The sequence below is a fragment of the Selaginella moellendorffii genome, unplaced genomic scaffold (assembly GCF_000143415.4).
Source record: "Selaginella moellendorffii unplaced genomic scaffold, v1.0 SELMOscaffold_88, whole genome shotgun sequence".
Classification (NCBI taxonomy): domain Eukaryota; kingdom Viridiplantae; phylum Streptophyta; class Lycopodiopsida; order Selaginellales; family Selaginellaceae; genus Selaginella; species Selaginella moellendorffii.
This window is the reverse complement of record NW_003314349.1, coordinates 160,089-293,366: the sequence shown is the minus strand read 5'-3', so window position 1 is coordinate 293,366 and position 133,278 is coordinate 160,089. Positions and strand designations below refer to the sequence as shown.

General features: G+C 43.0%; 23 protein-coding genes, 1 long non-coding RNA gene and 2 pseudogenes across 35 annotated transcripts in view; 14 read left to right on the top strand and 12 right to left on the bottom strand.

Annotated features, from left to right (window-relative positions):
* Positions 1–14,489: 14,489 nt before the first annotated feature.
* On the bottom strand, positions 14,490–16,215 carry LOC9637085 (UDP-glycosyltransferase 85A2). The gene is made up of 2 exons (XM_024662181.1): positions 15,605–16,215; positions 14,490–15,542 (listed from the first exon to the last, which is right to left on the bottom strand). The coding sequence occupies exons 1-2, from the start codon at positions 16,119–16,121 to the stop codon at positions 14,614–14,616; spliced, it is 1,446 nt and encodes a 481-aa protein (XP_024517949.1). The 5' UTR covers positions 16,122–16,215; the 3' UTR covers positions 14,490–14,613.
* A 754-nt stretch (positions 16,216–16,969) lies between these two features.
* On the bottom strand, positions 16,970–19,419 carry LOC9637573 (ABC transporter G family member 11). Its single transcript, XM_024662192.1, has 11 exons — positions 19,269–19,419; positions 19,111–19,193; positions 18,772–19,061; positions 18,536–18,707; positions 18,383–18,487; positions 18,158–18,322; positions 17,917–18,102; positions 17,772–17,858; positions 17,445–17,717; positions 17,290–17,397; positions 16,970–17,241 (listed from the first exon to the last, which is right to left on the bottom strand). Exons 1-11 carry the CDS (start codon positions 19,417–19,419, stop codon positions 16,981–16,983), a joined length of 1,881 nt encoding a protein of 626 aa, XP_024517960.1. The 3' UTR covers positions 16,970–16,980.
* A 3,108-nt stretch (positions 19,420–22,527) lies between these two features.
* Positions 22,528–24,840, top strand: LOC9637572 (probable cysteine desulfurase). Its single transcript, XM_002988397.2, has 6 exons — positions 22,528–23,002; positions 23,060–23,355; positions 23,403–23,608; positions 23,660–23,858; positions 23,918–24,340; positions 24,418–24,840. The coding sequence occupies exons 1-6, from the start codon at positions 22,720–22,722 to the stop codon at positions 24,775–24,777; spliced, it is 1,767 nt and encodes a 588-aa protein (XP_002988443.1). The 5' UTR covers positions 22,528–22,719; the 3' UTR covers positions 24,778–24,840.
* A 7,598-nt stretch (positions 24,841–32,438) lies between these two features.
* LOC9636870 (UDP-glycosyltransferase 85A2) lies at positions 32,439–34,146 on the bottom strand. The gene is made up of 2 exons (XM_024662182.1): positions 33,543–34,146; positions 32,439–33,495 (listed from the first exon to the last, which is right to left on the bottom strand). The coding sequence occupies exons 1-2, from the start codon at positions 34,057–34,059 to the stop codon at positions 32,567–32,569; spliced, it is 1,446 nt and encodes a 481-aa protein (XP_024517950.1). The 5' UTR covers positions 34,060–34,146; the 3' UTR covers positions 32,439–32,566.
* Positions 34,147–34,347: 201 nt separating this feature from the next.
* Positions 34,348–37,429, bottom strand: LOC9637571 (annotated as a pseudogene).
* Positions 37,430–38,048: 619 nt separating this feature from the next.
* LOC9636869 (probable cysteine desulfurase) lies at positions 38,049–40,200 on the top strand. Its single transcript, XM_002988395.2, has 6 exons — positions 38,049–38,416; positions 38,474–38,769; positions 38,817–39,022; positions 39,083–39,281; positions 39,341–39,763; positions 39,841–40,200. The coding sequence occupies exons 1-6, from the start codon at positions 38,134–38,136 to the stop codon at positions 40,198–40,200; spliced, it is 1,767 nt and encodes a 588-aa protein (XP_002988441.1). The 5' UTR covers positions 38,049–38,133.
* Positions 40,201–46,599: 6,399 nt separating this feature from the next.
* On the bottom strand, positions 46,600–48,317 carry LOC9636867 (UDP-glycosyltransferase 85A2). Its single transcript, XM_024662282.1, has 2 exons — positions 47,715–48,317; positions 46,600–47,652 (listed from the first exon to the last, which is right to left on the bottom strand). The coding sequence occupies exons 1-2, from the start codon at positions 48,229–48,231 to the stop codon at positions 46,724–46,726; spliced, it is 1,446 nt and encodes a 481-aa protein (XP_024518050.1). The 5' UTR covers positions 48,232–48,317; the 3' UTR covers positions 46,600–46,723.
* A 765-nt stretch (positions 48,318–49,082) lies between these two features.
* LOC9637570 (ABC transporter G family member 11) lies at positions 49,083–51,530 on the bottom strand. The gene is made up of 11 exons (XM_024662191.1): positions 51,380–51,530; positions 51,222–51,304; positions 50,883–51,172; positions 50,647–50,818; positions 50,494–50,598; positions 50,268–50,432; positions 50,027–50,212; positions 49,882–49,968; positions 49,555–49,827; positions 49,400–49,507; positions 49,083–49,351 (listed from the first exon to the last, which is right to left on the bottom strand). The coding sequence occupies exons 1-11, from the start codon at positions 51,528–51,530 to the stop codon at positions 49,091–49,093; spliced, it is 1,881 nt and encodes a 626-aa protein (XP_024517959.1). The 3' UTR covers positions 49,083–49,090.
* Positions 51,531–53,702: 2,172 nt separating this feature from the next.
* On the top strand, positions 53,703–55,900 carry LOC9637569 (probable cysteine desulfurase). The gene is made up of 6 exons (XM_002988394.2): positions 53,703–54,123; positions 54,181–54,476; positions 54,524–54,729; positions 54,790–54,988; positions 55,048–55,470; positions 55,540–55,900. Exons 1-6 carry the CDS (start codon positions 53,841–53,843, stop codon positions 55,897–55,899), a joined length of 1,767 nt encoding a protein of 588 aa, XP_002988440.1. The 5' UTR covers positions 53,703–53,840; the 3' UTR covers position 55,900.
* Positions 55,901–58,869: 2,969 nt separating this feature from the next.
* Positions 58,870–60,956, top strand: LOC9636866 (probable cysteine desulfurase). Its single transcript, XM_024662190.1, is given in 6 exon segments — positions 58,870–59,152; positions 59,210–59,547; positions 59,550–59,758; positions 59,819–60,017; positions 60,077–60,499; positions 60,576–60,956. Coding segments are annotated over 6 exon segments (1,812 nt in total). The 3' UTR covers positions 60,936–60,956.
* Positions 60,957–61,480: 524 nt separating this feature from the next.
* LOC9637568 (ABC transporter G family member 11) lies at positions 61,481–63,927 on the bottom strand. The gene is made up of 11 exons (XM_024662180.1): positions 63,763–63,927; positions 63,604–63,686; positions 63,265–63,554; positions 63,044–63,215; positions 62,891–62,995; positions 62,665–62,829; positions 62,424–62,609; positions 62,279–62,365; positions 61,951–62,223; positions 61,795–61,902; positions 61,481–61,746 (listed from the first exon to the last, which is right to left on the bottom strand). The coding sequence occupies exons 1-11, from the start codon at positions 63,911–63,913 to the stop codon at positions 61,498–61,500; spliced, it is 1,869 nt and encodes a 622-aa protein (XP_024517948.1). The 5' UTR covers positions 63,914–63,927; the 3' UTR covers positions 61,481–61,497.
* A 453-nt stretch (positions 63,928–64,380) lies between these two features.
* Positions 64,381–69,313, top strand: LOC9636865 (annotated as a pseudogene).
* Positions 69,314–69,948: 635 nt separating this feature from the next.
* Positions 69,949–70,217, bottom strand: LOC112341678. The gene is made up of 2 exons (XR_002990640.1): positions 70,154–70,217; positions 69,949–70,106 (listed from the first exon to the last, which is right to left on the bottom strand). It is a non-coding gene; the product is annotated as an uncharacterized LOC112341678 (long non-coding RNA).
* Positions 70,218–82,737: 12,520 nt separating this feature from the next.
* LOC9637567 (UDP-glycosyltransferase 85A2) lies at positions 82,738–84,397 on the bottom strand. The gene is made up of 2 exons (XM_024662246.1): positions 83,833–84,397; positions 82,738–83,785 (listed from the first exon to the last, which is right to left on the bottom strand). The coding sequence occupies exons 1-2, from the start codon at positions 84,347–84,349 to the stop codon at positions 82,857–82,859; spliced, it is 1,446 nt and encodes a 481-aa protein (XP_024518014.1). The 5' UTR covers positions 84,350–84,397; the 3' UTR covers positions 82,738–82,856.
* A 3,815-nt stretch (positions 84,398–88,212) lies between these two features.
* Positions 88,213–92,148, top strand: LOC112341650 (two-component response regulator-like APRR7). 2 transcript variants are annotated; one of them, XM_024662171.1, is made up of 8 exons: positions 88,213–88,957; positions 89,024–89,185; positions 89,243–89,376; positions 89,454–89,588; positions 89,652–89,724; positions 89,782–90,169; positions 90,234–91,317; positions 91,794–92,148. In XM_024662171.1, exons 1-8 carry the CDS (start codon positions 88,555–88,557, stop codon positions 91,971–91,973), a joined length of 2,559 nt encoding a protein of 852 aa, XP_024517939.1. In that variant the 5' UTR covers positions 88,213–88,554; the 3' UTR covers positions 91,974–92,148. The 2 variants fall into 2 exon arrangements, with proteins under 2 accessions (XP_024517939.1, XP_024517938.1); XM_024662170.1 differs by having other exon boundaries at positions 88,214–88,957; positions 89,652–89,727.
* LOC9636864 (DEAD-box ATP-dependent RNA helicase 41) lies at positions 92,145–95,509 on the top strand. Of its 5 annotated transcripts, XR_002990633.1 has the most exons (5): positions 92,145–92,262; positions 92,319–93,848; positions 93,931–94,004; positions 94,069–94,141; positions 94,203–95,509. XR_002990633.1 is itself a non-coding variant. In XM_002988390.2 (3 exons), exons 1-2 carry the CDS (start codon positions 92,160–92,162, stop codon positions 93,830–93,832), a joined length of 1,614 nt encoding a protein of 537 aa, XP_002988436.2. In that variant the 5' UTR covers positions 92,145–92,159; the 3' UTR covers positions 93,833–93,848; positions 93,931–95,509. The 5 variants fall into 5 exon arrangements, 3 of the variants coding, with proteins under 3 accessions (XP_002988436.2, XP_024517940.1, XP_024517941.1); XR_002990632.1 differs by having other exon boundaries at positions 94,069–95,509; XM_002988390.2 differs by having other exon boundaries at positions 92,322–93,848; positions 93,931–95,509.
* Positions 94,062–95,204, bottom strand: LOC9637565. The gene has a single exon (XM_002988323.2). The coding sequence runs from the start codon at positions 95,202–95,204 to the stop codon at positions 94,062–94,064; it is 1,143 nt and encodes a 380-aa protein (XP_002988369.1).
* A 247-nt stretch (positions 95,510–95,756) lies between the features above and the next one.
* On the top strand, positions 95,757–99,325 carry LOC112341683 (protein TPX2-like). Of its 2 annotated transcripts, none has more exons than XM_024662251.1 (24): positions 95,757–95,854; positions 95,943–96,233; positions 96,295–96,326; positions 96,399–96,427; positions 96,475–96,542; positions 96,592–96,778; positions 96,840–96,951; positions 97,008–97,112; positions 97,162–97,248; positions 97,296–97,366; positions 97,429–97,507; positions 97,552–97,614; positions 97,661–97,732; positions 97,787–97,857; positions 97,907–97,985; positions 98,033–98,098; positions 98,148–98,207; positions 98,258–98,329; positions 98,374–98,493; positions 98,543–98,709; positions 98,790–98,898; positions 98,948–99,007; positions 99,057–99,151; positions 99,201–99,325. In XM_024662251.1, exons 2-24 carry the CDS (start codon positions 96,065–96,067, stop codon positions 99,298–99,300), a joined length of 2,073 nt encoding a protein of 690 aa, XP_024518019.1. In that variant the 5' UTR covers positions 95,757–95,854; positions 95,943–96,064; the 3' UTR covers positions 99,301–99,325. The 2 variants fall into 2 exon arrangements, with proteins under 2 accessions (XP_024518019.1, XP_024518018.1); XM_024662250.1 differs by having other exon boundaries at positions 95,758–95,854; positions 97,002–97,112.
* A 46-nt stretch (positions 99,326–99,371) lies between these two features.
* LOC9636863 (putative 12-oxophytodienoate reductase 11) lies at positions 99,372–100,950 on the top strand. The gene is made up of 3 exons (XM_002988389.2): positions 99,372–99,640; positions 99,698–99,828; positions 99,892–100,950. Exons 1-3 carry the CDS (start codon positions 99,435–99,437, stop codon positions 100,752–100,754), a joined length of 1,200 nt encoding a protein of 399 aa, XP_002988435.1. The 5' UTR covers positions 99,372–99,434; the 3' UTR covers positions 100,755–100,950.
* An 8,736-nt stretch (positions 100,951–109,686) lies between these two features.
* LOC9637564 (splicing factor U2af large subunit B) lies at positions 109,687–111,826 on the bottom strand. Of its 3 annotated transcripts, none has more exons than XM_002988322.2 (2): positions 111,500–111,826; positions 109,687–111,387 (listed from the first exon to the last, which is right to left on the bottom strand). In XM_002988322.2, exons 1-2 carry the CDS (start codon positions 111,810–111,812, stop codon positions 109,898–109,900), a joined length of 1,803 nt encoding a protein of 600 aa, XP_002988368.2. In that variant the 5' UTR covers positions 111,813–111,826; the 3' UTR covers positions 109,687–109,897. The 3 variants fall into 3 exon arrangements, with proteins under 3 accessions (XP_002988368.2, XP_024517988.1, XP_024517989.1); XM_024662220.1 differs by having other exon boundaries at positions 109,687–111,447; positions 111,500–111,524; XM_024662221.1 differs by having other exon boundaries at positions 109,687–111,435; positions 111,500–111,521.
* A 128-nt stretch (positions 111,827–111,954) lies between these two features.
* LOC9637563 (splicing factor U2af large subunit B) lies at positions 111,955–113,682 on the top strand. Its single transcript, XM_002988388.2, has one exon. It carries the CDS (start codon positions 111,984–111,986, stop codon positions 113,553–113,555), a length of 1,572 nt encoding a protein of 523 aa, XP_002988434.2. The 5' UTR covers positions 111,955–111,983; the 3' UTR covers positions 113,556–113,682.
* LOC9637562 (AMSH-like ubiquitin thioesterase 1) lies at positions 113,564–115,865 on the top strand. 2 transcript variants are annotated; one of them, XM_024662222.1, is made up of 13 exons: positions 113,564–113,955; positions 114,016–114,156; positions 114,212–114,316; positions 114,368–114,444; positions 114,507–114,603; positions 114,650–114,696; positions 114,759–115,005; positions 115,057–115,146; positions 115,203–115,265; positions 115,314–115,388; positions 115,442–115,504; positions 115,558–115,610; positions 115,673–115,865. In XM_024662222.1, the coding sequence occupies exons 1-13, from the start codon at positions 113,839–113,841 to the stop codon at positions 115,845–115,847; spliced, it is 1,350 nt and encodes a 449-aa protein (XP_024517990.1). In that variant the 5' UTR covers positions 113,564–113,838; the 3' UTR covers positions 115,848–115,865. The 2 variants fall into 2 exon arrangements, with proteins under 2 accessions (XP_024517990.1, XP_002988433.2); XM_002988387.2 differs by lacking the exon at positions 113,564–113,955 and having other exon boundaries at positions 114,045–114,156; positions 114,201–114,316.
* Positions 115,866–115,937: 72 nt separating this feature from the next.
* Positions 115,938–122,465, top strand: LOC9637561 (kinesin-like protein KIN-7O). Of its 3 annotated transcripts, none has more exons than XM_002988386.2 (35): positions 115,938–116,126; positions 116,186–116,275; positions 116,328–116,446; positions 116,501–116,614; positions 116,664–116,745; positions 116,798–116,865; positions 116,920–116,991; positions 117,050–117,195; positions 117,247–117,349; positions 117,403–117,483; positions 117,539–117,607; positions 117,659–117,718; positions 117,768–117,914; positions 117,966–118,022; positions 118,079–118,285; positions 118,333–118,401; positions 118,450–118,599; positions 118,657–118,761; positions 118,810–118,878; positions 118,929–119,141; positions 119,193–119,279; positions 119,328–119,522; positions 119,576–119,794; positions 119,847–120,074; positions 120,129–120,197; positions 120,246–120,374; positions 120,421–120,537; positions 120,585–120,670; positions 120,720–120,786; positions 120,839–120,937; positions 120,984–121,498; positions 121,561–121,621; positions 121,669–121,908; positions 121,963–122,070; positions 122,121–122,465. In XM_002988386.2, the coding sequence occupies exons 1-35, from the start codon at positions 115,979–115,981 to the stop codon at positions 122,238–122,240; spliced, it is 4,509 nt and encodes a 1,502-aa protein (XP_002988432.2). In that variant the 5' UTR covers positions 115,938–115,978; the 3' UTR covers positions 122,241–122,465. The 3 variants fall into 3 exon arrangements, with proteins under 3 accessions (XP_002988432.2, XP_024517986.1, XP_024517985.1); XM_024662218.1 differs by having other exon boundaries at positions 117,539–117,718; positions 120,984–121,310; positions 121,386–121,498; XM_024662217.1 differs by having other exon boundaries at positions 117,539–117,718.
* Positions 122,466–122,467: 2 nt separating this feature from the next.
* On the top strand, positions 122,468–124,332 carry LOC9637559 (probable protein disulfide-isomerase A6). Its single transcript, XM_024662223.1, has 11 exons — positions 122,468–122,668; positions 122,720–122,804; positions 122,870–122,967; positions 123,032–123,087; positions 123,144–123,261; positions 123,322–123,349; positions 123,411–123,502; positions 123,554–123,707; positions 123,765–123,889; positions 123,950–124,049; positions 124,117–124,332. Exons 1-11 carry the CDS (start codon positions 122,514–122,516, stop codon positions 124,186–124,188), a joined length of 1,083 nt encoding a protein of 360 aa, XP_024517991.1. The 5' UTR covers positions 122,468–122,513; the 3' UTR covers positions 124,189–124,332.
* Positions 124,333–124,622: 290 nt separating this feature from the next.
* Positions 124,623–128,708, top strand: LOC9637558 (glycine dehydrogenase (decarboxylating), mitochondrial). Its single transcript, XM_024662219.1, has 15 exons — positions 124,623–125,941; positions 126,009–126,251; positions 126,314–126,391; positions 126,440–126,540; positions 126,591–126,786; positions 126,846–126,971; positions 127,022–127,207; positions 127,256–127,369; positions 127,419–127,571; positions 127,636–127,827; positions 127,884–127,961; positions 128,018–128,143; positions 128,204–128,302; positions 128,362–128,479; positions 128,534–128,708. Exons 1-15 carry the CDS (start codon positions 124,721–124,723, stop codon positions 128,626–128,628), a joined length of 3,126 nt encoding a protein of 1,041 aa, XP_024517987.1. The 5' UTR covers positions 124,623–124,720; the 3' UTR covers positions 128,629–128,708.
* A 3,272-nt stretch (positions 128,709–131,980) lies between these two features.
* LOC112341684 (uncharacterized protein At4g19900-like) overlaps positions 131,981–133,278 on the bottom strand; it is a 2,409-nt gene continuing 1,111 nt past the window's right edge. Inside the window, exon 1 of the mRNA XM_024662252.1 lies at positions 131,981–133,278. This exon is cut by the window's right edge and continues 1,111 nt beyond it. Coding sequence (XP_024518020.1) covers positions 132,054–133,278 — 1,225 coding nt within the window. The 3' untranslated portion in view covers positions 131,981–132,053.

Here is a 133,278-nt window from a genome sequence, read left to right as displayed (position 1 = left end):
GGATAGCCATATTCTCAGCATCTTCCTCAAAAAATGCCATCAATGAACTATAAGAGCCAATAAAGATCCCAACTTCACCACGGAATACCACTGGAGATACAGGGCGAATCTAGGGGGAGAAGACAAAGATAAGATGTGAACTTAAGAAAAATTTACATACCGTCATGTGGCGTGTGGTAGATGTAAGTTCCTCCAAGTCCTCTTCTCGAGCATCAAGACGAGCTGGAATGAAGTTACTCCCGACAGTTTTTGCTGCAACCATTTTGAGGAACTAAGAAAATGAGAGAATTAAAAGAAATATACCTCGAGAAGTTCCTCGGTTACGGGGACGTCTTGGACGATCATCATCACTGTTGACTAATTCCTCCAGATATGGATTTGCACGCTTTCGTCGAGGTAGAACTTCTTGGACGTTCTGGTTCTCTTGCTCGACTTCGTCTCGAAGAATCTCGTTCTCGCCACCATCTTCACTTTGCTCGCCATTGGCACCAACAGGGTCGACATTCTCTTCGTCATCATTGTTGCCTCTTGCAGCCTCATGGTGGGTTGGTTCATAATCTGGCATCTCCAATTCCCAAGGACAAGCGCGCTTTATTGCTGCTAGAAACTTCATTGTTGTCGGGTACATGCCTCCATCTCTCACACCATGCCTCAGGAGGCGTGTGCATACCGGTGTTTCGAGAGGAACGCCTCTATATTGGAGATACCTATAATAGAATATAAACAATTGAGTATAGTTGAGAAATTGTATGTTACCTGAAAGCCGCTCGACGCATGAAGTAAGGTTGGCCAAGTTGTTTATCAAATGGAGTCGTGCTTGTGGCCTTCTTTGGCAGCCAGTCCTCTCCGAGTTTTGTAAGCTCAATGGTGACGAAGTCCTTAAATGGAAGTTGCTCAGGATCATCCCCTATGAAAGGCACTAGAAACATCTCCCCTTCATATACAGTTTGTGAAATGTAGACGGTCCTCCTCATCACAGTCTCCATCATACTGTCCAAACCTTTTTCTCCTTCCCTGAGTCTGCTATTGAGGTCGTTCAGAATGTGTATCTATTCCTCATATGTAAGCTTTGACTTTGAGATGTTGTAAATAATCTCATATGGAGTCTTGCCCACTAAAAAATAACTTTTGTGAGAACCTTCATGTAAACACAAACAATACTTACTTTCATGACAAGCAATCTCTGTTATAATATCGAACCACTCCTTTGGGCGTCGAGGGTCAGCCACACTAAGTAATTTTTTTACCTTTGTCTTCTTTGTGTTGTTGATTTTCTTGTCAATTGCAGCTAAATGCTCTAAGAGTTCTTGATCATTTTCAGCTCGATGCGACTGTGCATATGCATCTTGCTTAACCTTCACCAATGGCTGAAGACAACATAAACATTCTATGATAAGAAGTATACTTGAAAGAACATACCTTACTCCACACAGCTGTCATAAAAGCCACTGGATTCTTGTACCATCTATTGGCATCCTGACGACTTCGTTGATGCCGAATAAGTGATGCTAAATCATCACCATAGTGGCTGCGGACTGCATCCTCGTCGAGATTGGCAAGAAACCGGATCTACTCGATATCATGTACTAGGCTTTGTTTCTGCACTGCAAACTGTCCCAGCCTGCAAAACACAAATTGTTAAAAGTGAAGAGGGAGAGGTACTTACGCATTAATTTTGTGGCAAGCTATCACAAGCCTTGCCACATCTAGAGATCCTCTCGCGTGTACATGTCCAACCAGAACATTGATGTGATAGACAGGATCATCTCGGAAGCATTCTCGAATGCACTTCATCCACGCGCACCAGCGATGATTCCCATTGATAATGTAGAACATTTTCCCCACAAATTGTTGAGTCTCAGGATGGCTCATAAGCTTGATGTCAAATTCGCGGGACTTCATTTTCCAAATGTCATCCCAATCCCTCTCGATTTCCAGTGACACCGAGAGGGTATTTGTCGTTCCTGGCTTGAAGACCGAAACAAGGAACATACCTATGCTTGTCCCAAGGCCATTTTGTTTGTACAAACTATAGATGTCCATGTTGACGAAGTGCGGTGAAGCAGACCGAACGATGCTTGTCTGAGTGAATCGACATAGTGGGATTTCTCAGATCATATGCCCCGGGCCTTCCCACTTGAGAGACTTTAGAGTCGTGTGAATGGCCTTCTCTTTAGTTCTCAAAACTGTCTCTTGGAAGCGCTTGTCGACAATGTGTTCAGGTAGCTCCACTTCTCTTTCAGCTTCAGCTACACCTCCAGTAGCACCATTATCAGATCTAGCCCCTGACTCTGGCCCAACACCGGCATCAAGCGCACTTGGGCACTGCTCCGTTTCTGCCATATTTTGTGAATATGTTAAGAGTAGTGGCATTTGTGGTTGTGGCAGCAATGGTAGTGATGACAATGGTTGCGTTGGTGGTGGTGATGATGGTGGCGGTGGTGGTGGTAATGGTGGTGATGACAGTGGTGGTGGTAATGGTGGTGATGGTAATGGTGGTGATGACAGTGGTGGTAATGGTGGTGATGAAGGTAAAGGTGGCGGTGGTGGTAATGGTGGTGAAGGTGGTGGCGGTGGTAATGGTGGTGGTGGCATCGATGGCAATGGTGGGGGTGCATGTGGATTGGAGCTATCTGGTTGGGAAGATGGTAGAGTTGTCGCTGTGGAAATCTCTATCTAAATGTCAACTTGATTGTCGTCTTGGATCTCATCTTCCTCATGTCATCTCTTTGATCCAACATCCCTCTCCTTTTGTAGTTGCTTCCGTTTCTGAAAAAAAAAAAAAAACATTATAAATTATAAATGCATAAGAGGGGAACAGGGCGTGGGCTCAGTGCAGGCGCTGGTTCGCCGGCGAACTGGGACGCCCCCAAGCACCTTGGCCGGCCCATGCCAAGGCCAACTGCCCGAGAACCTTGCCTTGGCGCTTGGAGGCGGGCCGGTTCGCTGGCGAACCGGCCCACCTCCAAGCGCCAAGGCCGGCTCATGGGCGGTTGGCCTTGGCACTTGGTGCGGGCGCCGGTCCGCCTCCAAGTGCCAAGGCCGGCTCGGGCCAAATGCCCGGGCGAACCGGCCCACCTCAAGCTCCAAGGCTGGCTCGCGGGCGGTTGGCCTTGGCGCTTGGACTTGGCTGGCTCGTGCCAAATGCCCAGCGTGGGCATTTGGCACAAGCACTTGGCGCTTTTGCCGGCCAAGCACCTTGGCCGGCCTGCGCGGACTTGGCACGGGCAGTTTGCTCTGGCACTGGTTTGCCGGCGTACCGGCCTGCCATGGCCGGCCCAGGCGGAGTGCCCAGCCAAATGCCCGGCCTGGGCACTTGGCAGCAGCGGTGGCCCTAGGTAGCGCAGCACTGGCGTGGCATGGCATGGTGTGGGCGATGCTGGGCAGCGGCAGAACGGCAGCGGTGGCATGGCAGCGGCGGTGCTGGGCAGCGGCGGACCTAGGCAGCGGCGGCATGGCAGCGGCGGTGCTGGGCAGCGGTGGACCTAGGCAGCGCTGCGCTGGGCGTGGCATGGCAATGGGCGGTGCTTGGCAGCCCTGGGCAGTGGCGGTGCTGAGCGTGGCGTGGTGTGGGCGCAGTAGTGCTGGGCGTGGCGGTGCTTGGCGTGGCGTGGGTGCAGGGGCGCTGGGCGCGGCGGCGCTGGGCGGGGAGGAGAGGGAGTGGAGGAGGAGAAAAAACTTACTCTTGGCGGCATTCTGTTCCCGCAGTCACTCCCAATCTCCCGCTCTACTTTCTGTAAAACCCTAACGCCGGCAGCTGCCCTAACCCTAACCTAACTTTCATCACAGCCATTCATCGTGGATGCAGTAAATCTTCACTGTACAATAAATAATAAATCTAGCACTGTACAATTTCTATTCCGCCCTAGATTTGATCACGTGACAAAGTCCTTTTGAATTGTAATTTAATAATGGAGGTGTGCTCTAATATGACTATGTCATAATGTGAAATAATGTCACAGACACATGTGTTGAATTGATCACAATACGAAACTGTTAGAAAATATAAGATTATTAAATCATAAGGTGTTATTTCCAAAGCAATGTATATAGATAATTTACTATAGGTGATAGATGGTAGTACAAAGATGGAATATATTTAAATGAGTTCAGAAGAATGTGATGATTTCTAGCTTTAATGAAGTACTGAAAATATGTACAATATTTAATTTATTTGGCAACAATTGGTTGATGGTAGATCCTAGAATAAAATCATTCCTATCTTTCATATTATGGCACATGCTTGAGGTGATATTTCTTTCCATTCTACCAAAAGTTAGTGCATATAATAAATTTGAGTATGTTTTTTAATTCAATGTATATAGACTTTTAATATGGTACAACATAGTCCTATATACTTCATACAGAATTTATTATAACAACATTATTCGATGTTAGATCCTAGAATAAAATCCCCCTATCTTTTCACATAATGGCATAGCACATGTGAGGTGACATTTCGTTATAAAAGTTCAGAGTTCCAAAACCTAAAGGCAACAAAATGGAGGGTTTTCTTTTGCATTACCAAGATCACCCACCGCTTTCTTTCTCCCAAAGTCTTATTTCATAAAGTTTTCTTTGCCGACGTTTCGATCTTTCTCTCGGTTCTATTTCATTGGAAGCTGTGATTCGCAACAACATTGGTGTAGTTGAAAGATCGGAGTTTCTTCTTTCGGGTGTAGGTGAAGGTGGACAACATTGGGATTTGCAACATTCCAAGTCGAAAGAGATTCGAGTTTTTGGATCTCCAATCAAAGTGCGAGGTTGTGATCCTGCTAAAGTGAATGTGAAGCAAGAGTCGGTCGTCATCATTTCTTCCTCTTTTAGTTCTAGTGGAGATGTTAGTCCAGTGCGAGCCAAGAATTTCCAAACTCCAACTTCACTGATATTCCAAGCTGTTTGCAACACTTTCCAGTTTTCCCGCCTCTCTATCAATATTCGTTCCTTTCTGCATAGGCCTGTTAGCGAGCTCCCATCTACATACAATGGCAATATCTTCTTTGAACTACCACCTCTTGTCAGCTCAAAACGAAAGGGGATGGAGACGAAGCAGGATGTCCACAACTGGTGCAAGATCAAGACCACACATTTCCAGCATTTCGAAGGCACAGTGTCCATGGTTCATTGTGGTGGTTATTTGGATTGTGTGAATAAAGCATGCAATCAAGAGCGCGGTAAAAACTCCATATTTTTTGAAGGATCTGCAACCAATCCTCCCCTCTGTGACACTATTGGTGTTGGATTCAAGTGTTGGTTTTGCAAGAATGCTCCATTGTGTCGTGCCATCTGCGGGGCCAAGATGTACTATTTTCTTCCACGGGATGGAGAGGTTGGTAGAGCTACAGTACATATTAGCACGCACACACATCCAATGCAAGAAGGGATACAAAGGAGTTCAGTCAACCATTTCAAAGATGCAGTGCAGATAGAGACTGTGAGAAACTCATTTGCAACTCCGAAGCATGTTCAAAAGACAGTGCTCAAGGATTTTATTGCAAATACATTACTTGATCCGGACTACAAGAATACTCAACTGGATGAGGCTAACTTGCGGGAGTTACTACGACATGTGCAACCTGCAACTAGCCTCAGGAGGTATGAAAATATTATTACATACTCTTTAATAATATCTCTCTTACATTTTGTTTTATTTAGGATAAAGTCTTGGATGTGTGAATCTCGAGAGGGGAAACTCCAATAAAAAATCGACTCAATCCTTGAACTAAAACAGACTTGTCCCTATGAGTTTATCTATGGGAGTTTATTTCTAGATCAAGTCGTTAGGGAGCAAGAGCGCCCCTTCGTTTTCAAAATGTCTACCATGGGCCCTGCCTTTGGTGTGGATCTTGTTTCCCGAATGGATATGTCTGGGTCGAGTGACCTTGCTAATGCATAGGTACATTTTGACCATATGGAGCGGGTGGCGGGTTGGACAACCATGGGAGCTCATGTGTATGATCCGAGGTAGTTTTTTTTCTCATTATCTTAAAATGGTTTTAAACATTGCACTTTTCACAGGCTACATTGTAACTTGACAATTGCAATGGCAGAGTTTAAAGTACAAGACCAGATGGCTCAAGAAATATTTTGGAAGTCCCTCTCCGACATTGTATTGAAGCGGACTGGTAAGCCTGCCAACTTTCGCAGTTTCATGGCAGATGGGGCTGGGGCTAATTGGAATGGTGTCCGGGCAGTCTTTGGGAATGGTCTACCCCTAGAAGGTCGTGAGAGGACTTGTGAGTTCCATTGGGCTCAGAGCCTAAACCAACACTGCCACCTTATCAAGCCAAATTTCCAATTAGCATTTAAGGAGTTGTGCAAACAATGGCAGGCTGCACCTTCTGAAGAAGAGCATGAGGCAAAAGCAAACGAGATCTGAATGTGGTGGCGTGAAGATGGCCATATTGACGTAAGTTGTCTACCACAACTTGAGTCGTGGTTGGGGTGGTGGGAAGTTAGAATGTTCCAATGGGGACATCACTCTTTTCAGGTTGGTTTTTCTTTTTTTCCTCTCTTTTTTTTGCTTTTTAATATCATCTTTTTATAAGGATCAACCACTTGAGGATCTTGCATACACCCCAACTGTGAATCTCTCAGAGAGTAAACATTGGAGCTGACGTTCCTCTGAGGCAGGGAAAGGGAAGATGAGTCTATATGAAGCATGTCTATCAGATTTGATACGCGCTGTAGAGCAATCTTCAAAAGCCTTGGCATTTGAGGAAAGAAGATACATGGGAACAGGACCTTCGGTTGAGATGTTACACGATCGAATGAAGAAGAAAGTGACTCCACCAGCACGAACAATGGCAACTGCAGTGGAGGAAGTGGTCCGCGGCACATCTATGGAGTACACTCCTCGGGCTTCTGTTGGTGATATGAAGACCGTCCGCTCAAAGCGTCGATTTTCCTTTGCTGGTGAAGATGTTGGCACGGATCTTGGAGCAAAAAGCTCTTACAGGCCTGATGTTGAGTATCATTCTGCTCCAAGACATCGCCCCAGAACCGAACCACCTCAAGTGGCTGATGAAGAAAGTGCATCACAGCAGGTTGAAATTGCTTATCGTAGTGTGGAGCCGAAGCAATGGGCAATCCGTCGAGTGCCAGCGAAATCAAATGTAAGGTGTGTGGGGATGCTTCCAAGGGGCAAGTGTTGGGCTTGGATCCGTGGTGATAAGTCTGCTTCTGTTCTAGCCCCATGTTTCCATGGGGAACGAAAGCAAGCAGGATTTTCAAGATGGTGTTGGTTATATTGCTGCAACTCTGATGTCAACCATACAAAGCGGCTTGAAGACACTATAGTGACTAAACCTGATGCAGTACCTAAAGAATGGCCGGTTGCTAATGGGGTTGCGCTCAGCTCGGATGAGATTGAAAACCTTGAGAAATCTGGTTTCAATCTTGAGAGAAGAGTTGGAGATATGAGTGACAGAACCAGGACTATTCCTACAGAGATGCACAAAAGGCCAGCACGAAAAGGTAAGGCAGTTAAATTTATTGGTACCGTCTCCAAGCAGAAGCAAGGTAAAATAAACTTGGCTCAAACACTTGAGTGTGAGATTCTCTCCACGAAATACATCACTGCACTCGCAAAGGAGTACACAATCAAAACAGAAGGTGGAGAGTACACAATTGCCATTCAAGACTTTCCTTCTTGCACATGTCCAGACTTTACGAAGCGCAAGGAACATGGGAAGGCATATGCTCCTTGCAAGCATATGTACTACATCTTCATCAACATCTTGCACCAGGATCCTAAAGTGGATATTCATATACACCAAGCAAGCCTTACTATTGCCGAGTTGCAGAAAACTTTTGGAGCTAATTAGATTTTCCAGCACTATCGATGTTTATTCTCTATCAATAATATAAACTTATATAATTAATAAAAATATTTTATTATTTCACTTTTCATTTCATATACTTGTGAGGTTCTTTTCGCAATACTGCCCATAGTATTTATGAGTCTCCATTTTTGTCTTTACCTTCTCAAAATATATTTTGTGATAGTCTTTCGGGTGTATGATGTTACAATGTATTGTGAGAGCATATGTACCATCACAGTTGTTTTTTTTTCCTTTCAAATGGTTATATGGCCTTATATAGAATCTTAATTCAAATTTAATAATTTTAAAATTCTGACGAACCTGACATTTACTAGCTAGAAAGCACAGAGTACAAATTTAAAGAAGTGACAAGAATACTCTTTTTGCAAACATTTTATTTTATATTTTAACAAATGTCTCTATTATTGCATGTAGTAAATATTTAAATTATTAGAACAAGAAGTGTCCTTTAGAACATTTTTATCTATATAATATATAGAGAGTTATGAAATTATTAAGTTCGCCATAACTTTAAAATTTTAAAGTTTATAATGTTTGTACTAAATTACAATTGAAAATTGAGCTCAACTCGTGAGCTCAACTCTTCAGCTCGTGAGCTCAAGTATGGTCCACGCTCAAGAGGAGATGGTTGACAGTGAGATGGGGCTTGGAGATAGTGGTTCTCGCATGGATTGAGTGGAGGGAAGAAATGAAGACTGAGCATTGCTTTGGACACCAAAACGCAGTCATCTTTTAGTGGTTTAGAGAAGTAATTATTATGTCTGATTTATTTGATGATTTTCTGTGGCTTGATATGTGATTAGATCTAGGTGCACTTTTATCATGTCAAACAGTGTTTTAGCAGTTTAATAATCTTTGCTTAACCTCTCAAGCAAAGTGACTTGTATATTTTGGAAATACCATGAAAGATAGCATGGTATTCTTCTTAGAATTATCAATTCAGACTTTGGCAATGTTTGATGAAGAGGTAAATGTTTTATTTTGTATATCTTCCCAAGCAAAGCAGAAGAAGGAAGTTTAGATGAAATGAGATTATGCCTAAGCTTAAGTATCCAAAAAAGAAAACTTGACTTAAGCAATGCTTGTCATAGACAATCATGAAATAGTTAAAAACAGTTATAAAATCATGTAGTATATAAATAACACTTAGACGTGCTAAAAAACAACCCTCGCTCACTATTGTATGCATTTGCATTGAATTAACCATTTTTTCTCCCATTTATGATTGTTTGTACAAAGTAAAGTTAAAAAATGACATATACTTATTATTACTCACACCTTTGGGGTTTGAGGCTAAATTTTATTATTTTCTATCTTCTTCTCTCTTTTTCTTTTACATTCTCATCTATGTTTTTTATCACTATTTTGCAGGTATGGGCAAGAACATGAGTACAGGTAGAAAAAGCCTTACTCACTTTTAACAACTATGGTAGGATAAGCCATCACTCTTTAGCTTGAAAAACAATTGAGAGAAAATTCCTTATGAATTTCAAACATGTCAAACATTAGGATTCACAAGTAGATCATTTCAATAATTCTAAAGCCCTTAAGCCTAGACAACAATGAACGAAAAATGTCTTTTAGTGATTGCAGTGGCTTAGTGCCTAGGCAACATAAGAAATATAGTTTTTCAACTATCACTAAAGCCATAGAGCATAGGACGAGTTTAAAATTGAAGTACAACATATATTACTAAAAAACTCAAGTTTAAATTGTTTTACTGACAATTTCTTGAGAAAAATCCAAAAAAAAAAGGAATGGAGTTTGTTTGATATGGAAGACACAATCAACTACTCTAGAATTCTTTCCTTCTGAGTAAATTCTCACTTGGGTTTTTAAAACACACTTTTTTTAGTAGCGTGTCACAATTTTTCTAGGCATACATAAGTAGGAAAATTGGGCACTTATAACTTTTGTTTTTGACTCCAGTTTAAAGAGAGTTAAAGCCAGTCTTAGTGAAGAATAAATTGAGGAACTATTCATCCAAATCTTATGAGGCTTTAATAAAAGAAAAATCATAATTAAAACATTGTGTTGTCTCAAGACTTTGATCCAAGGTCCTTTAACATTAACTACTACTCATATACAGTTTTAGAATAGACTTGTCCCGAGTTTAAGTCTTCTATGCATATTATAAGAGCTTATAAAATTCAAACAAGACTCATAAAATTGAAAATTTGGAAATAGTTATCATGAACCACTATAACCATTCAAACCACTTTATGTCTAGTACACTTAAACGAATTAATCAAAGCTTATCTATTATATAAAGAGAGCTTGCAAACACTGTTTAGTGTGAAAGTTATCACTCTCCTATAGATTCTGAGAGCATTCACATAACATCTAGCCCTATTTACTCTTTGTCTAGACCTCATTTCAGGGGATATAGGGCATATTTCACGTGATTGCCTTTGATTTCTCCTTATACAAGTGAATAGACATGAAAATTCATTTTTCAAACTAGTTAAGCAACACTAAATTGTTAAGGGAAATACTCATCACTTTAGGCATGAAACACCTTTTGCAAGGTGTGAACCACCCTTTGTGAAACGTAAACCTCCTTACAAAAGATAATTCTCAGATAGTCAATATTTTGCATATAGGCAAAATTATACAACTATTACAATAAGAGTTGTAACTCAATCTTGCCTATGTTTGGAATATATAAATCACCTTATGTGTTAATTGAGTTTTTGCTAGACAAAGCAGTTGAGAGGCTTCATGCTATAAACATGGAATAGAGAGCTATAGAACTTGTTGTTAGGCAAATGTATCAATCTTGGAGACACACTTTGATCTTTAAAGAGCTAAAATAAGCTTAAAGATATTAGATAAGGGTTTTGTCTAAAAAGGTGAAATAACCTTAGACACTTCCAGAAATTTTGAAATACATTGCAAAGCTAAAAATTTATCATACAAGCTTGAACAAAGATTTGTATTGACCATAATTGACTGTTGGTGAATAAGCTAGAGAAAAACTTACCTTAAAAAACAATTTTTGTCTACATCTAAAGCAAAATCTTCCACAAATTAGTTATCACATGTTTGAAAAGCTATCTAAAGTCATTCCACAAGCAAATTGATCTAGAACAACTATCATGTGCTAAATAATTTAACTTTTGTATTGATTATATAATGAAATTTCACAGATTGATCTCCATGCCCCATTCAAATTAGTCCCTAGTGTTGAACCATTTAAAAGAGGTTTGCTCAAGATTTGCCAAGAACAATTGAATACTCTTTTTAATTCTATAGTTATAAGGGCAAGGTTAGTTATAAGCCAAAGTAGGCAAACTACTCTAGAATTGGGTATAGAGACTTTGCACTAAATTAATCTTAACTACACTAAACACAGGAAAAAAAGGGAGGACTTCCTGCACACATAGGTGGAGAGATTAAGGATTGACGACCCTCTACTAAGTTGAATGGGGGAATTAGGGTAGACAAAATAAGAATGTTTACCAGCAATTCACCACACCTATCAAAAGATACATTTTTCTTATAGAATTAGATGGAAGCTGGCTGATCTCCACTCTGTGTGACTAGGCAAAAGTATAAAAAAGCAAAAACTAAACTATTTTGTATACTTAACTATGCCAACAAATGATAGATTTAACAAAATTACTTAAATAGCTCGATGAATTACCGACTGAAATACTTGACAGTATTCTGCTCAAGGCATATAGAAGTCTGACTCTTGGTACCTTTATTATTGTCAAAAAAGGTGTGATAATACACTTAGATTACTTTGTAGGTACATAGTGTAATCAAGACTTATATCTAGGAGTTACCTATACAAAAATAAAATAGTACTAGGATTCTTCCTAGATAGAGAGATAGTTTGTCTATCCGAGCTAGATGCAAATCTTGAGTATTATAACTTGCAAATGATTTTAAAAATTTACCTACTAGACAATTACTAGAATTCTATGCAATCTTAGGTAAAGACACTATTATAGGAACTTTAATGGTCCACAATAAAGCTTAGATACCCATAGGTAGAAATACACTTACTGATAATTGGGCTAATAGATGTTAGATCAATTCTAAATTTAGATTGATAGGCAACAAAATTTTGTGGAGTTAAAATCTTTTAAAGTGGACCACACTTAAGTAAGACAAATATGCTATGAAAAATAATATTTTTTGCTCGAGAAATTCCTAGAACTTTCGTATAAGCAATGTCCTAGACATTTGGCCTCTAAAGGAAAGCCATCCCCATTTCAAAATTGACTGAGAAGTTAAGTGTTTGCTCATAAGAATGATTAATAGGCTAATTTACAAAGGGAATCAATTCATACTAAAACTTTGTACCACTCACTCCACGAACGAGGCATAATAACTAGGCTTGCCATAGTAACAATGCCAACAAACCTGGAAATATATAAGCATAAACTAACAATTGATCTTACCTATAAAGCTTTAAAAGGAATAGTCCCTATATATAAAATTATCACTGTCTATACCAAATAAGGTAATAGATATACAATATTTCCCTCACAATCTGAATAGTAAAAGGTAGTCTGAAAAGAAATATTCACAAGATCTAAAACGAGATTATAGAGTACTTGCTCATGATATTTGCAATCTTGACCTCCCTTCATAACAAACTAAATCATTGCTTAACCAAACTAGAGAAAAATTTGAAAGAGAGTGAGCTGAAAGCATATTAAGTACACCTCAATGAAAAGGAGATTAAAAATCCCAATACGACTTTGATAATCATCCAAAATACGTAAATCCATATGCTATTCTCTTTAGCAGCATTGGCACATAGAAAATGCCTCTAGTTCAACTGAGAATAGTGGAACATAAAACAATTAAAGTAATACCCTATAAAAGGCAGAAAAGTTAAATTTATAAACCCTCTAACGATGATCTAGGAACCAAATACCTATTTTGTCTATATTAGTTGCAAAATAGAGCATTTTATATCAAATTGCAATGAACATGATGGCAATTGCAGGAATAGCAATAAATACCATCATCACATATCCATCCTTTTCTAAGATTAAAGGAAAAGACCCACAACTGTATATTGAGAAATACATAGAAGCAATTAAGCTTAATCAAGTAGATATACAGAAAAAATTCTTTTCCCCTATACACTAAAAAGGCAAGCCAAAGATTAGTATTATAATAATGATGTCAAAAAGCTTGGCACATTTGATAAACAAACAAAAATTTTCCTTAAAGATTTTTTCATGGAAACAAACCCAGGAGAAAATTATGATGAACTACAAAAACTTTATCAAGGAAAATCTGAAACAATCAAGGAATATACAACTTAATTAAATGTTATAAACATTGTAAAGACTTAGTATCAGACAAAATGCACCTACATTTATACATTAAAATTTATCGTGAATATGTGATAAAGAGAGCTCATATAAATTTTGATGACTTAAAAAAACTATTATTGCGTACCAAAATCTCATAAAACAATATGAAATGGTAAATATGGTGAAGTCAGACAAAAATACAATCTTTATAGACAAGGAAACTAGTCGTTTAAGAAGTCTGAAATTGCAAATCAATCTCAAATAAGGGATTTGGTGTATCAAAAATCAATCTTATAAAAAAACTAAATTTGTGTACATATATAAAATCGATCTTATAAAAAAACTAAATTTGTGTATACACATGTTTACTAATGTATAAAACGGACTAAAAGGCAAGATACCTAGGGGCTCCAATTCATATTCATTTTTTTCCTGAGCATGTATCAAATATTAAAGACAAAAGATATTCTATGATGGTCATTGTAACAGCTACCCAAAAATTCTAAACAATCACTTTTCGTTCTGATCTCGTCTTACCAGCTTGCCAAATCAAAGCATGCTATACTGCTCCATGTTTGTGTAGAAGGCGAGCGATGGCTGGTATCCCCCGTTAGCTTTGGACGGCGTGCGTGCAGCGAGGTGCTTCATGTCGATCAATCCATCATCGGTCAGAATAACCTGTAGTTTAAACAGTTGACAGATTGTCGGCAAGACTTTGCCTTGGGGAAGATGATGTTTGTTACAAACGGCACACACCACCGAAACCCCTCACGAGCAGACACACAGCTCGGCGGAGGTTTGCTCGACACGGGGGACACAGGCGGTTATGAACACCTGTCATCGATGCCACGGATGAGTCTCTCATTTGGGGTGGCACCGACAAGCCCAAAAGTTCGTGGAGCTTTTTCACAGCTGCAGTGGTTCCAGAGTCGCAGAAGAAGAGAGCATCGTCCTTGGTTCCTCCAAGGGACTCCTTGACATAACTCGTGGCCAGTTTCACCATCCGGGTGGTCTTCTCTCCGACGTAGCTGTCCTCGGCATGCGTGTTCCCTGAAACAGAATTCCAGGATATGCAGAAGAGATTACTCACCCTAGGGCGACGTGCTTGATGAGGAAGTTTTCTATAGAGAACAAGGAAGAGGCAGTGTAATGAGAAGCAAGGAGAAGCCTGCTACGATGGGAGCCTATCCTTAATGCTGTGGCACTATTCCTGCTGCTCCTTTTCAGCCTTCACTAAGAATCCTGCTCTGTCGTGGCTGATCAAACACGGCGCGATCGATCACGGCATTTACATGTGATGAGAAAGAGATCAGTGCTATTCAACGGTGGATTTCGGTCCTGTTTTTTCCAGTCAACAAAGGCGTTGCAAGGTAGACGAATATTTTATTCGCTTCATGTTTTGTCAAGCTTGACAAATTCGCGGCATGTAAGTTTTTCACATGTTTGCCATCTCACGCTAGCACTTGCAGTGATAACTTATCATTGCATCACTGGCTGCTGAGGCCTTTAAGAAAATCATCCAAGCTCGCAGCGGATCGACCACCACTCTCCACAGCTTTCCTTGCCTTGCACTTCAGCACCTCAACCGTGTCTTTCATCTGCTTCCCTCTTTCCCCATCCATCACCTCCCGCAGCGTCTTTTCGATGTCGCCTCTGCCGATCAGTCCATTCGCCCCTCTTGCAAATCCAGCTCCAATCTTCCAGTCGTGTATAACCAGCTTTGCGTTGGTGTTTTGCTCAGCTCCCCAAGGCCAACACATGAGAGGCACTCCATTGCTGATACTTTCCAGCACCGAGTTCCAGCCGCAGTGACTGAGGTGCGCAGCGATGGAGGGGTGTTTCAGAACTCGTAGCTGCGGTGCCCAGGACACAGTAAATCCCTGCTTGGAGGTACGTTCGCAGAATTCCTTATACTTCTCTACCGGATTTCCAATGAGAAGTTCTGGCCGTAACACCCACAAGAAAGGCTTTCCGATTGCTTCCAGTCCCACCGCAAGCTCCTCAAACTGTTCGACAGTCACGACCGCGATGCTGCCAAAAGATATGTAGAGAACGGAAGCCTTTTCCTGCTTGTCGAGCCACCGCAGGCACTCGCCGTCCTCGTTCCTGAGCACCACGTTGGTTGGTCCGATCTCGGACGTCTGCTCGTCCAGGAGAAACATGGGACCGACAGAGAGAAACTCCGTGCCACCTTTCCGGAGCTCGGCGGCCATGAAGTCGGAAGCTTCCGGCTCCAGATCGTAAAAGGAGTTGACGAGCACGCAGGAGGCCTTGCGGATGTAGGGGACTCGCTGCACGGAGTACTCCGCCCAGAGATGATCGTCAGCTTGCAAGTAGAGAGGTACGTCGGCTTGATGAAGAGGTCCCAGTCCCTTGATAATGCCCACTACAGATTCATCCGCGACAAGCTTCTTCGCTGCAAAGTTTCGAGGCGTACGTGACTGCCATTGGCAGAACTTAAACTTAAATTGGAGTTACCTTCGGTCAAGCTGGGAAAGACATGGCCTCCGGCGATGAGCTCGGGTATGTGATACTCAATCGTGGTCCAGGCAGTGGATCCAGGCCACAGAACAATCCTTGGAATCCCGAACTTATCAGCAACGTCCTGGGTCCAGAAGAAGAAGTAGTCCGAGATGATGCAGCGGACCGGCGAGATCTCGAGAGAGAGTTTGGAGACGAGGTGCTCGAGAGCTGGGATCATCTCGGTGGTGGTCTTGAAGAACTCACCCAAGTGAGTGAGAGTGTGAGCATCCAGGCCGTGTGGGATCTTCCAGGAGAGTGGGATTGAGACGAGGCGGAGGTCCGTATTGGGTGGAGCTCTCCAGTGCTTGATCATCTCGTCGTGGAGGCTGTCGACATTGACGAACGAGACGGTGAATCCATCTCGAGCGGCGATCTTTTTACAGAGATGCATCATCGGAGTGATGTGTCCCTGGCCTTTGACGGGAAATGCGAGGACATGGATCTTTGGAGACGACGTACCTTGAGAAGCCATAGCACGGCAAGACTGGATGGGACAAACCTTTAGAAAGTTTGAAAAGAATTGGCCTCTTGCTAGTTTTGTCGACTTTTAAATCTTCAGATCAGGGTCCAGCCAGGCTCGGGAAAGTCAAACCTTGCTCGACGTGCATTCTGATAGAGTTTTCTAAAGATTGATCATGTGTTTGAGACTAAGATTCTTGCATTGTCGTTCATCATAGGTAGGCGAGAAGGATCCAATGGGAATTTCCAGACAAACATGAGGCATGAAACTGCGGTGTGTATAAACATTTGATTTAGTGATTCTGAAGCTTTCTATCAGATGCTTATGTAAATCAAGAGCATGTTTTGCTGGAAAAGCTCACTGTTCTGGAGACAATCACTTACTCTGCTTATTTGAGGCAGCCTACCACGCAGCCAAAAGAGGAGATGGTTGACAGTGAGATGGGGCTTGGAGACAGTGGTTCTCGCATGGATTGAGTGGAGGGAAGAAATGAAGACTGAGCATTGCTTTGGAAACCCAAACGCAATCATCTTTTAGTTATTTAGAGAAGTAATTATTATGTCTGATTTATTTGATTATTTTCTGTGCAGAGCATCAGTGGGAATCCCATTCATGGGTGTCACTAATTACATGACTAAGGCATTTGGCTAACTCAAAAGATAATTACGAAGCAATCAAAGCGCTTACAAATGCATTTCTTACAAAAGCATATTGTGTTTCAGTTCTCAGTTTGCATTTGAATTCTGCTCCACACAAAAGTTACATGAAGGTTGAAGACAATTTGCGTGACACTTACTAGATGCCAGAAGATCATTTATAAATATGACAAGTGAAACGTGAATGACAAGCTCATGAAGCCATACTTTTAATTTTAAGCATTTATTTTCTTAAAGGTCTTACTATTAATTTTAAACATCAGAGTTTTCCCATCTATGAGCTGAGTGAGTTTGATGATAGTAATAAAAATTGCTCGATAAACCAAAATCATGCTTAACAGGATTATAAAGTTCAACCATTTAGATCTTGAGAGATCTACTTGATACTGTTTAAGAATTGTTGTTCCTGATAGCTTTCCTTCAGATATATCATTATTATCAAACTCAAGCCCTTGAAAATCATTTTCATAAAGACCCTATTATAGTTTTTTTAATTTCAAGAAAATAAATAATATTTGTTTTACCTGAAGTAAATATGTTTGAAATGCTATATAATGCATTGGATATTTCCAAAAACCTTTTGGCAGTTCATTAGCAAGTTTAAAAAATCCGTCAACAAGCATGAATAACCCCTGAAAAATCGCATTAGAAACGGTTTAAGAAATATAAAGAGATTTACCAAGATTCCAGATCCTGTAATTATTCCCATGAGAAAATTGGGAACAATTGATGCTACACACATCATCAAGCTCTCCACGACGGTCACAGATGCAAATAAGTTCAACATAAAAAATATGAAGTGATCAAAGCCTGGGTGGAGTTTAACCATATTATAAAATACACTTGTTGATATCAATGAAATAAGAAGGAGATAAGGAATGGAAGAGAGTGTGTTTGCGAGAGTAAACACAATGGGACCATAGTAACCATTTTGTTTCTCATGATTAAAAACCTGAAGAAAATATCACTGGATATGAAAACAAGACAATTCAGAACTATCCCATACCTTAATCTCTTCAATGAAAGATGGAAAACCTCCAATTGACATAAACGTAAGAAATTTACCAATAAAAGCCATACAGCCAATCCTTGCCTTAAAAAAAACAAACGAGCTTAACCATGGTTAGGAATATTTTTTGGTATTCTCTTACTGCAATGGAGTTGTATTTAGTGCCAACATTAAAATATATACTGCCAATAACGATGCTAAGCATAAAGTACACAAAGATTCTCAGCCAATAGTATCCAATATCTCTTGTCATATTTAGAAATGATCTTCTAGTTAACGTGGAAAGCTGATGGAGAACTCCTGCTTGAGGCATCTGGATGCATTCATTCTATAAATAGTAATCCATTAATAATCATAATGTTTTAAAAAATCAAGTCATTTACCTTTGCACCAGGTGTGTCACACAAACTGTCTAGAAGGTTCACCTTAGTCACACAAAGAATGTCAACTTTTGTGTGGAGGGATCTCAAATGCAAATTCTGAAATGCATTTGTAAGCACTTTGATTGCTTCAGAAGCTGGAACTTTTTCTTGAGTTTCAATATCTTCCTGTTCAAATTGAGATGAATATTAAGAAAAAAATCTCCAGAAAATAGTACAAATTAATACCTTAAACTTGTTTTGAACATTGTCAAAATCAGAATTAATAACTCTAAGATAGTGGTCTGATGGATTTCTTCGGAGAGGACAAGGAAATCCAGCACTCTCGAAGAACTAAAATAAAATATAAAACATAAAGAATATCAAATTTGAGAAAAGTACCGTGCTAGCTTCCATGGCATCTCCAAAATATACAAGTGCTCCCTGAGATAGTAGGCAAAGATTATCAAACTGCTCAAACACTTCGCTGCTTGGCTGGTGAATTGACATAATAACAGTGCGTTTTGAAGTAGCTAGGTTCTTAATTGTTTTAATCACATAAAACGCAGATGCACTGCAAAGAAAACATCAAATAAAAATTACAATAAACCGGACTTAAAAATCATATAAATATTCACCTGTCTAAACCACTGGTTGGTTCGTCCATGAACAAAAGAGATGGCTGAGTTAGAATCTCCAAAGCAATGCTCACTCTTCGTTTCTCCCCTCCGCTCAATCCATGCGAGAACCAACCTCCCACCACTGTATGCCTGCAATCTCCAAGCCCCATCTCAGTGATCACACTCTCAACCATCTCCATCTTTTGGCTTTGCGGCAGTGAGTGAGGCAGCCTCAATTGAGCAGAGTAAGTGATTGTCTCTAAGACAGTGAGTGTTCCTAGCAAAACATCTTCTTGTTTCACATAGGCCTATGACAGAAAGTTTGAGAATCACAGAATCAAATGTTTATATACACACCGCAGTCCCATGCCTCATGTTCGTCTGGAGATTCCCATTCACAAAAATGGATCCTTCTCGCCTCGCGTTCTTGGCCAATCTACCTGTGATGAACGACAATGCAAGAATCTCGAGCTTTAATCTATTGCCCAACCCAAATCAATCTTGGAAAACTATACCAGCAAGCGCATCGAGCAAGGTGGACTTTCCGGATCCCGAAGGACCCATGATCGCCGTGATTTGGCCGCTCTGGGCATAGCCACACATAGTCTCCAGCAACACTCGTCCATTTCTCGCGCTCACACTCAAATCCTTCCATGCGACATCCATAATAATATATCTGTTCTCCTTTCTCATGAAAACTTGGGTAAGATTTATAGCTCTCCAGGTTGGACTTGGACTTTCAGCTACTGTAACACGGTAAGATCTTAGACTCGTAGGAGATTAATAGTGTAAATTATTGTTTAATTTCTTTCTTGTGTTGTTCCCATTCAAAGTCTGTCCAGAAGTCTCGAAATTCTTGAAACTCTCAAGTGTCATCTTCTCAGGAAATTTGGCATTCCAAGGACCACTCCCTAGACATATCTTGTCTTTCCCAAAGGTAACTCCCCATGAAGTTCTTCCCACCTCAAATATCTCTAAGGGTCAACAAAAGACAAGGGCTTCATAATCAAGAATGACTCCAGCAGGTCCTATAGTTCTGACTGATAACTATAACAGGCCGGTGTCAATGATCACGTTAGAGGCAAGTTGGCGCACGACACTGTGAGGCCAATTATATGCACCAAGTGCATCAGGATATCTCCAACTGGCAGCAGTGGAAAGCCTACTCAATGGACAACCTTGTTTTTGATCCCACTGATCTCGATGTGGATGTTGATTGGTGTTTACAAGTGCATTGGATGTGTAGGTGGTGGGTCCCTTCAAATTTGTCAAGCTTGACAAAACATGTTGTTTCCTTGAGTATATTTCTTCTAAAGTGAACTGGAAAAATAAGACATAATCCACTAAGCACTTGTGAAGACATTTTCCTCACATGGTGCACTAAAGTAGGATATTTGTGATGGTTAAAGGGAACTTAGAGTGCATTTTAGGCAACCATTTTGTTAAAAACAAGGTAAGTTTGCAAAAGATGTTTTATAACATCTTGTTTCTGTAAGTAACCAAAGAGAATAAAATTTTAGAGATGATTCATAATGATTTAAATATAGAGGGAAATGGTTCATTGCATTTTTTTTTTCAATTGATTAAGGGTCTTAAAATATTTATGTTAAACATCCTAGTTTGAATAGTGTTAGGTTGGGTGATTTTTCAGGAAACTAAGAGAATCATATTACATGTTAAAATTAACATTTGGTAGGTTTAATTTGCCTCTAAGTGGGCTCGACCCAAGGGGTAAAGTGTCAAGAGAGCAAACCTTTTAAGAAAGTTACAACTCTTGACTTCCATTCATGAGGAAGTCCACAAAGAAGTCTGGTCCAATTTACCTTTGGATGGGCAAATAAGGTGTCAAGAGAGTAGACTTCTCAAGAGAGTTACAGCTTTTAACTTCCATTAATGAGGAAGCTTACAAGGAAGTATCATAGATTATAAACAACCAAAAAGAATGACATAAAAGAGAATCCATAAAAGTTCAAATATAAAGGGAAAGGGCCCACAAATAAGAGTGCACCTTTTTTTTTTCAATTGATGTTAAGATTGATATTTAGACTTGTCACATTATGAGTTTAACCTGAGAATTAAAGTGTCAAGAAAGTGGGGCTGTAGCGCATGTGATCATAAGATGAGATTTAAATATATTGTCACCGTGATCCTTGGAACCTTGGGGGATAAATGGGGATAAAATAGCCACTAAGGGCTCTCTCATCAAACAATTGCCCCTTTTCCAGTTGGCTTAAGGGGAGAGAGATAGGATGCGGTACAGTTAGTATTAGAGGGGGGTGAGTGTAGCGCATGTGATCATAGGATGAGATTTGGATATACTATCACTTCGTCCGTGGGTACGGGTGGATGACTAGTTGCCTTACACTGTCACTTCGTCCATGGGACTGCAGTACGGGTGGATGACTAATTGCCTCACACTGTCACTTCATTCGTGGGAGGACATTGACATCTCTAAAGGGGGGGTGAGTGTAATGCATGTGATCATAGGATGAAATTTGAATATACTATCACTTCGCAGTCCCAGGGGGGTGAGTGTAGCGCATGTGATCATAGGATGAGATTTGGATATACTGTTACTTCGTCCGTGAGATTGCGGTACGGGTGGATGACTAGTTGCCTTACACTGTCACTTCGTTCATGGGACTGCGGTACGGGTGGATGACTAATTGCCTCACACTATCACTTCGTTCGTGGGAGGACATTGACATCTCTAAAGGGGGGGTGAGTGTAGTGCATGTGATCATAGGATGAGATTTGAATATACTGTCACTTCGCAGTCCCAGGGGGGTGAGTGTAGTGCATGTGATCATAGGATGAGATTTGGATATACTATCATTTCGTCTGTGGGACTACGGTACGGGTGGATGACTATTTGCCTCACACTGTCACTTCGTCCGTGGGACTGCGGTACGGGTGGATGACTAGTTGCTTCACATGGAATAGCTAATTTACACAATGGAAAGATTGGTAGATTCAGTGTGGAAATAGAGGTGTTGGTTCCCCTTGGCTCAGTAGGGGTTGCTAGTCAATAATCAATGAAGACATTGACATCTCTAAAAGGGGGGTGAGTGTAGCGCATATGATCATGGGATGAGATTTGGATATACTGTCACCGTGGATCCTTGGAACCTTGGGGGATAAATGGAGATAAAATAGCCACTAAAAGCTTTCTCATTAAATAATTGCCTCTTTTTCAGTTGGCCTAAGGGAAGAGAGATAGGGTGCATTACAGGGGCTCGAGAGAAAGTTATGACTCTCAACTTTTGTTCATAAGGAAGCATAATGGTTGCAAACAATTAAAGTAAATGATTTGAGAGATAATCCATAAATGTTCAAATGTATAAAAAAAAAGCCTATGAATAAGAATACACCCCTTTTCCAATTAGTTAAAAATCTTGGGATATAACATCCTTAAATTTGAATAATACCTTCAAATATCTCTAAGGTCAACAAAAGACTAAGACTTCATAATCAAGCCCACTTAGGTGATAAGTCCCTTAGAATTTATTAAGCTTGACAAAACAAACCATCTTTACCATATTTATAGACAATAAAACTAATTGAAGCATACAAATATATTAACTTATAGTAATTAATAGTAAAATGAAGTACAAATACTACAGGTAGTAAAATCCTGCTACCACAAAATTCATTATAAATTATAAATAGTGATCGTATCAAAAGAGTGCTCACCAATAAGACAATGAAGTGATTTGCTTCAAAGTCGACTTCCAAGGTCAGCAATGTAACTCCCAGCATCGTAACTGACCATGTTTCTCCTAAAGTGATCTGGACAAATAGGACAGAAATCCACTGGGCATCTGTGAAGACATTTTCGTGCACTAAAACAGGATATTTGTGATGGCTGAAGAGGAGATGGAGTGTTAAGAACAAGGTAAGTTTGCAAACGATGTCCTACTAGCGAACGTATCACAAGCAAAGTAGGAGAGGCTCACTGGTAAGACGATGAGGTGCTTTGTTCCAAAGTCGGCTTCCAAGGTCGGCGAGGTAACTCCCAGCATCGAGGAGGATTGGCAGCCAGACTTCAAGCCCAATCCTTTCAAGTTCTTCAGGCCCTTTGACGATGAGCAAAAGTGTGTCTGGCTGAGATCCCAGATCATCGGCTCCCAGCTCCAAATCTCCACACCATTCGGCAGCAGGCTTCTCACTTATGCCGATTACACTGCCTCTGGCCGCTGCTTGTTCTATATAGAAAACTTCCTCATCAAGCACGTCATGCCGTCCTACGGTGAGTGAAGCCGTGAATTCTCTTCTGCATATCTGGACCCGCTGCATTCTGTTTCAGGGAACACGCATGCCGAGGACAGCTACGTCGGAGAGAAGACCACCCGGATGGTGAAACTGGCCACGAGTTATGTCAAGGAGTCCCTGAGAGGAACCGAGGATGATGCTCTCTTCTTCTGCGGCTCTGGAACCACTGCAGCTGTGAAAAAGCTCCACGAACTTTTGGGCTTGTCTGTGCCGCCCCAAATGAGAGAGTCAGCCGTGGCAGCGATCGATGACAGGAAGAGATGGCTGGTGTTCATAGGCCCATACGAGCATCATTCCAACCTTCTTCCCTGGAGGCAAAGTCTTGCCGAGGTTGGACTTTTTAGTTTCTTTCAATCTGTCAACTGTTTAAACCACAGGTTATTCAAGTTCCAATGACCGAGGATGGATTGATTGACATGAAGTACCTCGAAGAGGAGCTGCAAAATCCCAAGCACGCAGATCGTCCAATGCTTGGCTCCTTCTCCGCTTGCAGTAATGTCACGGGAGTTTTAGCGGACACTAGAGCCATCGCTCGCCTTCTACACAAACATGGAGCATTAGCATGTTTTGATTTCGCAAGCTGGTAAGACGAGATCTTTTACCAAGGACGAAAATAAGCTAATCTGATCAACAGCGGTCCATACGTGAAGATCGACATGCGATCGCGAAAAGCTGATGGATATGATGCTGTGATGCTGAGTCCACACAAGTATGTCGGAGGGCCAGGAACACCGGGCCTGCTTTGCATGAACAAAAAGCTTTACAAGCTCAAGGATCACGCACCGTCGACAACAGGTGGAGGAGTGGTAGACTTCGTCAACTACAACAAAGAGGTCAGTTCCCTTTCCAGCGAAAGAAAAAAGTAAACCAACACTAAACAAACTCATACCAGGACACACTCTACCTGGAGGACATTGAAAGCCGAGAAGACGCTGGAACACCTTCCATACTCCAGCGGATAAAAGCCGGGATTGTCTTCACTGTCCAAGAAGAAATGGGATACCGTCTCATCGAGTCGAGAGAGCACATCTTCATCACCACCGCGTTGAAAAGGTTGTCCAAGAACCGAAAGATAGTGGTGCTCGGGAACAAGCAAGTGAAACGAGCAGCGATCGTCTCGTTCCTCGTCCGGACCACTGATTCCAACGGTGGAATCCAGCAAACCGTGCTGCAAGGCCGGTTTGTAGCCAAGCTCCTCAACGATTTGTTTGGGATCCAGTCGAGAGGAGGGTGCTCGTGTGCTGGTCCTTACGGCCACTCGCTTCTCAAAGTCAGTGATGAGCTCTCCCTGAAATTTCGAGCAGCAATTCAAGAGGTTGAGAAGCAAAACAATAGAAGGTTTCGCCAAGAAGCTTTTTCTAACGAGGAAAGAACTTTTTTTTTTTCTCACAGGGATATAGCGGTGTCAAACCTGGATGGACGCGCTTGAACTTCGCATACTTCCTCTCCAAGGAAGAGTTCCATTTCTTGCTGTGCGCCATAGAGTTCGTGGCGGACTATGGCCAGCGCTTTCTCCCCCTCTACGAGTTCGAGTGGCAGTCTGGGAACTGGAAATACGAGGAGAAGAACAGCATCAACACCACCGCCAAGGCCACATTACACAAGGAATGGACCAAACTCCCACTGCTCCAGCAGCATAAAGATTACCTGGGTACCGCTATGGCGATTGCCAAGCAACTGGCTCACGATCCAGGGCAGGGCAGCACGGCGCCCGCCGGCATTGATCCCGAGCTCGTTACCTTCCGACTCTAGGATTCTTGAGCGCTATATTCGTTTTCGCATCAATTCAAACAAAAGTTTGTGTGGTGGGATATATATACTTTACGCAACCCATCTCCAAAGTCAACGAGTCTTTCAGTGACTTCGCAAGACTCTCTAAAGATTGAGCACGTGTTTGAGACTAAGATTCTTGCATTGTCGTTCATCACAGGTAGATTGTGGGGCGAGAAGGATCCAATGGGAATTTCCAGACAAACATGAGGCATGGGACTGCTGTGTGTATAAACATTTGATTTAGTGATTCTGAAGCTTTCTATCAGATGCTTATGTAAATCAAGAGCATGTTTTGCTGGGAAAGCTCACTGTTCTGGAGACAATCACTTACTCTGCTTATTTGAGGCAGCCTACCACGCAGCCAAAAGAGGAGATGGTTGACAGTGAGATGGGGCTTGAAGATAGTGGTTCTTGCATGGATTGAGTGGAGGGAAGAAATGAAGACTGAGCATTGCTTTGGACACCCAAACACAGTCATCTTTTAGTGGTTTAGAGAAGTAATTATTATGTCTGATTTATTTGATGATTTTCTGTGGCTTGATATGTGATTAGATCTAGGTGCACTTTTATCAATGTTTTAGCAGTTTAATAATCTTTGCTTAACCTCTCAAGCAAAGTGACTTGTATATTTTGGAAATACCATGGAAGATAGCATGGTATTCTTCTTAGAATTATCAATTCAGACTTTGGCAATGTTTGATGAAGAGGTAAATGTTTTATTTTGTATATCTTCCCAAGCAGAGCAGAAGAAGGAAGTTTAGATGAAATGAGATTATGCCTAAGCTTAAGTATCCAAAAAAGAAAACTTGACTTAAGCAATGCTTGTCATAGACAAACATGAAATAGTTAAAAACAGTTATAAAATCATGTAGTATATAAATAACACTTAGACGTGCTAAAAAACAACCCTCGCTCACTATTGTATGCATTTGCATTGAATTAACCATTTTTTCTCCCATTTATGATTGTTTGTACAAAGTAAAGTTAAAAAATGACATATACTTATTATTACTCACGCCTTTGGGGTTTGAGGCTGAGTTCTATTATTTTCTATCTTCTTCACTTTTTTTTTTTTACATTCTCATCTATGTTTTTTGTCACTATTTTGCAAGCATGGGCAAGAACATGAGTACAGGTAGAAAAAACCTTACTCACTTTTAACAACTATGGTAGGATAAGCCATCACTCTTTAGCTTGAAAAACAATTGAGAGAAAATTCCTTGTGAATTCCAAACATGTCAAGCATTAGGATTCATAAGTAGATCATTTCAATGATTCTAAAGGCCTTAAGCCTAGACAACAATGAACGAAAAATGTCTTTTAGTAATTGCAGTGGCTTAGTGCCTAAACAACATAAGAAATATAGTTTTTCAACTATCACTAAAGCTATAGAGCATAGGACAAGTTTAAAATTGAAGTACAACATACATTACTAAAAAACTCAAGTTTAAATTGTTTTACTGACAATTTCTTGAGAAAAATCTATAAAAAAAAAGGAATGGAGTTTGTTTGATATGGAAGACACAATCAACTACTCTAGAATTCTTTCCCTCTAAGCAAATTCTCACTTAGATTTTTAAAAGACACTTTTTTTAGTAGCGTGTCACAATTTTTCTAGGCATACATAAGTAGGAAAATTGGGCACTTATAACTTTTGTTTTTGACTCCAGTTTAAAGAGAGTTAAAGCCAGTCTTAGTGAAGAATAAATTGAGGAACTATTCATCCAAATCTTATGAGGCTTTAATAGAAGCAAAATCATAATTAAAACATTGTGTTGTCTCAAGACTTTGATCCAAGGTCCTTTAGCATTAACTACTACTTATATACAGTTTTAGAATAGACTTGTCCCGAGTTTAAGTCTTCTATGCATATTACAAAAACTTATAAGACTCAAACAAAACTCATAAAATTGAAAATTTGGAAATAGTTATTATGAACCATTATAACCGTTCAAACCACTTTATGTTTAGTACACTTAAACGAATTAATCAAAGCTTATCTATTATATAAAGAGGGGAAATACTCATCACTTTAGGCATGAAACACCTTTTGTAAGGTGTGACCCTTTGTGAGACGTAAACCTCCTTACAAAAGATAATTCCCAGATAGTCAATATTTTGCATATAGGCAAAATTATACAATTATTAGAATAAGAGTTATAACTCAATTTTTGCCTATGTTTGGAATATATAAATCACCTTATGTGTTAATTGAGTTTTTGCCAGACAAAGCAGTTGAGAGGCTTCATGCTATAAATATGGAATAGGAATTTTCATAACTCCTTTGTGACTTGTAATTTCTATAGTCACTATTGCTTTTCCACCCACTTATCTCCTCAACAATCAACCCTTCATTATTGAAATCTCAAAAGCTTGTCTAGACTCATTCCACTTTATCCCCCTTTCCAAAAGCTTTTGCACTCATCTTTGTCATATCTACTTCTATTCTACACTCCTTTGTAGAGAATGGTTCTTTTCTATCTTCTTATTTATACTGTAAAAGATATATTATGATTCCTCATTTTTTCACGAAAAGGGTATACCTTATTTCTTTACCCATCTTTTGACTAAGGCATCTTATATGATACCACTATCCATATATTATATATTTCTTATGTCCTCAAGAAATCTCTACTCACTTCTTTTAAAGAAAATCTTGATAAAATCCTGTTCATGACCTTTGATGCTCCTAGAATTGAACTCTTACCTACTATTCTTACAAATACTTTCTTTTGAGAATCTTCCTGAACCAACTCACTACTCTCTAGATTAGAGAATAGTAATATCTTCCAAACTCTTCCACTATATCCATATGTGTAGGATGTAAAACTCTTCTCCTCTGATATTAAGGCAAACCTAACAATTAAATTTGCCCATATGTTTGCTGAATATCTCAAATCTTCCACATGGCTTGTCTAGGCAAGTCCCTCCAAGAAATGCAAAAGTGGCTATAAAAGGGGAGGCCAAGCAAATCCAAGGCATTCATTGCTAAAAAAACCAACTAATCAAGCTAGGAGTGCTAATTCTTTATTGCATTGTGTAGAAGGAATATTGCATCTAATTGTTTCACTATCATACACACTTGTAGGAAAGAGCTTAAAAACACCCTCTTGCTACTCAAATATGCTTAAAGCCACTATATTGCTGCCAACAGACTATGAGCCTCTCTTTCCTACTCTAGAATTCTCCCTCAATCTCTCTCAATCCTTCCAAGAGAACACTTTGAAGATATGAGTCCTCAAGAACACTTTTAGAATCAAGATTACTGTCCCAAGGCCATTGTGTTGCCATTAGCTAGCTCATACACAAGCTCATAGCCATCATGTTATTATTCACTAGTTGTGATATCTCTTTGGAAAACACTCTCCATTCTAAGTTTTACAAGAACATTATTAAACACTTTAAATGCTTTTGGAAAGGGGTGAGGCCTAGTCTAACCCTTTTTGGAGTCATCCTCCTTTCTAAATCCCTAAAACCTGATTGTAAATCTTTATTTACACTTTGTTTTATAGTGAAGATCTTGGCACCCAAATCACAAAAGAATATCCTAATGGATCTCCTCTCCTTGCCTTACTGCCATTTCAACTGTTTCTAGTTTGGACAGTATTAGAGTGTAAACAACCAAAGGGAATGATTTGAGAGATGAACTATAGAGGTTCAAATATAGAAGGAAAAGGCTCATAAACAAAAGTGCATCCCTTTTTCCAATCGATTAAGGGTTTTAGGATAATGGGGTTAAATATCCTTGGGTTTGAATAATATTGGGTCGGGAAGTCCAAATTTAGAAGCTTATATTTGGTATCAAAAAAGTCTTGGGTTCGACTTTATTGGTTCGCTAAGGGAATCACACCACATATTGATTGATATTTGGTAAGTTTAGTTTGCTCCCAGCTAGGCTTGACCTGAGGGGTAGGGTGTCAAGAGAGCAAGGCTCTTGTGAGAGTTGCAGCTCGAAAGGATGCTCGAAAGTTCCTGGACCTGACTACAACAACACCTTTGCTCTAGTGGTTAAGCATTCTACTCTTCGTTCCTTGATTAATTTTGCTGCGGTGGGAGACTTTGATCTGGAACAGATGGATGTGACCACGGCGTTTCTTTATGGCGCGCTTGAAGAAGAAATCTATATGGCACAGCCAGAAGGATTTCTAGCCGCTGGAAAAGAGGATCATCTCTGGCTTCTCAAGAAAGCTGTCTACGGCTTGAAACAAGCACCCAGATCTTGGTACAAACGCTTTGATGATTTTATACTAAGTGTGGGCTTTTCCCGTAGCGAGGCAGACCCGAATCTTTATATTCGGGTGGAGGGTGAATCATTTGTGATCATCGCTCTTTATGTTGATGATACTCTTGTCATCCATAATCATCGCTTAATGTTTCTCCAGGTTAAGCGAGATCTTTGCAGCCAATTTGAGATGAAAACTCTTGGCTCGGCTTCCTACTTTCTTGGCATGGAACTTGTGTGTGATCGCTCTCAACGCACTATCTATCTTCACCAAGCCAAGTATATAGAAGAGATGCTGGCCAGGTTTTCTATGACGAGCTCTAATCCAGTGGCGACACCAATGGAACTAGGCTGCCAGCTTTCACGAGCCATGTCTCCTGAGACAGAGGACGACAAGAGAGCCATGGACTCCATCCCTTACAGACAAGCTGTTGGCAGTCTCATGTATCCAGCTGTTTGTACGTGCCCAGATATTTCTTTTGCCGTGAGCAAAGTTAGCCAATTCCTGGCTAATCCTGGATCTCAACATTGGGCAGCGGTGAAACGCATCTTCAGGTACCTTCGAGGTACTCCTTACCTTGGATTGTGCTACCAGGGAAAAGCGCTTACCCTCACGGGCTACTGTGATGCTGATTTTGGGGGAGACTGTGACACACGCAAGTCCACCTCTGGCTATTCGTTTTCCCTGGGCAGTGCGACAGTCTCGTGGTGCAGCAGGAAGCAAAGTACAGTGGCAACCTCTAGTACTGAAGCAGAATATTTGGCAGCCTCACAAGCTACCAAAGAAGGTGTGTGGTTACGCTCACTACTTTCTAACCTTGGTGTGAGTGTGAAGACTCCCACTCGCCTCTTCTGTGACAATCAAAGCTGCATTGCGTTAGCGGCCAATCCTCACTTTCATTCACGCACCAAACACTTTGGGATTCATCATCATTTTGTTCGTGAGAAAGTGGAAGATGGCACAATTGAGCTGATCTACTGCGACACGACCACTCAGGTTGCAGATATCTTCACAAAAGCACTACCCCGAGATCGATTTCAAGTCCATCGCGAAGGGCTGGGACTTTCTCCACTGCCGTGGTTGCCAAGACCCTGGCGTGCGAGCTTTCACAACATGCTGGCTCCACGATTTGGCGATTGAATTTGATGGCCACAGTGCCAGTGGGAGTGTTGAGAGTGGCCCTGTGCCACGTGGCTAGTCCACGTGGAGAGACACGAGTCTTCACCGGTTCACCATGTCACACATATGTACATTTTCCATTCCATATATGCTATGACGGATCTTGAGCACCATCACACGGTTTCACCTTTCGTTAGACAGCTACGTCGGAGAGAAGACCACCCGGATGGTGAAACTGGCCACGAGTTATGTCAAGGAGTCCCTTGGAGGAACCAAGGACGATGCTCTCTTCTTCTGCGACTCTGGAACCACTGCAGCTGTGAAAAAGCTCCACGAACTTTTGGGCTTGTCGGTGCCACCCCAAATGAGAGACTCATCCGTGGCATCGATGACAGGTGTTCATAACCGCCCGTGTCCCCCGTGTCGAGCAGACCTCCGCCGAGCTGTGTGTCTGCTCGTGAGGGGTTTCGGCGGTGTGTGCCGTTTGTAACGAACATCATCTTCCCCGAGGCAAAGTCTTGCTGACAATCTGTCAACTGTTTAAACTACAGGTTATTCTGACCGATGATGGATTGATCGACATGAAGCACCTCGCTGCATGCACGCCGTCCAAAGCTAACGGGGGATACCAGCCATCGCTCGCCTTCTACACAAACATGGAGCAGTATAGCATGCTTTGATTTGGCAAGCTGGTAAGACGAGATCAGAACGAAAAGTGATTGTTTAGAATTTTTGGGTAGCTGTTACAATGACCATCATAGAATATCTTTTGTCTTTAATATTTGATACATGCTCAGGAAAAAAATGAATATGAATTGGAGCCCTAGGTATCTTGCCTTTTAGTCTGTTTTATACATTAGTAAACATGTAAAGCTAAAGAAAAAAAAAATTTGAACATTAGGAGTAGACAGATATAAAGAGCCAAAAGTGGTAATGAATAGACAAGAAGTTGAAAGGAGATCCCAAATGGTTAAGCTTGAGATGAAAAAGATGTTGTAACAAAAAGAAAATAATTTCCTTGGATGCAAAGATTTTTGGGATGCAAGCTGAAAAGGAATTTATAAGTTTAATAAAAGAGAATAGCTAAAGGAAGCAAAGTGATGCCAGAATAGCAACTTTCAAGACAGAAAATTTTATATTTGTCAATTAGAGTGGAATTTATAAATTGAGTAAGATTTTGGTGAGGATGCAATTAGCATTACATCCTAAGTGGTGGCAAGATAATATAGTTGTACTATCTATAGTCAATAGCGTGTTTTAATCATCTGGCACTAAAGTAAGGAAATGAGATCTATTAGGATATTCTTTTGTGATTTAGGTGCCTAATATCTTCACTATGAGACATAGTGTGGATGAAGACTTGCAATCCAACTTTAGGGATATAATGAGGAGGATGGTGATAGTAATAGGTTAGACCTCACTTTTCTAGAAGCATTTAAAAGTGTTTAATAATGTTCTGGTAGATCAAGTGTTTAATAATGTTCTGGTAGATCTTAGAATGGAGAGTGTTTTCTAGTCAGCCATGAAATGCTCACACACAAACTTAGGGCCACCATGTTGCCACTTGTAAGCTGTGAGATTTCTCTAGCAACATAGTGGCCCTAAGACAATAATCTTAATTTTAAAAGTGTTCTTGAGGAGTCATATTTTCAAAGTGTTCTAATGAGAGGATTGAGAGAGATTGAGGGAAAATTCTAGAATAGAAAAGAGAGGCTCATGGTCTATTGGCAGTAACATAGTGGCCCTAAGCATATCTGATTAGTAAGATAATGTTTTCAGGCTCTTCCCTGCAAATGTGTGGGGCAATTGGGGCAAATGCACCTTTTTTGGTGCTTTGGAGCCCCCATCTTCCCAGTTCTAGAATGGCTTGTGGCTGGCTGGTGGAAACATGGTGGCTTAAAGTCTCTCTAATCACATTACATCCTCCTCTCTCACACAAGATTTTTTATGCACTTTTTAGCTCGACCAATTAGTCTTTTTGGCCAACAAGCGAGTTGGGTAGCCTTGTATTGCCTAACCTCCCTTGCTATAGTTGCTTCCACATTTCTTAGAAGGACTTACCTAGGCAAGCCACATGGCAGATTTGAGATATTTTGCAAACACATAGGATGGCATGATGTCCATATAGAACAAGCAGGCACTTAACGTAGTGGCACTATTCCTACTGTTCCTTTTCAGCCTTCACTGCTCTAGCCCATGCCTCGTCGTGGCCTGATCAAACACTGGCACATCAAGGCATTTACAAGTGGTCAGCGCTATTCAACGGTGGATTCTGTCTTGTTTTCTCCAGTCAACAAAGGCGTTGCAAGCTAGACGACTATTTTATTCTCTTCATGTTTTGTCAAGCTTGACAGATTCGTGGCATGTAAGTTTTTCACATGTTTGCCATCTCACACTAGCACTTGCAGTGATAACTTATCATCGCATCACTGGCTGCTGAGGCCTTTAAGAAAATCATCCAAGCTCGCAGCGGATCGACCATCACTCTCCACAGCTTTCCTTGCCTTGCACTTCAGCACCTCAACAGCGTCTTTCATCTGCTTCCCTCTTTCCCCATCCATCACCTCCCGCAGCGTCTTTTCGATGTCGCCTCTGCCGATCAGTCCATTCGCCCCTCTTGCAAATCCAGCTCCAATCTTCCAGTCATGTATAACCAGCTTTGCGTTGGTGTTTTGCTCAGCTCCCCAAGGGCAACACATGAGGGGCACTCCATTGCTGATACTTTCCAGCACCGAGTTCCAGCCGCAGTGACTGAGGTGCGCAGCGATGGAGGGGTGTTTCAGAACTCGTAGCTGCGGTGCCCAGGACACAGTAAATCCCTGCTTGGAGGTACGTTCGCAGAATTCCTTATACTTCTCTACCGGATTGCCAATGAGAAGTTCTGGCCGTAAAACCCACAGGAAAGGCTTTCCGATTGCTTCCAGTCCCACCGCAATCTCCTCAAACTGTTCGACAGTCACGACCGCAATGCTGCCAAAAGATATGTAGAGAACGGAAGCCTTTTCCTGCTTGTCGAGCCACCGCAGGCACTCGTCGTCCTCGTTCCTGAGCACCACGTTGGTTGGTCCGATCTCGGAGGTCTGCTCGTCCAGGAGAAACATCGGACCGACGGAGAGAAACTCCGTGCCACCTTTGCGGAGCTCGGCCGCCATGAAGTCGGAAGCTTCCGGCTCCAGATCGTAAAAGGAGTTGACGAGCACGCAGGAGGCCTTGCGGATGTAGGGGACTCGCTGCACGGAGTACTCCGCCCAGAGATGATCGTCAGCTTGCAAGTAGAGAGGTATGTCGGCTTGATGAAGAGGTCCCAGTCCCTTGATAATCCCCACTACAGATTCATCCGCGACAAGCTTCTTCGCTGCAAAATTTTGAGGCGTATGTGAATGCCATTGAAAGTGGAGTTACCTTCGGTCAAGCTGGGAAAGACATGGCCTCCGGCGATGAGCTCGGGTATGTGATACTCAATCGTGGTCCAGGCAGCGGATCCAGGCCACAGAACAATCCTTGGAATCCCGAACTTATCAGCAACGTCCTGGGTCCAGAAGAAGAAGTAGTCCGAGATTATGCAGCGGACCGGCGAGATCTCGAGAGAGAGTTTGGAGACGAGATGCTCGAGAGCTGGGATCATCTCGGTGGTGGTCTTGAAGAACTCACCCAAGTGAGTGAGAGTGTAAGCATCCAGGCCGTGTGGGATCTTCCAGGAGAGTGGGATTGAGACGAGGCGGAGGTCCGTATTGGGTGGAGCTCTCCAGTGCTTGATCATCTCGTCGTGGAGGCTGTCGACATTGACGAACGAGACGGTGAATCCATCTCGAGCGGCGATCTTTTTACAGAGATGCATCATCGGAGTGATGTGTCCCTGGCCTGGGACGGGAAATGCGAGGACATGAATATTTGGAGACGACGTACCTTGAGAAGCCATAGCCACGGCAAGACTGGATGGGACAAACCTTTAGAAAGTTTGAAAAGAATTGGCCTCTTGCTAGTTTTGTTTGTCGACTTTTAAATCTTGAGATCAGGAAAGTCAAACCTTGCTCGACGTACATTCTGAGAGTTTTCTAAAGATTGATCATGTGTTTGAGACTAAGATTCTTGCATTGTCGTTCATCACAGGTACGCGAGAAGGATCCAATGGGAATTTCCAGACAAACATGAGGCATGGAACTGCGGTGTGTATAAACATTTGATTTAGTGATTCTCAAGCTTTCTATCAGATGCTTATGTAAATCAAGAGCATGCTTTGCTGGGAAAGCTCACTGTTCTGGAGACAATCACTTACTCTGCTTATTTGAGGCAGCCTACCACGCAGCCAAAAGAGGAGATGGTTGACAGTGAGATGGGGCTTGGAGACAGTGGTTCTCGCATGGATTGAGTGGAGGGAAGAAATGAAGAGTGAGCATTGCTTTGGACACTCAAACGCAGTCATGTCTTAGTGGTTTAGAGAAGTAATTATTATGTCTGATTTATTTGATGATTTTCTGTGCAAATGTAGGCGCACTTTTATCATGTCAAATTCATCAGACAAGTAGCAAAGTGTTTTAGCAGTTTAATAATCTTTTCTTAATCTCTCAAGTGTATATTTTGGAAATACCATGGAAGATAGCATGGTATTCTTCTTAGAATTATCGACTTGGACTTTGACAGTGTTTAAGGTATTTTCATCTGTATAGCTTTTTAGGAAATTTTTCTTAATGATCTGAACAGGAAGATATTAGACTAAGGCATTTGGCTAACTCAAAAGATAATTACGAAGCAATCAAAGTGCTTACAAATGCATTTCTTACAAAAGCATATTATGTTCTAGTTCTCAGTTTGCATTTGAACTCCACCCCACACAAAAGTTAGGTGAAGGTTGAAGACAATTTGGGTGACACTTACTAGATGCCAGAAGATCATTTATAAATATGACAAGTGAAACGTGAATGACAAGCTCACGAAGCCATACTTTTAATTTTAAGCATTTATTTTCTTAGAGGTCCTACTATTAATTTTAAACATCAGAATTTTCCCATCTATGAGCTGAGTGAGTTTGATGATAGTAATAAAAATTCCTCGATAAACCAAAATCATGCTTAACAGGATTATAAAGTTCAACCATTTAGATCTTGAGAGATCTATTTGATATTGTTTAAGAATTGTTGTTCCAGATAGAAACTCAAGCCCTTGAAAATCATTTTCATAAAGACCCTGTTATAATTTTTTGGAAAATAAATAATATTTGTTTAACCTGAAATAAATATGTTTGAAATGCTATATAATGCATTGGATATTTCCAAAAGCCTTTTGGCAGTTCATTAGCAAGTTTAAAAAATCCGTCAACAAGCATGAATAACCCCTGAAAAATCGCATTAGAAACAGTTTAAGAAATATAAAGAGATTTTACCAAGATTCCAGATCCTGTAATTATTCCCATGAGAAAATTGGGAACAATTGATCCTACACACATCATCAAGCTCTCCACCACAGTCACAGTTGCAAATAATTTCAACACAAAAAAAAATGAAGTGATCAAAGCCTGGGTGGAGTTTAACCATATTATAAAATACACTTGTTTATATCAATGAAATATGAAGGATATAAGGAATGGAAGAAAGTGTGTTTGAGAGAGTAAACACAATGAGACCATAGTAACCATTTTGTTTCTCATGATTAAAAACCTGAAGAAAATATCACTGGATATGAAAGCAAGACAATTGAGAACTATCCTATACCTTAATCTCTTCAATGAAAGATGGAAAACCTCCAATTGACATAAATGTAAGAAATTTACCAATAAAAGCCATACAGCCAATCCTTGCCTTAAAAAAAAAACAAACGAGCTTAACCATGGTTAGGAATATTTTTTGGTATTCTCTTACTGCAATGGAGTTGTATTTAGTGCCAACATTAAAATATATACTGCCAATAACGATGCTAAGCATAAAGTATACAAAGATTCTCAGCCGATAGTATCCAATATCTCTTGTCATAATTATAAATGATCTTCTAGTTAACGTGGAAAGCTGATGGAGAACTCCTGCATCTGGATCATTCATTCTATAAATAGTAATCCATTAATAATCATAATATTCTAAAAAATCAAGTCATTTAGGTGTGTCTCACAAACTGTTTAGAAGGTTCACCTTAGTCACACAAAGAATGTCAACTTTTGTGTGGAGGGATCTCAAATGCAAATTTTGAAATGCATTTGTAAGCACTTTGATTGCTTCAGAAGCTGGAACTATTTCTTGAGTTTCAATATCTTCCTGTTCAAATTGAGATGAATATTAAGAAAAACACTCTAAGAAAAAGTACAAATGAATACCTTAAACTTGTTTTGAACATTGTCAAAATCGGAATTAATAACTCTAAGATAGTGGTCTGATGGATTTCTTCGGAGAGGACAAGGAAATCCAGCACTGTCGAAAAACTAAAATAAAATATAAACCATAAAGAATATTAAATTTGAGAAAAGTACCATGCTAGCTTCCATGGCAACTCCAAAATATACCAGTGCACCCTGAGATAGTAGGCAAAGATTATCAAACTGCTCAAACACTTCGCTACTTGGCTGGTGAATTGACATAATAACGGATGCACTGCAAAGAAGAACATCAAATAAAAATTACGATAAGCCGGACTTAAAAATCATATAAATATCACCTGTCTAAACCACTGGTTGGTTCGTCCATGAATAAAAGAGATGGCTGTGTTAGAATCTCCAAAGCAATGCTCACTCTTCGTTTCTCCCCTCCGCTCAATCCACACGAGAACCAACCTCCCACCACTGTATGCTTGCAATCTCCAAGCCCCATCTCAGTGATCACACTCTCAACTATCTCCATCTTTTGGCTTCGCGGCAGCGAGTAAGTTAGCAGAGTAAGTGATTGTTTCCAAAACAGTGAGTGTTCCCAGCAAAACATCCTCTTGTTTCACATAGGCCTATGACAGAAAGTTTGAGAATCACAGAATCAAATGTTTATATACACACCACAGACCCATGCCTCATGTTCGTCTGGAGATTCCCATTCTGGTATGATGTTCTGACGGTGTTATTACTTTCGTGTAGCTGAGCAATCACGTTGCCGCAATGGATGATCCTTTGGTCACACAAAAATGGATCCTTCTCGCCTCGCATTCTTGGCCAATCTACCTGTGATGAACGACAATGCAAGAATCTCGAGCTTTAATCTATTGCACCCAAATCAATCTTGGAAAACTATACCAGCAAGCGCATCGAGCAAGGTGGACTTTCCGGATCCCGAAGGACCCATGATCGCGGTGATTTGGCCGCTCTGGGCATAGCCGGACATACTCTCCAGCAACACTCGTCCATTGCTCGCGCTCACACTCAAATCCTTCCATGCCACATCCATAATAATATATCAATTCTTCTTTCTCATGAACACTTGGGTAAGATTTATAGCTCTCCAAGTTAGACTTGGACTTTCAGCTATTGTAACACGGTAAGATCTTCGATTCGTAGGAGATTAATAGTGTAAAATATTGTTTACTTTCTTTCTTGTGTTGACTTGACTTTCCCATTCAAAGTCTATCCAAACTCTCGAAATTCTCCAAACTCTCGAGTGTCTTCTTCTCAGGAACTTTGGCATTCCAAGGACCGCTCTCTGGACATATCTTGTCTTTTCGAAAGGTAATTAAATTCTTCCATGTCACGCCTCAATGCTCTGCAAGGAAGAAGCTTGTCAACAAAAGACTAGGACTTCATAATCACGCCGACGTACCTCTCCACTAAGGCGACGGGTGCTTAGAATTTGCCAAGGTTGACAAAACATGTCGTTTCCTTGACCATGTTTCTCCTAAAGTGATCTGGAAAAATAGGACAGAAATCCATTGGGCATCTGTGAAGACATTTTCCTCACGCGGTGCACTAAAACAGGATATTTGTGATGGCTGAAGAGGAGCTGGAGTGTTAAGAACAAGGTAAGTTTGCAAACGATGTCTTACAGTAGCGAACGTATTACAAGCAAAGTAAGAGAGGCTCACCAGCAAGACGATGAGGTGCTTTGCTCCAAAGTCGGCTTCCAAGGTCGGCGAGGTAACTCCCAGCATCGAGGAGGATTGGCAGCCAGACTTCAAGCCCAATCCTTTCAAGTTCTTCAGGCCCTTTGACGATGAGCAAAAGTGTGTCTGGCTCAGATCCCAGATCATCGGCTCCCAGCTCCAAATCTCCACACCATTCGGCAGCAGGCCTCTCACTTATGCCGATTACACTGCCTCTGGCCGCTGCTTGTTCTATATAGAAAACTTCCTCATCAAGCACGTCATGCCGTCCTACGGTGAGTAAAGCCGTGAATCCTCTTCTGCATATCTGGACCCGCTGCATTCTGTTTCAGGGAACACGCATGCCGAGGACAGCTACGTCGGAGAGAAGACCACCCGGATGGTGAAACTGGCCACGAGTTATGTCAAGGAGTCCCTGGGAGGAACCGAGGATGATGCTCTCTTCTTCTGCGCCTCTGGAACCACTGCAGCTGTGAAAAAGCTCCACGAGCTTTTGGGCTTGTCTGTACCGCCCCAGATGAGAGAGTCAGCCGTGGCAGCGATCGATGACTGGAAGAGATGGCTGGTGTTCATAGGCCCATACGAGCATCATTCCAACCTTCTTCCCTGGAGGCAAAGTCTTGCCGAGGTTGGGCTTTTTCGTTTCTTTCAATCTGTCAACTGTTTAAACCACAGGTTATTCAAGTTCCAATGACCGAGGATGGATTGATTGACATGAAGTACCTCGAAGAGGAGCTGCAAAATCCCAAGCACGCAGATCGTCCAATGCTTGGCTCCTTCTCCGCTTGCAGTAATGTCACGGGAGTTTTAGCGGACACTAGAGCCATCGCTCGCCTTCTACACAAACATGGAGCATTAGCATGTTTTGATTTCGCCAGCTGGTAAGACGAGATCTTTTACCAAGGACGAAACGAAGCTTACTTGCCGAATCTGATCAACAGTGGTCCATATGTGAAGATCAACATGCGATCGCGAAAAGCTGATGGATACGATGCTGTGATGCTGAGTCCACACAAGTATGTCGGAGGGCCAGGAACGCCGGGCCTGCTTTGCATGAACAAAAAGCTCTACAAGCTCAAGGATCACGCACCGTCGACAACAGGCGGAGGAGTGGTAGACTTCGTCAACTACAACAAAGAGGTCAGTTCCCTTTCCAGCGAAAGAAAAAAGAAAACCAACACTAAACAAACTCATACCAGGACACACTCTACCTGGAGGACATTGAAAGCCGAGAAGACGCTGGAACACCTTCCATACTCCAGCGGATAAAAGCCGGGATTGTCTTCACTGTCCAAGAAGAAATGGGATACCGTCTCATCGAGTCGAGAGAGCACATCTTCATCACCACCGCGTTGAAAAGGTTGTCCAAGAACCGAAAGATAGTGGTGCTCGGGAACAAGCAAGTGAAACGAGCAGCGATCGTCTCGTTCGTCGTCCGGACCACTGATTCCAACGGTGGAATCCAGCAAACCGTGCTGCAAGGCCGGTTTGTAGCCAAGCTCCTCAACGATTTGTTTGGGATCCAGTCGAGAGGAGGGTGCTCGTGTGCCGGTCCTTACGGCCACTCGCTTCTCAAAGTCAGTGATGAGCTCTCCCTGAAATTTCGAGCAGCAATTCAAGAGGTTGAGAAGCAAAACAATAGAAGGTTTCGCCAAGGAGCTTTTGCTAACGAGGAAAGAACTTTTTTTTTTTCTCACAGGGATATAGCGGTGTCAAACCTGGATGGACGCGCTTGAACTTCGCATACTTCCTCTCCAAGGAAGAGTTCCATTTCTTGCTGTGCGCCATAGAGTTCGTGGCGGACTATGGCCAGCGCTTTCTCCCCCTCTACGAGTTCGAGTGGCAGACTGGGAACTGGAAATACGAGGAGAAGAACAGCATCAACACCACCGCCAAGGCCACATTACACAAGGAATGGACCAAACTCCCACTGCTCCAGCAGCATAAAGATTACCTGGGTACCGCTATGGCGATTGCCAAGCAACTGGCTCACGATCCAGGACAGAGCAGCACGGCGCCCGCCGGCATTGATCCCGAGCTCGTTACCTTCCGATTCTAGGGTTCTTGAGCGCTATGTACTAGTACATTCGTTTCGCATCAATTCAAACAAAAGTTTGTGTTGGGATATATATACTTTACGCAACCCATCTCCAAAGTCAACGAGTCTTTCAGTGACTTCGCAAGACTCTCTAAAGATTGAGCACGTGTTTGAGACTAAGATTCTTGCATTGTCGTTCATCACAGGTAGATTGTGGGGCGAGAAGGATCCAATGGGAATTTCCAGACAAACATGAGGCATGGGACTGCTGTGTGTATAAACATTTGATTTAGTGATTCTGAAGCTTTCTATCAGATGCTTATGTAAATCAAGAGCATGTTTTGCTGGGAAAGCTCACTGTTCTGGAGACAATCACTTACTCTGCTTATTTGAGGCAGCCTACCACGCAGCCAAAAGAGGAGATGGTTGACAGTGAGATGGGGCTTGGAGATAGTGGTTCTCGCATGGATTGAGTGAAGGGAAGAAATGAAGACTGAGCATTGCTTTGGACACCCAAACACAGTCATCTTTTAGTGGTTTAGAGAAGTAATTATTATGTCTGATTTATTTGATGATTTTCTGTGGCTTGATATGTGATTAGATCTAGGTGCACTTTTATCAATGTTTTAGCAGTTTAATAATCTTTGCTTAACCTCTCAAGCAAAGTGACTTGTATATTTTGGAAATACCATGGAAGATAGCATGGTATTCTTCTTAGAATTATTAATTCAGACTTTGGCAATGTTTGATGAAGAGGTAAATGTTTTATTTTGTATATCTTCCCAAATAGAGCAGAAGAAAGAAGCTTAGATGAAATGAAATTATGCCTAAGCTTAAGTATCCAAAAAAGAAAACTTGACTTAAGCAATGCTTGTCATAGACAAACATGAAATAGTTAAAAACAGTTATAAAATCATGTAGTATATAAATAACACTTAGACGTGCTAAAAAATAACCCTCGCTCACTATTGTATGCATTTGCATTGAATTAACCATTTTTTCTCCCACTTATGATTGTTTGTACAAAGTAAAGTTAAAAAATAACATATACTTATTATTACTCACGCCTTTGGGGTTTGAGGCTGAGTTCTATTATTTTCTATTTTCTTCTCTCTTTTTCTTTTACATTCTTATCTATGTTTTTTGTCACTATTTTGCAGGCATGGGCAAGAACATGAGTACAAGTAGAAAAAGCCTTACTCACTTTTAACAACTATGGTAGGATAAGCCATCACTCTTTAGCTTGAAAAACAACTGAGAGAAAATTCCTTGTGAATTCCAAACATGTCAAGCATTAGGATTCACAAGTAGATCACTTCAATGATTCTAAAGGCCTTAAGCCTAAACAACAATGAACGAAAAATGTCTTCTAGTAATTGTAGTGGCTTAGTGCCTAAACAACATAAGAAATATAGTTTTTCAACTATCACTAAAGTTATAGAGCATAGGACGAGTTTAAAATTGAAGTACAACATACATTACTAAAAAACTCAAGTTTAAATTGTTTTACCGACAATTTCTTGAGAAAAATCCAAAAAAAAAAAGGAATGGAGTTTGTTTGATATGGAAGACACAATCAACTACTCTAGAATTCTTTCCTTCTAAGCAAATTCTCACTTGGGTTTTTAAAAGACACTTTTTTTAGTAGCGTGTCACAATTTTTCTAGGCATACATAAATAGGAAAATTAGGCACTTATAACTTTTGTTTTTGACTCTAGTTTAAAGAAAGTTAAAGTCAGTCTTAGTGAAGAATAAATTGAGGAACTATTCACCCAAATCTTATGAGGCTTTAATAGAAGCAAAATTATAATTAAAACATTGTGTTGTCTCAAGACTTTGATCCAAAGTCCTTTAGCATTAACTACTACTCATATACAGTTTTCTTCTATGCATATTACAAGAGCTTATAAGACTCAAACAAGACTCATAAAATTGAAAATTTGGAAATAGTTATCATGAACCACTATAACCGTTCAAACCACTTTATGTTTAGTACACTTAAATGAATTAATCAAAGCTTATCTATTATATAAAGAGAGCTTGCAAACACTGTTTAGTGTGAAAGTTATCACTCTCCTATAGATTCTGAGAGCATTCACATAACATCTAGCCCCATAAGGAGAAATCAAGGGCAATCACATGAAATATGCCCTATATCCTCTAAAATGAGGTATAGACAAAGAACAAATATACAAGTGAATAGACATGAAAATTCATTTTTCAAACTAGTTAAGCAAACTAAATTGTTAAAGGAAATACTCATCACTTTAGGCATGAAACACCTTTTGCAAGGTGTGAACCACCCTTTGTGAGACGTAAACATCCTTACAAAAGATAATTCCTAGATAGTCAATATTTTGCATATAGGCAAAATTATACAATTATTAGAATAAGAGTTGTAACTCAATTTTTGCCTATGTTTGGAATATATAAATCACCTTATGTGTTAATTGAGTTTTTGCCAGACAAAGCAGTTGAGAGGCTTCATGCTATAAACATGGAATAGAGAGTTATAGAACTTGTTGTTAGGCAAATGCATCAATCTTGGAGACACACTTTGATCTTTAAAGAGCTAGAATAAACTTAAAGATATTAGATAAGGGTTTTGTTTAAAAAGGTGAAATAACCTTAAACACTTCCAAAAATTTTGAAATACATTGCAAAGCTAAAAATTTATCATACAAGCTTGAACAAAGATTTGTATTGACCATAATTGCCTGTTGGCGAATATGCTAGAGAAAACTTTACCTTAAAAAACAATTTTTGTCTATATCTAAAGCAAAATCTTCCACGAATTAGTTATCATATGTTTGAAAAGCTATCTAAAGTCATTCCACAAGCAAATTGATCTAGAACAACTATCATGTGCTAAATAATTTAACTCTTGTATTGATTATATAATGAAATTTCACGGATTGATCTCCATGCCCCATTCAAATTAGTCCCTAGTGTTGAACCATTTAAAAGAGGTTTGCTCAAGATTTGCCAAGAACAATTGAATACTCTTTTTAATTCTATAGTTATAAGGGCAAGGTTGGTTATAAGCCAAAGTAGGCAAACTACTCTAGAATTGGGTATTATGTGCCAGAGACTTTGCACTAAATTAATCTTAACTACACTAAACATAAGCAAAAAGGCGAAGACTTCCTGCACACATAGGTGGAGAGATTAAGGATTGATGACCCTCTACTATCCTGATAAAAGTTGAATGGGGGAATTAGGGTAGACAAAATAAGAATGTTTACTAGCAATTCACCACACCTATCATAAGATACATTTTTCTTATAGAATTAGATGGAAGTTGTCTGATCTCCACTCTGTGTGACTAGGCAAAAGTATAAAAAAGCAAAAACTAAACTATTTTGTATACTTAATTATGCCAACAAATGATAGATTTAACAAAATTACTTAAATAGCTCAATGAATTACCGAGTGAAATACTTGACAGTATTCTGCTCAAGGCATATAGAAGTCTGACTCTTGGTACCTTTATTATTGTCAAAAAAGGTGTGATAATACACTTAGATTACTTTGTAGGTACATAGTGTAATCAAGACTTATATCTAGGAGTTACCTATACAAAAATAAAATAGCACTAGGATTCTTCCTAGATAGAGAGATAGTTTGTCTATCCGAGTTAGATGCAAATTTTGAGTATTATAACTTGCAAATGATTTAAAAAATTTTACCTACTAGACAATTGCTATAATTCTATGCAATCTTAGGCAAAGACATTATTATAGGAACTTTAATGGTCCACAATAAAGCTTAGATACCCATAGGTAGAAATACACTTATTGATAATTGGGCTAATAGATGTTAGATCAATTCTAAATTTAGATTGATAGGCAACAAAATTTTGTGGAGTTAAAATCTTTTAAAGTGGACCACACTTAAGTAAGACAGATATGCTATGAAAAATAATATTTGTTGCTCGAGAAATTCCTAGAACTCTTGTATAAGCAATGTTCTAGACATTTGGCCTCTAAAGGAAAGCCATCCCTATTTCAAAATTGATTGAGAAGTTAAATGTTTGCTCATAAGAATGATTGATAAGCCAATTTACAAAGGGAATTAATTCATACCAAAACTTTGTACCACTCACTCCACGAACGAGGCATAATAACTAGGCTTGCCATAATAACAATGCCAACAAACCTGGAAATATATAGGCATAGACTAACAATTGATCTTACCTATAAAGCTTTAAAAGGAATAGTCCCTATATATAAAATTATCACTGTATAAGGTAATAGATATACAATATTTCCCTTACAATTTGAATAGTAGAAGGTAGTCTGAAAAGAAGTATTCACAAGATCTAAAACGAGATTATAGAGTACTTGCTCATGATATTTGCAATCTTGACCTCCCTTCATAACAAACTAAATCATTACTTAACCAAATTAAAGAAAAATTTGAAAGAGAGTGAGCTGAAAGCATATTAAGTACACCTCAATGAAAAGGAAATTAAAAATCCCAATACGACTTTGATGGTCATCCAAAATACGTAAATCCATATGCTATTCTCTTTGGCAGCATTGGCACATAGAAAATGCCTCTACTTCAACTGAGAGTAGTGGAACACAAAACAATTAAAGTGATACTCTATAAAAGGCAGATTAGTTAAATTTATAAACCCTCTAACGATGATTTAGGTTCTTTATGAACCAAATACCTATTTTGTCTATATTAGTTGCAAAATAGAGCATTTTCTATCAAATTGCAATGAACATGATGGCAATTGCAGGAATAGCAATAAATACCATCATCACATATCCATCTTTTTCTAGGATTAAAGGAAAAGACCCACAACTGTATATTGAGAAATACATAGAAGCAATTAAGCTTAATCAAGTAGATAGACAGGAAAAAATCTTTTCCGCTATACACTAAAAAGCAAAGCCAAAGATTAGTATTATAATAATGATGTCAAAAAGCTTGGCACATTTGATAAATAGACAAAAAATTTCTTTAAAGATTTTTTCATGGAAACAAACCCAGGAGAAAATTATAATGAACTACAAAAACTTTATCAAGCAAAATCTGAAACAATCAAGGAATATACAACTCAATTAAATGTTATAAACAATGTAAAGACTTAGTATCAGACAAAATGCACCTACATCTATATATGAAAATTTATCGTGAATATGTGATAAAGAGAGCTCATATAAATTTTGATGACTTAAAAAAACTATTATTGCCTACCAAAATCTCATAAAACAATATGAAATAGCAAATATGGTGAAGTCAGACAAAAATACAATCTTTATAGACAAGGAAACTAGTTGTTTAAGAAGTATGAAATTGCAAATCAATCTCAAATAAGGGATTTGGTGTATCAAAAATCAATCTTATAAAAAAACTAAATTTGTGTACATATATAAAATCGATCTTATAAAAAAACTAAATTTGTGTATACACATGTTTACTAATGTATAAAACGGACTAAAAGGCAAGATACCTAGGGATATTCATTTTTTTCCTGAGCATGTATCAAATATTAAAGACAAAAGATATTCTATGATGGTCATTGTAACAGCTACCCAAAAATTCTAAACAATCACTTTTCGTTCTGATCTCGTCTTACCAGCTTGCCAAATCAAAGCATGCTATACTGCTCCATGTTTGTGTAGAAGGCGAGCGATGGCTGGTATCCCCCGTTAGCTTTGGACGGCGTGCATGCAGCGAGGTGCTTCATGTCGATCAATCCATCATCGGTCAGAATAACCTGTAGTTTAAACAGTTGACAGATTGTCAGCAAGACTTTGCCTCGGGGAAGATGATGTTCGTTACAAACGGCACACACCGCCGAAACCCCTCACGAGCAGACACACAGCTCGGCGGAGGTCTGCTCGACACGGGGGACACGGGTGGTTATGAACACCTGTCATCGATGCCACGGATGAGTCTCTCATTTGGGGTGGCACCGACAAGCCCAAAAGTTCGTGGAGCTTTTTCACAGCTGCAGTGGTTCCAGAGTCGCAGAAGAAGAGAGCATCGTCCTTGGTTCCTCCAAGGGACTCCTTGACATAACTCGTGGCCAGTTTCACCATCCGGGTGGTCTTCTCTCCGACGTAGCTGTCCTCGGCATGCGTGTTCCCTGAAACAGAATTCCAGGATATGCAGAAGAGATTACTCACCATAGGGCGACGTGCTTGATGAGGAAGTTTTCTATAGAGAACAAGGAAGAGGCAGTGTAATGAGAAGCAATGAGAAGCCTGCTACGCTGGGAGCCTATCCTTAATGCTGTGGCACTATTCCTGCTGCTCCTTTTCAGCCTTCACTAAGAATCCTGCTCTGTCGTGGCTGATCAAACACGGCGCGATCGATCATGGCATTTACATGTGATGAGAAAGAGATCAGTGCTATTCAACGGTGGATTTCGGTCCTGTTTTTTCCAGTCAACAAAGGGGTTGCAAGGTAGACGAATATTTTATTCGCTTCATGGTTTGTCAAGCTTGACAAATTCGCGGCATGTAAGTTTTTCACATGTTTGCCATCTCACGCTAGCACTTGCAGTGATAACTTATCATTGCATCACTGGCTGCTGAGGCCTTTAAGAAAATCATCCAAGCTCGCAGCGGATCGACCACCACTCTCCACAGCTTTCCTTGCCTTGCACTTCAGCACCTCAACAGTGTCTTTCATCTGCTTCCCTCTTTCCCCATCCATCACCTCCCGCAGCGTCTTTTCGATGTCGCCTCTGCCGATCAGTCCATTCGCCCCACTTGCAAATCCAGCTCCAATCTTCCAGTCGTGTATAACCAGCTTTGCGTTGGTGTTTTGCTCAGCTCCCCAAGGCCAACACATGAGAGGCACTCCATTGCTGATACTTTCCAGCACCGAGTTCCAGCCGCAGTGACTGAGGTGCGCAGCGATGGAGGGGTGTTTCAGAACTCGTAGCTGCGGTGCCCAGGACACAGTAAATCCCTGCTTGGAGGTACGTTCGCAGAATTCCTTATACTTCTCTACCGGATTTCCAATGAGAAGTTCTGGCCGTAACACCCACAAGAAAGGCTTTCCGATTGCTTCCAGTCCCACCGCAAGCTCCTCAAACTGTTCGACAGTCACGACCGCGATGCTGCCAAAAGATATGTAGAGAACGGAAGCCTTTTCCTGCTTGTCGAGCCACCGCAGGCACTCGCCGTCCTCGTTCCTGAGCACCACGTTGGTTGGTCCGATCTCGGAGGTCTGCTCGTCCAGGAGAAACATGGGACCGACAGAGAGAAACTCCGTGCCACCTTTCCGGAGCTCGGCGGCCATGAAGTCGGAAGCTTCCGGCTCCAGATCGTAAAAGGAGTTGACGAGCACGCAGGAGGCCTTGCGGATGTAGGGGACTCGCTGCACGGAGTACTCCGCCCAGAGATGATCGTCAGCTTGCAAGTAAAGAGGTACGTCGGCTTGATGAAGAGGTCCCAGTCCCTTGATAATGCCCACTACAGATTCATCCGCGACAAGCTTCTTCGCTGCAAAGTTTCGAGGCGTACGTGACTGCCATTGGCAGAACTTAAACTTAAATTGGAGTTACCTTCGGTCAAGCTGGGAAAGACATGGCCTCCGGCGATGAGCTCGGGTATGTGATACTCAATCGTGGTCCAGGCAGTGGATCCAGGCCACAGAACAATCCTTGGAATCCCGAACTTATCAGCAACGTCCTGGGTCCAGAAGAAGAAGTAATCCGAGATGATGCAGCGGACCGGCGAGATCTCGAGAGAGAGTTTGGAGACGAGATGCTCGAGAGCTGGGATCATCTCGGTGGTGGTCTTGAAGAACTCACCCAAGTGAGTGAGAGTGTGAGCATCCAGGCCGTGTGGGATCTTCCAGGAGAGTGGGATTGAGACGAGGCGGAGGTCCGTATTGGGTGGAGCTCTCCAGTGCTTGATCATCTCGTCGTGGAGGCTGTCGACATTGACGAACGAGACGGTGAATCCATCTCGAGCGGCGATCTTTTTACAGAGATGCATCATCGGAGTGATGTGTCCCTGGCCTGGGACGGGAAATGCGAGGACATGGATCTTTGGAGACGACGTACCTTGAGAAGCCATAGCACGGCAAGACTGGATGGGACAAACCTTTAGAAAGTTTGAAAAGAATTGGCCTCTTGCTAGTTTTGTCGACTTTTAAATCTTGAGATCAGGGTCCAGCCAGGCTCGGGAAAGTCAAACCTTGCTCGACGTGCATTCTGATAGAGTTTTCTAAAGATTGATCATGTGTTTGAGACTAAGATTCTTGCATTGTCGTTCATCATAGGTAGGCGAGAAGGATCCAATGGGAATTTCCAGACAAACATGAGGCATGGAACTGCGGTGTGTATAAACATTTGATTTAGTGATTCTGAAGCTTTCTATCAGATGCTTATGTAAATCAAGAGCATGTTTTGCTGGAAAAGCTCACTGTTCTGGAGACAATCACTTACTCTGCTTATTTGAGGCAGCCTACCACGCAGCCAAAAGAGGAGATGGTTGACAGTGAGATGGGGCTTGGAGACAGTGGTTCTCGCATGGATTGAGTAGAGGGAAGAAATGAAGACTGAGCATTGCTTTGGACACCCAAACGCAGTCATCTTTTAGTGGTTTAGAGAAGTAATTATTATGTCTGATTTATTTGATTATTTTCTGTGCAGAGAATCAGTGGGAATCCCATTCATGGGTGTCACTAATTACATGACTAAGGCATTTGGCTAACTCAAAAGATAATTACGAAGCAATCAAAGCGCTTACAAATGCATTTCTTACAAAAGCATATTGTGTTCTAGTTCTCAGTTTGCATTTGAATTCTGCTCCACACAAAAGTTATATGAAGGTTGAAGACAATTTGGGTGACACTTACTAGATGCCAGAAGATCATTTATAAATATGACAAGTGAAACGTGAATGACAAGCTCATGAAGCCATACTTTTAATTTTAAGCATTTATTTTCTTAAAGGTCTTACTATTAATTTTAAACATCAGAGTTTTCCCATCTATGAGCTGAGTGAGTTTGATGATAGTAATAAAAATTGCTCGATAAACCAAAATCATGCTTAACAGGATTATAAAGTTCAACCATTTAGATCTTGAGAGATCTACTTGATACTGTTTAAGAATTGTTGTTCCTGATAGCTTTCCTTCAGATATATCATTATTATCAAACTCAAGCCCTTGAAAATCATTTTCATAAAGACCCTATTATAGTTTTTTTAATTTCAAGAAAATAAATAATATTTGTTTTACCTGAAGTAAATATGTTTGAAATGCTATATAATGCATTGGATATTTCCAAAAGCCTTTTGGCAGTTCATTAGCAAGTTTAAAAAATCCGTCAACAAGCATGAATAACCCCTGAAAAATCACATTAGAAACGGTTTAAGAAATATAAAGAGATTTACCAAGATTCCAGATCCTGTAATTATTCCCATGAGAAAATTGGGAACAATTGATGCTACACACATCATCAAGCTCTCCACGATGGTCACAGATGCAAATAAGTTCAACATAAAAAATATGAAGTGATCAAAGCCTGGGTGGAGTTTAACCATATTATAAAATACACTTGTTGATATCAATGAAATAAGAAGGAGATAAGGAATGGAAGAGAGTGTGTTTGTGAGAGTAAACACAATGGGACCATAGTAACCATTTTGTTTCTCATGATTAAAAACCTGAAGAAAATATCACTGGATATGAAAACAAGACAATTCAGAACTATCCCATACCTTAATCTCTTCAATGAAAGATGGAAAACCTCCAATTGACATAAATGTAAGAAATTTACCAATAAAAGCCATACAGCCAATCCTTGCCTTAAAAAAAACAAACGAGCTTAACCATGGTTAGGAATATTTTTTGGTATTCTCTTACTGCAATGGAGTTGTATTTAGTGCCAACATTAAAATATATACTGCCAATAACGATGCTAAGCATAAAGTACACAAAGATTCTCAGCCAATAGTATCCAATATCTCTTGTCATATTTATAAATGATCTTTTAGTTAACGTGGAAAGCTGATGGAGAACTCCTGCTTGAGGCATCTGGATGCATTCATTCTATAAATAGTAATCCATTAATAATCATAATGTTTTAAAAATTCAAGTCATTTACCTTTGCACCAGGTGTGTCACACAAACTGTCTAGAAGGTTCACCTTAGTCACACAAAGAATGTCAACTTTTGTGTGGAGGGATCTCAAATGCAAATTCTGAAATGCATTTGTAAGCACTTTGATTGCTTCAGAAGCTGGAACTTTTTCTTGAGTTTCAATATCTTCCTGTTCAAATTGAGATGAATATTAAGAAAAAAAATCTCCAGAAAATAGTACAAATTAATACCTTAAACTTGTTTTGAACATTGTCAAAATCAGAATTAATAACTCTAAGATAGTGGTCTGATGGATTTCTTCGGAGAGGACAAGGAAATCCAGCACTCTCGAAGAACTAAAATAAAATATAAAACATAAAGAATATCAAATTTGAGAAAAGTACCGTGCTAGCTTCCATGGCATCTCCAAAATATACAAGTGCTCCCTGAGATAGTAGGCAAAGATTATCAAACTGCTCAAACACTTCGCTGCTTGGCTGGTGAATTGACATAATAACAGTGCGTTTTGAAGTAGCTAGGTTCTTAATTGTTTTAATCACATAAAACGCAGATGCACTGCAAAGAAAACATCAAATAAAAATTACAATAAACCGGACTTAAAAATCATATAAATATTCACCTGTCTAAACCACTGGTTGGTTCGTCCATGAACAAAAGAGATGGCTGAGTTAGAATCTCCAAAGCAATGCTCACTCTTCGTTTCTCCCCTCCGCTCAATCCATGCGAGAACCAACCTCCCACCACTGTATGCTTGCAATCTCCAAGCCCCATCTCAGTGATCACACTCTCAACCATCTCCATCTTTTGGCTTTGCGGCAGTGAGTGAGGCAGCCTCAATTGAGCAGAGTAAGTGATTGTCTCTAAGACAGTGAGTGTTCCTAGCAAAACATCTTCTTGTTTCACATAGGCCTATGACAGAAAGTTTGAGAATCACAGAATCAAATGTTTATATACACACCGCAGTCCCATGCCTCATGTTCGTCTGGAGATTCCCATTCACAAAAATGGATCCTTCTCGCCTCGCGTTCTTGGCCAATCTACCTGTGATGAACGACAATGCAAGAATCTCGAGCTTTAATCTATTGCCCAACCCAAATCAATCTTGGAAAACTATACCAGCAAGCGCATCGAGCAAGGTGGACTTTCCGGATCCCGAAGGACCCATGATCGCCGTGATTTGGCCGCTCTGGGCATAGCCACACATAGTCTCCAGCAACACTCGTCCATTTCTCGCGCTCACACTCAAATCCTTCCATGCGACATCCATAATAATATATCTGTTCTCCTTTCTCATGAAAACTTGGGTAAGATTTATAGCTCTCCAAGTTGGACTTGGACTTTCAGCTACTGTAACACAGTAAGATCTTAGACTCGTAGGAGATTAATATTGTAAATTATTGTTTAATTTCTTTCTTGTGTTGTTCCCATTCAAAGTCTGTCCAGAAGTCTAGAAATTCTTGAAACTCTCAAGTGTCATCTTCTCAGGAAATTTGGCATTCCAAGGACCACTCCCTAGACATATCTTGTCTTTCCCAAAGGTAACTCCCCATGAAGTTCTTCCCACCTCAAATATCTCTAAGGGTCAACAAAAGACAAGGGCTTCATAATCAAGAATGACTCCAGCAGGTCCTATAGTTCTGACTGATAACTATAACAGGCCGGTGTCGATGATCACGTTAGAGGCAAGTTGGCGCACAACACTGTGAGGCCAATTATATGCACCAAGTGCATCAGGATATCTCCAACTGGCAGCAGTGGAAAGCCTACTCAATGGACAACCTTGTTTTTGATCCCACCGATCTCGATGTGGATGTTGATTGGTGTTTACAAGTGCACTGGATGTGTAGGTGGTGGGTCCCTTCAAATTTGTCAAGCTTGACAAAACATGTTGTTTCCTTGAGTATATTTCTCCTAAAGTGAACTGGAAAAATAAGACATAATCCACTAAGCACTTGTGAAGACATTTTCCTCACATGGTGCACTAAAGTAGGATATTTGTGATGGTTAAAGGGAACTTAGAGTGCATTTTAGGCAACCATTTTGTTAAAAACAAGGTAAGTTTGCAAAAGATGTTTTATAACATCTTGTTTTTGTAAGTAACCAAAGAGAATAAAACTTTAGAGATGATTCATAATGATTTAAATATAAAGGGAAATGGTTCATTGCATTTTGTTTTTCAATTGATTAAGGGTCTTAAAATATTTGTGTTAAACATCCTAGTTTGAATAGTGTTAGGATGGGTGATTTTTCGGGAAACTAAGAAAATCATATTACATGTTAAAATTAACATTTGGTAGGTTTAATTTGCCTCTAAGTGGGCTCAACCCAAGGGGTAAAGTGTCAAGAGAGCAAATCTTTTAAGAAAGTTACAACTCTTGACTTCTATTCATGAGGAAGTTTACAAAGAAGTCTAGTTCAATTTACCTTTGGATGGGCTCGACTTGAGGAATAAGGTGTCAAGAGAGCAGACTTCTCGAGAGAGTTATAGCTTTTAACTTCCATTAATGAGGAAGCTTACAAGGAAGTATCATAGATTATAAACAACAAAAAAAAATGACATAAAAGACAATCCATAAAAGTTCAAATATAAAGGGAAAGGGCCCACAAATAAAAGTGCACCTTTTTTTTTTCAATTGATGTTAAGATTGATATTTGAACTTGTCACATTATGAGTTTGACCTGAGAATTAAGGTGGCAAGAGAGTGGGGCTATAGCACATGTGATCATAGGATGAGATTTAAATATATTGTCACCATGATCCTTGGAACCTTAGGGGATAAATGGGGATAAAATAGCCACTAAGGGCTCTCTCATCAAACAATTGCCCCTTTTGCAGTTGGCTTAAGGGAAGAGAGATAGGGTGCATTATAGGGGCTCGAGAGAAAGTTATGACTCTCAACTTTTGTTCATAAGGAAGCATAATGGTTGCAAACAACTAAAGTAAATGATTTGAGAGATAATCCATAAATGTTCAAATATATATAAAAAAAAAGCCTATGAATAAGAATAAAAATCTTGGGATATAACATCCTTAAATTTGAATAGTACCTTCAAATATCTCTAAGGTCAACAAAAGACTAAGACTTCATAATCAAGCCCACTTAGGTGATAAGTCCTTTAGAATTTATCAAGCTTGACAAAACAAACCATCTTTACCATATTTATAGACAATAAAACTAATTGAAGCATACAAATATATTAACTTATAGTAATTAATAGTAAAATGAAGTACAAATACTACAGATAGTAAAATCCTGCTACCACAAAATTCATTATAAATTATAAATACAGATCGTATCAAAAGAGTGCTCACCAATAAGACAATGAAGTGATTTGCTTCAAAGTCGACTTCCAAGGTCAGCAATGTAACTCCCAGCATCGTAACTGACCATGTTTCTCCTAAAGTGATCTGGACAAATAGGACAAAAATCCACTGGGCAACATTTTCGTGCACTAAAACAGGATATTTGTGATGGCTGAAGAGGAGATGGAGTGTTAAGAACAAGGTAAGTTTGCAAACGATGTCTTACTAGCGAACGTATCACAAGCAAAGTAGGAGAGGCTCACTGGTAAGACGATGAGGTGCTTTGCTCCAAAGTCGGCTTCCAAGGTCGGCGAGGTAACTCCCAGCATCGAGGAGAATTGGCAGCCAGACTTCAAGCCCAATCCTTTCAAGTTCTTCAGGCCCTTTGACGATGAGCAAAAGTGTGTCTGGCTCAGATCCCAGATCATCGGCTCCCAGCTCCAAATCTCCACACCATTCGGCAGCAGGCTTCTCACTTATGCCGATTACACTGCCTCTGGCCGCTGCTTGTTCTATATAGAAAACTTCCTCATCAAGCACGTCATGCCGTCCTACGGTGAGTGAAGCCGTGAATTCTCTTCTGCATATCTGGACCCGCTGCATTCTGTTTCAGGGAACACGCATGCCGAGGACAGCTACGTTGGAGAGAAGACCACCCGGATGGTGAAACTGGCCACGAGTTATGTCAAGGAGTCCCTGGGAGGAACCGAGGATGATGCTCTCTTTTTCTGCGGCTCTGGAACCACTGCAGCTGTGAAAAAGCTCCACGAACTTTTGGGCTTGTCTGTGCCGCCCCACATGAGAGAGTCAGCCGTGGCAGCGATCGATGACAGGAAGAGATGGCTGGTGTTCATAGGCCCATACGAGCATCATTCCAACCTTCTTCCCTGGAGGCAAAGTCTTGCCGAGGTTGGGCTTTTTCGTTTCTTTCAATCTGTCAACTGTTTAAACCACAGGTTATTCAAGTTCCAATGACCGAGGATGGATTGATTGACATGAAGTACCTCGAAGAGGAGCTGCAAAATCCCAAGCACGCAGATCGTCCAATGCTTGGCTCCTTCTCCGCTTGCAGTAATGTCACGGGAGTTTTAGCGGACACTAGAGCCATCGCTCGCCTTCTACACAAACATGGAGCATTAGCATGTTTTGATTTCGCCAGCTGGTAAGACGAGATCTTTTACCAAGGACGAAACGAAGCTTACTTGCCGAATCTGATCAACAGTGGTCCATATGTGAAGATCAACATGCGATCGCGAAAAGCTGATGGATACGATGCTGTGATGCTGAGTCCACACAAGTATGTCGGAGGGCCAGGAACGCCGGGCCTGCTTTGCATGAACAAAAAGCTCTACAAGCTCAAGGATCACGCACCGTCGACAACAGGCGGAGGAGTGGTAGACTTCGTCAACTACAACAAAGAGGTCAGTTCCCTTTCCAGCGAAAGAAAAAAGAAAACCAACACTAAACAAACTCATACCAGGACACGCTCTACCTGGAGGACATTGAAAGCCGAGAAGACGCTGGAACACCTTCCATACTCCAGCGGATAAAAGCCGGGATTGTCTTCACTGTCCAAGAAGAAATGGGATACCGTCTCATCGAGTCGAGAGAGCACAACTTCATCACCACCGCGTTGAAAAGGTTGTCCAAGAACCGAAAGATAGTGGTGCTTGGGAACACGCAAGTGAAACGAGCAGCAATCGTCTCGTTCCTCGTCCGGACCACTGATTCCAACGGTGAAATCCAGCAAACCGTGCTGCAAGGCCGGTTTGTAGCCAAGCTCCTCAACGATTTGTTTGGGATCCAGTCGAGAGGAGGGTGCTCGTGTGCCGGTCCTTACGGCCACTCGCTTCTCAAAGTCAGTGATGAGCTCTCCCTGAAATTTCGAGCAGCAATTCAAGAGGTTGAGAAGCAAAACAATAGAAGTTTTCGCCAAGGAGCTTTTTCTAACACTTTTTTTTTTTTCTCACAGGGATATAGCGGTGTCAAACCTGGATGGACGCGCTTGAACTTCGCATACTTCCTCTCCAAGGAAGAGTTCCATTTCTTGCTGTGCGCCATAGAGTTCGTGGCGGACTATGGCCAACGCTTTCTCCCCCACTACGAATTCGAGTGGCAGACTGGGAACTGGAAATACGAAGAGAAGAACAGCATCAACACCACCGCCAAGGCCACATTACACAAGGAATGGACCAAACTCCCACTGCTCCAGCAGCACAAAGATTACCTGGGTACCGCTATGGCGATTGCCAAGCAACTGGCTCACGATCCAGGGCAGGGCAGCAGGGCGCCCGCCGGCATTGATCCCGAGCTCGCTACCGTCCGATTCTAGGGTTCTTGAGCGCTATGTACTAGTATATTCGTTTCGCATCAATTCAAACAAAAGTTTGTGTGGTGGGATATATATACTTTATGCAACCCATCTCCAAAGTCAACAAGTCTTTCAGTGACCTTTAGTATCAAGAGTTAGTCTCTGGGACAAACTTGAAATTTATTAAATATGGAATGTTCCTAAATTGCGAATTTGGACATGGGATGAACACCATTGTGTTCAGGACGATCTTTACATTCCGTAAATATGCCAAATGAGCAAATCTGGATACTTTCCATAAATAGCATTTTGGACCGAAATGAAACTAACGCTAAGGGCATGATAGCGAGGGTGTTTGGTAGACACGGTAAACTATCATCTAGCGATATTGAGGGACCAAGCTCAATATCGCAGGGGTTCCTAACTCTAGCAAGTGCCAGCCAACATCATGAGTTTCTCATCACCGTGTCAAGTCTGTTTGACTAAATGACAACTTAGGATTTCCTTCCTTAGTGCCCTTCCGGTCTAAGTGCACATGTGATGACCAGTTTCTCAACTAGCTTAGGCAGAGACTAATAACGGGTCCAACAATACTGACCTTCTGCCATCGTGGGGTAGGGTATCAAGAAAACAAACCTCTTAGGAAAGTTACAACTCTTGACTTCCATTCATGAGGAAGCTTACAAGGAAGTTTGGTCCAGTTTACCTTCGAATGGACTCGACTTGAGGAGTAGGGTGTCAAGAGGGCAAGCCTCTTGGGAGAGCTACAACTCTTGACTTTCGTTTATGAGGAAGTTTACAAAGAAGCATGGTGGATTATAAACAACCAAAGAGAACGACTTAAAAAACAATCTATAAAGGTTCAAATATACAAAGAAAAGCCCATGAATAAGAGTGCACCTTTCTTTTCCAATCAATATTGAGATTGATATTTAGACTTATCACACTACATGTTGAGATTCATGTCTAGTTTACCCCAACGTGAGTTTGACCCGAGGTGTCAAGAGAGTGGGGCTCTTGAAAGAGCTATGACTCTCAACTTCCGTTCACGAGAAAGCCTATAAGGAAGCATGGTAGTTGTAAATAACTAAAGAAAACGACTTGAGAGACAATGTTCAAATATAAAAAGGAAGTGCTTATGAATAAAAATGCACTTTTTTTCCAATTAGTTAAAAGTCTTAGGATATAACATCCTTAATTTTGAATAGTTGTAGCACACGTGGTTTTGACCCTTTATCCTATGGTGATTTACCATAGAATAACACCACGAAGCAGAACCTAAACCCTTTTTGTGCCACGTGACAGATGCCACGTGTCACATGCCACGTGTCCATAGGAACCCGAGGTTCAGTGCCTTGGGCCACTGAACGAAGGAACGGTGCCAAACTCCCAAGCATGATGCCATGGAGTGACGAAACCGTACCACGGAGCAACTCCCGAGCATAAAGCCCAAGGAGCAAATGGAGCCAAACGGAGTCTGGCGCTATTTCGGCATACCGGTGGTCTAACGTGAAGATATGGGTACTCCACCAACTAGCATGGAATGGAACTTGGGCTTAGACCCAAGCCGGACGCAGAACAAGGACAGGCACGCAAGCGGGAGCTAGACTATGCCTCAGGTTGGTCGGCCATGCCCGACCTACCCACTATCCCTACTATACATTTGGAACCCCTTACAGCCCCCCCCCTTGAGGAACACATGCTTTGAGGTTTCACCCCAAGCCTCCCTTAGTATCATGAGTTAGTCTCTGGGACAAGCTTGAAACTTATTAAATATGGAATGTCCTTAAATTGCGAATTTGGACATGGGACGAACACCATTGTGTTCAGGACGATCTCTACATTCTGTAGATATGCCAAATGAGCAAATCTGGATACTTTCCATAAATAGCATTTTGGACCGAAATGAGACTAATGCTAAGGGCATGATAGCGAGGGTGTTTGGTAGACACGGTAAACTATCATCTAGCGATATTGAGGGACCAAGCTCAATATCGCGGGGGTTTCTAACTCTAGCAAGTGCCAGCCAACATCATGAGTTTCTCATCACCGTGTCAAGTTTGCTTGAGTAAATGACAACTTAGGATTTCCTTCCTTAGTGCCCTTCCGGTCTAACTGCACATGTGATGACCAGTTTCTCAACTAGCTTAGGCAGAGACTAATAACGGGTCCAACAATACTGACCTTCTGCCATCGTGGGGTAGGGTATCAAGAAAACAAACCTCTTAGGAAAGTTACAACTCTTGACTTCCATTCATGAGGAAGCTTACAAGGAAGTTTGGTCCAGTTTACCTTCGAATGGACTCGACTTGAGGAGTAGGGTGTCAAGAGGGCAAGCCTCTTGGGAGAGCTACAACTCTTGACTTTCGTTTATGAGGAAGTTTACAAAGAAGCATGGTGGATTATAAACAACCAAAGAGAACGACTTAAAAAACAATCTATAAGGGTTCAAATATACAAAGAAAAGCCCATGAATAAGAGTGCACCTTTCTTTTTCAATCAATATTGAGATTGATATTTAGACTTATCACACTACATGTTGAGATTCAGGTCTAGTTTACCCCAATGTGAGTTTGACCCGAGGTGTCAAGAGAGTGGGGCTCTTGAAAGAGCTATGACTCTAAACTTCCGTTCACGAGAAAGCCTATAAGGAAGCATGGTAGTTGTAAATAACTAAAGAAAACGACTTGAGAGACAATGTTCAAATATAAAAAGGAAGTGCTTATAAATAAAAATGCACTTTTTTTCCAATTAGTTAAAAATCTTAGGATATAACATCCTTAATTTTGAATAGTACCTTCAAATATCTACAAGATCAACAAAAGACTAAGACTTCATAATCAAGCCCACTCAGGTGACAAATCCCTTAGAATTTGTTAAGCTTGACAACCAAACTATACAAATACTACGGGTAGTGAGATCTTGCTACCACAAAATTCACTACAAATTATAAGTAGTGAACATATCAGGAGAGTGCTCACCAATAAGACAATGAAGTGCTTTGCTTCAAAGTTGGCTTCCAAGATCAGCAACATAACTCCCAGCATCGAGGAGGATTGGCAGCCAAACTTCAAGCCCAATCCTTTCAAGTTCTTCAGCCCCTCTGACGATGAGCAAAAGTGTGTTTGGCTCAGATCCCAGATCATTGGCTCCCAGCTCCAAATCTCCACACCATTCGGCAGCAGGCTTCTCACTTATGCCGATTACACTGCCTCTGGCCGCTGCTTGTTCTATATTGAAAACTTCCTCATCAAGCACGTCATGCCGTCCTACGGTGAGTGAAGCCGTGAATTCTCTTCTGCACATCTGGACCCGCTGCATTCTGTTTCAGGGAACACGCATGCCGAGGACAGCTACGTTGGAGAGAAGACCACCCGGATGGTGAAACTGGCCACGAGTTATGTCAAGGAGTCCCTGGGAGGAACCGAGGATGATGCTCTCTTTTTCTGCGGCTCTGGAACCACTGCAGCTGTGAAAAAGCTCCACGAACTTTTGGGCTTGTCTGTGCCGCCCCAAATAAGAGAGTCAGCCGTGGCAGCGATCGATGACAGGAAGAGATGGCTGGTGTTCATAGGCCCATACGAACATCATTCCAACATTCTTCCCTGGAGCCAAAGTCTTGCCGAGGTTGGACTTTTTCGTTTCTTTCAATCTGTCAGCTGTTTAAACCACAGGTTATTCAAGTTCCAATGACCGAGGATGGATTGATTGACATGAAGTACCTCGAAGAGGAGCTACAAAATCCCAAGCACGCAGATCGTCCAAAGCTGGGTTCCTTCTCCGCTTGCAGTAATGTCACGGGAGTTTTAGTGGACACTAGAGCCATCGCTCGCCTTCTACACAAACATGGAGCATTAGCATGTTTTGATTTCGCAAGCTGGTAAGACGAGATCTTTTACCAAGGACGAAAAGAAGCTTACTTGCCGAATCTGATCAACAGCGGTCCATATGTGAAGATCAACATGCAATCGCAAAAGGCTGATGGATACGATGCTGTGATGCTGAGTCCACACAAGTATGTCGGAGGGCCAGGAACGCCAGGCCTGCTTTGCATGAACAAAAAGCTCTACAAGCTCAAGGATCACGCACCGTCGACAACAGGCGGAGGAGTGGTAGACTTCGTCAACTACAACAAAGAGGTCAGTTCCCTTTCCAGTGAAAGAAAAAAGTAAACCAACACTAAACAAACTCATACCAGGACACGCTCTACCTGGAGGACATTGAAAGCCGAGAAGACGCTGGAACACCTTCCATACTCCAGCGGATAAAAGCCGGGATTGTCTTCACTGTCCAAGAAGAAATGGGATACCGTCTCATCGAGTCGAGAGAGCACAACTTCATCACCACCGCGTTGAAACGGTTGTCCAAGAACCGAAAGATAGTGGTGCTCGGGAACACGCAAGTGAAACGAGCAGCAATCGTCTCGTTCCTCGTCCGGACCACTGATTCCAACGGTGGAATCCAGCAAACCGTGCTGCAAGGCCGGTTTGTAGCCAAGCTCCTCAACGATTTGTTTGGGATCCAGTCGAGAGGAGGGTGCTCGTGTGCTGGTCCTTACGGCCACTCGCTTCTCAAAGTCAGTGATGAGCTCTCCCTGAAATTTCGAGCAGCAATTCAAGAGGTTGAGAAGCAAAACAATAGAAGTTTTCACCAAGGAGGTTTTTCTAACGAGGAAAGAACTTTTTTTTCTCTCACAGGGATATAGCGGTGTCAAACCTGGATGGACGCGCTTGAACTTCGCATACTTCCTCTCCATGGAAGAGTTCCATTTCTTGCTGTGCGCCATAGAGTTCGTGGCGGACTATGGCCAGCGCTTTCTCCCCCTCTACGAATTCGAGTGGCAGACTGGGAACTGGAAATACGAGGAGAAGAACAGCATCAACACCACCGCCAAGGCAACATTACACAAGGAATGGACCAAACTCCCGCTGCTCCAGCAGCACAAAGATTACCTGGGTACCGCTATGGCGATTGTCAAGCAACTGGCTCACGATCCAGGCCAGGGCAGCACGGCGCCCGCCGGCATTGATCCCGAGCTCGTTACCTTTCGATTCTAGGGTTCTATGTACTAGTATATTCGTTTTGCATCAATTCAAACAAAAGTTTGTGTGTACTTTACGCAACCCATCTCCAAAGTCAACGAGTCCTTCAGTGACTTCGCAAGACTCTCTAAAGATTGATCACGTGTTTGAGACCAAGATTCTTGCATTGTCGTTCATCACAGGTAGATTGTGAGGTGAGAAGGATCCAATGGGAATCTCCAGACAAACACGAGGTAAATTTTCTTAATGATCTGAACATGAAGATATTGATAGGGGCAGTGGGAATCCCATTCATGGGTGTCACTAATTACATGACTAAGGCATTTGGCTGACTCAAAAGATAATTACGAAGCAATCAAATTGCTTACAAAGGCATTTCTTACAAAAGCATATTGTGTTCCAGTTCTCAATTTGCATTTGAACTCGCCCCACCCAAAAGTTAGGTGAAGGTTGAAGACAATTTGGGTGACACATAAAGTTTTTATAAAATTATGATTCTAATGCAGCTCCAGAAGATCATTTATAAATATGACAAGTGAAACGTGAATGACAAGCTCACAAAGCCATACTTTTAATTTTAAGCATTTATTTTTTTAGAGGTCCTAAACATCAGAGTTTTCCCATCTATGAGCTGAGTGAGTTTGATGATAGTAATAAAAATTGCTCGATAAACCAAAATCATGCTTAACAGGATTATAAAGTTCAACCATTTAGATCTTGAGAGATCTACTTGATACTGTTTAAGAATTGTTGTTCCTGATAGCTTTCCTTCAGAAATATCATTATTATCAAACTCAAGCCCTTGAAAATCATTTTCATAAAGACCCTGTTATCAATTTTTTTAGTTTCAAGAAAATAAATAATATTTGTTTACCTGAAGTAAATATGTTTGAAATGCTATATAATGCATTGGATATTTCCAAAAGCCTTTTGGCAGTTCATTAGCAAGTTTAAAAAATCCGTCAACAAGCATGAATAACCCCTGAAAAATCATATTAGAAACGGTTTAAGAAATATAAAGAGATTTTACCAAGATTCCAGATCCTGTAATTATTCCCATGAGAAAATTGGGAACAATTGAGGCTACACACATCATCAAGCTCTCCACCACAGTCACAGATGCAAATAAGTTCAACACAAAAAATATGAAGTGATCAAAGCCTGGGTGAAGTTTAACCATATTATAAAACACGCTTGTTGATATCAACGAAATAAGAAGGAGATAAGGAATGGAAGAGAGTGTGTTTGCGAGAGTAAACATAATGGGACCGTAGTAACCATTCTGTTTCTCATGATTAAAAACCTGAAGAAAATAGCATTGGATATGAAAACAAAACAATTCTAGAACTATCCCATACCTTAATCTCTTCAATGAAAGATGGAAAACCTCCAATTGACATGAATGTAAGAAATTTACCAATAAAAGCCATACAGCCAATCCTTGCCTAAAGAAAACCAAACAAGCTTAACCATGGTTAGGAATTTTTTTTGGTATTCTCTTACTGCAATGGAGTTGTATTTAATGCCGACATTAAAATATATACTGCCAATAACGATGCTAAGCATAAAGTACACAAAGATTCTCAGCCAATAATATCCAATATCTCTTGTCATATTTAGAAATGATCTTCTAGTTAACGTGGAAAGCTGATGGAGAACTCCTGCTTGAGGCATCTGGATGCATTCATTCTATAAATAATAATCCATTAGTAATCATAAGATTTTAAAAAATCAAGTCATTTACCTTTGCACCAGGTGTGTCACACAAACTGTTTAGAAGGTTCACCTTAGTCACACAAAGAATGTCAACTTTTGTGTGGAGGGAGCTTAAATGCAAATTTTGAAATGCATTTGTAAGTGCTTTGATTGCTTCAGAAGATGGAATTATTTCCTCAGTTTCAATATCTTCCTGTTCAGATTAAGATGACTATTAAGAAAAAAAATCTCTAGAAAACAGTACAAATGAATACCTTAAATTTGTTTTGAACATTGTCAAAATCGGAATTAATAACTCTAAGATAGTGGTCTGATGGATTTCTTCGGAGAGGACAAGGAAATCCAGCACACTCGAAGAACTAAAATAAAATATAAAACATAAATAATATCAAATTTGAGAAAAGTACCGTGCTAGCTTCCATGGCATCTCCAAAATATATAAGTGCTCCCTGAGATAGTAGGCAAAGATTATCAAACTGCTCAAACACTTCGCTACTTGGCTGGTGAATTGACATAATAACGGTGCGTTTTGAAGTAGCTAGGTTCTTAATTGTTTTAATCACATAAAACGCGGATGCACTGCAAAGAAAAACATCAAATAAAAATTACGATAAACCGAAATATTCACCTGTCTAAACCACTGGTTGGTTCGTCCATGAACAAAAGAGATGGCTGAGTTAGAATCTCCAGAGCAATGCTCACTCTTCGTTTCTCCCCTCCGCTCAATCCACGCGAGAACCAACCTCCCACCACTGTATGCTTGCAATCTCCAAGCCCCATCTCAGTGATCACACTCTCAACCATCTCCATCTTTTGGCTTTGCGGCAGCGAGTGAGGCAGCCTCAATTGAGCAGAGTAAGTGATTGTCTCCAAGACAGTGAGTGTTCCTAGCAAAACATCTTCTTGTTTCACATAGGCCTATGACAGAAAGTTTGAGAATCACAGAATCAAATGTTTATATACACACCGCAGTCCCATGTCTCATGTTCGTCTGGAGATTCCCATTCACAAAAATGGATCCTTCTCGCCTTGCGTTCTTGGCCAATCTACCTGTGATGAATGACAATGCAAGAATCTGGAGCTTTAATCTATTGCCCAAACCCAAATCAATCTTGGAAAACTATACCAGCAAGCGCATCGAGCAAGGTGGACTTTCCGGATCCTGAAGGACCCATGATCGCCGTGATTTGGCCACTCTGGGCATAGCCACACATACTCTCCAGCAACACCCGCCCATTGCTCACACTCACACTCAATTCCTTCCATGTGACATCCATAATAATATATCTGTTCTCCTTTCTCATGAAAACTTTGGATAAGATTTATAGCTCTCCAAGTTGGACTTGGACTTTCAGCTACTGTAACACAGTAAGATCTTAGATTCATAGGAGATTAATAGTGTAAAGTATTGTTTAGTTTCTTTCTTGTGTTGTTCCCATTCAAAGTCTGTCCAAAAGTCTCGAAATTCTCGAAACTCTCAAGTGTCATCTTCTCAGGAAATTTGGCATTCCAAGGACCACTCCCTTGTCTTTCCCAATGGCAACTCCCCATTAAGTTCTTCCATATCACATCTCAAATATCTCTAAGGGTCAACAAAAGACAAGGGCTTCATAATCAAGCCCACTTAGGTAGTGGGTCCCTTAGAATTTGTCAAGCTTGACAAAACATGTTGTTTCCTTGACTATATTTCTCCTAAATTGAATTGGAAAAATAGGACATAATCCACTAGGCACTTGTGAAGACGATGGGCAATCGAGATTTCAGTTCAAGGACTGATGAGGTGAAAGATTCCTCCTCCTCTGGTGAAGATGGCGCGATTCAAGCGGTGGGAGACACCAAGAAATCGAAGTGTCACAAGTGGAGACCCCAGAAACGCGAGGATCCTCTCGTCACCTGCGATCCATCTCGTTGGGCTTTATTATTTGGCAAGAAGCTGACTGCCAGCGACGTGAATAGCCTGCACAGATTGCTCATCCCGGTCAAGTACGAGTCAATGCTCCTGAATGAAAAGGTTCTCATAGAGGGATTTCAAGTTTAACTTTGTTGGTTAACTAGGGAAATCATGCCACATGTTAAGATTTTTGTTGGTTAACTAGGGGAATCATACCATATATTGAGATTAACATTTGGTAAGCCTCAATTGCACATGTCACACCATATGTTAAAATTGACATTTGGTAGGTCTAGTTTGCCTCCAAGTAGGTTCGACCCGAGGGGTAGGGTATCAAGAAAAAACAAACCTCTTAGGAAAGTTACAACTCTTGACTTCCATTCATGAGGAAGCTTACGAGGAAGTTTAGTCCAGTTTACCTTCGAATGGACTCGACTTGAGGAGTAGGGTGTCAAGAGGGCAAGCCTCTTGGGAGAGCTACAACTCTTGACTTTCGTTTATGAGGAAGTTTACAAGGAAGCATGGTGGATCATAAACAACCAAAAAGAACAACTTAAAAAACAATCTATGAGGGTTCAAATATACAAAGAAAAGCCCATGAATAAGAGTGCACCTTTCTTTTTCAATCAATATTGAGATTGATATTTAGACTTATCACACTACATGTTGAGATTCAAGTCTAGTTTACCCCAACGTGAGTTTGACTCGCGGTGTCAAGAGAGTGGGGCTCTCGAAAGAGCTATGACTCTCAACTTCCGTTCACGAGAAAGCCTATAAGGAAGCATGGTAGTTGTAAATAATTAAAGAAAACGACTTGAGAGATAATGTTCAAATATAAAAAGGAAGTGCCTATGAATAAAAATGCACTTTTTTTCCAATTAGTTAAAAGTCTTAGGATATAACATCCTTAATTTTGAATAGTTGTAGCGCACGTGGTTTTGACCCTTTATCCTATGGTGATTTACCATAGGATAACACCACGAAGCGGAACCTAAACCCTCTTTGTGCCACGTGACAGATGCCATGTGTCACATGCCACGTGTCCATAGGAACCCGAGGTTCAGGGCCTTGGGCCACTGAACGAAGGAACGGTGCCAAACTCCCAAGCATGATGCCATGGAGTGACGAAACCGTACCACGGAGCAACTCCCAAGCATAAAGCCCAAGGAGCAAATGGAGCCAAACGGAGTCTGGCGCTATTTCGGCATACCAGTGGTCTAACGTGAAGATATGGGTACTCCACCAACTAGCATGGAATGGAACTTAGGCTTAGACCCAAGCCGGACGCAGAACAAGGACAGGCACGCAAGCGGGAGCTAGACTATGCCTCAGGTTGGTCGGCCATGCCCGACCTACCCACTATCCCTACTATACATTTGGAACCCCTTACAGCCCCCCCCCCCCTTTGAGGAACACATGCTTTGAGGTTTCACCCCAAGCCTCCCTTAGTATCATGAGTTAGTCTCTGGGACAAGCTTGAAACTTATTAAATATGGAATGTCCCTAAATTGCGAATTTGGACATGGGACGAACACCATTGTGTTCAGGACGATCTCTACATTCCGTAAATATGCCAAATGAGCAAATCTGGATACTTTCCATAAATAGCATTTTGGACCGAAATGAGACTAATGCTAAGGGCATGATAGCGAGGGTGTTTGGCAGACACGGTAAGCTATCATCTAGCGATATTGAGGGACCAAGCTCAATATCGCGGGGGTTTCTAACTCTAGCAAGTGCCAGCCAACATCATGAGTTTCTCATCACCGTGTCAAGTCTGCTTGAGTAAATGACAACTTAGGATTTCCTTCCTTAGTGCCCTTCCGGTCTAAGTGCACATGTGATGACCAGTTTCTCAACTAGCTTAGGCAGAGACTAATAACGGGTCCAACAATACTGACCTTCTGCCATCGTGGGGTAGGGTATCAAGAAAACAAACCTCTTAGGAAAGTTACAACTCTTGACTTCTATTCATGAGGAAGCTTACAAGGAAGTTTGGTCCAGTTTACCTTCGAATGGACTCGACTTGAGGAGTAGGGTGTCAAGAGGGCAAGCCTCTTGGGAGAGCTACAACTCTTGACTTTCGTTTATGAGGAAGTTTACAAAGAAGCATGGTGGATTATAAACAACCAAAGAGAACGACTTAAAAAACAATCTATAAGGGTTCAAATATACAAAGAAAAGCCCATGAATAAGAGTGCACCTTTCTTTTTCAATCAATATTGAGATTGATATTTAGACTTATCACACTACATGTTGAGATTCAAGTCTAGTTTACCCCAATGTGAGTTTGACCCGAGGTGTCAAGAGAGTGGGGCTCTTGAAAGAGCTATGACTCTCAACTTCCGTTCACGAGAAAGCCTATAAGGAAGCATGGTAGTTGTAAATAACTAAAGAAAACGACTTGAGAGACAATGTTCAAATATAAAAAGGAAGTGCTTATAAATAAAAATGCACTTTTTTTCCAATTAGTTAAAAATCTTAGGATATAACATCCTTAATTTTGAATAGTACCTTCAAATATCTACAAGATCAACAAAAGACTAAGACTTCATAATCAAGCCCACTCAGGTGACAAATCCCTTAGAATTTGTTAAGCTTGACAACCAAACTATACAAATACTACGGGTAGTGAGATCTTGCTACCACAAAATTCACTACAAATTATAAGTAGTGAACATATCAGGAGAGTGCTCACCAATAAGACAATGAAGTGCTTTGCTTCAAAGTTGGCTTCCAAGATCAGCAACATAACTCCCAGCATCGAGGAGGATTGGCAGCCAAACTTCAAGCCCAATCCTTTCAAGTTCTTCAGCCCCTCTGACGATGAGCAAAAGTGTGTTTGGCTCAGATCCCAGATCATTGGCTCCCAGCTCCAAATCTCCACACCATTCGGCAGCAGGCTTCTCACTTATGCCGATTACACTGCCTCTGGCCGCTGCTTGTTCTATATTGAAAACTTCCTCATCAAGCACGTCATGCCGTCCTACGGTGAGTGAAGCCGTGAATTCTCTTCTGCACATCTGGACCCGCTGCATTCTGTTTCAGGGAACACGCATGCCGAGGACAGCTACGTTGGAGAGAAGACCACCCGGATGGTGAAACTGGCCACGAGTTATGTCAAGGAGTCCCTGGGAGGAACCGAGGATGATGCTCTCTTTTTCTGCGGCTCTGGAACCACTGCAGCTGTGAAAAAGCTCCACGAACTTTTGGGCTTGTCTGTGCCGCCCCAAATAAGAGAGTCAGCCGTGGCAGCGATCGATGACAGGAAGAGATGGCTGGTGTTCATAGGCCCATACGAACATCATTCCAACATTCTTCCCTGGAGCCAAAGTCTTGCCGAGGTTGGACTTTTTCGTTTCTTTCAATCTGTCAGCTGTTTAAACCACAGGTTATTCAAGTTCCAATGACCGAGGATGGATTGATTGACATGAAGTACCTCGAAGAGGAGCTACAAAATCCCAAGCACGCAGATCGTCCAAAGCTGGGTTCCTTCTCCGCTTGCAGTAATGTCACGGGAGTTTTAGTGGACACTAGAGCCATCGCTCGCCTTCTACACAAACATGGAGCATTAGCATGTTTTGATTTCGCAAGCTGGTAAGACGAGATCTTTTACCAAGGACGAAAATAAGCTAATCTGATCAACAGCGGTCCATACGTGAAGATCGACATGCGATCGCGAAAAGCTGATGGATATGATGCTGTGATGCTGAGTCCACACAAGTATGTCGGAGGGCCAGGAACACCGGGCCTGCTTTGCATGAACAAAAAGCTTTACAAGCTCAAGGATCACGCACCGTCGACAACAGGCGGAGGAGTGGTAGACTTCGTCAACTACAACAAAGAGGTCAGTTCCCTTTCCAGTGAAAGAAAAAAGTAAACCAACACTAAACAAACTCATACCAGGACACGCTCTACCTGGAGGACATTGAAAGCCGAGAAGACGCTGGAACACCTTCCATACTCCAGCGGATAAAAGCCGGGATTGTCTTCACTGTCCAAGAAGAAATGGGATACCGTCTCATCGAGTCGAGAGAGCACAACTTCATCACCACCGCGTTGAAACGGTTGTCCAAGAACCGAAAGATAGTGGTGCTCGGGAACACGCAAGTGAAACGAGCAGCAATCGTCTCGTTCCTCGTCCGGACCACTGATTCCAACGGTGGAATCCAGCAAACCGTGCTGCAAGGCCGGTTTGTAGCCAAGCTCCTCAACGATTTGTTTGGGATCCAGTCGAGAGGAGGGTGCTCGTGTGCTGGTCCTTACGGCCACTCGCTTCTCAAAGTCAGTGATGAGCTCTCCCTGAAATTTCGAGCAGCAATTCAAGAGGTTGAGAAGCAAAACAATAGAAGTTTTCACCAAGGAGGTTTTTCTAACGAGGAAAGAACTTTTTTTTCTCTCACAGGGATATAGCGGTGTCAAACCTGGATGGACGCGCTTGAACTTCGCATACTTCCTCTCCATGGAAGAGTTCCATTTCTTGCTGTGCGCCATAGAGTTCGTGGCGGACTATGGCCAGCGCTTTCTCCCCCTCTACGAATTCGAGTGGCAGACTGGGAACTGGAAATACGAGGAGAAGAACAGCATCAACACCACCGCCAAGGCAACATTACACAAGGAATGGACCAAACTCCCGCTGCTCCAGCAGCACAAAGATTACCTGGGTACCGCTATGGCGATTGTCAAGCAACTGGCTCACGATCCAGGCCAGGGCAGCACGGCGCCCGCCGGCATTGATCCCGAGCTCGTTACCTTTCGATTCTAGGGTTCTATGTACTAGTATATTCGTTTTGCATCAATTCAAACAAAAGTTTGTGTGTACTTTACGCAACCCATCTCCAAAGTCAACGAGTCCTTCAGTGACTTCGCAAGACTCTCTAAAGATTGATCACGTGTTTGAGACCAAGATTCTTGCATTGTCGTTCATCACAGGTAGATTGTGAGGTGAGAAGGATCCAATGGGAATCTCCAGACAAACACGAGGTAAATTTTCTTAATGATCTGAACATGAAGATATTGATAGGGGCAGTGGGAATCCCATTCATGGGTGTCACTAATTACATGACTAAGGCATTTGGCTGACTCAAAAGATAATTACGAAGCAATCAAATTGCTTACAAAGGCATTTCTTACAAAAGCATATTGTGTTCCAGTTCTCAATTTGCATTTGAACTCGCCCCACCCAAAAGTTAGGTGAAGGTTGAAGACAATTTGGGTGACACATAAAGTTTTTATAAAATTATGATTACTAATGCATCAGACTGCCAGAAGATCATTTACAAATACGACAAGTGAAACATGAATGACAAGCTCACGAATCCATACTTTTAATTTTAAGCATTTGTTTTCTTAGAGGTATTAATTTTAGTTTTCCCATCTATGAGCTGAGTGAGTTTGATGATAGTAATAAAAATTGCTCAATAAACCAAAATCATGCTTAACAGGATTATAAAGTTCAACCATTTAGATCTTGAGAGATCTACTTGATACTGTTTAAGAATTGTTGTTCCTGATAGCTTTCCTTCAGAAATATCATTATTATCAAACTCAAGCCCTTGAAAATCATTTTCATAAAGACCCTATTATAATTTTTTTAGTTTCAAGAAAATAAATAGTATTTGTTTACCTGAAGTAAATATGTTTGAAATGCTATATAATGCATTGGATATTTCCAAAAGCCTTTTGGCAATTCAAGACTGACTCTGAGACTGAGTTCGAGATTAACTCTAATACTGACTCCGAGACCGAATTCAAGACCAAGTCCAAGACCAAGTTCGAGATTGAGTTTGACATTCAAGATTAGGTCTAAGATTGAGTTTGAGACGGAGTCCAAAACTAAGTCTAAATACTAATACAAATCATAGGGTGAAAGCCCAAAGCATGTGTCTCTTGTGGGGGGGGCTTCAAAAGTACAGTAGGAATAGTGAGGCTTAGGAACTAATCTTAAAGAAACTCTTTAATGGTGCTTTCAAATTGACTTAAAGTTAAGTTTGGGGGTTAAGGGCTTTAGACATTGAGTTAGGTGGTGCCAAAAAAGCCACTTGAAAAGTGCTTAAGAGCAATTTTCACTTCCAGAAGGGAAATAAACTATAGTGCTTCCGACTCATGTAGAGTGGTGCCCCATTTGAGTACCTTGTGACTCATTGGTCCTCACTCCTTCCCAGAGGCTTGGGCCTTCCCTTCAAGATGGAAGTGGGGGAGTAAGTGTACTTATATTGAGCTGTTAGGCTATGGTGTTTCCCCCTAGTGTCCCAAAGCAAGTAATGCACCCAAGGCTTGGGATTTAGAGAGTTTCATAATCAAATTTTGTTATACCAAAAGATGTTAGGAATTTAGAGATTTGGTGTGCTTGGCTGTTTGTACTTGCAGGGAGCATAACTGAACTTTAAGTTCAGTTTAACCTAAAGAGGGGGATTGAGAGAAAATTTGAGAATCCATGGATGGATGATTAATGCTTTGTTGCTCATGTAGTGAGTTGTTTAAACCAAGTAGGAGTTGGTACAATAAGCAAGAACCTTGGTAAAGAAACTTAATTAAGGCTAAAGTAGTGGTGGTCAAATACACGAAGTAAGCTGGTGAATTAGAAAGGAAAAATTTGTGGCTTACAACCACTTCCTTAAATCTGTACTCTGGACTTTCTGGCTAGTAAATATCAAATTTATTAGAATTTAAAAAATTTAAATTCAGAATTAAATTTGAAATAAGATTCTATATAAAGTCATATAACCGTTTGAAAGAAAAGAAAACCATTAATAAACTTGTTGCATATAAAAGAAAGATTTGGATTTTCTTTAGAATACATTCCTAAGGGATTTATCTGTAAGCAACCAAAGGGAACAACTCGAAAGACAACCCATGGGGTTCAAATATAAAGGGAAAGGGCCTATGAACAAGAGTGCACCCCCTTTTCCAATCGATTAAGGGTCTTAGGATATTTGGGGTTAAGCGTCCTTAGGTTTAAATAGTACTAGGCTGGGTGACCTCCCGGGAAGTCCAAATTCAGGAGCTTATATTATCATAACATAGTTTTTAGAATTTATAAATTTATGGGTTTTAATATTGGTAATTTAACTTAGAGTTCAAATTCAGGAGCTTACATTATCATAGCATAGTTTCTAAAATTTATAAATTTATGGGTTTTAATATTGGTAATTTAACTTAGAGTTATAATTCAAGGGCTAGAAGCTATAATAATCATCCCATTGCGCAATACAACTAAACCATACAAGAAAAATAAAGAAAGGATAGTGAAAATAATAATTATGAGTTGAAGATAAATACAATGACAAATGGTGTAATAAATTGGGTGAAAAGGAATGTTCTCCTACTTGTTTTAGAAAATTGCAATTCTATGACTTTCAAGAAATGCTTTATATATTTTCTGGCTTGTGGTGGAAATAATGGCGATGATCAATATGATAGTATATATACTTTTGCAACACACTGCAATATCATGCACTCGAAAAACTACCATGAAATATTTTTTGAGATGGTAAAGATAGAAATGGAGACACACGAGTATTATAGGCAATATTGTAAAAAGAACACTTACAAGTATATCAAATGAAAATTTAATTTTTTTATTAATTATATAAATTATAATAAATTTATATTATCAATAGAGAATAAACATTAATATTCTTGAAAAATCTAATTAACTCCAAAAGTCTTTTACAACTAACAATAGTAATACTTTCTTGATGTATATAAATATCCACTTTATGATCCTGGTGTAAGATGTGAATAAAAATGTAGTACATATACTTGTAAGAAGCATATGCCTTCCCATGTTCCTCGGGTTTCGTAAAGTCTAGACATATGCAAGAAAGAAGATTTTGAATGACAATTGTATACTCTCTACTTTCTGTTTTTATAGTGTATTCCTTTACTAGTGTAATGATGAGAAAATCTCACACTTAAGCATTTGAGCTAGGCTTACTTTCCCCTATTTCTGCTTAGAGATGGTATTAATAAATTTAACTACTTTACTTTTTCTTGCAAGTTTCCTGTGCATCTTTATCTCTGTGAGAATAGTGTTAAGTCTATCACTCATGTATCCAACTTTCCTCCTCTCAAAATTGAAATTAGGTTTTTCAAGCTTTTCAATCTCATCCAAGGTGAGGGTGACCCCATTAGCAACTAGCCATTCTTTAAGTACTATATCAAGTTTTGTCACTATAGTGTCTTCAAGCTGTTTCATATGGTTAGCATCAAGGTTGCAGTAATACAACTAGCACTATCTTGAAAATTTTACTTGTTTGTGTTTGCCATAGAAACATGGGGCTAGAACAAAAAAAGATTTGTCACTACGGATCTAGGCTTGGCATTTTTCTCTTGGAAGCATCCCCATACACCTTATATTAAATTTTGCTGGCATGTGGTGATTTGCCTATTATTTTTATTCCATGCTACAGTAAGTGATTTCAACATATTATGATGCACTCTCTTTATCAACCATTGAAGGTGGCATTGTCCAAGGGCAATGTCTTGAAGCAGAATGCTACTCAAGATCAGGCCTATAGGAGTTTTTCACTCCAAGGTTCATGCCAACATCTTCACTAGCAAAGGAAAAGTGATGCTTTAAGCAAATGATCTTTATGTTACCAATAGAAACCTAGAGAGTGTACTTTATAGATATCCATGGATCACTTCCTCTACTAAAGTTGCCATTGTTCGTGCTAGTGGAGTCACTTTCTTTTTCATTCAATTGTGTAACATCTCAACTGAAGATTCTATTCCTATGTATCTTCCTCAAATGCCAAAGCTTTTGAAGATTGCTTTATAGCATATATCAAATTTGATAGATATACTTTATATAAACTCATCTTCCCTTTCCTTGCCTTAGTGGAATGCTAGGTCCAATGTTTACTCTCTAAGAGATTCATATTTGGGGTGTATTGAAATCCTCAAGTAATGAAAAAGACAATATTAAAAGAGAATAAAAAAAAAAATCAACATGAAGAGAGTGATGTCTCTATTAGAACATCTTAACTTCCCACCACCCCAACCACGACTCAAATTTGGGTAGACAACTTGTATTCGTATGGCCATCTTCACACCACCACATTCAAATTTCATTTACTTTTGCCTCATGCTCTTCTTTAGAAAGTGCAACCTGCCATTGTTTACAAAACTTTTTAAACACTAATTGGAAATCTTGTTAAACATGGCGGGATTTGATATAATCTTCAACTTAATAAGATGGCAATGTTAGTTTAGACTTTGAGCCCAATGGAACTCACAAGTCCTCTCACGACCCTCTAGGGGCTGACCATTCCCAAAAACTACACTATTCCAATTAGCCCTAGTTTTATTTATCATGAAACTGTAGGTTTATCAATTTGCTTTAATACAATGTTAGAGAGGGACTTCTAAAATATTTTCTAGGCCATTTATTCTTGTACTTTAAACTTTATTGTTGCAATTGTCAAGTTAGAATGTAGCCTATGAAAAAAGTAATGCTTAAAAACCATTTTAAAATAGTGAGAAAAAAATAACTACCTCAGATCATATATATGAGCTCCTATGGTTGTCCAACCCAATATCCGCTTCATATAGTCAAAATGTACTCATGCATTAGCAAGGTCATTTGACCCAGACATATCCATTCAGAAGATAAAATTTACATAAGAAGTGGGGCCCATAATAAACATTTTAAAGATGAAAGGGCACTCTTACTCATTAATAATTTGATCTGGAAATAAACTCCTATGGATAAACTCATAGAGGTAGGTTTGTTTTAGTTTAAGATAGAGTCAATTTTTTACTGTAGCTTCCCCTTTCTAGATTCACATATCTAAGATTTTATCCTAAATAAAACAAAATATAAGAGAGATATTATTGAAAAGTATTTTTCTACCTCCTGAGACTAGTTGTAGGTTGCACATATCATAATAACTCCCATAAGCTAACCTTATTCAATTGAGTCTTCTTGTAACCTAGATCGAGTAGGGTGTTGGTGATAAAATTTTTAAGCATTGTCTATTGAACATGTTTCAGAATTGCAGATGAGTTTCTCATAGTCTTTCTCTACACAACATTTTTGAAACGGTTGACTGAACTCCTTTATATCCCTTCATGCATTGAATATGCATATGTGCTAATATGTACTACAACTTTATTAACCTCTCCATCCTGTAAAAGAAAGTAATAATAACCTTGCAAATGGTATGACATAATGGAGCATTCTTGCAAAACTAGCACATGAATCCTACACCAATGGTGTCACCAAATGGGAGGATTAATTGTAAATCCTTCAAAAAATGTGGAATTTTTCCGTGCTCTCAATTGCATACTAATCTAAATAACCACCATAATGAACCATAGACATTGTGCCTTCGAAATGCTAAAAGTGTGTAATCTTGATTTTGCACTAGTTATGGATGTTTTGCTTGGTCTCCATCCCTTTTTCTTTTGAGCTGATAAGAGGTGGTAGTTCAAAGAAGATGTTGCTATTGTATATGGATGGGAGCTTGTTTATGGGCCTATATAAAAATGAACACACATCGATAGAGTGGTAGGAAAACTAAAAAGAGTTGCAAACAGCTTTACATAATAGTGAAGTCAAAGTTGACTGATTTGTGGCTAGCACTAGACTAGAACTATAATAGGAGGAAATGATAATGAATGACTCTTGCTTCTTTGGCATGATCGTAACTTCACACTTTGATTGGAAATCTAAAAACTTGAATCTTTTTAGATTTGAAACGTTCCAAATCCCAATACTATCCACCTCCACCCACACTTGAAAGAAGAAATTTGACTACACTAGTGTTATTGCGAATCACAGCCTCTAATGATATAGAACTAAGAAAAAGATTGAAACATCAGCAAAGAAAACTTTCTGAAATAAGAGTTTGGGAGAAAGAAAGGGGTGGGTGATCTTGGTAATGCAAAAGAAAGCTTTCCATTTAGTTTCTTTCCGGTTTTGGAAGTTTGAACTTTTATGATAAGATTATGTTGTTATACAATATTAAAAGTCTACATTATTTTACAATCTTTACATCGGATTCAAAAACATGCTCAAAGGTATCATAAAGAGTATTTAGAGTTGGAACAAAAAGAAATGTCACCTCAACCATTATGTGAAAAGTAAGAAAGTTTTTATTCCACGATCTACCATTGATTAATGATGTTATAATAAGGTTTATTTGAAGTATAAAGGACTATGTTAGACAATATTAAAAGTTTGTATACATTGAATTCAAAAACATGCTCAAAGTTATTATATAGACTAGCTTTTGGCAAAATGGAAAGAAATATCACCTCAAGCATACATCATAATATGAAAGATAGGAATGATTTTATTCTAGAATCTACCATTGATTAACTGTTACAAAATAAATTATACAGTAGAAATGTCTTAGTCTTTTGTCATGGGAGTGGACACGTGGAGCACTTGGACTAAATGCAAAGGCTAAGTGGCATAAATATCATTCACAAGGATAGCATGCCCTAAGTTGAGAATAAGACTTATGGAGGTTGTAAGTGAAACTCTTCCAAATAGTCAAAAGTGTGTTTAAGTGACTAAAGTAGAATGGAAAATTTAGTCATTTACACATCCTTTATCTATATTTATACTAAGAAAAACTCTAGGGATTCTTGAAGATCTAGATTGTTAGTCTTGAAAATAGAAGTCTTGAATTATAACAATGTTAGAACCACTTGTATTATAATTATATATAATAATATCTATATATATGCTAAAATACTTTTTTGAAAATATAAGATTCTCCACTTTACTCATAATGAACTAAACTTTTGAAGAAACTATGACTCTCATGACTTTCACATTACATTATAGAGTGGTCTAAATATCCCATATTCAACACTCACTGATATAGTGTTCATCAATGGAATATTGTTCTTCACCATGAAATTATAATAACTATGTGTCTTTAATTTTTTTTTGATTTTTTTGTACATCCATACATGCACACCTTTCAAACCTACTTTTAAGCATTTGCGATAATGCTCAAGAAAATTTACCAAACCCATGCAACTATTTAGCTTGTTTAAATAGAAATAGCATATGGGATACCATAGATAATATTATCTACATCAAGCACTCATATCATATTTGGAGCAAAATCTTAAAGAAAATATTGGCATCACTCTTGGAGCATTGAATGCAATCCAACTCTTTTAGCAACGTCATAAGAAGGGAATTTTTACACTTGAGGTCATAAATAGAAAAGCCTCACAACAATTGTTATATGGAAGGAAATACCCTTCAGAATGAAAGGAAGATTATTACGTAATGGTGAAAGTGGATTATTGGTTGAGCTTGGGGATGGAGGTGGAGAGTCATATGCGATGCCTTTGGGACTAAAAGTAAGCTTTTTCCAAACTATTTCAACAAACAAAAAGAAATAACTCTCCAGTAATAAGATTTCTTTGATGATTATATTTTTTGGTACTAATTAATATACTACATTTCAATCTCGAGAATGAGGTTTTATTGTAACACAGCAATATATTAAATCCTAATTTTTAGTCTCAATAATAGGACTATATATTAATTGTGACTTACTGTTAAAGACAAGTGGCTATTGTGAGACACAAATCCCTAAGCCCCAAAGTGGAGCCAAAAGGGTGCCACGTGGTAGTGGCTGAAGTGGAAGCCAAATGAGCATAACATGTTTGGATTAAAAACTCCAACTTGAAGAATCAAGAGTGAGAGTGGAACTCCTAACAGAGTGCTCAAAGAATGAGCACGAAGCGAGCAATAAAAAAGTCTCTAGAAAAGAGACACAAAAGGACCAACACATAACATATGGTGGAGTTTGAGATGGAGTCTGAGAGGGACCTGAGATGGACTCCAAGGTCAAGGCCGAGACCGAGACTAAGATTGAGACCAAGACCGGGACCAAGACTGAAACCGAGGCCAAGGCCGGGACCGAGATTGAGACCGAGTTCGAGTCCAAGCCTAAGCACAAGCCCAAGTCCGAGCTTGAGCTCAAGTCCGAGTCCGAGTTCGAGTCCGAGCCCGAGTCCGAGTCTAAGTCCGAGTCCGAGGGTGAAAGCCCAAAGTATTCATCTCCCAGACCTTAGGGGGTTTGGTGAGCTCCAAAAGTATAGTAAGGGGAAGACTTTAGTGGAGCCAGTTTGGCTAGGAAAGGTTAATGTGATAAAGAAATCTAGTGGGTGATGATATAACCACTGAGGAATCCAAAGCTAAAATGAATATGGATAGACAAGTGGGATAGTTTGGTGAAGTGTTCAAGAGCCGACTCTAGCTCCCTCGGGAAATCAAATGGTCAATGCTCCAATCCAAGTGTGAGTGGCACTACTTACTTGGATACCTGGCATGGCTCATTGGAACCTCACCTTAGCCACATAGCTAGGGCACCTAAAGGTGGAAGGTGGGGAGAGTACCTACAAGGTTCACGTAAAGCCATGATGTATCAAAATGTCATCCCAAAGCCCCAGACTGTGGAGAAGGAGGAAAATTTAGTTGCTTACAGCTATAGGGTTTTAGAAGCTAAAAATTAGCACATAATTAATATATAGCCTTATTTTATATAGTTGATCTACTATATATATTAATGGTAAATGTATGCAGACACACAAATATGCATTTTTGTAAAATTACCTTTTATTGTCAAAAATATATATAGATTTGACTCTTTGATTCATCCACATCATGTATACTACACACTTGCAAAAAGATTAGAAAAAAAACAAAGATACTATATATTATGCTCATAGAAATAGGTTTTATGAGGTGGATTTGTTAGTGCTTTCTTTGTAAAACCCTAAAAAATGAATAAGTAAATTAGTGTTCTGAATTATTTATATTTTTCTGGTCAATTGTTGAAATGTCAAAATGTACAATAGAAATTTTATATTCGTGCAAACTTCAATATTTCCATTTTTATTTGGGCCCAAAAAAGCTCTTTATAACCAAAACATTCTAAATACAAAATGTAACAATTATATGGATTTGGATGAACTTCTAATTCTAGAAACTAGTAAATTAGTATTTTATTGTATAGGTCGCATTAGAAATTAGAAGTTTTCTCCATAAATAGATTCAAAGAATAGAAATTTCTCCAAACCATTCACAATTAAATTCATGAATCTTAAAAGAATTTTTCTGATATGAAATTTCCTTGTAAAACTTATGGTTGACTATATTGATTAATATTGACATAAGATAAACTAAGCTCAATTCGTAAGCTTAACTCAATTTTAGACCATCCCCTGCCTTAGTATGAGTTTGTAGAGTTGGTTTTCTTTTCCTTTCGCACTTACCTCTTTATTATAGTTGACAAAGTTTACTACTCCTCCACTTGTTGTTGACAATGTGTGATCCTTGAGCTTGTAAAGCTTTTTGTTTATGCAAAGCACACTAAACTTTCCTAGCCCTTCAACATACTTGTGTGGACTCAACATTACAAGGGTCGCATGTCAATCTTAATGTAGACTATTGTTGATCAAATTCAACAAGTAAGCTTCTTTTATTCTGATCTCATCTTACTAGCTTGCAAAATCAAAGCATGCTAATGCTTCGTGTTTGTGTAGAATGCAAGAGTCCACTGAAACTCCTGTTACACACTACAAGCAAAAAAAGGTATGTGCGCTTGAGGTACTTCATATCAATCAATCCATAATTAGTCAGAATAACTTCTAGTTTAAATAGTTGACAGATTAAAAGAAACCTCAATAAGACTTTGCCTTAGGGAAGAATGTTGGAGTGATGTTTATTATGAACATTAGCCATCTTTTCTTATTATTGATTGCTACCATGGTTGAGTTTCTCATTTGGGGTGGTACATACAAGCCTAAATGTTCATGGAGTTTTTTCACAGCTCTATGTAAGCTCCTGCATTTGGACTTCCCAGGAGGTCACCCAGCCTAGTATTATTCAAACCCAAAGAATTATCCCAAGACCCTTAACTGATTAAAAAAGAGGGTGCACTTTTATTTATGGGCCCTTTCGCTCTATATTTAAACCCCTATGGATTGTCTCTCGAGTCGTTCCTTTTGGTTGCTTACAATCCACTATAGTGTGCACTCTTGTTCATGGGCTTTTTCCCTCTATATTTGAACCCCTATGGATCGTCTCTCGAAACGTTTTCTTTGGTTGCTTACAATCCACCACGTTTCCCTACAAATTCACGCCCTCATGAACGAAAGCTAAGAGCTACAACTCTCACAAGAGCCTTGCTCTCTTGACACCCTACCCCTCAAGTCAAGCTTAGCCGAGAGCAAACTAAACTTACCAAATATCAATCAATATATGGTGTGATTCCCTTAGCAAACCAATAAAGTTGAACCCAAGACTTTTTTGATACCAAATGTAAGCTCCTAAATTTGGACTTCCTGGCCCAATATTATTCAAACCTAAAGATATTTAACCCCAATTATCCTAAAATTTTTAACCGATTGAAAAAGGGGATGCACTTTTGTTTATGGGCCCTTTCCTTCTATATTTGAACCTCTATAATTCATCTTTCGAGTTATTCCCTTTGGTTATTTACACTCTAATATTGTCCAAACTAGAAACAGTTGAAATGGCACTAAGGCAAAGAGAGGAGATCCATTAGGATATTCTTTTGTGATTTGGGTGCCAAAATCTTCACTACAAAACAAAGTGTAAATAAAGATTTACAATCAGGTTTTAGGGATTTAGAAAGGAGGATGACTCCAAAAAGGGTTAGACTAGGCCTCACCCCTTTCCAAAAGCATTTAAAATGTTTAATAATGTTCTTGTAAAACTTAGAATAGAGAGTGTTTTCCAAAGAGATATCACAACCAGTGAATAATAACATAATGGCTATAAGCTTATGTATGAGCTAGCTAATGGCAACACAATGGCCTTGGGATAGTAATCTTGATTCTAAAAGTGTTCTTAAGGAATCATATCTTCGAAGTGTTCTCTTGAAAGGATTGAAAGAGATTGAGGGAGAATTCTAGAATAGGAAAGAGAGGCTCATAGTCTGCTGGCAGTAACATAGTGGCTTTAAGCATATTTGAGTAGCAAGAGGGTGTTTTTAAGCTCTTTCCTACAAGTGTGTATGATAGTGAAAAAATTAGATGCAATATTCGTTCTATGCAATGCAATAAAGAATTAGCACTCCTAGCTTGATTAGTTGGTTTTTTTAGCAATGAGTGCCTTGGATTTGCTTGGCCTCCCCTTTTATTGCCACTTTTGCATTTCTTGGAGGGACTTGCCTAGACAAGCCATGTGGAAGATTTGAGATATTCAGCAAACATATGGGCAAATTTAATTGTTAGGTTTGCCTTAATATCAGAGGAGAAGAGTTTTACATCCTACACATATGGATATAGTGGAAGAGTTTGGAAGATATTACTATTCTCTAATCTAGAGAGTAGTGAGTTGGTTCAGGAAGATTCTCAAAAGAACGTATTTGTAAGAATAGTAGGTAAGAGTTCAATTCTAGGAGCATCAAAGGTCATGAACAGGATTTTATCAAGATTTTCTTTAAAAGAAGTGAGTAGAGATTTCTTGAGGACATAAGAAATATATGGTATATGGATAGTGGTATCATATAAGATGCCTTAGTCAAAAGATGGGTAAAGAAATAAGGTATACCCTTTTCGTGAAAAAATGAGGAATCATAATATATCTTTTACAGTATAAATAAGAAGATAGAAAAGAACCATTCTCTACAAAGGAGTGTAGAATAGAAGTAGATATGACAAAGATGAGTGCAAAAGCTTTTGGAAAAGGGGATAAAGTGGAATGAGTCTAGACAAGCTTTTGAGATTTCAATAATGAAGGGTTGATTGTTGAGGAGATAAGTGGGTGGAAAAGCAATAGTGACTATAGAAATTACAAGTCACAAAGGAGTTATGAAAATTCCAAAGCTAAAGAAAAAAAATATTTGAACATTAGGAGTAGACAGATATAAAGAGCCAAAAGTGGTAATGAATAGACAAGAAGTTGAAAGGAGATCCCAAGTGGTTAAGCTTGAGATGAAAAAGATGTTGTAACAAAAAGAAAATAATTTCCTTGGATGCAAAGATTTTTGGGATGCAAGGAGAAAAGGAATTTATAAGTTTAATAAAAGAGAATAGCTAAAGGAAGCAAAGTGATGCCAGAATAGCAACTTTCAAGACAGAAAATTTTATATTTGTCAATTATAGTGGAATTTATAAATTGAGTAAGATTTTGGTGAGGATGCAATTAGCATTACATCCTAAGTGGTGGCAAGATAATATAGTTTTACTATCTATAGTCAATAGCGTGTTTTAATCATTTGGCACTAAAGTAAGGAAAGGAGATCTATTAGGATATTCTTTTGTGATTTAGGTGCCTAATATCTTCACTTGAAGACTTGCAATCCAATTTTAGGGATATAATGAGGAGGATGGTGATAGTAATAGGTTAGACGTCACATTTAAAAGTGTTTAATAATGTTCTGGTAGATCTTAGAATGGAGAGTGTTTTCTAGTCAGCCATGAAATGCTCACACACAAACTTAGGGCCACCATGTTGCCACTTGTAAGCTGTGAGATTTCTTTAGCAATATAGTGGCCCTAAGACAATAATCTTAATTTTAAAAGTGTTCTTGAGGAGTCATATTTTCAAAGTGTTCTAATGAGAGGATTGAGAGAGATTGAGGGAAAATTCTAGAATAGAAAAGAGAGGCTCATGGTCTATTGGCAGTAACATAGTGGCCCTAAGCATATCTGATTAGTAAGATAATGTTTTCGGGCTCTTCCCTGCAAATGTTGGGGCAAATGCACCTTTTTTGGTGCTTTGGAGCCCCCATCTTCCCAGTTCTAGGGTGGCTTGTGGCTGGCTGGTGGAAACATGGTGGCTTAAAGTCTCTTTAATCACATTACATCCTCCTCTCTCACACAAGATTTTTTATGCACTTTTTAGCTCGACCAATTAGTCTTTTTGGCCAACAAGCGAGTTGGGTAACCTTGTATTGCCTAACCTCCCTTGCTATAGTTGCTTCCACATTTCTTAGGACTTACCTAGGCAAGCCACATGGCAGATTTGAGATATTTTGCAAACACATAGGATGGCATGATGTCCATATAGAACAAGCAGGCACTTAACGTAGTGGCACTATTCCTACTGTTCCTTTTCAGCCTTCACTGCTCTAGCCCATGCCTCGTCGTGGCCTGATCAAACACTGGCACGTTTGATCCATCACGGCATTTACAAGTGGTCAGCGCTATTCAACGGTGGATTCTGTCTTGTTTTCTCCAGTCAACAAAGGCGTTGCAAGCTAGACGAATATTTTATTCTCTTCATGTTTTGTCAAGCTTGACAAATTCATGGCATGTAAGTTTTTCACATGTTTGCCATCTCACACTAGCACTTGCAGTGATAACTTATCATCGCATCACTGGCTGCTGAGGCCTTTAAGAAAATCATCCAAGCTCGCAGCGGATCGACCATCACTCTCCACAGCTTTCCTTGCCTTGCACTTCAGCACCTCAACAGCGTCTTTCATCTGCTTCCCTCTTTCCCCATCCATCACCTCCCGCAGCGTCTTTTCGATGTCGCCTCTGCCGATCAGTCCATTCGCCCCTCTTGCAAATCCAGCTCCAATCTTCCAGTCGTGTATAACCAGCTTTGCGTTGGTGTTTTGCTCAGCTCCCCAAGGCCAACACATGAGGGGCACTCCATTGCTGATACTTTCCAGCACCGAGTTCCAGCCGCAGTGACTGAGGTGCGCAGCGATGGAGGGGTGTTTCAGAACTCGTAGCTGCGGTGCCCAGGACACAGTAAATCCCTTCTTGGAGGTACGTTCGCAGAATTCCTTATACTTCTCTACCGGATTGCCAATGAGAAGTTCTGGCCGTAAAACCCACAGGAAAGGCTTTCCGATTGCTTCCAGTCCCACCGCAATCTCCTCAAACTGTTCGACAGTCACGACCGCAATGCTGCCAAAAGATATGTAGAGAACGGAAGCCTTTTCCTGCTTGTCGAGCCACCGCAGGCACTCGTCGTCCTCGTTCCTGAGCACCACGTTGGTTGGTCCGATCTCGGAGGTCTGCTCGTCCAGGAGAAACATCGGACCGACGGAGAGAAACTCCGTGCCACCTTTGCGGAGCTCGGCCGCCATGAAGTCGGAAGCTTCCGGCTCCAGATCGTAAAAGGAGTTGACGAGCACGCAGGAGGCCTTGCGGATGTAGGGGACTCGCTGCACGGAGTACTCCGCCCAGAGATGATCGTCAGCTTGCAAGTAGAGAGGTATGTCGGCTTGATGAAGAGGTCCCAGTCCCTTGATAATCCCCACTACAGATTCATCCGCGACAAGCTTCTTCGCTGCAAAATTTTGAGGCGTACGTGAATCCCATTGAAAGTGGAGTTACCTTCGGTCAAGCTGGGAAAGACATGGCCCCCGGCGATGAGCTCGGGTATGTGATACTCAATCGTGGTCCAGGCAGCGGATCCAGGCCACAGAACAATCCTTGGAATCCCGAACTTATCAGCAACGTCCTGGGTCCAGAAGAAGAAGTAGTCCGAGATTATGCAGCGGACCGGCGAGATCTCGAGAGAGAGTTTGGAGACGAGATGCTCGAGAGCTGGGATCATCTCGGTGGTGGTCTTGAAGAACTCACCCAAGTGAGTGAGAGTGTAAGCATCCAGGCCGTGTGGGATCTTCCAGGAGAGTGGGATTGAGACGAGGCGGAGGTCCGTATTGGGTGGAGCTCTCCAGTGCTTGATCATCTCGTCGTGGAGGCTGTCGACATTGACGAACGAGACGGTGAATCCATCTCGAGCGGCGATCTTTTTACAGAGATGCATCATCGGAGTGATGTGTCCCTGGCCTGGGACGGGAAATGCGAGGACATGAATATTTGGAGACGACGTACCTTGAGAAGCCATAGCCACGGCAAGACTGGATGGGACAAACCTTTAGAAAGTTTGAAAAGAATTGGCCTCTTGCTAGTTATTTGATTTAGTGATTCTCAAGCTTTCTATCAGATGCTTATGTAAATCAAGAGCATGCTTTGCTGGGAAAGCTCACTGTTCTGGAGACAATCACTTACTCTGTTTATTTGAGGCAGCCTACCACGCAGCCAAAAGAGGAGATGGTTGACAGTGAGATGGGGCTTGGAGACAGTGGTTCTTGCATGGATTGAGTGGAGGGAAGAAATGAAGAGTGAGCATTGCTTTGGACACTCAAACGCAGTCATGTCTTAGTGGTTTAGAGAAGTAATTATCATGTCTGATTTATTTGATGATTTTCTGTGCAAAGCATCCGCTTGTCATGTAGGCGCACTTTTATCATGTCAAATTCATCAGACAAGTAGCAAAGTGTTTTAGCAGTTTAATAATCTTTTCTTAATCTCTCAAGTTTATATTTTGGAAATACCATGGAAGATAGCATGGTATTCTTCTTAGAATTATCGATTCGGACTTTGACAGTGTTTAAGGTATTTTCATCTGTATAGCTTTTTAGGAAAATTTTCTTAATGATCTGAACAGGAAGATATTAGACTAAGGCATTTGGCTAACTCAAAAGATAATTACGAAGCAATCAAAGTGCTTACAAATGCATTTCTTACAAAAGCATATTATGTTCTAGTTCTCAGTTTGCATTTGAACTCCACCCCACACAAAAGTTAGGTGAAGGTTGAAGACAATTTGAGTGACACTTACTAGATGCCAGAAGATCATTTATAAATATGACAAGTGAAACGTGAATGACAAGCTCACGAAGCCATACTTTTAATTTTAAGCATTTATTTTCTTAGAGGTCCTACTATTAATTTTAAACATCAGAATTTTCCCATCTATGAGCTGAGTGAGTTTGATGATAGTAATAAAAATTCCTCAATAAACCAAAATCATGCTTAACAGGATTATAAAGTTCAACCATTTAGATCTTGAGAGATCTATTTGATATTGTTTAAGAATTGTTGTTCCAAATAGAAACTCAAGCCCTTGAAAATCATTTTCATAAAGACCCTGTTATGAAAATGATTTTCAAGGGCTTGAGTTTCTATTTTATTTATATCTTAATTTTTCCAAGAAGCATCAGCATTGTGGATGATCTCTAAACTCCAGGAAAGAATCAATGGCTCATAAATTTTTGTAAAATTATAAGACACTACTACTTTTGGAGAGAGATGTATACGTTGTTGTCGTTGGTTCCCATTTTGACTATCTCCTATCACACATTGGAATCACAAAACAATGAATGCACACACACACACGGAGGACCATGTGACGAGCTACGAGCGACTTAAATATGGGAAAGGAGAACATACGGTGACGAGATGATGGTGTCAAAGAGTGGACGCACTGTGAGCAGCCAGTTCTGCTCATTGTGAATCCTCTTGACTCCTGCCAGGCTCCATCCGGGACGTGCTGGATATGAGACCCTCGGCAGCTAGTTGACCAGATCAAGTGCTGAGATCCACATGGCGGTGATCATTGCACCTTCCATACTCTAGCGGATAAAAGCCGGGATTGTCTTCACTGTCCAAGAAGAAATGGGATACCGTCTCATCGAGTCGAGAGAGCACAACTTCATCACCACCGCGTTGAAAAGGTTGTCCAAGAACCGAAAGATAGTGGTGCTCGGGAACACGCAAGTGAAACGAGCAGCAATCGTCTCGTTCCTCGTCCGGACCACTGATTCCAACGGTGGAATCCAGCAAACCGTGATGCAAGGCCGGTTTGTAGCCAAGCTCCTCAACGATTTGTTTGGGATCCAGTCGAGAGGAGGATGCTCGTGTGCTGGTCCTTAAGGCCACTCGCTTATCAAAGTCAGTGATGAGCTCTCCCTGAAATTTCGAGCAGCAATTCAAGAGGTTGAGAAGCAAAACAATAGAAGGTTTCGCCAAGGAGCTTTTTCTAACGAGGAAAGAACCTTTTTTTTTTTCTCACAGGGATATAGCGGTGTCAAACCTGGATGGACGCGCTTGAACTTCGCATACTTCCTCTCCAAGGAAGAGTTCCATTTCTTGCTGTGCGCCATAGAGTTCGTGGCGGACTATGGCCAGCGCTTTCTCCCCCTCTACGAATTCGAGTGGCAGACTGGGAACTGGAAATACGAGGAGAAGAACAGCATCAACACCACCGCCAAGGCCACATTACACAAGGAATGGACCAAACTCCCACTACTCCAGCAGCACAAAGATTACCTGGGCACCGCTATGGCGATTGCCAAGCAGCTGGCACACGATCCAGGCCAGGGCAGCACGGCACCCGCCGGCATTGATCCCGAGCTCGTTACCTTCCGACTCTAGGATTCTTGAGCGCTATATTCATTTTCGCATCAATTCAAACAAAAGTTTGTGTGGTGGGATATATATACTTTACGCAACCCATCTCCAAAGTCAACGAGTCTTTCAGTGACTTCGCAAGACTCTCCCGGTTCTCAAGGTACGTCGTCTCCAAAGATCCATGTCCTCGCATTTCCCAGGAGAAAAATCAAGCCTAGGTTAGATCAAGAAGAGAGACACCCTAAATCGAATCCTTCTTGGGGCGCTCTCTAGCTCCAGATCTGGTTGAAGGGTGAGACAGTCTCTAGGCATTCGGTTTGGATATCACTTTAGCGCCTTCGCTTTTCTTGAAGTCAAGAAAATATCACTTTTCCGAGGTCAGGGTTTTTGTTGATGGTTTCAAGTGCAGGATAAAAGCGCTAGGCCTTGCGATCAATAGCTGCGCCAACACTAGCGAAGCTACCATACAACATGCCTTGTGAACACTGTTCATGCACACCATCCTGAAAAGGAACCCCGGAAACTTCACTTGGTGTTGTGGCAAGGAACTGTGTCAAATGCGTTGACGAAGCATTATAGTAAGTGGGTGTTTAAGGAACTCAGCTGTGAGTCCTGTTGCTTCTCGTCGCTGCAGTGATAGGAATGTCACTGAGGATAGTCACCGGTTTCTTCTTTCGAAAAATGTGGTGAGCACGGGCTGGATCTCAGCAGAGGTCGGCATAGATATATAGATTATAGACACTTTTCATTTCCAAACAAAAGTTAACACTCTATATGTAGACAATTCTTGTGACACACAATTCTCTATATTGTTAGAGAATTCACTTAATTTGTTGTGTTAGAACTTACTTAGCATACTTTGGATGAAAATGTTCTTTATAAAGAATTCAACTGTACTTCATAGCAATATGTTGTTATAAAATACTAGGCTTATCCTTATCGTAGAAGGATAAATTTGATGGTACGTGGCTCTCAAAGCAAGAGACCACGATAAAAAGGACAATCGGTCAAGAAATATATTCTAAGATAGATTGAGTGATTAACAGTATGGTATCTGGAATGATCGACCTTTAGCCCACCTGTCCAAAGGTTTCTACTACTGGCAGCAGAATCGATCAAGTCCTTCTAAAGCGCGTTAAAGAGAAAAAAGCGAAGCGCTTTTACTTTATCTTTTGCTTTATTGTAGGGTCTGAGCGAATATTCCCGCAGCTTAACCCTAGCCACGTGGAGGGAAGCCGACCACCAGAATTCGTCGTTCCCGTGCTAGTAAAAATGCCACGTGTCCACAAAATATCTCGTGTGCTGGTTGGCCACCCATTTGATCCTCTCACCACTCGCGTCCCTCCATTAGATCCGCATGATTCGCCGCCAACGTGGACAGGATCAGCGAGTCCCGGGACGCCGCGTGGCATGCCAGCTCGACTTGGCCGGGGAAAAATCTTCCGAGATTTCCGCCCTGCTGGCTGAGCCACGTCCGCGTGGTGTGCGCCAGCTAGGATTGTGGAAGGGTCGACTATAATCTTTCTTTCTTTTGTTCGCGTCTATCCTTCCTTGCCGCTGTGGATTCGCTTCGCAAGCTTCGCCAGTGCTGCGCCGCAGGAATTCCTGGGCGTTGGAGCGCGGATCGCTGGGAATTGTGGGTAAGGGCGCAAATCTTCCCGGTGGGTCAGACATGGAGGATCAAGCTGGAGCTCACGGGGTTTCCTAATGTCCCGCGAGGTGAAGCCCCGAGCTCCTGGAGTGCCGCCGTCCCGGCTAAGCGTAGGACAGGGGACAGATGGTTGATCCAGCCACAAGATCAAGGGAGTGGTGTCTAGGATCTTAGCTCTCGAGGATAGGAATCGCGGGTCTCCTTTGATGAATAAGGTGGAAGGCGTGCTTGTTAACGGTACTACTACTACTACTACCGCCACCATAGCTAGTAGCGTGTCGTGTGCTCTTAGGGGAGAGGCCAGCGGCGAGAATGGCAAAGGAGCACAGGGTAGCAACGAGAATGGAGCTCCTCCCACGAACAATAGCTCCGACGACAACGATAGCGGGAACGATCTAAAGAATGCGGAGCCAAATTCGAAGATCCATGCGAGGAACCAAAAGGAGGAGCAAGAGCTCCAGCCAGAGGGGGAGGAGAAGCATCGCCATCGCCAGCAGCAGCAAGCTGAGAATGCTTTCCAGCATCACCACCTTAAAGTTCTTCTCGTGGAGGACGACGACTCCACCCGGCACGTCGTGGCGGCGCTCCTCCGGAACTGTGGCTACGAAGGTTACTGTCTTGGTTTCTCGGATCACGATTCTAATTGTCGGCTCTGTGCTTGTGCTTGAATCTCAGTCACGCCTGCCGCTAGTGGCTTGCAAGCCTGGGAGATCCTCGAGACGAGATCCAGCAGCGTCGACTTGGTGCTCACGGACTTGATGATGCCGCGGCTGTCCGGGATCGAGCTCCTCGGCAAGATCATGAGCCGTGACTCACCCAAGAGGATACCAGTTGTTAGTAAGTGTTTGCTGCGCTTGCGAGTGCCATGGTCTAACGCTTCTCGGATTTTTGCAGTGATGTCTTGCCTGGACTCGATGGACGTTGTGCTCAAGTGCTTGTCCAAAGGCGCGGTCGACTTCCTCGTGAAGCCGGTTCGCAAGAACGAGCTCAAGAACCTGTGGCAGCACTTTTGGAGGATGTGCCTGAGCGTAAGCTGTTGACATATGCCTTGGAGTTCGTGTTTGCTGATGAAAAATCCCGTTTTTCTTGGCTGCGTGCTCGAAAGTCGAGTGGCAGTGGCAGTGGAAGTGAAACTGGAAAGGCTGCCGGGGGGAACAACAACAGTCAGAGCTACGGTGGAAGTGAGCATGGAAGTGGCTTGAACGTCGGAGGTGGGAGTGACAATGGTAGCGGTACCCAGGTAGGCTTTTTGAGCGTCTCGCTTTCGTTCTTTCGTGTCTACGCCTCTCTTTCTCTCCTGCAGAGCTCGTGGACGAAGAAGCCAGTGGAAGTTCAAAGCCATGCCGCCGAGGAGCTGGTTCTCCAGCGTGACAAACGTGGTATTCTTTCTCGAGTCCAATCTTTCCGTGAGATAACTGGTGGTTGGCTTGCAGAGGAGATCGACATCGATCGTGATTGCGGAGAGGTGGCTATGGCGGAAAAAAGCAGGACTGCTTCTCAGCTGCTCGGCGATCATCTTCTCGGAGCAAAGTCCACCATTTCGAGTTCCATCACCATTTTCGAGAGGGCTCCATCGCTCGCGGCGGGAGGGAAGAGTGGAGGAGGAGGGGAGCCTTCGTGCAAGGATTTACTGGCGAGCATACAGAAGCAAGCGGCGTTTGAGCAGCCGGGTGAGAAACTAGACTCCAAGGATAACTCGGTGCCTTCCAACGATTCAGCGCTCGAGTTGTCGCTGAAAAGGACGCGCGTTAAGGGGCCAGACGACGGCGATGGCGAGCAAAAGCGGCTCTTGCATCATTCCGGTGGATCTGCCTTTTCAAGGTCGGGTTTTTATCTTTTTCTTTCACTTTTACGATAAAGATCACTGACACTTTGCGTGTCTCAGGTATAGCAACAATCCTTTGCTCCAGCACAACTCGACTTTGAGCTCTTCCATCGCCGCCAACCTCTGGTTTGGAAACGAGAAATCCACACCAGCGGCAGCAGCAGACCAGAATCACCACCATGCAAACGCCGCGGCCGCGGCCGCTGAAGTCCTCAAGCCTCCAAAAGCCGAGGCAGCGGCGGTGGCGGCCGCTGCCGCCGCTGCCGCAGCCGCCGCCTCCCAGTTCAAGCTCGCAGCCTCGGACTTCGTGGCATTTAACGACATCGCGGCAGCTTACGCTCAGTCTCTCCATCACTTTTTCTACCACGGCTCTTCTCCACCGGCGTGGCCGCCTCCGATGCTAGCAGCTCCTCACCAGCAGCAGCAGCAGCAACAACAACAACAGCAGCTCCAGCATCATATCCAACTCCAGCAGCAGCAGCAGCACCACCACCAAGAACAGCAGCAAGATCAAAGCCAAAAACAGCAGCAGCAGCAGCAACAACAACAACAACACCACCATCACCACCACCACCACCACCATCACCACCAGCATGCACAGCAGCCGCAGGAGGAGGACGAGCTAACCGTGAACAACAACACCAACACCAGCAACAACAACACTACCAACAATGCTAACTTGATGAGAGTTGGAAGCACTCAGCAGTGTGGATCGTCCAACGTGAGCGTCAAAGCTCCCAAGGCCGGTGTTGGCGGTGGGGCTACTAACAACAGTGGTGGCAACGAGGAGGCGAGCAATGGTGGCAGTAGCAATGGCTGCGGCGTGAATGGCACCAATGGTAGCGTGAATGGTAGCGTCTCGGGTAGCAACAATCTTAGTGCCAACAACAATAACATCCACAAAGGCCAGGGGAGCTGCAGTCTAGCGGCTGGTAATGGTGACAGTGGTGGTACCAACAATGGGAGCAGTAGGGGTGGGAACGCTACCGCTGCTACGGGCGTGACCAATGGTAGCAACACTAGTAACACCATCAATGAAGCGGGTGGAGCAACACAAGTTCCAGACAGTGCTCGGCTCACGCGGCGAGAGGTTGCTCTCTACAAGTTCCGGCAGAAGAGGAAAGAGCGGTGTTTCGAGAAGAAGGTATGTTCTTCCTTCGCCTTGTTTGTGTTCTTCTCATTTCGTTTGTGTTCTTCGTGCTTCCCTCGTTTTGTTTGTGTTTTTCGCGTTCTCTTCGTTTTGTTTGTGTTCCTTGTGTTTCTCTTCGTTTTGTTTGTATTCTTCGTGTTTCTCTTCGTTTTGGTTGTGTTCTTCGTGTTTTTCTCTTTTGTTCGATTTTTCTTTTCCTTGCTTTTAGTTCCTAGTGAAAGCATTAGAGTTTCATGCTTGGCGAGAATGCGAGCGGAGAGAGGTCTCAAAACTGTTTTTTTTTTCTTGTGCTCTGAAAATTCGGTTTTTTCTTTTCCTTGCTTTGTGAACTTTATCATTTTCGTGATCTTCTCAATGCTTGACGAGAGTGCGAGGAGAGAAAGCTTTTTTTTTTCCTTTGATGGATCGATTTCCAAGTGCTTGAAGATGTGAGAATTGTCACAGCTAATTCTAATGTCTTGTTCTTCCAGGTCCGATACCAAAGTAGAAAGAGGCTGGCCGAGCAGCGTCCGCGAGTGAGAGGCCAGTTCGTGAAACAAGCTGCTGCTGCTAACGCGGAAACTCAAATGTGTGACGACGATGGAGAGCTGGACGGAATTAACCACGCAGCCGAAGATCACACTGCTATAGATCAAGACCAAGATCAATGACAATAACGAATCATTTAACTAGCAAGCACCAAGACGAGGAGGAGCTCTCTCGCAAAGAGCTCCTTGGGCGAGACTGGAAGAATTCCGGTGGAAGGTCCGAAGGCTTGGCTATGGTGGACGATTGCGAGCTAACTGTATGTATACTTGGTTTTAATTGGAGTGAGAAATTAGGGTTTTCTATGTGCTATGTTCCTCCCACGCTGTCTAGCGGCGCGCGGAGATCCATCGCGCGTTCCGGAGCTCGGGAGGAGGGATCTCGTCTCGGCGGCGCAGGAGGAGCATCGTGAAGGTAAGCGCCGGTGGGATTGGATCGGTTTTCCAAAGAAATTTCTCTGGTTTTGGTAGAAGAGGTCGATGACGAGCCCGTCAAGGAGCGGTGCGTGGAGCAGCGAAATGCCGGCGATGGCGAGCCGCGGTGCGCCGTGTGTGGGCGATTTGGGGAGTACATTTGCGACGAGACCGGGGACGATGTGTGTAGCCTGGAATGCAAGAAGGTGGTGGTCAGGTACAAAGAGCTCACTTCGAATTCTCACAAGGCTAGGAACGAGCAGTGGGAGATCGACCAGGAATCCATCACAGGCGGTCTTTCGATCCAGGAAGCTCTAGCTCTGAGAGAAAGCATCGGTGTCTCGGTCCGCGGAGGAGGAGGAGCTCCGCCACCTCCTCCCATCCTCGACTTTGGACAGTGTGGCTTCGCTCCCAGGCTCATGGAGAACTTGTCAAGCGCTGGCTACGAGGCTCCCACTCCAATCCAGATGCAAGTTCTCCCAGCAGCTCTCGCAGGGCGCGACTTGCTCGTCTCGTCTCACACCGGATCCGGGAAAACGCTGAGCTTTCTACTGCCGATCATCGCCAGGTGCTGTAAGATCCGGAGTGGAGGTCCGGACGAGGACGACGAGACGTCTCGTCCTCCGCTCGCCATGGTCTTGACGCCGACAAGGGAGCTAAGCTCGCAGGTGGAGGACCACGCTAAGATTCTCGCCAAGGGCCTGCCTTTCAAAACCGCGCTGGTGGTCGGAGGAGATGTGATGCCGCAGCAAGCGTATAGGATCAGGAAGGGAGTGGAGCTCATTGTGGGGACTCCAGGCAGGCTTTTGGACGTGCTTTCCAGGCACGAGGACGTCAACTTGGCCAAAGTTTCCGTGCTCGTGCTCGACGAAGTGGACTGCATGTTGGAACGGGGCTTCCGTGAGCAAGTCATGCAGATCGTCCGGGCTCTCCCGACCCCGCAGGTGATGCTTTTCTCGGCTACTGTTCCTCCCGAGATCGAGAAGTTTGCGACGTCGATCGCGAAGAGTTTGATGGTCATCTCCGCGGGTCCGCCGGGTGCTCCCACTGGTGCCGTGCAGCAGACGGTTGTCTGGGTGGAAACGAAGAACAAGAAGAAGAAGTTGTTTGACTTTCTTCAGAGTTCTTCGCGCTTCCAACCGCCAGGTGTGGTGTTTGTCAACTCTAGACTTGGAGCGGAGCTTTTGGCCGACGCCATCTCCAAGGTGACGAAGTTGCGGTGCGCTTCGCTGCACGGGCACAAGGCAATGAAGGAGAGGCGTGAGGTGCTGAAAAGCTTCCTGGTTGGGAGCTTGGACGTGATCGTTGCTACAGGAGTTTTGGGGCGGGGGTTGGATCTTCTCAGAGCCACGCAGGTGATCATCTTCGACATGCCAAACACTGTCCAGGAGTACACTCATCAGCTCGGGAGAGCGTCGAGATTGGATGAGCCGGGTACTGCGATTGCTTTCATCAACAACGAAAGCAAAGCCCTTTTTCAACAGCTTGCTCAACTCTCCCGGAGTGCTGGAGTTGCTTTACCGAAACCAGTGACTTCTTACGTCCGGCCAAGAAAGAGAAAAGCAAGATGAATCAGAATATTCACTGGTAAGGCTTCCTCCTTTTTTTTCCTTGTGCGTGCATCGTGCTCGCTTTTCTATTACAAACTGTCAGGCATTTTTCTTTACAGGGGCATTCATTCGTGCGGCATCTAGCTACTGCAACAAAACAGCTTTTTTTTTTTTTCTTTGTTCCTCCGATCCAGTAAGTGATCCATTAAGTATTCTTTTCCAAACCAAACGTGTTCATCGTTTTTCCACTTTAATAGTCCAGATCCTGAACGCGTCGGAGGGACGGCACCGTGAGGCAGCTGAGACATCCTAGAAGACCCTGGCTGTAAGGTAGCAACGTCTTCCTTCTCAATTCTTGCGGCTTGTGATTCTTGCTGTAATTCTGGAGCAGCTCCCGCGAGGACACAGGAGTGACTTGCCTGGACGCGGCGGAGTTCCCTCCGCTCGATGAAACGGACGAGCTCCTCGAGTTGGAGAACCTCTGAGACGACGAGGAGTTGCTGGAGCTTCTACTGTCAGTTCCAGAGGACTTGAGACTGCCACTTCTACTGTCGGTTCCAGATGAAGATTTGCTGCCACTCCGGCTGTCGGAAGGCTTGAGGATGGCGAACTTGGTGCTCACGTTGAGGTGGAGCAACTCTCGCAAGCTTCTCCGTGGAGACGATGGTGGAGGATGACGAGACCGGCTCCTAAAACTATTCTCGAAGCCAACCTTCGCAAGCTTGGACGGCGACCTGGATCGATGCGGAGATTGCAAAGGCGAGGATAGCCGGGGTGGTGACTTGAGCAGCGGTTTTGGAGATGGAAGCTGGTGGCTGGACAGCGCTGCTCCGGGGCTAAAGACATCACTCGTCCGTGGACTAAAATCCTGGAGCTGAAGAGAGATGGACTTGTGGTGCTTTAAGCGGCTGGGAAGCGTGAGTGGAAGGATCTGTCCTTGGAAGAAGAGCTCATCGGCGTGGGAGACTACCGAGTCGGCGTCAGATATCCTGGCGGAGCTAAACTCAAACTCGTCGATCAATCCTCCATTCACCTGGTGGTCGAATTCTCCTCGCTGGGGGCTCACCGGAGCACTGAAGTGGAATCCCATTCCCATGGCTGCCAGATGATCCACCGAGTTCTTCATCGTCGTCCTGGAAGAAGAAGTTGGCGACGATGACTTTGGAGTTCCTGGACGCTCCTCCCAGGAGAAAGGCACCGCCGCCTCGGCTCCGCCTAGATCATGCCTGGGAGGAGGACTCGGTGGCGCGCTGTAGTAGCAGTAGCGGGGACTGGAGGGGGCGCTCACGAATGGGGTGGAGCAAGCGCTGCTAGCTTGATCCTCCGGGAAGAAGCTACTCGAGAACGATGATCTCCTCCTGGGCGATCTCAGTTTCTCGATCGAGAGCTCCATGCGCTGCTATAGCGGAGAAGTTCCAGAAGGAAAGAGAGAAAGTGAGAGCCCTCTATCTCTGGGGAGGAAGAGAGATGGGCTATAAAGCAAGGGGATTGACCCGTGGACCACGGCGGCGCCGCTGGGTCCGGTCGGGCGCTATAGTGGGGCCTGGCTGCGCCGCTACTAGCTTCCTTTAGAGCGCGCGGCGCCCGAAACGACCGCGCGGTCTGGTGGGAGGTTGGTGTACCGTGCGGGTAACGGTGCGTTGTACCGCGTTAGGTGGATATGCCGCCACACACACAGCACTCTTTGTTTGACGAGTTGACGAACGAGCAAGGCATGGTAGCACGTAGCGAATTGGCTTAATCGGACAAACCGCGCAGCTTCCTTTATTAATGGAGAGTAGCTTCTTCGCGGCTTCACTTTCTTGCACGTGTCTCCCCCGGATTTGGTCGACGCTCGTGGGCGGTAAGAAAATAAGAAAATGGTTTGAATTTAGAATCTAGAATATTCTTAGTATAGTAGAATATGCCTTTTCACATGGGAATATTTTGCTCTTGAGTAGAGAATCTAACGCTGGCGCTGCCAGGTGATGCTGTGAATATCGCAGGAGTTTCGCGTGGTAAACCCCTAATTCTCGGCGCTGTGGGGCAATGGCGGTGATCCTGGTGAGTGTTCTTGAAATCTCCCTCCCGATCTCTCTTCTCGTCTCTCAATCTTTGCGCGCACCTCATTGAATCGGGGTTTTGATCGCAGCGGTGAGCAAGAATCCTCTCGATCGCCGACATATTGTGGAGCATTTCCAAGAAATCCAAGAATGTGACCAAAGAATGGCGCGATCGGTGTGACCCTAGGATTAGAGTGCATTGGAGCTTGGCATGGCGGCAATGGCGATGGTGTTAGGGCCGATGTCTCCCTTGAGCTGCCACGACATTTGCTACGAGTTTTGTGCCCCGCGCTTCTTCGATTTCTGCGTGGATGAGACTGAAGAACAGGTCCGAGCCGTGGAGAGGTGGTTTGAGATCGCTGCTGGTTACGAGCCATCACGTAAGTTCCACCATCTTTTTTTCTTGTGCTATTAATATAGTGTGGTATTTCCTTCTAACAGCTTGTGCATTCTCCGACTCCAAACAAGACCAGGTCTGTGATGGCTGATAAAAAGACAATGTTTCCGACGATTTTTCCTAACACGTGATGTTAATTTCGATCCAGATCACACATCCGGATAGAGACGAGCAACTGTAAGGCTATCAGCAATTTGACTTGTTGTTTCTCACGACTTTTACAGGAAGTTGAAGCTTTTGATCCGATTAGACAACCAGACAACGGACACTACAGCCACGACGACTTCTCTGGGTGAGTAGGATTTATCATGTTCAACTTGGACGTTTTTGTTTTGTTGCAGCTGCTGGTTCAGATTTGCCAGAGGTGATAGATCTCTCAACGCCCAAGAAAAATGAATTCATAGTAAGCGCGGACACTGGCAGCGATGAAGTGCCGGAAGATTCTGCCAGGATGCAACCAGGTTTGACTGCAGATTTTCCTGCCAAGAGATTATGGGAACCAGCCGTTGTGAAAAAACAAATGAAAAGGTACGTAATCTTCTATGAAACTGGAAATATTTAAATCGACGCTTGATTTCTATGCTTACAGGCATACTCACGATACTACGAAAAAGAAGAAAGCCATTGCCAAGCAACAAACAGCCCCAACACCTCAAGGAAATTCCTGTAAAAGACGAAAACTAGATGGAGGACAAAAGCAGGTGAGAGTTCTATGCATTTTAGTTGTTTCAAAACTAAGCCAACATTGTAGGCGCAGGCGCATAAGTATACGCCTGCTCCAACCGTTCCTCAAATATTTCAGCTTTCAACGGACAAGAGAGCACAAATGCATAGAAAAGGAGGACATGACAGTGTTTCAAAGGTGATTTTTGAATATTGGTATGTCTAAAGTTTAACGCGATCTCCTTCAGATGGGAGATCTGAGCACTTTCGTATCAGTGGCTGAACAAGTTCAACGGTTTCACCTTAGAACACCTGCACCCTTTCAGAAGCAAAATGTGAGAGCATATTTTACTTTTTAATTTCTAACGTCCTATTAAATCAGAAACCAAAATTGACATTGTCAAGGCCAAAGGATCCAGAACTAGAAACTTCTTCTCGATCACGACCTCCGAGGCTAGTTGTTTTGCCCGTGCTTTGACATCGTTTGATAAGACTAATTCGTATCGTCTTACCAGGGTAAAGAGCGCTACCGAGCTCGAGGAAGAAATTCTTTCTAAAATGCCAAAGTTCAAAGCGCGCCCCGCAAATAAGAAAGTAAGACTTCTCATGATGAAAATTCTCGCATTTAATGTTCACAGATCCTTCAAGCCCCGACTTTGCCTGCTTTCCCGAGAAGTACTCCTGAGTTACCACGATTTCAGGTATACGAAAATATAAGACTTCGGTATGTCGACAAATGTTCTACAGGAATTCAATCTGAGAACGAACGAGCGTGCTATGCAGCATACTTCGCTAAAGTGTGTGGAGCAGCCTTTGAACGTAAGTTTGTTGTTGTTATTTGTCCGATTTGAAAACAATTTGTTGTCTCCTCAGCTCTCAACAAAGAAGAAGCAAAGACGCAAGTCTGCTCCTGCGGGTCATATCTCCATACCAGATCGGCCAAGGTATCTTACTTTCTCTTAAGAGTCTCACATTTTACAAGTCTTCTTTCAGGGCCAAAAGCAGCGACGAACTGGTACAAGATGAGCGAGCTAAAGTTCCAAAGTTCAAGGCACTGCCATTCAACAAAAAGGTCGTCATTTCCTGGTCTTGTTTCACATTCACATCGACTTGCTGCAGGTCTTTGAGAGCCGAGGAGATTCGGGGATTTATCGACATCAGAAACGTCATGTGACAGTTCCATTGGTAAGTCAACTTGTTACTTTCAAGCAAGCTTCTGTTTGCAACTTTCTAGGAGTTTAATTTTGCCACAAAGGAAAGATGTCATCGAGAAGTTCTTAAAGGTTTCAGGAGGGTAAGTTCTCGCTTGAAAGAGTATAACTATATTATTCTACCTTGTGACAGCTTTCTCTTGACTCGCATCCTCGTCCAATCCGAGGAAAAACAATCGCAAAACCTTTCCATCTTCTGACAGAGGTTTGGTTTCATAATTCTTCACTAGTGTTAGCTTTGATCTGCAGGAACGAGGCTCGGCTAAGATGGGGAAGTTTATGGAAGAACTTTCGAAAGAGATGACGTCCGAAACGTTGTCAAGAATCCCGAAAGCGAATTTGTTGCCGTTCACAACGGATTTTCCAAACGTACGTTCATTCTTAATCAAGCCTGACAGATTCATTCTTTGTGCCATAGATACCTGCAAAACCAGCTCAGAAGCCATGCACAAGACCAGAACCGTTTCGGCTTGAGAGTTTAACGAGGCATGAACAGGAAGTGCAACGCTTAGCTGAAGATCGCGCTAGAGCGGATAAGCAAAGGGCAGAGTTGTCTAGATTTCGAGCCCAACCAATAAGCTGCAGGTACCTCTGCTACGCTCTAGTACTTCCGCCTACTACAGTCAGTTTCATGTTTTCATTCTTAACCTTCTTCCTGCCAACAGTGGTGCAGTATTTGTCCCTGGAAGATCCAGAAAGCCTCTGACTGAAATAAAGGAGTTCAATCTCAAAGCTGACAATCGGGCTATCCAACGTGCAGCATTTGAAAAGAAGGTCGGCTTTCCTACATGCTTTATTAATGCTCAGCAAGTTACACGTTCAGATTGTCGAGAAACAAAGCATGTATAAACAACTAAAGGAAGAGCTGGAATTAGCGAGAAAGGTAAGCCACATTCTCGCGATGAGATGCTACTACTGAATTATGATGGCAGGAGGAAGAAGAGAGATTCGTGAGAGCACTGAGGTGTGAAATGATTCCTCAAGCGCGTCCGGTGCCACTGTTTGACAGACCGTACGTCACACAAAGGTAAAGACGTCGCTTTGTCTGTTTCTTCTTCTCACTCAAGCTGGCACAGATCTACCAAGTCTTTAACTCTTCCAATCTCACCGCATTTTAATCTTCCTCTCAAGCATCAGCATCACCGTGGCACGTATCGCAAGTATCGGATGCGCTAAGCACGCGCTGATGGAGTCATGGAGGGAAGAATAAAATAAGCTTGTTTGGTTGCGTTCTTCACTTTTGCAGAGCCAGAATCGTTCAATCTTGAGAGCCAGAATCGTCCAATCTTGAGAGCCAGAAGCGGGAGGCGATGGAAAGCTCATCAAATCCCCTGATGGAACCATTCCAGCTGGGTCCGTTCGCTCTGTCGCACAGAGTCGTCTTGGCGCCAGTCACTCGCTGCCGAGCAACGGACCACATCCCTCAGCCTGCCAACGTCCTCTACTACTCCCAGAGAGCATCGCCTGGGGGCCTCTTGATCTCGGAGGCAGCAGCTGTATCGCAGCAAGGAATCGGGTGAGCATATTATTTTTCGATCTTTTCTTCTAATGGTCTCCACTGCTTTGCTTTCAGGTGGCCACATTCTCCAGGGATCTGGTCGGACGAACAGGTTCAAGCCTGGAAGCCCGTCGTGAAAGCTGTGCATGACAAAGGTGCCATCTTCTTTTGCCAGCTCTGGCACGTTGGAAGAGCATCACATACTTGTAAGTTCCTCTGTTCTTTCTAGATGGGAGGAAAGTAGCACAGAACTTATCTTCTCTATACAGGTTTCCAGCCCCGAGGCCAGTCCCCTGTCTCATCTACAAACAATCCACTTCCTCCCAGATGGACAGTCCGGCTCCCAGATGGAACACCGGTCCCATGCTCGGCCCCCCGAGCTCTCCAAACGGACGAGATACCGCAGCTCATCACAGACTTCCAGCTCGCAGCACGAAACGCCCTCGCGGCCGGATTCGATGGCGTCGAGATCCACGCCGCGCACGGCTACTTGCTCGACCAGTTCCTCAAAGACGGCATCAACGACCGAGACGACTCCTACGGTGGCTCCATCGCCAACAGATCCAGGCTCGTCCTCGAAATCCTGGAAGCCATCTGCCGAGAAGCCGGTCCGCAGCGCACTGCCGTTCGAATCTCCCCCATCATCGACCACCTCGGTGCCACGGACAGCGACCCGGTAGCGCTCGCCCACCACCTGGTAGCTGGTTTCGTCAAGCTCGGGGTGCTCTACCTCCACGCCACCGAGCCGGCCTTCTCGTCCTCCAAGATGATGACCGAGGGGAAGAGTATCTTCGCCAGCTCCAGGGACTGGAACCGGAGCCTGGGCTTCCTGCGAGAGTCCACATCCGGATCGTCCATAGCCTTCCTGTGCAGCGGAGGATTCACGAAAGAGCTGGGCAACGCTGCCATCCAGTCGGGGTACGCGGACTTGGTGGCTTACGGCCGCCTCTTCATCTCCAACCCGGATCTCCCAGCGCGATTTGCGAGGCACGGGGACGTCCAACTCAATCCTTACAACCGCGCCACCTTCTACACGCACCACCCTGTGCTCGGTTACATCGATTATCCCTGCATGGACTCCCGCGACGAAGAAGAAGAAGAAGATCGAAAGAAACACCCCAGCAAACTTTAGCCAAGAGAGATGATCCAAAAGAGTGAACGTACACTCTGAAAGTTTCTGGAAGAAGGGTCGGAATGTGTATGTATCTGGATGTGAGCCTGTCATGCTACGCCAACGAGCTCGCGCATGCCGTGCTCGAGAAAGGTGGTCTTGGCCTAGCATACAAGTCTCTCTGGATCCATCCTAACTACAAGTTTATCACGCGGGAGATGGAGCTAGATCGCTGGCAAAACTTCCATGTTGTGGCAACGCACGGTGGAGCGCATTGGTGGCTCTTCCTGCAGGCAATCTACAAGACGAAGGATGGGTCGTTTCTCCACTAGCCCCTGACTAGCACTACAACTGGAATCCTCGAAGCTCCTGGCTGATTGTATGGGCCTTCTGGTCTCTTCAGTCAGTGCGTCTCGCCCGACTGGGTTGTCTGCTACAGCTTCTCCAAAGACACGGGCGTGATCTGCCATCTTGAATCTAGCAGCTGAGCGAATGCAACCGAGCTCTAGCCCGGCTCTAGCGCTGGGTTTCACTGAGGCTGGGATCTGTGGTGGTCTCCTAGCGCTCAACAGGACGTCCTGGAGGATATCTTGGATGCGGTTGCCAAGAACACGGACTGGCTCCACCATCCCATGGGGTCACTTCAGGCCATGGCGTTACCCAGTGCACTTCTTCTAGGTTTGCCTCGAGCTTTGTGGAGGAATGCGTTTCAGGAAGAAGCAAGAAGCGCTGGAGGAATTTGTGGACAAATGCCAATCGAGTCAATGTAAATCCAGCTTGTTTGTGTGCTAGAGTTGTTAGAATGTGGTTGTGAGCTCTATCTAACAAGATGGACATAGTTTCTACAAAGATCATATAATTTAAGCTTAGATAATTAAAGGATGACAGAGATCACAACACTTCTTCAGCCATTTTTTTTCAAAACTACCATCAATTATGGCCCTTTTGGCAAAGCTTAAAATAAAAACATTACCAGAGGTGAAAATATCCAAGCCTATTCTTGTAAAATAGCCTTTAAGAATCCAACTGTTATAAATATTCCATTATGTAATAATAATATATAACATACTCGAAAACTAAGGAATCTATCTAAAAAATAATCACAATCCTTAGAATAATTCTATAGTTCAAAATACAAAATTTAATTCCAAAATTACAAACTATGTAATAAAAATATAATAATTGAATAATAATTATCCTACAATTTAAAATTATTTTAGAAAAAGTGAGGTCCTTATAAATTTCAAAGTGTTATGCTTAGTTTAGAACAATCCTTAAATTAAAATTGAAATATTCAAAATTTATCAATGAAAGAGTTAGTTTTAATTTTAATATATTTTAAAATTTTCTTTTTAAACATGTATTGTTTTATTCAGATAACAACAGTAGTTTAATGAGGAAATAATAACACTTTAAATGAAGAAGAAATTCAAGTAATTATTAATCAAGTATATAATCTTTTATCAGAAGTAGATAGATCTAGAAATAATTATCCAAATAATTATGAAAGGTCTTTATCTAATGATACTTCAAGAGGTGTTATTGTTACACAAATTAAACGTGTACCTAATAGATATTGTGTTAACATAGATAGAGAAGATTTAACAGGTAATAATTTATATCATGGTTTATATAGAATAATAAATGGTTATAGAGATGTTATAAGAAATGCACGTTCAAATTCTTGTAGAATTATGAATCCTAACTACCAACTTCAATATTCCTTCTTTTTTTATAAAAATCTCTTAGATTCACTTTTATCAAATAACAATATACTCATTGAAGAGAGCTGTTTAACAACATTAAATGCTGGATTTAAAAATAATATTCTTTTTACTGGACAATTTTTAAGATCTTCAAATGGAAAAAATATATTATTAATTGAATCAAATTGCAAAGTTTCACTTTATTCAAAAAAAAAATTAACATGGAAATCAGAGAATATAAAAACTTATTATGGTTTATACTTTCTTAAAATTCAAAATGATGGTAATATTGTATTATATACTGAAAATAGTATAGTAATTTGGTCTATTAATCAATATTGCTCAAATAGTCCTTTTTGTTATTTTTTTACTTATTTAAAATTACTAAATAATTGTAATTTAGTATCTTATATAATAAATAGTGAAAAAGTTTGGTGGGCTACACACACAACAAATCATCTTGGATGTTTCAACTAAAATTAATAAAACTTCTCATCTTTATAATATAATGTCTATTATACAACACATCATAAATTTGGCTTAAAATTCCAATATTGATTTGCTTGATATATAGTGCATAAGCTTTAAGCTTGAGTACATTGATCTTTTTGACACAAAAGACTATTTAATTTTGGCTTTAACTTTACATCATCACTATTGAGCATTATAAGATGGGCATAAAATAAAGTGCTCAAACTACTAAGGTTTACGAATTTTTGCAACAAATTTAAAATTTTTATGCATTCATATGTTAGGGTGCTAATGTGGTTCTAGAATTATTGAGCCAAATAATCCTTTAAAATGGGTGTATTTTCAAGAATTAACATTGCTTTATGCACTCTCTGTTATGCAAGTTGTTGGTGATTTATTTACTTTAGTATTTTTTATTCCCAATAAGATAGGTAAGACATAATTTTATTTCCGCATAAATTTTTTAAAACAGATAAATATAAATTATATGAAGCATAAACATTCATGGTAAGGAGGTCCCAAAAAACACTTACTAGGAAAGATGAGGAATTTAAGTTAAATATAGGAAAACATATACATATCTAGTTCTAACAAGGAGGTTTTTGCCATTGATGTGTGCATAAGAATGAAGATGAAAGCCATGGATGCTTTTCAATTAATTTATTCCTGGAAAGATGAGTCATTAAAAGTAGATATAAAAAACCTCAAATTAAATAGCATATTTTAGATTTTTGTATGCCATAATTTCCTCTAGAACTACTGCTATCATTTAAATTAGTATGAGAGAAGTGGACTAACATGCTTGCCACATATTTCTAATATATATTGGTCATATAAAGTCACTAAAAATACACTCAAGTATGTATGGACTCTATTGATGTTGTATTGCTTGAATTATAGTCTTTTTGTTTTCAACACCAGATTTTTAGACAAGTTCATATTCTTTAAGTCCATTTTGACTTAACATTTCTACTCTATTTGTCAATATTATCTCCTCATTTTTTATAATCTTTTCAATTTCAATAGGACCTTCACTTGTAAACAATGATTCCTTACTATCTCTGGATCATCCATTTTGGGCTTATAAACCATAAACATTATGTTTATCATGTACATTATGAATGGGTTTTCCTTCAATATTTTTAGTATGCTCAACATTTATAAATCCATCAGTAACTCCACTTAAGAACACCTTCTCTTCAAACCAACACATTTGTAGTAGCTCCATTTGTGAATACTTTCTCCTTTACCAACATATCAACAATAATTCCATTTGTGAGCAGTAGTTCATTTTTTGTGAACATATTATCTTCCACTAACACATCAATTGTAAACACAATCTATTTCATAAAACAGCTTCTTTAGCTATCATGTTTTTTATTTTCCTTTTGAATATCGTTTTAAGATAGACAATTATCAAATTAAAATTTCTAACAAGTTGCTAAGATCCTAAAGGCACTATTCAAAGAATATATTAATTCCATGTTTTATTTGAAAGTAGAATATATTTCTATGTACTAGTTTTTCTTCTACTTGTATCAACCGATTTTATTGATTTCACATTCTTCTTTCTACATTAACTAGTTCAAATATTTTAATAACATGTGAAATGTTAAGGACTTCCTCATGTTTGTCAATGTCCATTGGGGTTAGGTCACCAAAAAACTCGCATGTAATGCTATCCTTAGCATGTACATCTTCCTCCAAGGAGTCTAACATATATGCGAGTCTGTGTTTCATTAATATCATGTAATATAATAGGTGTATTGTTTATAACAACTTTGTGTGCATTTGGGGATTCTTTTTCATTAGTTGTCTCTTGTATGATTGAGTGATAACACATTCATGCATATTTTTTGAGGAGAAAAATACCATCAATCTTGTCCCAAAGATAGTATATATATTCCTAACCTTTCTCAAATGGTGTTTTTTATCATAATTTATGTATAGACCTGTATTTACCACAGTTATAAAACAATTTTATTTTTTTAATTCTTAGTTAATTACTTTTCCTTTTCCCACAAGAATCCCATTAACCCCTTATAGAGTTATTATATATAGTTTCTTAATAAACTATGAATATTTTCTATTTACATTGTCCACCTTAGTAACTAAAACATTATTTATAGCTATAGTTTGTACTAGACAAAAGTATTAATATAATATTAATATAATAAAATAATGAAGAAAAATTCCAGTCCAGGATGCAAATGTTCTTGGAGGAAACCTCATACTTATGTTAGCACTTTCTTATGAGAACTGAACTACTGCTCAAAAGTCCACTCCAAACAATCACAAGCACCATGAGAATCCCTAAACAGTTATCAATTGAGAAATTAAATCAAAATAATTGGGTTGCCTTAACCTATTCTTGGGTGTTCTTACTGGGATTGAAAGTTTGACTCTTAGGTGTTCTTGCTGGGAGTATTGTAAGCTCACATTTTATAGCTTCACAACTATAGTTTTAGAAGTTGCTACTTGTCATAAGTGCCAAAGCCATGGTCACCATGCATCATGATTGCACCATACCATGTCCACCACCCTACAAAATAAGAAAAAAACAAACCAAACTTTGACTGAACTAGTTCTTGTTTTCGTTCTTCACAGATATGAGGCATAAACAGTTACTAGAGATTGTTAGAATCAGACTGCTAGAACTCAAAAGAACTCACCACACCTGCTCTTGACAATTGTATATAGAACACACAAAGCTGGTAGTAGTCAACCACACACATACCACAATGGTAGCACCAACTATAGAGTAGTGCCATGGCCTAAATTGAAGAGTTGTAACCAAGCTAATTATAGCTGTGAATGCTAGCTGACTCATAACCCTAACCTATGTTATTATTACATATAACTACTTGACTTTTAGTGATTTTGCTAGTGCATCCGTGATAACTGTTAAATATTTCCTCCTCAATCAAATGTTGTTCCACTATTCTTGTCCAAAATGGATTCTTTCATATAATGGTCTTGCATTTATAGTTAAGATTTTTCACATTTTAATGTTTCGGCTGGGGATACATCACACTTTCACAAGTGCTTATTATCCATAAATAAATAGTTTAGTGGAATGTTTTGTTCAGACCTTCTTAAAGATGATTGTGAAGTATGTGAATTTTCAACATTCGAATTAAGATGATTATTTGCTGTCTCTTCAATATACATATGTCATAAGGGTACAAAATTCCATTAGTACTTCACCATAAAAAATTTTATATTGTCATGATCTAATATTGCCAATAAAGTTGGGTTTACCTTTGCAATTGCCACAAGTTGCTAATGCTAGTGTAAGCTCATGAATTTGGACTTCTTAAGAGGTCATCTAACTGTAAAGCTCCTGAGTTTGGGTTTACCTTTGCAATTGCCACAAGTTGCTAATGCTAGTGTAAGCTCATGAATTTGGACTTCTTAAGAGGTCATCTAACTGTAAAGCTTCTAAGTTTGGACTTCCCGGGAGGTCACCCAGCCCAGTACTATTCAAACCCAAGACGCTTAACCCCAAATATCCCAAGACCCTTAACCGATTGGAAAAGGGGATGCACTCTTGTTCATAGGCCCTTTCCCTTTATATTTGAACCCCATGGATCGCCTCTCGAGTCGTTCCCTTTGGTTGTTTACAATTCACCACGCTTCTCTACAAGCTCACGCCCTTGTGAACGGAAGCTGAGAGCCACAACTCTTCTAAGAGCCCCGCTCTCTTGACACTCTACCCCTCGGGTCAAGCCCAGTGGGAGCAAACTGGACCAACCAGATGTCAATCAATATATGGTGTGATTCCCCTAGCCAACTAACAGAGTCGGACTCGAAACCGCTCTGATACCAAATGTAAAGCTCCTGAGTTTGGACTTCCCGGGAGGTCACCCAGCCCAGTACTATTCAAACCCAAGGACGCTTAACCCCAAATATCCCAAGACCCTTAACCAATTGGAAAAGGGGGTGCACTCTTGTTCATGGGCCCTTTCCCTTTATATTTGAACCCCATGGATCGTCTCTCGAGTCGTTCCCTTTGGTTGCTTACACTAGCCTAATACTATTCAAACCCAAAAATGCTTATTTTCAAATATTTCAAAACCTTTAACCAATTAGAAAAAGGGGTGCACTCTTGTTCATGGGCCCTTTCCTTCTATATTTGAACTTTATGGATTATCTTTTGAGTTGTTCTCTTAGGTTGTTTATAGTTAAATTCTAAGATTTATATATAATGAACATTCTTCCATTGATTCTACCAAACTTTATTAAACACTTAAGTTGCATATAAATGGGACAATAACAATGTTACAATTCTTATTATTGTCCATTGTGAAGTATAAAGTGAATGACATTATGCTAATTCATTTTCCCAAATGTTCAATATGCTAATTTGTGCATGTGCATTGACTAAAATGCTTCATACAAAGGGATAAGAAACAATTCCTATAAATTCATCAATCCCTCATCTTAATATTCCTCTAGATTTTAGCCTATCAACCAAAGAACTTGACTACCTTCTATCATTTTGAGAGGAGGGGATGATGTGAGGTACAAATGTACAATTATAATGTTGTATATTAATATTAGTGTACTGAGATTTTAATAAAAATTGGATTGGTTTTAATCTGGAGTACTTAATTTTATATATAAACTAGAGTTTTTGGGTTAATTGATATGCATATTTCTATATTTCATTCCTATATTCCATGCACTCATAATTTATAGTTTTCTAGTGTCATAAAACTATATTTCTAAATTATCTATGTATTCATAAGCTAAAGTTATATAATAAAATAACATAATTTTGGTTTATAGTGTGTTAAGTATCCATTCTTTGATAAATAAAATCAAATTGTTAAGGAAAGCAATGCAGCGTTAGAACTCAAGTGTTGGAGTTGCATTGGAAATGCATTCATGCTAAAGAATAGAACACATAAAAGAACATTTTTCTTCCAATCTCTTGTCAAACACAACTGCCAACAAAGCCATGGAACCTTGTCCCAACAGTTATCGTGATGTGGCCTTTTTGACAGTGTCAAACCGTCCTAGCCAGCATGCCCAATTTCATTGGCCGGCAAACACCAATGCAGCATCAAGCTGCTCTCAGTGACTAAAGTCACCAAAACACCATGTTAGGAAGTAAGGAAGTTCTTTGCAAACTTAAGCCTAAACTCAGAACTTTGAATCGCTTTCCCCATGGCTACAGAAAACTAGCTTCCAAGCAACCTTTAGCTCGCCCTCCAGCTCTATCGCAATGCCACACCATCATGTTCAAGATGATCCCAATGCCCAATGCTGGCATAACATAAAGCCCACCTTCTCCCAGCATTCCAGCTACTGACACCTATGTGGAGCTGCTGGCACAGATTTTCGTCTTCCTGATTGTCGCACAAGGAAAATTGCGCTCAGTGCCAATGCTTAACTTAGTTTCTTGGTATCTATCTGGAGTAATTCTAGTGCTGGTCAATTTCAGAAGCACAAGCCATAGAAGCCTACAACTTGTTGAGCGCAAGATCCTACATCTTCTAAATGATTGCGCGCAACCCTAAATTTTCTGTGGCATGTGCCCAGGAGAGCATTGCTACACGTTATTTTTCCCCCACCGTGGATACGTGCCTGCGATCAGACGGCTACGGACCTCCGCTCCTCGCTTTATATATATACAGATGCCTCTCCAATACTTCGTTTCAAAGTCTTCTGTGTGGGCGATGGCCAATTGCGAGCTGCTGGGCGATGTGAGAGGCGTCCAGCTCTTCAGCGATCGTGAGGCCCCAGTGCCCGGATTGTCCGAGCTTCAACAAGGGCGAATTTGGATGCAAGGGCGTGATCCTGGAGCGAGGAACGGGAATATGGGCTCGAATCAAATCGGCTACCACCGGCAAGCGCGCGCTACTCGTCTACTTCCATGGCGGTGGATTCGTCGCCGCCTTCTCCCATGCTTTGGACATTTTCCACTATCTTTGCGGTGCCATCTCCCAAAAGATGGGGATGATCGTCGTCTCCGTCGCCCACAGGCTCGCGCCGGAGCATCGCCTCCCCGTGGCATTCGACGATTCTTTCGTGTCTCTTCAGTGGCTTCAATCCCAGGCCCAGCAATCGCCCGTGGATCGCGACCCCTGGCTCCAGAACGCGGATTTCTCCCGGGCATCAGCTAGCTGCCCGATTGATCCACTGCGATCTCTCGCCGCTGGAGATCAAGGACTCATCCATTCTTTGGAGCCGAGGAGAGATCCAAGTCCGAGATCCAGTCGCTCCAGCGGCCCGACGTTCTCACGCTCGCGGCCTGCGATGCTCTCTGGCGACTTTGTCTCCCCGAGGGTGCCAGCCGCGACCATGACTACTGCAGAGTCCCGAGTGCCGAGGAGATATCGATCCAATGCCGCCATCGCTGCTGCTGGTGGGATCTCGAGACGTGCTCTACAGCCGCCAAGTGGAGTACTACCAAGAGCTCCGGAAAGCTGGCAAGGATGCAAAGCTTGCCGAGTATCCAGATCGAGGCCATTCCTTGCCGTTTCCAGAGGTCGAGGGAGAAATGGATTTACTCGTACGGAGAGATCATCCAGTTCGTGAACAAATACTCCAATTGACATGCCGTTGCTCCTTTCACATATCCTACAATGAAGCAGACTTTAGCAAACTTTAGCCAAGGGATATGATCCAAGAGTGTACCTGGATAGTACTGGAACGCACAACTCCAAAGTTCTGTGAAATCGAAAGAAAAGAAAAGTAAAACAGAGACATACCTGGGAGGTTGCTCCTCCCATTCATTCCTACACATCAAACGCAAACTTATCAAGTAGTAACGAAAGAGAGAAAAAAGATAACCGTGAGAACACTACAAGAGCAGCCCGGCTGGTACCCCTTGAATTCCATCTCACGAACCATAGTCTCGCTCGATCATTGCAAGACCCAAGAAACAAAACCAGCCGACCAAAACGAGCTTTTCCCCTTCTGCCTCTCTCGAGTGTGTAGCCTGTGCCTGTGCTTGTCGACCAGACCATCCTCTTCGACTCAACCACTGAAATCCCCCACCATGAACTGTTCCTCCGGGTAGTAAGTCGCCACCACCGCCCTCCCATCAAACTTCCTGCCGTTGAGCGATATCCTCGCCCGCGTCGCGGCGCCGGTATCCTCAAAGTGCACGAAAACCTTCCCCACGCCGTCCACCTCCGCCGCCTGTGACGGCCGCGGTATCACCAAGTGGAGCACCGTCCCAAACTTGCCGCACTCGTCGCGCATGTCCTCCAGTATCTCGTCAAACTGCTCGTCCTCGATGAGCTCCGCCTCCAGCACCGCCTCCTTGAGGCACAGCACCCTCGTCGCGCCCTCGTCCGGGAACACGCCGTTCATCGTCAAGCTCTTGGCGAGGCTGAGGATGTGAGCGTGATCCTGCCCGGCCTGCTGCCCGTTTGCCGTCGCCCGCCGCACCGTCAGAGTCCTGTCCCCCATCTTGAGCCCGTTGAGCGCCGCGCAGGCCACGTCCGTCACGTTTGGATCCTGGTACACGCAGAAGCCATAGCCCTTCGAGTTCCCGGACTCGCGGTCCTTGACGAGATCAAACCCACGAAGCGGGCCAAACGACTCCAGCAGCTCCCGGATCTGCGGCTCGGTCAGGTAGTACGGCAGGCCCCCGACAAAGATCCTGTCGGGGCCGTCAACGCCGCCGCCGGCCCCGGGGGTGAGCCCGACGGCGGCGAGGTTGAGGCTCGGACTCGGCTGGCTGGGGCCGAGGTTCGCCGCCACCGACGGGTTGTAGTCACTCGGCCTCCTCACTCTCACCGACACGCCCTGGAAGCTGATCCCGTCCAGGGCCATGGCGTTGCTCGCCTCCTCCACCGTCCTCATCTCCACAAACGCGAACTTCTTCTCCTGGTTGATGTAGACGTTCACGACCACGTCCCCGGGGCCGGCGGTGTTGCCCCCGACATTCACCATCACCTGGTTGAAAAAGGTGGCGATGGTTTGCTCGTTCACGAGGCCCGGGAGGCCGCCGACGTAGACTTGGCGGGCGTGGCGAGTGGCCTGCTGGGTCATGGTTTGCGGAGGCATGGCAAAGGCCGCCAGCGGCGGCATCACCGCGGGGAAGAAGCCGGGGGGGTTGGCGAGCACCTGCGTCGTGGAGGTCGGAGGCACGTCGAATCCACTCGCCCTCTTGGCCCGGCGATCCTCGGACCCCGACCGGGACCGCGAGCGCGATCTCGAGTGGTCGTGCTCGCGGGACTTGCCGCGGGACCTCGAGTGTGATCTCGACTGGCGCTTGTGGTGCTTGCGATCGTGGTGGCCGCCCTTGCGGTGGTGGTGATCCCTGTCCCTGTCGTAGCGGCCCTCTTCCTTTTCTTTCTCGCCGCCCCTGTCGCCCCTTTCCCTGTCCCGGTGGTGCCGTCTCTCGCGATCCCGGCCGCCGAAATCCCTGTCTCGGCTGTGACGATCCCTCTCGCCCTCTCGATCATAGGCCGACCCATTCTGCGGCTGCTCTCTTGCGGGAGGATCGTCCTCGTACCCTGCCATACCCCGGAAATCGCCTCAGAACAGCATAGGATACCTAGAATCTGGAGGCAATCCTGGCGCCGAGAATCAGCAGAGAGACACAAGAGCCGGCGAGCGGCCGCTTACCTCGACACAGAGCTTCTTCCCACACACACCAAACCCTAGAGCTTGGAACCCTACCCGCCTTATTTGCTGGCGTGGCGGGCAGCCGGAGCCGTCGGATCCCCGCCTGACATGGCAGAGCTGGCATCGTTCGATTTGCCTGGAATCCATCGCTACCATCATTCATCGGTGTTCTTCGATTGGATGGAGATGCCCGGCCCGGGTATATGCTGCCATCACCGGTGGAGGAAATCCAGGGCATAGATTCGCGCCATCGAGCATTGCGATGGCGATGATCGAGACCCCGGCCAGGAGATTTCGCCACTGCGCCTGCCATGGCGCGCTCTGGAATGCGATGATCCAGAGGAAGGGATTGAAATGCGATACAATCCTTGCGGGCGCTCGCTTGCTCGAGGCCGCGGCCATCGAATCGATTCGACTATAGGTAGAACCCTATCTTACTGTACTAAACACACAAAGGGGGGAAGAGCTAGGGTTCTTGAGCGTCATGGCGCCTAGGGCCGCTACCTCAGATCCATCCAAGCCGGACGGCGATTCCGCGCGCAACGAGGTAAAATCTCCGTCCAGCAGCACCCGCAGGAGCCAGCGGGATCCAGACGAGCGCCGCCGCAGCGACGATCACAGGCACAGCGGGAGCTCCCGGCGGCGAGCCCGCTCGCGCTCCCGGGACGACAGGAGAATGCGCTCCAGGTCCAGGGAGAGGAATCGCTATAGGAACCACGACAGTAGACGCCACAGTAGGAGCTCTTACCAGCCTCGTCCCCGGCGATATAGATCCCCGAGCAGCAGTAGTAGCGGCAGTAGAGAAAGAAGGCGAAGAAGAAGAACAAGGGACAGTAGCAGCAGTGGGAAATCATCGCCATCGCCATCGCCACCGCGATCTAGATCGCGCTCTCGATCGGAGAGCCAGAACCAAAACCATCAACAGCAGCAAGCACAGCCTCAGCAGCTTCAGCAATCGCAGCAAGCATCGCAGCTCCAGCCATCGCAGCAGCAATCCTCGCAGGTCCAGGTCCAGGTCCAGCCATCGCAACCAGTAGTTCTTCCAGCCGGGATCGCCCAGCTCCCGGTGGTGCTGCGAATGCCACAGATGCCGCAGATCACCAAGCCGGCTCGCCGGGTCTACGTTGGCGGCCTCCCGGCCGTGGTGGACGAGGCCCGGATCGCCACCTTCTTTAACCACGCCATGGCAGTGATCGAAGGCAACACTTACGGCCAGGGTGGCGACGCCGTGGTGAGCGTCTTCATCGACCACGCCAAGAACTACGCGTTTGTGGAGATGCGCTCGGTGGAGGAGGCCAGCAACGCCATGGCTCTGGACGGGATCATCTTCGAGGGCTCGCAAGTCCGGATCCGGAGGCCCAGTAACTACAACCCCGAGCACGCCATGCTGTTTGGATCGTCCCAGCCGAGCCCGTCTCTGCGGCTCGACAAAGTTGGATTGGTCTACCGCGCTCACGCCGATGGACCGGACAGGATCTTCATCGGGGGGCTCCCTTACGAGTGGGGCGACGCGGAGGTCCGGCAGCTGCTAGAACCATTCGGAGCTCTCCGCGCGCTCGACATCGTCAAGGACTCGTACACTCGAAAGTCCAAAGGCTATGGCTTCGCGGTTTACGAGAACCCGGCCTCCACCGACGCGGCTTGCGCAGCGCTCAACCAGAAGCCACTCGAGGGGAAGATCCTGCGCGTCCACCGCGCGACGAACTCGTCCGGGAACCCGGCGCTCGTTCTTCTCCCGCAGAGCTCGGAGCTGGGGACTCGGGTGGTGTGCCTTTGCAACGCCGTGTCCGAGGAGATGCTGCGAGACGAGAAGGAGTACGCGGAGATCATCGAGGATATGAAGGAGGAGTGTGGGAAGTATGGGCCGCTGGTGAGCGTGGAGATTCCTCGCGGCGATGGAGCTCCGGGGCTCGGGAAGGTGTTCCTCGAGTACAAGGATTTGGTCTCGGCGCTCAAGGCGCGGCATGGATTGCAAGGCCGGAGCTTTGACAAGAGGACCGTCCAGGCAACGTACTACCCGGAAGATAAGTTCTCGGCTAAAGATTATGGTGGCTAACGCGCGGAATTTTTTCCAGCTATCTTCACATCGTCTTCTATTTGTAAACGCAGTCGTCCATCCAGTGTTCTTCGTTTGTTCTACGTTGTTGTTCTTATTCTCTCTCTAACAGTGTGAAGTTTTTTTTTCTTGTTTTGTTTTGGTCTTTTTTTTTGTATCTCTATGCAGGATTTGGACGGCCGAGATTGGTCGATCCTAGTCGTTGGTTTACACGCAAGAACTTTCTTTGTTTTTTCTTCTCTCTTCAACAGGGGATTGGTTTCTAGGGTTTTTGGAGAGCGCAATGGCGCCAGCGGATGGCAATGCGTTCTCGGTGGAGGCATTCGCTCCCCGGCGGCGCGTGGATCATCGCCTGTCGCTTAGGATCTACTTCCGCACAGCCGATAACATCCTCAAACAGGTATTGGGAGGATGGATTGGGAGAATTCTCGCTCAGTGATTTGGGGTTTGTTCTTGGCAGGCTAGTGTCTATAGGCGTGAGGCTAATACACTGGAGCTCTATGTGTTGCTGTTGCGGTACGCCAGCTTGGTGTCGGAAACCATTCCGGATCATCGACAGTACCTGGGAAGCAACCCTCTGGATAAGTTGCATTTGAAACGAGTAAGTGAGTTCTTCTATTCCTCCGAGCTCATGAATCTGATCAGTGGTGGCTCAGAAACTTGTGGAGGCTTTGCAAGAGCTGGAAACGCTAAAACCTGATGTACAGTCGCTGGTTCGTGCGAGAAATCAGCTGGCAACTAGGCAAGCGATTCTTCGTCAGGTATGCCTTGCTTTTGTTCTGTATGCTTGTTCGAGCTCTTTTGGTTTCCAGGAGAAACAACAACCTGTTCTAAGTTCTCAAGATAATAACGGAAATGTATATAAGGCTTCCTTGTTCGAAAACAAGTTGTTAGTAATGTCTGCTGCTGATCTTTATGCGGTACTTAGCGTTTTCCTTTGTTTAAATGCAGGTCGTGGAGGCTTCCCACTCCCAGTGCTGAGACCATAGCCAGACATTCTTTTCTCGTCTCGAAGCCTCACATTTCGAAGCCCTTGGAGCCTTTTAAGGTTTGCGAAATTGTACTTACTTCGGCATTGACAACATGAAATTTAGATCCAATATCCATGCCTTTTCGACCCCGCTCCTCCGGAAACCAACAGGTATTGGTCATTTACCGAGAGAGAAAAAGAAGAGAAGATGCTGAAGTATTGTTTTTCAACAGTGTAACGCCGCCCACTCAACCTCAGGCTCCAGAAGCTGTTTTGGACCAAAAGGATGAAGATGTCGTGACTCTACTTCAACCAGTGGAGCCACCTTCGCAATTTGATCTAGTCAATCAGCTCTCCCCTCCCCCTGTCTCCGTTCCAGTTGAAATGCCGCAAGAGAGCTGCTCGCCTGTTAGTACCGAGCCCGATTTGTCGTTGGAAATCGATGCATTACCGTCAAAGGAACCCAAGCACTTGCATATGGTAACGATTACAAGTTCATTTTTCCTTTGACGCTTACGAGTGTCGTTGCAGTCATCTTCACTGATGGACGAGTTTATGAGGATGGCGAAGTCCAACACGTCAAAAAACATTGAGACTTGTGGGGTTTTAGCCGGCTCCCTGGTACGAACTACTTGCGCTTGCATCGCATTTTTCATAGTAGTGTTTTGCTATTGTAGGAAGGCGGGAATTTCTTTGTGACTGCACTGATCATTCCGAAGCAACAAGCGACTGCCAATACCGTAAGCGATCAATATCACGTAACGAAACTTATTTCGCTATACTTGCAGTGCGAGACGATAGACGAGGAAGAGATTTTCTTCGCTCAAGACAAGCGTGGCCTATTTCAACTGGGATGGATTCACGTAAGCACTAGACGTTCCATTTTCTGTGAAGCTCAAACTCACTTTTTCCGCAGACACATCCCACGCAATCCTGTTTCATGTCATCCGTCGACGTTCATACACACTACTCTTACCAGGTACACTGTGTTCTTTATTTCGTTGCGAAAAGAAACAAGCTTTTCCATCACAGGTGATGTTGCCAGAAGCGATAGCGATCGTGATGGCACCGCAAGACGCATCCAAGTGAGTAGATTTCTCCATGGTTTGGCTCAACTCTAGCTGAGAGAATTCTTTTGTTCTTCCAGAAACTTTGGAATTTTTCGGCTCTCCGACCCTGGTGGAATGAACGTAATCCAGCAATGCTCCAAGCGTGGCTTCCATGGGCACGATCCAACAAGCGATGGAACGCCACTGTACCATAGAACCAGCCATGTATATCTAGACCCCAAAGTGAAATTCGATGTTGTTGATCTGAGATAAAACCTTTTTCCCGCCAAATTTCAAATTTGCCCTAAGGGATATGCTCCGAGGAGCAGCGAGGGACGCGCGCCTCAGGGTTTTGGGGCCGGGGTGAGCTCGCTGAGAGGCTAGATCAGGGCGCCAGTGCCGCGATGGAGAAGATTGTAGTCTCCATTCGTGTCCGGCCGCTCAGCAAGCAGGAATCCGCCAAAGGAAGCCCTTGGAAGATCTCATCCAACGCCATTTCTTTGTGCAATGCTGCCACTGGGACGGTGCTGCCCGGCCACACTTACATCTTCGGTACGCTCATAGCCAATTCTTTCTCTTTGAGCTGTTGCGAGTAATGCTCTGGATGATAGACAGCGTTTTTGGGACGGAAGAGAAAACAGTGGAGCTGTACGATGCTCATACCAAAGCGATTATCAGCTCTGCCGTGAAGGGCATCAATGGTGAGTTGAGGTTCTTGCTTCTTTTGGTTGGAAGTTGGAGAATTGTTTCCAGGAACTGTTTTCGCCTATGGGCAGACGAGCAGCGGGAAAACTTACACCATGAGAGGTTCTCCTGGCGAGCCTGGTATAGTTCCTTTGTCAGTTCTAGATGTTTTTGCCAACATTCAAAAGGTAGAGTAGCTCCAGATGCTTCCTAGATGACTGTGCTTTCTTTCCAATGTGCAGGCGGAAGATAGAGAGTTTTTGTTGCGGGTATCATACATGGAAATCTACAATGAAGAAATTAATGATCTGTTGGCTCCGGAGAACAGGAAACTCCAAGTTCATGAAAACATTGAGGTAAGAATTTTCCAGTCGAAACTACTGTTTAACAAGCTCCATGCTGTAGCGTGGAATATTTGTTGCTGGGTTGAGGGAGGAGATAGTTTCTTGTCCGGAACAAGTGTTACAGTTGCTGGACTTTGGAGAAGGTATATATTTTTCTACTCCATTCCTTGGCTTACTGTGTTTTCGCTTTGGCAGCGCATCGGCACGTTGGCGAGACAAATATGAATGTGTACAGTAGCAGGTCTCATACGATATTCAGAATGGTACACATTGTGCTTCTTGACTATTTGAGTTTTGTATGTCATTTCTTCTTCAAGGTGATTGAAAGTAGAGACAGAAGTCAGGACGATGCCTTGCAAACTTGTGACGCTGTCCGTGTTTCTGTTTTGGTGAGTTTTCTGATTACAGTGTTTCTTTTCTTGCTGACCGCGCAGCTCTTTTGGCCAGAATCTTGTAGATTTGGCTGGCTCGGAACGCGTTGCTAAAACCGGAGCTGAAGGAGCTCGCCTAAAAGAAGGTTCTCATATCAACAAAAGCTTGATGACTCTCGGAACTGTAATCAACAAACTAAGTGAAGGAATTGAAAGTCAGGGGTATGAGCCTTTTGATATATAGCCTTGGGGGCGACTAACTCGTTTACTAAGGGGTCACGTCCCTTACCGGGATAGCAAATTAACGCGGATCCTTCAGCCTGCTTTAGGTGGAAATGCTCGAACTGTTATTATCTGTAACGTTACACCGGCAATGGTATAGGTTGTTCTCTTTTTTTCCTTCTTACCGAATGCTCTTTTTATTTGTAGGTGCACGTTGACGAGACCAAGGGTACACTGCAATTTGCCAGTCGAGCTATAAGAGTAACTAATTGTGCTCAAGTGAACGAGGTAAAAATGCATTGGTATTTGGAACTCTGAGAGGCAATACTTCTGTTCTTCTCAGATTGTTACAGATGCCGCACTGCTGAAACGACAGAAAAGAGAAATTGAGGAATTAAGAAAGAAGCTACAGGTTTTTAGCGGAAGCACTTGTACTATGACGTCTGATTATTATCTTGTGCAGGACAACCACTCTGAACACTTAGAAGAAGAAGTACTTAGTTTGCGCAATGATATGCTGAAGGTATTGTAGACCAGCTACCTTTGCTTCTGGTTAATCAGGCACTCTCCAGATTGAGCTGGAGAGAGAAAGGATGGCACTTGAGCTACAAAATAAGGCTGAACGTGAACGCCGCATGAAAGAACAGATAGAGAACTTAAGCACCATGGTACTCAATTCGGCAGTTGATGATCGGCACACCGACAAAAGCATGAAGAAGGTTTGTAAATTTGAAAATGTTGGCTTCTCTCAACAGTTGCAAGTTGTGTAGACAAACCGTCGAGAAACCTGGTGTCCGCGGTTGACATCATCAAAATCGGCAGTAGAGGTATGATTCGGCATGTTGTTTGCTAATATTGATAGCTAATCTGTCGTCGTAAACAGGTTCAAAGTCTTAAAGCAAATGTTGTTTCGAACCGCGAACGGCAACTCCCACCGCCATTCGAGGTCTTGAAAGAAGAAGAAGACGTTCCTATGAACGATTCGAAGGAGGTCACTGGCGGGGACAAGGAAACGTTTGTCCCACCACGTGCATCGAATTTTGTTGGCGATCGACGACACAAACTATCTGCTCGCTTGCATGCCAACGAGGTCTGAACTAGTTTTTTCGACAGACAATGATCTAACAATTGTGGCAGGAGGAACTACTGGATTTACAAGCTCGATATCAGGCTTTACACTGTGATTACGAAGTTGCGAATTCCGAAGTATGTGATCCACCATTTGAGAGCTGTTGTCTTATAGTGACGTTCCAGATTGATAAGCTGCGACACGAGAATGAACAGTTGAAGGCCACAGCCTGCAAATCTGAGGCGAAGCACACTGATGGAGATCGGAGGTGTAAAAGCCTAGATGGAAATCAGCTTGATATCCATGCTGAAGTTATCGCAGCTTTACAAAGCCAGGTTTACCTTTTTCATGTGCCTTGTGGTTTGTTTTTTAGTTCTGTTTTTTCTTTGCAGGTGGAAACTCTAGAAATGGAGAAGTTTTATATGCAACGGGAGCTTGATAGCAGAATTGAGCACCAGAAAATTCAGGCAAATAGCGCCAAACAGCTTCTTGAGGGGGTACTGTTTTTTCTTTTCCTTCTAGCTAATACTTATTGATTATTCCAGCTGCATGAAGAACTAAAAGAATCCAATCAACAAATTGAACATATCACCACCCGCAACATGCAGTTAGAGGTACCAATACAAAAAACATTTCTTAATTTTTTGCTGATACCTTGTCGCAGCGAGAAAAAGATGAGGCGGGAAGATCATATGTACAATTGGCTACAGCATTTGAGGATTTGAAGGCTGAAATAGAAGGCTCAATGTCTCATGCAACTGGCTGGATTCAAGAGCTTATGGCTGGGGTCAAAGAGCCTGTGATGTGCTTTGAGGAACTTCGTCTCTTTAACAGCCATACTTTTGCAGAGCTTAAACATAACTTGACTATCCAGAAGGTATCTCCTGTTAATTTTTTTATCCACCTATTATTGATGATTTTGTGTCAGGATGCATTACAACAGCAAATAACTCTGGCAGAGGCTCGAATAATTGAGCTCGAAGCTGCAGCGCTGGATGCAACGAAAAAACCCGAGGTCAGCTTGTTCTCTTGCATACTGGCACGAATCTGATATTTACTGCAGGTTGACCATGAGGATGAATGCTCTAAACTGAAACTCGAAATTCTAGCTCTGCAGAAGGATCTTTCGGGTGTAAAGGCTCTTCCATCTGAGAAAGAGAAAGACAGTTTGCGAAAGGAGCTTGAAAAGTCCAAGACGAAACTGAAAGAAACCGAGGCTAAGCTGAGAACAACTTTACAGGATAAAAGCAAACTAGAGGTAAGTGTTTGAAATATCTTTTTCTCTGTAAGCATCGCTTATCTGCTTTGTAGGCTGAAAAAGCAAACTTTGATAGAGAATTAAAAACTCTTCGAAGTCAGAGTACGTTGCTTCAACGGGATATAGACAGAAAGGAATCTCTTGCGGATAAAAGACGTGACTCTATGGCATGCTTCAACAAAGCAAAGCATCAGTTAAGTTGTGTCGAGGATGCACTACATCAAAAAGCTGTAGATTTGGAAAAGACGAGTTTTGAGTTGCAAGTGTTGCAGGTAAGAGGCTTCATTCCATGCAGAACTTCTAAATTAATAATTGCCCTGGCAGGGTGCTTATCATGAGGTGGAAACTTCGCTGCTGGAAGCTAGAAGCACTATAGTGCAGTTAGAAAAGCAAGTCGAAGCTGCGGCGGAAGAAATCACACTTTTGAAAGAGGAGCGTGAAAAAGCAGTCAGTTCAGCAAATAACACTGCTATCGAACTTAGAGCTGCAACAGAACAATGCGGAGCAAGTAGATTACAGGTGGATGAGCTTCAACAAGCCTATGAGGACTTGGTATGTTTGGTATACCTTTAGATTCACTTGACGTAAACCTTTACACTGTTGCAGAATCGTCAACTTCAAGAACGTAATGCTTCCTTGCAGATGCAAGAAGAGGCTAAACAGGATTTGGTAGTGGTAAGGTTGCAATCATTTTGATTGAATATGAAGTGTTCAGTTTTGCAGGAACTTACAGACGTTTATTATAAACTAGAAGAAGAAAAGGCTGTATCTGCTGCAAGAAGACATGCGATTGAGGAGAAAGAAGGCGAATGTTCTGCTTTGAGCAATAAGATACAAGCTTTGTCTTCTGAGGTTAGTCAATTTTCTGCTGGGTGTGCTGATGTTTTACTTTTATTAGATTGACAAGAGCATACGGATGGAGGCAGTAGAGAACAGCCTGCATTTGGAGCTCAAAAAGCTGGAAGAAACACTTGAAGAAAAAGAAAATCGACTTCAGATTGCTTTGAACCAAACGGTACTCATATTTGTATGCGTCTTTCATCAGTTATATGTTTGATGCAGGTGGACAAGCTTAGAGCTGAACTTGATCCGATCTTACAGAAGGTTACGGAAGTGGAAAAAGATATCGAGAAAGAGATTCGAAGCGGGTAAGCAGCACTTTTTACTGTCTTTAACTACAACAAACTTTCTTTTTAGACTTGAAGACGGTCATATGGTGCAAGAGTTTGAACTGAAAGCTGAATCTTATCAACAACAAATTGTGGTAAGCGTTCTTGTTTACATTTTTCATGTTTACATTTATATTTTGTTGTTAGGAGTTGGAAACTGTGAAGCAAAAAACTGAAGAAACGGTGAAGGGACTAAAAGAATTATTGAAATCGTCAAACGACACTTGTGCGTTGCACGCTGAAAAGGTAACTGCCCCATCCAGAAGTTCTGGTTATTGTTTTTGTTTTACAGATAGTGAAGCTGACGGACGAGCTCAATAGTAAACATCACAAGCTCGAAAAGGTGATCGATGAGCTCAGTATTGAGCACCAGAGAGTCGAGAACCTCTCGAAGGAGCTTGATTGTGAACATCAGAAGTTTGAGAGCCTGAAGGAGGAGCTCAGTTGTGAGCACCAAAAAGTCGAGCAGCTGTCGAAGGAGCTAGATTGTGAACACCAGAAGTTCGCGGAGGAGCTGAGTCGTGAGCACAAGAAAGTCGAGAACCTGACGAAGGAACTCAATTTTGAACATCAGAAGATCGGGAAGCTAACGGACGACCTCACTTATGAGCACCGGAAGATCGAGAAGCTGACGGAGGAGCTCACTTGTGAACGCCAGAAGCTGACGGAGACGCTCACCTGCAAACACCACCAGATCGAGAAGCTGACGGAGGAACTCAATTGTAAACACCAGAAGCTTGAGAAGCTGCAAGAAGAATATCAACACCTTCAGGCATCAGAAGCGGATGAACGTTTGCAAGGCGAGAGGTAAATTACTTCTGATCTTAGCTTTGTTTGTGACGTGTTTTTTTTTTTTTTTTTCGAACCAGAACTTTGCAACATAATCTTCGGCTAGAGAAGCTCGAGGCAACCGTCGAGAGCGGTGAAAGGGTATGCCTTTCTAATTTGGCTTATTAACAGACATGGTTTAACTGCAGGAAATGCGAACTCTTCTTACTTCGAAAACCAAACTTCAAGTGGCTTTCGACGCAATGTCCGCCAGGGCGGATGTCTTCGAGGTGCGGTTGGAAGATGCACGCTGGGACTTGATCGACTTTAGAGACAAAGCCAGACGGGCCCAAGACAAACTGGAGAGCAACCTTACAGCCGCAAAACTCGAAGTCGTGGAGCTCAAAGTGGAGCTTGAGAGTGTCACCAATCAACTCGCAGAACTCCAGGTACATTTTTCTCGTTGTCTCGTTCTAACTACATGACACACTTCCTGTCTCCAGCCTCCTATACCAGAAACAGTTAAAGATGCCTCCTGCTCGAAACGTAAGCCTTCCGAGCTCCACTCGGGCATCACCAAGCTGACGAAAACCAAAGAATCAGATCAAGAGGTACGTAGCGAGTTGCGTGTTTTCGTTTTCTCATCAAGGATTGTCCACAGAAGCTCTCGAGGGACGAGGGTACGCCTCGTCCAAAAACCTCCAGAGATCATCATCAAGATCATCAACAAAGGCGCCCTCTATCGCCACTGGACAACTTACACTCGAAACATCGCCGCTAGAGGAGAAGCTCCACAACTCGCAAGTTTCTAGATCATACTGGACAACTTTCCTTGTAACTTCTCTAGGAATGCCGGGCGTTATTTCTCACAAAGAGGTGCCAAGTTCTAGTCCCTGCCCGAAACTAAACAATTTTTATATTAACTTGTGACGTGGTCATACCCAATGATGGTTTGCCAGGTGCACGTATAGGGGCCTTTAGATCTTGAAAACGGACGGTTGGATTTGCCTCGTGGTGTTTGAGCCACTGTGGTTTAGGGTTAGGTGGAAGCTCGATGGCGAGGATGCTGGCCGTCTTGTTTGTGGCTCTGTGCGTGATCGCTGGAGCTGCGCGGGGCGAGGAATCGGATGTGCTCGTCCTCACGCCCGACAATTTCGATCACGAGGTCGGGCATGAGAGGGCGGCGCTTGTCGAGTTTTATGCTCCCTGGTAAGCGTTGGATCTAGGCGGATCTCGTTTGAATCGATCGCATTTTTCCAGGTGTGGGCATTGTAAGAAGCTAGCGCCCGAGTATGAGAAGGTCGGATCGGCGTTTAGGAAAGTCAAGCACTTATCGATCGCAAAGGCGAGTTTTTTTCTCACATATGTGATTATCGATTAATTGGAACTTTGTGGTTGAATGAAAACCAGATAGATTGCGATGCGCACAAGAGCTTGTGCTCCAAGTTTGACGTAAGCGGGTATCCCACTCTCAAGTGGTTTCCGAAAGGATCTCTCACACCCAAAGAGTAATTTTAGTTTTTTTTCTTCTCGTTATGAATAAATGGGCCAACTTTTTGCTTGTTCGTGTAGTTACTCTGGTGGACGAACTGCCGAGGATCTTGTTGCATTCGTCAACACAGAAGGAGGTATGCTTTTGCGTTTTTGAGAATTCCTTCCTTGAGTTTATTCGAATCACTTGTAGGTGCGAATGCGAAATTGAGTGTGGCGGCATCGGAGGTTGTCGTCTTGACCCCGGCCAATTTCGATGAGATTGTGCTCGACCCCACGAAGGATGTTTTGGTGGAATTTTACGCTCCTTGGTAAGTTGTTTGGTATTCCTCGCAACGAAGCTAAAACGAAAAAAACTTGTCTCTTTTCAGGTGTGGACACTGCAAATCCTTGGCTCCGGTATGACTCAATTGGCTTTTATGCGTCTTATAAATGTTGCATTGACGTGTTTCTTCTCTAGGCTTATGAGTCTGTCGCAACCGCATATAAGGCCGAGAAGAATGTGATCGTGGCAAAGCTTGACGCGGATGCTCACAAGGATCTAGCAACCAAGTAAGTGTTTGATGCTTCATTGTGAACTCACTTTCACATTGGTTCTTGCAGATATGACGTAAGTGGCTACCCAACGCTGAAGTTCTTTCCCAAAGCCAACAAGGCTGGGGAGGATTGTGATGCGCGCTCGGTTGACGAGTTCGTGGAGTTTTTGAATGAGAAGTGTGGCACTTACCGTGATTCCAAAGGTGCTCTCACTGACAAGGTAAGTTCTTGTCCAGCTGAATGCAAAGATTTTCTAACGTGTACGCTTCTCCTGTAGGCCGGAACTGTCTCTAGTCTAGAAGACATTGTCCAGGAGTTCGTAGCTGCCAAAGCTGACGAGCGGGAATCTCTCTCCACAAAGTTGCATGAAGCCATCGCCAAGCTAGAGGGCTCGGACGCTGGGTAAAATCCTTGGATCAAAATTACGAGCTAGAGGTTCTCACGCTGTTTCGTTTCGTGAAGATATGGCGCAATCTACACGAAAGTCCTCAAGAGCATCGCTTCCAAGGGCGAGGAGTATCTAGCCAAGGAACACGAGCGCTTAAGCAGGCTATTGTCAGGGGTAAGCTTCTTTTTCCTTTGCTGTTCTTCACAAAAAGCCTTGTAACGCTCACACAATTTGTTTCCAGGCCGTGAATCCCTCCAAGGCCGACGAGTTGACAGTGAAGAAGAACATCATCTCGCTCTTCATGAAACAATAAGCTTTCACATCATATGTAACTCTTTTTTGTTTCTGCTGGCTAAACACACTATTCTTACAAAATCACACAGGATCACATCGTTTTCTATAGTTATGTTGGAAGGCTATAGCAGAAAAATCAAGGAAATATTTTTTATATGGATTATTTCACGCCATACATGGACTGGTAGATGAGTGGTGGCTGTGAGTGGAGGATCACATACATTGTAGGTGGAAAAGAGGAGGACGCACATTTTGATAGTGTGAAGTCTTTCTAAATTCTCTTATCCCACAATTTTTCTATGGTTTCCAAGTTTCCGGGAGTATGAGTGGCCTGGGCGAGGGGACGGACTCTGTTCCACCGGACGGAGCTCCTCTGTCAGCTGGACGGCTTTGCCACGTGGATGATTCTTGGGCTGCCACGTGGCCGTATCTCCGTTAGGGTGACGGAGATCTTCGGCTAAGTTGGCTGGTGCTCTCCCTCATGAGCTCTACGATAGGCGGTCACTGTGTTCTCGGCGTCTAGGGTTTGTGGGAGCGGCACGGTCGACGCGATGGAGAAGGCGGGCCGGGTGATCCGGCGCTTGAAGCAGGAGCGATCGCTGTATCGGCGACTCCATTCTTCGTCGTCGATCCGGCCGGCGTCGCTCTTGCCCTCGGCATCGCTCTTGCAGGGATCGTCCACCGGATTCCAATGCGCCAGCGGCGGCAGCTCGAAATCTTTCCTTGCCCGGCCGCTGCTGCCATGGTCCGCAAGATCCATCTCCGTGGAGGCGCTGCGTCCGAGCGATACCTTTCCCCGGCGCCACAACGGATCCAGCGCGGAGGAGCAAAAGGTAATGGCCGAGGCCGTGGGATTCTCGAGCATGGATGAGCTTGTAGAGGCCACGGTTCCAAAGCCGATCAAGCGGGGGCCGATGTCGCTGCCAGGCAAGTTCCATGAGGGATTGACAGAGAGCCAGATGATCGACCACATGAAATATCTGGCTGCCAAGAACAAGATCGCCAAGTCCTACATTGGAATGGGCTACTACAACACCATCGTCCCGCCCGTGATCCTTCGCAACATCATGGAAAATCCGGGATGGTACACGCAGTACACACCTTACCAGGCCGAGATCGCCCAGGGAAGATTGGAGTCGCTTCTCAATTACCAGACCATGGTCGCCGAGCTCACGGGCTTGCCGATGTCCAACGCTTCGCTGCTCGACGAAGGAACCGCTGCTGCCGAGGCCATGGGAATGTGTCTCAACATCGGGAGTAGGAAGAGGCCCAAGTTCTTGATCGCTAGCAACTGCCACCCCCAGACGATCGATGTTTGCGTCACTCGTGCGGATGGTCTCGGGATGACTGCTTCGATCGTGGATCCCGACAAGTTTGAGTTCTCCAAGGACGTTTGCGGTGTTCTCGTCCAGTATCCTGCGACCGATGGTAGTATCACGGACTACGCCAGCTTGGTTTCGAGCGCTCATGCGAATGGAGTAAAGGTGGTGGTGGCGACTGACTTGCTAGCACTTACGTGCTTGAAGCCTCCAGGGGAGATTGGAGCCGATATGGCTGTTGGGTCGGCACAGAGATTTGGAGTGCCTCTGGGATACGGTGGACCGCATGCTGCGTTCCTGGCCACCTCGCAGGAATACAAGCGGATGATGCCGGGACGTATCATTGGAGTCAGTGTTGATGCCAATGGAAAGCCGGCACTCCGTATGGCTTTGCAAACTCGTGAGCAGCACATAAGACGTGACAAGGCCACCAGCAACATTTGCACGGCCCAGGTATGGTTTTGGTTTTTGTTCATATGTGTTGCTTCATCATCTCATGATTTCTCTTGTGTTGTTATAGGCTCTTTTGGCAAATATGTCCGCTATGTATGCTGTGTACCATGGACCAGAGGGTTTGAAGGCTATAGCAGATCGGGTACATGGACTGGCAACGGTGTTTTCTGAAGGAGTGAAAAAACTTGGTTATCAAGTCGGTAGCGACCCTTTCTTTGATACTGTCAAAGTTTCCGCTTCGAATGCATCCTCTTTGGCGGAGACGGCTGCGAAAGAAGGAATCAATTTGCGTGTCTTAGACGCGAATACGGTAACTATCGTTTTGATTCTCATGCTGCTATAATTCGTTTCCTCTTAATTTTTTTCGTCCAGGTTACCGTGGCCTTTGATGAGACAATCACTCTTGAAGATGTAGATAACTTGTTCAAAGTATTTGCTAAAGGGAAACAGGTATGTTCTCTGTTTTATGTTTGGTTGTATTTAATAAAAAACTTACAGGTAAATTTTACTGCCGAATCGCTTGCACCATATGCGGGATCGTCATTGCCGAAGGAAATGGTCCGTGAGAGTGCTTATCTGACACATCCCATTTTCAACTCGTAAGTATTATTGTTTTAGTTGCATCCGATATTTATGTTTATTTTTACAGATATCACTCCGAGCACGAGCTTCTTCGTTACCTGCATAGAATTCAAGCCAAGGATTTGTCCCTAGTCCACAGCATGATCCCGTTGGGGTCCTGCACCATGAAGCTGAATGCCACAGTTGAGATGATGCCGGTTACGTTTCCTGAGTTTGCCAACATTCATCCTTTTGCTCCTCTCGATCAAACTGGTGGTTATCAGGTTAGTCGAGTGCTCATTTTCTTTCTATTCGACGTTGTAACGCTTCTGCTTTCTCACAGGAAATGTTCAAAAATCTTGGAGACTTTCTATGTGAAATCACAGGCTTTGATTCCGTCTCTTTGCAGCCGAATGCTGGTGCCGCGGGTGAATATACAGGTTTGATGGTGATTCGTGCTTATCAGAAGGTAATCAGTTCTCATTGGTAGCAATAAGTTTTTATAACTGCATTTTACAGGCGAAAGGGGAAGGCCATCGGAACGTTTGTATCATCCCAGTGTCAGCTCATGGGACAAACCCTGCCAGTGCAGCCATGTGCGGCATGAAGATCGTCTCGATCGGTACAGATGCTAATGGAAACGTTGATATAGCAGAACTGAAACAGGCAGCCGAAGCGAACAAGGATAAACTTTCTGCGTTAATGGTATGTCTGGTTCCATTTCCTGGATATAGTTAACGTTGCAATTCACAGGTTACATATCCTTCTACTCATGGCGTGTATGAAGACGGCATCGATGACATATGCGACATAATTCATAAAAATGGAGGTCAGGTGTACATGGATGGTGCTAATATGAACGCACAGGTATGACTTGCTTTTTTTTTTTAACAAATAACTAATTTATCATTCACAGGTTGGCCTTACAAGTCCTGGATTCATCGGAGCAGATGTCTGTCACTTGAATCTCCACAAGACATTCTGTATACCTCATGGAGGTGGTGGCCCAGGAATGGGTCCAATTGGAGTGAAAAAACACTTGACGCCGTTTTTACCGTCTCATCCGGTGGTATGTTTTTTCTTTCTGTTTTCTTGGTTGTTTTTTTCTTTCAGTAACATTGAGTTCCTAACAGGTATCGACTGGCGGTATACCACCAAGTTCAGAAAAAGCACAACCCCTGGGTACAATTTCAGCGGCACCTTGGGGTTCTGCGTTGATTCTTCCGATTTCCTATACATACATTGCAATGATGGGCTCAGAGGGCCTTACCAGCGCGTCAAAGCTGGCGATACTCAACGCCAATTATATGGCCAAGCGTCTCGAGGTACTAGGTCTTTCACCAAGTGGCATTTGCTGAAAGCTATTTTTTCTTTCCTGTAGGATCATTATCGTATATTGTTCCGAGGCAAAAACGGAACCTGTGCTCACGAGTTCATAGTTGATTTGAGAGCATTCAAGGTGACGTTCCATTGCTAATTGAAGTCGGGGTTAACTGTTGGTGATTACCTGTACAGGCGACAGCAAATATAGAGCCTGAAGACGTTGCAAAACGTCTAATCGACTACGGCTTTCATGCGCCAACTATGTCTTGGCCAGTTCATGGGACATTGATGATCGAACCAACAGAAAGCGAGAGCAAGGTACAGCAATATGTCATCCTGGTTTTGTTTATGCATGTATTCATCATGTTTGTCTCACAGGCGGAGCTGGACCGCTTCTGTGACGCAATGATCTCGATCCGAGAGGAGATACGAGCCATAGAAAATGGCACATGTAACGCTGCGGACAACGTCCTAAAGGTGAACTTCACTTCACGACTGTGTCAAAGCATTTCTTATTTTATTGCTTTTGATTTCAGGGAGCGCCTCATTCTGCCTCTATGGTCCTGTCGGACAAGTGGAACAAGCCCTACTCCCGCAAGCTGGCTGCTTACCCGGCCACATGGGTTGAAAGCTCGAAGTTTTGGCCGTCAACTGGTAAGACTCAGTAAAGCTTTCACTTTTTTGTACTGAAGGTGGTAAATTCCACAGGTCGTGTTGACAATGTATATGGTGATCGCAACCTTGTGTGCACCCTTATTAACGGGGATGCTGCACCCGCTGAAGAGCGGGTGGCTACTGCTTAAGATCGAAATGTGCAAAGAAATCAAATTTCTACGCCTCTTGTACAGCCAGGTACTGAATATGTATACTTTTGCGCACGAAACAAATTGTTGAACAGAGCTAGCGACTCGGACGTGTTGCGATACGTAGAATAAGATTCCGAGAGAGAGAAAGTCAAATAATGTTTTTGGCTAGAAGAAGTCAATACGTTCTAGCTACACAACCAGCGACAGCATAAAAGCCCGTGGGACAGTGAAGAGCTCGGAAAAGCTCGGAAGATAAGTACAGGATTCTCAGTATAGCTCGGGAATCGAAATTAAGTGTAGAGACTGACAGGCAAGTACTCTTGGAAGAAGATGCCCGCTTCTTCCTTGTTCAGAGCTCTCCAGGGAGGAGCTCACGACGGAAGATGGTGGTACTCAACTGTACACTTGGTAACGACGATAATTGGCGCTGGAGTTTTGGGAATTCCGTCCGCGATGGTCTACTTGGGATGGTAAGCAAGCTTGGTTTACGAATTTGATATCCATTGTTTCAGTGAGAACTTGATTTTGCAGGTGGGGAGGAATGTCGCTGCTGCTCGTCTCCTATGTCATCACATTCTGCACACTGTGGCAAATGGTTCAGCTCCATCACTTGGAAGATGAGAGAATAGACAGGTTTCCCGACTTGGGAGGAAAAGCATTCGGTCGGGGTGGCTGGTACTTCGCATTTGCTCTGCAGATGATTCTTCAAGTCTCTGTGAACATCGCTTACTTGGTGACAGGCGGACATGCGATCTCTCTGATCGCAAACGGTGGCCTCAGAGATTTCCAAGCCATTCTAGTCTTTGCCGCGACACAACTCGCCGTCTGCCTCATTCCCAATTTCTCCTCGTTGACTTGGGTGTCGACGCTCGCCGTGCTCATGTCCATCGGGTAAGATCATGAAAAACTACGCTTCCCTGAACTTACGTTTTCGTTCTCTCTAGATACACCACCATCATCTGGGGAAGCGCCATCCATCTACATGATCGCCGCTCTGCTGCTATATCCTACGGCATCCCGGAGGAGAGGAGGGTTTCCAAGACCTTCAATGCCTTTGGACAGATTGCTTTCGCGTATGGAGGCCAGAACGTTGTGCTGGAGATACAGTCGCTGATGCGAGCACCCTCGACGAAAGCAATGTGGCACGGAGTTGTGGCAACTTACGCGATCGTTGCGTTTTGCTACATCCCCGTAGCAGTGCTGGGATACTGGGCATTTGGCAACTTGTCATGCTATGGTAATGTGCTCCGGCTGCTCCACTCGAACCATCTGCCAAGGTGGCCCTTCTACACAGCCAATTTGTTCTTGGTGCTTCACCTCACTGGTGGTTATCAGGTACTTCCATCGGTTTTCTCGTTTAAGCTTTTTTTTTTTTTTTTTTTTTGAGTAGAGGAGTTTTAACGTACGTTTGTTCCAGGTTTACGCGCTGCCGGTGTATGAGATGCTTCAGCCGCATTTCTCGAAGATGAGTCCATTCAAGCAGTTCCCAGCATTTGTGTTTGCGCGCTACTCGTACATTGGTAAGAAAAAGGATATCAGACTTCTCACGCAGCAGCTTTGCTTGACTTTTGGAGATTTTCTTTTCTTGCTGGCAGCTTGTACATGCTTCGTCGCAGTTCTCATCCCCTTCTTCACGAATATAATCGCGCTGGTTGGCGGCCTTGTCATCGCCCCGTCGTCATACTTTGTACGAGCCTTGGTCGCGGCTACGCTGCCAGGTACTTACGCTACAATCGATTTGCATTGTCTTGCTCGCAGGTGCCGTGCCTATTTTGGCTTCGAATCAAGCGGCCCGAGCCACTCAGCCTTTCCTGGCTCGCAAACATGGTATAGCTCCACTCCAATCCTTGGAAAAAACTCTCTAAAAATTCTTTGTTTCACAGGCCTGCATCGTTCTTGGGGTGACAATCACGGTTCTGGGCTTTGTTGGGAGCTTGTGGGAGATCATTTTAGGAATGAAGGAAGGGACGCAAACTCTCTTTCATTTCGATCACAGGCGAAGTTGCTCGATCTAATGAAAGTTGGAGTTCTCAGTCCTTGTTTGACTCCTTGGACTATGTTGACCACTTCCTTTGTATGTCATATATATGTATTAACAGAGTTCTCAGTCCTTGTTCGCCATTTGACTCGTTGACCACTTCTTTCGTTTGTTATATATTGGTTTTAATAAGAAGTCAAGTAGGCTTATTGATTACTTCTTTTGTTTAAAAACCATACAACGATGACATTGCAAAAATATAACAAGAAATGTTTTAAATTTTTATATATATTCTTAACAAGCATAATCGTATGACGCATCGTTTCATATTTTATGCAAAGATTCCAACATGGGGTACGTGAATGGCCTTCCTCTACAGAACAATGGACAGCTTCGCGACGCCATACCCAGTGCTCTTCCACGACGGCGACAAGGATCACTTGAAAGGCCACATTGGGATCCATCCACTCCTCTCCTTCGCCAAGTTCCAATCCCAGATGCGCCGCCTGATCGGGATTACCGCCAGCAATCTCTGCATCTATCTCGTCTCCCAGCGATCGCCAAACGATGTCACGGAGGCCAATCCCAGGCCCCAGCGATTCTACATCAACGAGAACACAAACTTTGGCCTCATCGTCAGCCACCACCACCCCAGCCTGGATGGCGGCAGCCACTTCCACGCCAGCCGCAAGAGAACCAAGAAAGAGAGACGAAGCGCTCGATTATCATCCTCGGCGCGCTCCGCATCCTTGACGGACGAGCCGGATCATCCCAATGCAGAGCTTCGTGAAACGAGGCTTCGAACGTCGTCCACCTCTACGACTTCGCGGACTACCATGATCTGGAAGCGCACAGCCGCGGAAGCCGTGGCCGGATCTTCAGTCGCTCGCAAGCTTGTCTATACACCATCTAGCGATCCATGGCCATCACTACCATCACAACCTCGAGGCGATAAAGGCTCGTCCTCACCTTCGCAAGCTCGCTCCTCCTCCAGCGATCCACCACCACAAGCTGATCATGGCTCCTCGTCGATCGCGAGCATCTCCTCCTCCAGCGTTCTACGCGACGACCTCAATCTTCTCAAGCTCGACTTGGAGGATGCTAGAGCTCCTGCTGCTCCTAGTCAAAGGCTCGTGGAGAGTTTCACGACACCCCCACCAGCTCGATTCCCTTGCAAAGCTTGCGACGAGAGCCCGGCGATGGCGGCTGTGGAGTTCCATCATTGTGTGAATGACAGGGTCGCCAAGGTGTCTGGTCCCTCGCCACTCGGTCGAGAAATCGTCGAGAAGCCACTGCCAAAGTCTTCACTTCTCTAACATAGTACCTCTAGATCTTCCATCTCCTGTGTGATTCATATACACGAACGATCAAAGCAGAGAATGCATGGCGATCATTGCTGTTTTATTCCCACTCGATCTAAAAGCCCAAGTCAAAGTCTCCAAACCTATCGCATTCTCTCTATACCTTGCGGAAGATCATGATCGCCATCGTCGAGATCATCGCAAACCACGCACTGGCTACGAAGCAAATCCTCCATCACGCTCCCGTGCTCCACTCGCAATCCCCTGGTTTGCTTGTTCCAGAGATGGATCGCCAGTGACTCACCGCTCCTCAGCCATCGCAGCTTCTCCTCCCGCCACGCCCGCCCGCGCTCGCCCTCCACGCCGCGAAACAACGGCGGGATGTGGTTCCACGTCACCGGGTACAGCGCCCTCGTACGAACGACACCGCACGGAACCGTACTGGTCCTCCGCGCCCGGTCCAAAACCCGCGTGGCAAGGTACGGCCCGTTGTGGCCCCATTTGCTCCCGTTGAAAGTCAACGCAAACTCGTGGATGAAGCTATGGAGGACGGGGTGGCGCCGCTCAAACGCGAGCACCGCGTTGTTTAGCCGCTGCCACTCCCCGGTGACCGAATCCTCGGTCTGGGCGCCAATGGAATTGGAGAGATTCGCGAGGCTGCCGAGAACGAGCACGTCGGAATCGAGGTAGATCCCGCCGAAGCGGTAGAGGAGGAGGAGCCGGAGGATGTTGCCCAGGTTTTGCCGCAAGGAGATCTCGCCCGGATCGATCGCGCCGCGTCGCAGGTTCTTGAGCCACTGCGCCGCCGTGGGCGTGGAGCCGAAGAGGTATGGGAGATCCGGCGCGGCGGCCATGACGCGGTAGCCGAGCTTGACGAGAGGGGCGAGGAGATCTTCGCCTTGGGGGGTGTCGAGCGATCGCGAGACGATCACGACGCAGGATCGCGGGTGGTGCTTGAAGATGCTCTCCAGGCAGCGGCGCTCGCGCGGGCCGTAGGATTCCACCGCGGAGATCCAGACGAGGAAGAAGTGTGGCGCGCAGGGCCGGCGATGGTGGTGGTGGTGATGATCGTGCGCCGCCACCTTGAGGAAGTCTTTGATTCTCTGGGAGAATTGCGCTGACCTCTCGTCCGAGTGGAAGATCTCGATGCTCGCCCAGTGCCGCTTGACCCACTCCCGCCGCTCGGCGCCGCTTGGAATCGCGAGGAGCTCCTGGAGATCGACGCCACTGCTGATCACGGGCGATGGCGCGCTCGAATTGCCCGAATTGTCACGGCCCAATGGAGGAATAGAGGAATTCTCCCACGAGCTACTGGATCGCGATCGCCCACCATGGAAGTTCCCATTGTGATCTTCTCGCCCGCCACCT

Excerpts from the sequence above, each read along its gene's own strand:
- LOC9637564 (XM_002988322.2), bottom strand. The coding sequence starts at position 111,812 with ATGGCAGGCGCAGTGGCGAAATCTCCTGGCCGGGGTCTCGATCATCGC. Across the intron at positions 111,388-111,499 it reads GGAAGAAGCTCTGTGTCGAG|GGTACGAGGACGATCCTCCC; the intron begins GTAAGCGGCCGC and ends GGGGTATGGCAG.
- LOC9637559 (XM_024662223.1), top strand. The coding sequence starts at position 122,514 with ATGGCGAGGATGCTGGCCGTCTTGTTTGTGGCTCTGTGCGTGATCGCT. Across the intron at positions 123,262-123,321 it reads GTGGAATTTTACGCTCCTTG|GTGTGGACACTGCAAATCCT; the intron begins GTAAGTTGTTTG and ends GTCTCTTTTCAG. Across the intron at positions 123,350-123,410 it reads ACTGCAAATCCTTGGCTCCG|GCTTATGAGTCTGTCGCAAC; the intron begins GTATGACTCAAT and ends TTTCTTCTCTAG.
- LOC9637570 (XM_024662191.1), bottom strand. The coding sequence starts at position 51,530 with ATGGATGTCGCATGGAAGGATTTGAGTGTGAGCGCGAGAAATGGACGA. Across the intron at positions 50,433-50,493 it reads ATGTTCAAAACAAGTTTAAG|GAAGATATTGAAACTCAAGA; the intron begins GTATTAATTTGT and ends CAATTTGAACAG. Across the intron at positions 49,828-49,881 it reads CTTTCATTGAAGAGATTAAG|GTTTTTAATCATGAGAAACA; the intron begins GTATGGGATAGT and ends TATTTTCTTCAG.
- LOC9636870 (XM_024662182.1), bottom strand. The coding sequence starts at position 34,059 with ATGGCTTCTCAAGGTACGTCGTCTCCAAATATTCATGTCCTCGCATTT. Across the intron at positions 33,496-33,542 it reads CTTTCCCAGCTTGACCGAAG|CGAAGAAGCTTGTCGCGGAT; the intron begins GTAACTCCACTT and ends AAAATTTTGCAG.
- LOC9637567 (XM_024662246.1), bottom strand. The coding sequence starts at position 84,349 with ATGGCTTCTCAAGGTACGTCGTCTCCAAATATTCATGTCCTCGCATTT. Across the intron at positions 83,786-83,832 it reads CTTTCCCAGCTTGACCGAAG|CGAAGAAGCTTGTCGCGGAT; the intron begins GTAACTCCACTT and ends AAAATTTTGCAG.
- LOC9637561 (XM_024662217.1), top strand. The coding sequence starts at position 115,979 with ATGGAGAAGATTGTAGTCTCCATTCGTGTCCGGCCGCTCAGCAAGCAG. Across the intron at positions 116,276-116,327 it reads TGCCGTGAAGGGCATCAATG|GAACTGTTTTCGCCTATGGG; the intron begins GTGAGTTGAGGT and ends AATTGTTTCCAG. Across the intron at positions 118,402-118,449 it reads ACGAAGTTGCGAATTCCGAA|ATTGATAAGCTGCGACACGA; the intron begins GTATGTGATCCA and ends GTGACGTTCCAG.
- LOC9636864 (XM_024662172.1), top strand. The coding sequence starts at position 92,160 with ATGTTCCTCCCACGCTGTCTAGCGGCGCGCGGAGATCCATCGCGCGTT. Across the intron at positions 92,263-92,318 it reads GCAGGAGGAGCATCGTGAAG|AAGAGGTCGATGACGAGCCC; the intron begins GTAAGCGCCGGT and ends TGGTTTTGGTAG.
- LOC9637562 (XM_024662222.1), top strand. The coding sequence starts at position 113,839 with ATGGCGCCAGCGGATGGCAATGCGTTCTCGGTGGAGGCATTCGCTCCC. Across the intron at positions 114,157-114,211 it reads ATAAGTTGCATTTGAAACGA|AAACTTGTGGAGGCTTTGCA; the intron begins GTAAGTGAGTTC and ends GTGGTGGCTCAG. Across the intron at positions 114,445-114,506 it reads TCCTTGTTCGAAAACAAGTT|GTCGTGGAGGCTTCCCACTC; the intron begins GTTAGTAATGTC and ends GTTTAAATGCAG.
- LOC9637568 (XM_024662180.1), bottom strand. The coding sequence starts at position 63,913 with ATGGATGTCACATGGAAGGAATTGAGTGTGAGTGTGAGCAATGGGCGG. Across the intron at positions 63,687-63,762 it reads CTTGCTCGATGCGCTTGCTG|GTAGATTGGCCAAGAACGCA; the intron begins GTATAGTTTTCC and ends CATTCATCACAG. Across the intron at positions 62,610-62,664 it reads GTGACACACCTGGTGCAAAG|AATGAATGCATCCAGATGCC; the intron begins GTAAATGACTTG and ends TATTATTTATAG.
- LOC112341683 (XM_024662250.1), top strand. The coding sequence starts at position 96,065 with ATGGCGGCAATGGCGATGGTGTTAGGGCCGATGTCTCCCTTGAGCTGC. Across the intron at positions 96,234-96,294 it reads TGCTGGTTACGAGCCATCAC|CTTGTGCATTCTCCGACTCC; the intron begins GTAAGTTCCACC and ends TCCTTCTAACAG. Across the intron at positions 99,008-99,056 it reads AGCTGGAATTAGCGAGAAAG|GAGGAAGAAGAGAGATTCGT; the intron begins GTAAGCCACATT and ends TTATGATGGCAG.
- LOC9637565 (XM_002988323.2), bottom strand. The coding sequence starts at position 95,204 with ATGGAGCTCTCGATCGAGAAACTGAGATCGCCCAGGAGGAGATCATCG.
- LOC9636869 (XM_002988395.2), top strand. The coding sequence starts at position 38,134 with ATGAGGTGCTTTGCTCCAAAGTCGGCTTCCAAGGTCGGCGAGGTAACT. Across the intron at positions 38,417-38,473 it reads GCACGTCATGCCGTCCTACG|GGAACACGCATGCCGAGGAC; the intron begins GTGAGTAAAGCC and ends ATTCTGTTTCAG. Across the intron at positions 38,770-38,816 it reads GGAGGCAAAGTCTTGCCGAG|GTTATTCAAGTTCCAATGAC; the intron begins GTTGGGCTTTTT and ends TTTAAACCACAG.
- LOC9637572 (XM_002988397.2), top strand. The coding sequence starts at position 22,720 with ATGAGGTGCTTTGTTCCAAAGTCGGCTTCCAAGGTCGGCGAGGTAACT. Across the intron at positions 23,356-23,402 it reads GGAGGCAAAGTCTTGCCGAG|GTTATTCAAGTTCCAATGAC; the intron begins GTTGGACTTTTT and ends TTTAAACCACAG. Across the intron at positions 24,341-24,417 it reads TTCGAGCAGCAATTCAAGAG|GGATATAGCGGTGTCAAACC; the intron begins GTTGAGAAGCAA and ends TTTTTCTCACAG.
- LOC9637573 (XM_024662192.1), bottom strand. The coding sequence starts at position 19,419 with ATGGATGTCGCATGGAAGGATTTGAGTGTGAGCGCGAGAAATGGACGA. Across the intron at positions 19,062-19,110 it reads ACATGAGGCATGGGACTGCG|GCCTATGTGAAACAAGAAGA; the intron begins GTGTGTATATAA and ends TTTCTGTCATAG. Across the intron at positions 17,242-17,289 it reads TTCAAACATATTTACTTCAG|GGTCTTTATGAAAATGATTT; the intron begins GTAAAACAAATA and ends AAACTATAATAG.
- LOC9636863 (XM_002988389.2), top strand. The coding sequence starts at position 99,435 with ATGGAAAGCTCATCAAATCCCCTGATGGAACCATTCCAGCTGGGTCCG. Across the intron at positions 99,641-99,697 it reads GTATCGCAGCAAGGAATCGG|GTGGCCACATTCTCCAGGGA; the intron begins GTGAGCATATTA and ends CTTTGCTTTCAG. Across the intron at positions 99,829-99,891 it reads TGGAAGAGCATCACATACTT|GTTTCCAGCCCCGAGGCCAG; the intron begins GTAAGTTCCTCT and ends TTCTCTATACAG.
- LOC112341650 (XM_024662170.1), top strand. The coding sequence starts at position 88,555 with ATGAATAAGGTGGAAGGCGTGCTTGTTAACGGTACTACTACTACTACT. Across the intron at positions 89,186-89,242 it reads CAAGAGGATACCAGTTGTTA|TGATGTCTTGCCTGGACTCG; the intron begins GTAAGTGTTTGC and ends GGATTTTTGCAG. Across the intron at positions 90,170-90,233 it reads GGTGGATCTGCCTTTTCAAG|GTATAGCAACAATCCTTTGC; the intron begins GTCGGGTTTTTA and ends TGCGTGTCTCAG.
- LOC9637558 (XM_024662219.1), top strand. The coding sequence starts at position 124,721 with ATGGAGAAGGCGGGCCGGGTGATCCGGCGCTTGAAGCAGGAGCGATCG. Across the intron at positions 126,787-126,845 it reads ATCAAACTGGTGGTTATCAG|GAAATGTTCAAAAATCTTGG; the intron begins GTTAGTCGAGTG and ends GCTTTCTCACAG. Across the intron at positions 127,370-127,418 it reads GTGCTAATATGAACGCACAG|GTTGGCCTTACAAGTCCTGG; the intron begins GTATGACTTGCT and ends TATCATTCACAG.
- LOC9637569 (XM_002988394.2), top strand. The coding sequence starts at position 53,841 with ATGAGGTGCTTTGCTCCAAAGTCGGCTTCCAAGGTCGGCGAGGTAACT. Across the intron at positions 54,124-54,180 it reads GCACGTCATGCCGTCCTACG|GGAACACGCATGCCGAGGAC; the intron begins GTGAGTGAAGCC and ends ATTCTGTTTCAG. Across the intron at positions 54,730-54,789 it reads TGTTTTGATTTCGCCAGCTG|TGGTCCATATGTGAAGATCA; the intron begins GTAAGACGAGAT and ends TCTGATCAACAG.
- LOC9636867 (XM_024662282.1), bottom strand. The coding sequence starts at position 48,231 with ATGGCTTCTCAAGGTACGTCGTCTCCAAAGATCCATGTCCTCGCATTT. Across the intron at positions 47,653-47,714 it reads CTTTCCCAGCTTGACCGAAG|CGAAGAAGCTTGTCGCGGAT; the intron begins GTAACTCCAATT and ends GAAACTTTGCAG.
- LOC9637085 (XM_024662181.1), bottom strand. The coding sequence starts at position 16,121 with ATGGCTTCTCAAGGTACGTCGTCTCCAAAGATCCATGTCCTCGCATTT. Across the intron at positions 15,543-15,604 it reads CTTTCCCAGCTTGACCGAAG|CGAAGAAGCTTGTCGCGGAT; the intron begins GTAACTCCAATT and ends GAAACTTTGCAG.
- LOC9637563 (XM_002988388.2), top strand. The coding sequence starts at position 111,984 with ATGGCGCCTAGGGCCGCTACCTCAGATCCATCCAAGCCGGACGGCGAT.